At 42.6% G+C, this 129,417-nt stretch overlaps 5 protein-coding genes across 6 annotated transcripts; all 5 read left to right on the top strand.

The window, feature by feature from the left end:
* The first annotated feature begins 4,265 nt into the window (after nt 1-4,265).
* On the top strand, nt 4,266-11,632 carry LOC124115313. Its single transcript, XM_048382152.1, has 2 exons — nt 4,266-5,181; nt 9,952-11,632. The coding sequence occupies exons 1-2, from the start codon at nt 5,010-5,012 to the stop codon at nt 10,881-10,883; spliced, it is 1,104 nt and encodes a 367-aa protein (XP_048238109.1). The 5' UTR covers nt 4,266-5,009; the 3' UTR covers nt 10,884-11,632.
* A 14,886-nt stretch (nt 11,633-26,518) lies between these two features.
* On the top strand, nt 26,519-73,824 carry LOC124113420. 2 transcript variants are annotated; one of them, XM_048382011.1, is made up of 16 exons: nt 26,519-27,407; nt 27,719-27,906; nt 28,165-28,270; nt 29,732-29,828; nt 31,050-31,402; nt 32,342-32,506; nt 33,526-33,619; nt 35,419-35,517; nt 36,106-36,268; nt 36,781-36,863; nt 37,886-38,017; nt 38,249-38,372; nt 39,619-39,811; nt 40,561-40,703; nt 41,079-41,488; nt 72,999-73,824. In XM_048382011.1, the coding sequence occupies exons 1-15, from the start codon at nt 26,738-26,740 to the stop codon at nt 41,184-41,186; spliced, it is 2,718 nt and encodes a 905-aa protein (XP_048237968.1). In that variant the 5' UTR covers nt 26,519-26,737; the 3' UTR covers nt 41,187-41,488; nt 72,999-73,824. The 2 variants fall into 2 exon arrangements, with proteins under 2 accessions (XP_048237968.1, XP_048237967.1); XM_048382010.1 differs by lacking the exon at nt 72,999-73,824 and adding an exon at nt 72,626-72,703 and having other exon boundaries at nt 41,079-41,815.
* LOC124115332 lies at nt 53,064-72,703 on the top strand. The gene is made up of 15 exons (XM_048382009.1): nt 53,064-53,930; nt 54,404-54,591; nt 54,851-54,956; nt 56,494-56,590; nt 57,886-58,253; nt 59,398-59,562; nt 63,496-63,589; nt 65,275-65,373; nt 66,436-66,598; nt 67,305-67,387; nt 67,930-68,061; nt 69,507-69,630; nt 69,752-69,944; nt 70,963-71,105; nt 72,232-72,703. The coding sequence occupies exons 1-15, from the start codon at nt 53,273-53,275 to the stop codon at nt 72,337-72,339; spliced, it is 2,721 nt and encodes a 906-aa protein (XP_048237966.1). The 5' UTR covers nt 53,064-53,272; the 3' UTR covers nt 72,340-72,703.
* Nucleotides 73,825-81,067: 7,243 nt separating the features above from the next.
* On the top strand, nt 81,068-96,323 carry LOC124115336. The gene is made up of 15 exons (XM_048382013.1): nt 81,068-81,976; nt 82,336-82,526; nt 84,186-84,288; nt 85,064-85,160; nt 86,079-86,440; nt 87,461-87,625; nt 88,511-88,604; nt 88,878-88,976; nt 90,034-90,196; nt 91,161-91,243; nt 91,537-91,656; nt 92,536-92,659; nt 93,041-93,227; nt 94,285-94,427; nt 95,313-96,323. The coding sequence occupies exons 1-15, from the start codon at nt 81,322-81,324 to the stop codon at nt 95,418-95,420; spliced, it is 2,694 nt and encodes an 897-aa protein (XP_048237970.1). The 5' UTR covers nt 81,068-81,321; the 3' UTR covers nt 95,421-96,323.
* Nucleotides 96,324-105,755: 9,432 nt separating this feature from the next.
* LOC124115342 (O-acyltransferase like protein-like) lies at nt 105,756-122,727 on the top strand. The gene is made up of 15 exons (XM_048382012.1): nt 105,756-106,658; nt 107,267-107,457; nt 109,982-110,081; nt 110,964-111,060; nt 111,726-112,081; nt 112,886-113,059; nt 113,755-113,848; nt 114,873-114,971; nt 116,101-116,263; nt 116,802-116,884; nt 117,366-117,497; nt 117,912-118,038; nt 119,578-119,770; nt 120,341-120,483; nt 122,122-122,727. The coding sequence occupies exons 1-15, from the start codon at nt 106,013-106,015 to the stop codon at nt 122,227-122,229; spliced, it is 2,706 nt and encodes a 901-aa protein (XP_048237969.1). The 5' UTR covers nt 105,756-106,012; the 3' UTR covers nt 122,230-122,727.
* Nucleotides 122,728-129,417: the final 6,690 nt, after the last annotated feature.

Below are 129,417 nucleotides of genomic sequence, written 5' to 3'. Positions count from 1 at the left end.
TCGCTTTACCCACAAGGCTATCACCAGTGTAAAAAAACATTAAACATTTTAACCTATGTGTGTGCGTGCGTGCCAATCATATTCTTGTTTATGATATTGTGTTTTAAGCACATACAACAAAACGCATCTAATTTTCGTTAAAGAGTTAACCTGTTCTGTTCCAATTATTGTCCTTTATTGTTTAAGAAAAAAAATCAAATTCAAAATTGTTAATCAAAATCGTGCCGAGAATTTTTGGTGTGTTTTATACTCAAGCAGTGGCGACAAGTATGGTTATAGCCATTCGCATGAGCTGTATGGCAGCTCAATGAAAGAAAAATATTAGGTATGGTTTTCATGACAAGCGTTCTTCCACAGGAAGAAGATTGGTCAAACTGTTAAGAATAAATTTATGGAATCACAGGCAGCAGTACTCGGTGCACCGTAGTAGGGCAAATGAACTTCCATAATTCAACACCTGGTTTCATCACAATGTGATAGTGATTCATAAACACATGCTCATGATATAGTCCGAATCGTACAATTTACTCTTTTCTTATTTTTTCGGTTTCCTATGAATATGGAAATGGGCCTCTCGCTTTTATTACACATGTAGTTTTACTCAATACATAATATATGTGGGTACTTTTATTACATAAAGGTGAAAATCACTTGTAATTATAGACTCGAGCAGTTTCAGTTGTATAATGATAACACGTACCTAATGTCTCCATAACCCTGATTAAGTATTATAAAACACACAAAATGGAACAAATTTGCTCCAGTGGAGTGATAAAAACGAGACCAGAGGTGTGAGTAGGTTTGGAAAACATCAGGCTAGAGCAAAAAAGAACATACCTGGGATTTGTTTTCTTTTTTTAATTCATGTTGGAAATTGCAAGTACAGAGGTATCCACGTGTGTGCGTTGTGTGGTGAGGGTAAATCAAGAACTGCCAGACTGATATATAAATAATAAACTCCGTGTCAGGAAAGATTGGGGCATCTGAGATGCTTTTGTGTTTTTTTCAGTCAACGCCTCCATTCGTCACCACTCGCCCTTTTCCGTAACCTGCAAGAAGACTTGTCCCCCTATCGATGAATGTTATGTGCAAATATACCACAAACCAACCAGAATGCCCATAGGAAAGGTCAAAGTATCCATCAGGAATATTTTTTTTATTTTACATATGTCTTGCATCTAAAAAAATACCCAAGATACTGTTGAGTGTCTTCAATCATACTGTATAATACTGTAAGTCCCGATGTGTCCCTAATGGCATTTGGAACGTACATGATATATGAGGCAAAATACGTGAATCATGACGCAACGAGTTGACAATTCTTTTAGCAATGCCCGTTTGCGCTTAGACGGAACCCAGTCGCAAAAATGGCCACGAGAGGGGCACGAGTCGCTATTCGGCTTGTTCCGGAATAACACGAGTTAGTCACGAATGGCAAATAGTAAACACGATTTAAAGTTACCTCCCTTTGACCATCAACGGCTCAGCTCCTCAAATCCAATGCCTTATCGATGTAGCTAGTCTGTCTTATAAACAGGCCCTGATACAAATATATCAAATACAGCCCATGCAAGTCTAAAATGTTTGGCAAGTCTAGATTACTGCAGTATCAGTATCTGAAAAGAAAGAGTCTACGGGCTCCCTTTTATTATATTTTATTAATGTAACAGGATATTGTATATATAGTTTTTAGGAATATAGTTTTAGCTCTTTTCATTTCAAGTAGTTGTATACATCTTCATTAGTTGTAGTACAAAATGTATATTCAATTTTATTGAAGGGTGGACAGGTTAGTCTATTCCTGTCCCTTTGTCACCAACTCTCTAGCTTGTCAATACAATAGCTTTCAGCTTCCTAGCTGATTAACATTATCTAACAACAGCTTTAATTTCCTCCCTAACATTTGCACACTTTTTATTGACTCTGCTTATAACTCTGCCCAGACAGGACATGGACTACATATAGTTCAGGAATGCCATAATCCTATATGATGTGGGTTTATAGACACACCCCGGTGTCACCCACAGGGGGGATTAATCAATTGATCAATTGAAGTGATTGATAATGGAATAAATGTCACCTCAACAAACACAACCGCAGCTTGTCATTTTTCATAATGAACCACCCCTGCTACATTAAGATAATTGAAGAACTGGTTATTTTCTGTACGATATGTTCATTTCAGAGACTAGATGTTAGTCTACGATGTAGTATACAGGTAACAGAATAAGCCCGGAGACCCGAATGAAACATGAAACTGAAAACGTCAGTGCGCGATCCCATTCGTGTCCAACTCGTGTTATTCCGGGACAAGCCGAATAGCGACTCGTGCCCCTCTCATAGCCATTTTTGTGACCGGGTTCCGTCTTAGCGCAAACGGGCATACCTAAAACAATTGTCAACTCGTTGCGTAATGGTTCACATATTATTTCCCCATGTATTATATATATTTCAGATGCAATTTAAAGCACATTGGGACGTGCGGAATTATACAGTATGACTGAACATATTTAACTGTGTCTTGTGTATATTTTTAGATGCAAGACATGTAAAATCAAAAATTATTTCTGAGGGATTCTTTGATGAAGAACTTGAAATCATACGCGCATTCTGACTGGTTTGTCGTATTTTCGCACATAACATTCATCGATAGGGGGACGAGTCTTCTTGCAGGTTACGGAAAGGGGCGAGTGGTGACGAATGTGCGCGATCCATGAAACCATATCTGTGTCCACTCAGCAAACAAAACTACTACTACTACTACTACTACTACTACTACTACTACTACTACTACTAAACACTAAGACAAGTTCATTGACTTGTACTACTACTACTAAATATATGACAGATGCAGTTAATAAAGTATGTAATTCATGTCTTCAGTGTACAATAATGATGGAATTTATTCAGTCATGTTCACAAATATGCAAATATAGAAAGTCAGCTAGGTTGGTATTACATTTCAGTGCTTACAAACGCCCATGTCTATCAGCGATGAGTCAGAACTGACGATCGGGAGCCTGTACAAATTACTAGGATAACTGTGATCGTTATCAAAATAATAGTCTAAGGTCACCCTTCAGTAAAAATATTAAAACATTTTTGGACAATTAGTCGCGCTTAGGATAAGTTACATTTTGCTTGTTTTTGTAAGAGCGACAAGGAGACAATTTGCTGTTATATCAATCCGAAATAACGGTGTGTAAAATGTCGATACCACAGCGCGACCGATATTCTACATTCGGAACTGCCCGTTTAGGTTCATTTTGGAGATACAGAATTTAGAAATGCTGACAGTTCATCTGACGTGACGTATGGGGAATTTGTCAGATCATGACAGTGAGGGGTATCAGACATGAGAAGGATCTGACCTTGGTGAGATTGCTACAATCGACTATGTTAACAAGAAGTACAAAACAAATCAGGGTCAGTTTCCATTTTGCATTACACAGACACAGGACATTTACAATTACAGTAAAACAGAACACTAATTGATACGACCTTACGGTGAGAGGGAAGTGTACACCCTGAAACACTCTCTAACATTACTTTAACATTATACTCAAGTTTCGTAAGTTTGATATAAGCACGTGTTAAAATAAATATAAGTTGTATTGATATTTGAATAAAGAGAAAGTATTATCCTGTAGGCGAGTGGTCTCTGTATGAGATATATAGCTTGAATGATAGACAATTATTTACAGGTTCATGCAGTGAAACAGTGAGAGACACCCAAACGCATTATGAGGACCCGTACTAAGTTAAGCTCACAAAATGACCCTTTGCCCACCGTGTCGGAAACCATTAACTTCAATGTTTATTTTACGCGATCGATTTCTTGTGTTCTGTTTTCACTTACGTACTTACTTACTGTCTACCGTTTAAAAAATAGGAATATGTGATATTGCTATACTAGGAGCTTCAATCCAGGTTCTTTGTATAAAATTGTTATCCAATCTACAGTACATTAATGTCACCGAGGGCTGAGTAGAGTGAAGCGACCGAAGACTTGTTTACTCCGTGACAAGGCAAGTGCACACATAACAATTAACGATACATCAAACCTAAATGTAGAGATCGCACCCTGCTCTGCCCCAAAACAGGCACTGTACACTCCTAAATTATGATATACCTTTTGGAATATGTTACACCTGAGGTGCTGAAAGGTTTAGCTTGTGTGAAAGCCAGCGTTGTGGTGTGTTATACGCTCTGAATTAAAGCGACAATTGACTTCCAATAGGCTCGCTGATAATGTGGCCAAATCAACAAGCCATGAACGCGTGGTATTGTACATGTCAACAGTCACCATTTAGAAACAGATTCAAAGACGGGCTTGTCCAGAATGAATGCTGCTATACAAAGTCTCACTGACACGGAGGGTAAGCGGCAGTTTTCAGATTCTCTCTATGGTGGTATTGAGGAGCATTACAACGTCAGATAGCTGTGAGCCGGGGCTGTCAACGATAGAGATGACCTTATGAACAGACAAACTTTCACCTCGGAGGATGTGGGGTGAACTTGAAGATCACCACCTTGATGACTCGTGGGGCGTCAATTAACCTCGCAGACTCATCGCGACACTGCTATGTATACTTCTAGTGCTCCGTAGAAGGACTTTACCGTGATAGGAGCTGGAAATCCTTCATACAAGAGTGGAGTATTCGAAGTGTGAGGTCCATTTGCCGTTTTCATGAAACTGTAGAAGTGTTACTATTGGAGAGGACGAGGTAGACTTGGATTGAAGGCACCTTGACGTGTAGTGACAGACCATGGGTCGGCCCTCTGTTCTTCTCTAGCATAACACACGTCACGCCTGTACGTCACGTAGCTTGCCCCGACCTTGATATAAGATCAACTGTCGCATTATACGCCCGTTTTATCTATAGAGAGAAACTACTGTCTGACACTTAAAACAAGCTGGCCCATTCTTTTTGTTTTGTTTTCACATTTAAAGCCGATACACCGCATGCATTGCAAATTTAGAGTTCAGTTTGGCACTTATCACAGACATGTCGTGGGATTTTAATCGACATCATGCGGCCAAGAAGGTTCTGGCCAAGCACATGGATGACCTGGACCGGAAGCAGGCCAGCATCTGTAACCGACGAGACGAGAGTCTTCGAGACTTGCAACGTGAGCTGATCAGTCTCCAGTCTGTGTCCACGCCAGATCTCGGGAAAGGTGAGGTTTGAGAGAGAGAGAGAGAGAGAGAGAGAGAGAGAGAGAGAGAGAGAGAGAGAGAGAGAGAGAGAGAGAGCTTATTCTGAATTTCTCGTTAATGGTCGTTTCGTTCCCAAGTTTCGTTTTTTATACACTTACTTGAAAAGGCCCCGATTTCCCTCTTTACATCAGTTATATGTATGGCCACTTGACACAGAGATCAGAGTTATTTTCATCCTAAAAACACGTTTAACGTAATTGTTTCTACTGAAAAATACTTTAGAGCAAGGTGAGGTGAAAAAGTGTCCAAAATGATTGTACTTATATAGCGACGTGAATGCAGGGTACGGACATCGAGCCGACCAAACCTTGTTTCATCCCCTTTAAATGCCGAGCGCCGGACAGTGTAACAAGTACCATTTTTTCACGTCTTTTGGTATGACGCGGCCGGGGATCGAACCACCTTCCGCTGTCCGGACAGACACTCTATCCACTAGACCAAACAGGCGGCCAGAGCATGGTCCAATCTGATGGGATAATGATCCTTCATAACCAGGGATACGTTATTCAGTGGTCCGATCAACCTGTGTCGGTGTCATATGACAGGTCAGTGACTTGTTGTTCAGGAATGTCACACTGAGTGTCTACGCACCAACAATACAAGCATGACGCATGTCCGTCGCAGACACCCATAGTCAACCATAAAGGCGCACTCTAATATAGCCTGACGATCAATGTCTACAAGGAGTGAATAGTGTAACGGGCTTATAACTCTTGGTTCACAACACGGTAAAAGATATATGAACCGTCCAGTAGATCGTCACTACTTGGGATATCCGATTAGAAACGGGGTAGAATAGGTCTTCATCAACCCATGCTTGCTGTAAGAGGCGACTAACGGGATCGGGTGGTCAGAAGTCTTGGAAGTACTTAATCTAATACTGGGCAATCTACACTACACCCTGAACAATGTTTCTTGGGAGAGCCCTGTTGTCTGTAGCTGGGTGCTGGGACAGTCTATCAAATACTACAATTATATCATAGTGAGGGCGTGAATATGGTTTTACGCCTCTTTTAGCAATATTCCAGCAATATCACGGCTGGTGACACCAGAAATGTGCTTCACGCATTGTACCCATGTCGGGAATCGAATCCGGGTTTTCGGCGTGACGAGCGAACGCGTTAACCACTAGGCTACCCGACCTTCCCCAATTATATCATAATGCTGGGACAGTCTGTTATATACTCCATTTATATCATTATGATATAATTGTAGTATTTGATAGACTGCCCCAGTATTAAATGGTCCACTGTTTTTCTTACAACACAGATTACCCTGATATACTCTGTACAGGGTCTTTAAATCAACAGCTTTCGTGTCCTTGTTCCCTACGACTACCGACAGCCTCCGTGGTCTAGTGGTAGAGCGTCCGCCCGGAGAGCGGAAGGTCCGGGGTTCGATCCCCGACCGCGTCATACCAAAAGACGTTAAAAGATGGTACTTGTTGTTACCCTGTCTGGCGCTCGGCATTAAGGGGCTAAAACAAGGACTTATCGGCTCGGAGTCAGTATACTGCGTCTGAGTGGGGTATTCATGTTAAACTGCGGCATAGTATCTCAGTGAGCTAGCACCATAAATCGGCATCAGTCCGGACTAGTACAAGCAGCCACACAAACACACACACGTACATGCAAGTCGCTGTATAAGTGCAATAATCTTGGACGCGACGTTAAACCCCATTTTACCTCACCTCACCTCACCTTTAAATCAACAGCTTTCGTGTCCTTGTTCCCTACGACTACCCGTTCCCCACCTTTTAACATATCATAAACACTAATTTGGAATGCAAGTCGCTATATAAGTGCAAAAATCTTGAGCACGACGTTAAAACCAAATTCACCCCACCCAGACACAATCTGTGAAGTCTTTGCACACTGAGAGAGGCCAACAGACCATGTCCCTCTTTCACAAACATGCACTGGTGTCTTTCATTTCGCAGACAGTTCCTACCATGATCCACGATTGTTATCTCTGGTACACTGTAAAATATGTTTAGAATGTAAGCATATACAAAACATGATTAGATCTAAACATGTTTAAGAATGTGTTTAAATCCTGAACAGAATACACACGTTTAGGGTCTAAACACATGAAATAAGCTATTAAGAATTAAGTTAAAATGAGTTAAATTTTGTGTCATGATACTTGAAAGAAATACATTTATGTATTTGCGAAACAAAAACATGAGTTTTAAGTAAAGGAACATATTCTCGCCCATGGGCCCACACATGGGCATACCCATGGGCAGGCCCATGGGCGACATAATGTAAATATTGAGTTTTTGAACAATTTTTTTCATTTTTTCTACCTTGGTATGTTCTCATGAAAACAGCATGTTTAATTTTGTAAATACCTTTGACCGAGACTGGATAAAGACCGTAGAGTTTCTGGACTATTGGGTTTCCAGAATTAAGATGGGACGTGTTCTCACAGCTTAAACACCGCCTTAACACAACATCCCCATGATCTAAACATTTTAAACATGTTCACAACAAAGTGCACACCATTGTGTATTATCCCCTGAACATGTTTAGATGTTAACATAACAAAGTGAAATGAACACAGATCTAACGTTGCCTCGACATGTTCCTTATGAATGAGAGGCAGTCTGGTCTGCCATGTCTCTCTGCAGCTGTGCAAACCTCACGTCGAGGCCAAATATTCAGGTTTTCACTGATCTTGGGCTTAAATCTCAGAATCGCCCGATTATGACCCTTGGTTTGTCAGCACCATACCCATGCTCGCTCGTGGGTGTCGCCAAAGTGGTAAACGTCTAACACCTGCATCACTTCGGGCTTCCCTCCTACATGAAAGTTGACACGCCGTGATATAACTGTTAAAAGACTGTTAAAATCAGCGTTAAACCCAACTCACTCACTCAGTAATCTGACACTATGGCTACAATATTCACCTTGGACAATGTAAATATCACGAAGCGTTTCTGACATGAGTCAGTATATGAACACTAAACTTTGTCGACCTCTAGGTTTACTGTAACATTAATGAGTGGAGCCATGCAGGTGCGCGTGATTAAAGAGGTGATCCGGAATAAATACAAGATTACTGTCCGACCCACTGGTATTCCGTTATATACAAATAAATACATCTACATTCAACCCTCATCACTTTGTTACACGCATGATCTCGTCCAGTAAATAAATCATCCTTGACGCTTGACTATCTGTTCGCTGTTGTAGTTCATGTGAACTAGGAAAAACACGTACATGTATTAACGTCATTTCAAAATAATAGAATTGATCAATTGGTGTGAAGGATGAGGATTAATAGATTAACCGCAACTGACCTGATTAAGACTATGAGAGTGAGATTATATGGTTGTGTGGATTAGAGAGGATATAGCATTGGGGGCACGTGCGCATTCTAAACGCTACTGAAGTAGTATCAACACATACCCCAGCTGAGTGGCACTCTTGTCAAACGTAGGTATACACTTTACTATGCAAACAGGAATAATTTTGCGTATTTATTTTACGTTGTCGCTGAATTAAAGGCATGAAGTCGGTTTGTGCTTAATCGAATTTATGCGGCCTGTAAGAAACTGATATATTTTTTAATCTCCACCTCAGAAGTTTAAACGTAATTAAACAGGTTTTTTGAGTTGTTTAAAACCAAGGTTGCGGTTCCGATTCTGAGCTGACCCTCCTAGATGCGGTATATGGCTTTTCTACATTTTAGAGGAGCAACGATTGTGTTGACAGACCAGTAAAAGAAATCATCGCTGTCTCAGGCGTCATCAATGTAACATTCGATGTAAAGCGTAAAACGTAAAACGTAAATACACTGCCGGGCAAAAGAAAGTATAACAAACGTTACCAAAAAGTCACTAGGCTGGCAACAGTCGCCGAGACACTCCAAACGTAAGGTCCAAAACCACGACTGGGATAGCCTTATTAAATACATCACCATCGAATAAACAATTTTTGTTTGTTCCTTTTGTATCCACCATGAAACATGCGTGTATACTTTCTTTTGCCCTGCAGTTTACACGACGTTTTACTTTCCTGGTTTGTTTGTGTGTCGCTTTCCTGTCAGGAGGGTCCTGATGGGTTTTAATGCTTAACGTAAAACACACTTCAAACACTATCGTAAGCGTAAAATTCATTTTTTTATATCGTAAATGCTTATCGTAAAATGCCAAAAAATAACTGCTTAACGTAAATAAATAATTTACTGCTTATCGTAAAATGATTAAAATGGTCAAAAACAGTCTGTCTTCAAGACCCAAAATGCTTTGCCACAGAAAGCAGGCTGCGCAACTGATGCAGGGGACCAGTCTAGAATGTTGAGCGATTTGAGATTTTACCAGGTATTACAAATATGAATTGTCAGGATGAAACGAAAGCAGAATTAAAAGTCCCATGTCCCTCCAGGGCCGATTTAGGAATTTTTCGCGACGATTTTATTGAAAAAGAAGAAAAATTACTGCTTAATGAAAAAGTACCCTAAATTTTACTGCTTACTGCTTATGGGACCCACCCATCAGGACCCTCTGCTAGGGGTTCTCACATTGAAGCCAAATGCAGTATTGATAGTGTAACGGGAATGGACAGGCTCTGTCTTACTGTAGGTATGTCTTCATACAAATATAATGTGCGTTGGATGCTTTTATTATATCCTTATTTTTTGAATGAAACAGATGTTTCTTCTTTATGTAATACTATTAGTTTAGTTGAAATGTCATCCCAAACCTTCATCCTAATTATTTGCAGGTTTGGGGAGTCCTCGAACCTACAAAAAGAGTCAGCATAACTTTAATAAAGATTCTTCAAAATACTTGATCCTCCCTCCGGCGGGTAGGGCCAACGTTAGCAGAACCCCTCCCTACACCCAGGAGCCCGACGCCAGCTTCCTGCCCCTCGCCTCGCGCCTTCTGAACAGACGGCAGTCAGAGCCAGTGGCGGTCAGCACACAGGAGGCGAGCGACCTTCAGCAGCTCATGAGAAAAGCCCTGAATCTATCTGAGGAGAGACCAGACGAGAGCTGGAACAGAGTCTTGGAGTCTACGTTACCTGGTGCAGAAAATACCGGGGCAAATAGTCGGCTGACCAAACGGCGAGGAACCATAGCTCTAACTGAAGGTATCCACATGATGACCTCGAAGAACAAGAGTCATTTGCATACAGACAGTTCCATGGCGGAAGGCTCAAAACTGAACAAGGTTCGACCTAGGCGGGGGTCTCTGCCTGTAAACTCTCTTAGCCTGAATGTGATTCACGAACCATCTAGAGGTGCGTCTGCTCGATCAAGGAAAGGTACAGACACTAATACACAGGCCAAACGTACATTCGGTAAAAAGACAAAACGCGGAAGTCATTCTAAATCTGCCAAGTCGTTCAAGGAGCAGCGTGGCGTGAGTGTGATGTTTTACAATGAGGAAACGGGCGAGGAGTCCATTCCAGCACCCCTGCCGGTCATCCCCGGTTTGAAAGAAGACGGAGACGGCAGACCGGAAGCAGATGAGACCGGAAGTGTGGATGACAACGATGAGAAGGAGGGTATGTGGGATGAGGTGGCCAAGTGCAGGTACATCAGAGGATACGACCCACCCGAGATGAGGATTCCTGATGAAGACTCGGCCACGTATGTGTTTGGGAGAAGCTACAACGACGTGTTTCATGCCCAGGATCTCCAGCCACAGTAAGACACGAACCAATGTTTACTGACGCCTAAATGTGTTGACCTCACACGTCCACGCGTCGACCACACTCACCTATATATGTCGACCTCACATGTATAGGCGTACAGAATAAGAAAATTAGTTCCATACGTATATAGCAATGTACTGTCAGGTGGCGCCCACACGACTGTGAGCCAAAGAAGGCTTTTTATCAAACACTATGTATGAAGTTAAGTTTTGTGTTTAAAATATAGTGTTTGTCTGTTGAAACACGTCAGACTGCCCTTAATGATTTGACTTCTGACCTCTGCCTTCTGCATTGAAAATAAACAAAATGTGCATTTTGGAGATTATCTACAGCGCCTTCATGTGACTTCCGGCTTAAGCGCATCAAACAGGGAGATGAACCCCAAACAACATGCTCCTTTCGCTTGATAACAGTGCAAATCGACGTCATCGCGGTGTGTAGACGGAACAGTTAACCCAATATAGGATGTACTGACACACACATATACAGGTTGACAAATACTGCGAGGTGCATCCGTGGGTGTGTGACAATATATCTGCTTGCTGTAATAGTCCAGTGTTTTCTCCACAGTGGGACTTGCCTATATGCTTCACCCGTGTGTACCCAGCTGGGTTGTGGAAGAAGTCGGTATTGCGTGCGCGCCCTCTCCCGAGAGTCTTCTACATATTCACAGCACGCAATAGCAAGATTCCGCACCTATTTTAATAGCGAGAATTACATTGTTTACTTTGAATAAATTAATAATTTAAAACGTGCAGTTGGTTTGCTACTTCGACTGAGGCGCTTTGTGCCAGTAACAACAATCGCAAACTTGTCGAGTCAGTAGTTGTATTTGACGTAGAGAATTGATCCCATGAAATAGCATGGCATATCCAAGTCCACCAATCAGAAGTTTGTTAGCTGTTCGATGCTTTTGATAGAGACGGGTTATAAGGAGAGTGTATTAGGTAAAAGGTCAGATAGAGGAAAAGGGGGGTTGTGTACATCTTCCCAAGGCAAGAGAGTTAACTGACTATGAAAGTTCAGTTTCCACCCTTGCCGAACTAGGCTGGGATTATGGAGTTAGATTTTGGCTGGACTAACGAGTCTATGTATCGCCTAATCAACATCGCGCACCGAAATCGAAATCCGGTTCGTAAACTATCATGCAGAGTTCGGTCAATTGCAGGATTTGCACAGCATCTGCACCACCAACTCGTTGTCAACAGATATTTTCCAAATCTTTTCATGTTTTATAATCAAGGTGCTCACGTGATTTGATGTACTTCGCGAAGTAAGAACCTTTCTATCACAATATAGATCTTGATGGTCGATCAGATCGTCTTGACGGCGCCACCATTTTGTTTGAAGCAAATGCATGTGAATCTGTGAGGTGGAATCTGATTGGTCCATAGAATGGACATAACTCGTGTGGCACTACGATCGAGCCCAGGAAATCCAGCCTAGTTCGGCAAGGGTGGAAACTGGACTTTTAAAGTCAGTAAACGCTCTTGCCTCGGAAAGATGGGTTGTGTAATGAGGGCTTTGACATATTCTACTTTCATAATCAGCGCCAGGTTTCACAAAATGATCTGAGAGCTACGACTGTCGTACGTTTTTTGCATATACAATATTTATAAAATAATGAACTAGAAATTAAGGAGACCAGTGAAATCGCTTCATCTGTTTCATATTTAGATCAATGCATAAAGATTCAAAGTAACAAAACATTCTCCACAAGACTGTATGAGAAGAGGGATGACTTGAACTTATCAATAGTCAACTTTCCGTTTGTGTCGAGCAGTATTCCAGGAGCTCCAGCCTTTGGTGTCTACATTTCACAGCTTTTTTGAGGTAAAATGGAGCATGCTCTCTCTACCAAGATTTCAAAGAAGGTCAAACGATTGTTGCGCAGAGGTTATTTGATAAAGGTCACAACATTCAAGGCCTCGGTAAAGCTTTCAAAACGTTTTAAGGTAGACATGTGGACAACATTTCCAAATTTGTCACATCAGTGATAGAAATGAAGTCCGATGTAATTGCTTATTTTTGCTTGTACCACATGTTCCCGCTTTTCTTTCAGGTGGACAAATAACTTGCCTTTGCATGTGTTTGTGACGGGTGTCACCGGTAGAGCATGATATGCTTACCTTTTCGCGAACACCTGGTATCACCACTATTTGATAGTGAGTCATCAACACATGCTCACGATATGGTCGAAATCGTACAATCGACTCTGCTTTAGCCGAGATTTCTTATGAATACGGAAAGGGTTTTTGTCGTTTTTAATATTCAGTTAGTCCACGATCCATGTCCCTCTTTTAACGCCGCACTGGGCATATTCAAGCTATACAGTCGGGTCTGGGCAAGACAACACAGTGATTGATAACGTGAGCAACAGCCAAGTCCATCGGGGTATGATTAAACGCATCTTCCCGAGGCAAGGGAGTTAACTGACTTTCAAAGTTCAGTTTCAAGCCTTGCTGAACTAGGCTGGAATTTCGGAGTTACATTTTGGCTGGACTAACCAGTCTATGCAATGTCCAATCAAAATCGCGTAACGACATCCGGTGCCTGGGCGCTGGTGGCGCTACGATCTAGCCGATAAATTCCAGCCTTGTTCGGCAAGGGTGGAAACTGGATTTGTAGACTCGGGAAGATGGATTAAACGCAATCAACCAAGTCACCGAGTCTGAACACCCGATCCAATAGGTCACCTCTTCAGAACAGCATTGTTTGCTGGGCACTTCACTGACGTTGTAACCTTGTTTAATTGAGGGTTGTAATACTACCAACCACCAGTTTGTCTGGTCCAAAATACACTCGGATATACTATTGATATGGTATGCACATTCGACGAGGGGATCGGGTGTACTTAAAGCCAGCATGTAACAGCAGTATGATTAATTCAGTTAGTGATATATTTTCACATTTGGGATTTGTGAGTTGTACAAGGTGTCTGCTACATGTGTTTATTTAGTGCTTTCCAGAACCAACATGGTAGGAACTGTATGGTGTTGGTGAGTCAGTGAGAATGGTTTAACGCCTCTTTCAGCAATATTCCAGCAATATCACGGCGAGAGACACCATAGGCTTCTCATCTAATGTTAGGAGTCACGACACGTTGAAAACCAATGAACGACCATCACATGCACTCAGCTTTCTCTGGCTCAAATAACCGGTTCCGATAATGGCTTATTAGCAAACGATATACTAAATACAATTCATATATGTTGCCGCAAACAAACATCTGATCAACATCCCATTATCAGCACATCGTTTGGATACTTATTCGTAGTTACAACCCATGTTTGTCTTAAGAGTGAGTGAGTGAGTGAGTGAGTTTATGCTTTATATCACATCGGCAATATTTCAGCCATATCGTGACGAGTTTGTCTTAAGACTATGATTCTAGTAAGAGGCGACTTACGGGATCGGGTGGTCTTGCTCGCTGACTTGGCCGATGCATGTCACGGTGTCCCAATTAAATCGATGCTCAGCATGCCTGGTGTCGATTCCATTATGTAATTTTGTTTCACCATCTTATGGTTTTGCTATCCAGTACAGTTAAAACGATGCCTGGTGTCGATTCCATTATGTAATAATTATGTTTCACCATCTTGTGGTTTTGCCACCCTGTTGGTTCATCCATTAACTTTGCAGGGACATAAAAGGACTGTAATGTCGATTGCAAAGATGTAATGACGAATAAACTTGACGCCGACATCAACCACTTATATACAATGTCAGTTGTAGCATTAAATTTAATAATCTTTATCCCAGCTCAATTTTTCTCCATCTGGACTGCTTCCAAAGCCGCACAGACCTTGCAAGTCTCTATCTGGCCCGCTGACAGACGATGTAGGTTTCCATCTAGACCGCTGACAGACCATGTAGGTTCCATCTAGACCGCTGACAGACCATGTAGGTTCCATCTAGACCGCTGACAGACCATGTAGGTTCCATCTAGACCGCTGACAGACCATGGAGGTTCCATCTAGACCACTGACAGACCATGGAGGTTCCATCTAGACCACTGACAGACCATGTAGGTTCCATCTAGACCGCTGACAGACCATGTAGGTTCCATCTAGACCGCTGATAGACCATGAAGGTTCCATCTAGACCGCTGACAGACGATGTAGGTTCCATCTAGACCGCTGACAGACCATGTAGGTTCCATCTTGACCACTGATAGACCATGTTGGTTTCCATCTAGACCGCTGACAGACCATGGAGGTTCCATCTTGACCACTGACAGACCATGTTGGTTTCCATCTAGACCGCTGACAGACCTTGTAGGTTCCATCTAGACCGCTGACAGACCTTGTAGGTCTCCATCTAGACCACTGACAGACCATGTAGGTTCCATCTAGACCACTGACAGACCATGTTGGTTTCCATCTAGACCGCTGACAGACCTTGTAGGTTCCGTCTAGACCGCTGACAGACCATGTAGGTCTCCATCTAGACAACTGACAGACCATGTAGGTTCCATCTAGACCGCTGACAGACCATGAAGGTTCCATCTAGACCGCTGACAGACCATGTAGGTTCCATCTTGACCGCTGATTGACCTTGTAGGTCTCCATCTAGACAACTGACAGACCATGTTGGTTTCCATCTAGACCACTGACAGACCTTGTAGGTTCCATCTAGACCGCTGACAGACCTTGTAGGTTCCATCTAGACCGCTGACAGACCTTGTAGGGCTCCATCTAGACCGCCGACAGACCATGTAGGTTCCATCTAGACCGCTGACGGGCCTTGTAGGTTCCATCTAGACAGCTGACAGACCTTGTAGGTTTCCATGTAGACCGCTGACGGACCATATAGGTCTCCATCTAGACCGCTGACAGACCATGTTGGTTTCCATCTAGACTGCTGACAGACCTTGTAGGTTCCATCTAGACCGCTGTCAGACCTTGTAGGTCTCCATCTTGACCACTGACAGACCATGTAGGTTCCATCTAGACCACTGACAGACCATGAAGGTTCCATCTAGACCGCTGACAGACCATGTAGGTTTCCATCTTGACCACTGACAGACCATGGAGGTTCCATCTAGACCGCTTACGGACCATATAGGTCTCCATCTAGACCGCTGACAGACCATGTTGGTTTCCATCAAGACCGCTGACAGACCATGTAGGTTCCATCTAGACAAATGACAGACCATGTAGGTTCTGTCTAGAACGCTGACAGACCATGGAGGTTCCATCTAGACCGCTGACAGACGATGTAGGTTCCGTCTAGACAAATGACAGACCATGTAGGTTCCGTCTAGAACGCTGACAGACCATGGAGGTTCCATCTAGACCGCTGACAGACCATGTAGGTTCCATCTAGACCGCAGACAGACCATGTAGGTTCCGTCTAGACCGCTGACAGACCATGGAGGTTCCATCTAGGCCGCTGACAGACCATGTAGGTTTCCATCTAGACCGGTATTAATATTTAGTGACTGATGAAATAAACGCTGCAAAATAATACACTTAAAACAGTGTTTTGAGATTTTTTTATGGTACAAAATTTTCTGCTGGATCACTCCACACGTAATATGTAAGTAAATATACCTTACTTATTAACAATATGATAACAAAAATGTGTCAATAAATGATACTCGTAAAATGAGTAAACAGAAGCGCGAAACCATTTCCATAGTCTTTAGAATCAGCATCGGTCTTCATCCAAAACCGGACATAGGCGCACCAGCACTGCACGCAGTGCGGGGGTTGGTTTAGTAAGAACAAGTTACAACCAACACAATTGAGGCCCGTTACAACAGATCATTTCAACGTTATAGAACATACGGAATGGATTTTGCCTATGATGGTGCAAGGTTCGGTGGGTATGAGGGCTTGCGTTACCCCTGGGAGAGCGCCTACACGGGGAGCGAGCAGACCCCAGGCATCTGTGTCCCCTGTCGGGAGAACCAGCAGCACATCACGGGGGACATCGCCCTGGCGGCCCGGCAGTACCTGTCTGCTACCATGACGTGGACTGGCTGCGGCAACAGGAGGGGTACATCTTCATCAGAGACATGGCCAAGTTTTGGAGGTCCAGGCCCACGTGGAACGAGCAGAAACAGCCATATGCGATAAACGGTAACTGGGAGAAGTAGCAGTAGAATCTGTAGCACATACAGACTCCGTGCAGGATAGACTTCAGAAAGACCTAGAACTGCCCGTTTAAGGGTGACTAGTCTGGTGCAAATTGGAAGCCTTAGCAAGTTTGCGGTCTAGTGGATGTCATATTTAAAGACGTTGAAATATTGTACTTGTTGTTACCCTGCCTCTCGCTCATTATTAACCAGGATAAAACAAGCGTTTAGTTCATAAGGAAATATTCGGAGGAACTAGCTAGCATTTAGTCATTTAGAATTGAAGTAGCGTCACACCCGGTAAAAATGGGAACGGAAGTGACTTAAATTAACCAGGTAATGATGTCTTAGAAGGTTCTAGTGACACCCATTAACAAGAATATCAGCAATCTTTACAATATGATTCTACTGGATCTAGCTACTGTCAAATATAGAAGGGAATGTTCTGAAGGCAGAACTCGCCGTTACCTCTGGTATATTCTGTCAATGATGTAATAGAGGAAGAGAATTCGTAAGAATTATCAAAACAATAGTTATCATTGTTACCAATTCTAAGAATACTACCTCTATTACATCAGACCTACTCCCTATCACCTCCTCAATCATCTGTCTTTAGTGATTAATGTTTGGAAACAAGTGAGCATTTTCCCGCCTTTGCATATGGTGGAGGTAGTCCAAAGTGCTGTTAGGGATACAACTAATACGAATAGTTGACAGTGAGGAGGACTTCTGTTGAAAACCCGAAACTTCTGTTTTAGTGTAATTGCAACCAAAATACAGGATTGTGGTAATGATGTAATAGAGGTAGTATTCATAGAATTATTAACAAATTGAATGATAACTATTGTTTTGATGTTTTGACAGACCTGTAGCAAAGTACTGTTGTCTGGTCTCCAGGTGTTATGACACCATACTTGTGTTTTTGGGATACAGTGAACGTTTTTGGAATTGTTTGAAGCAACCGTAAAATAAAAAAAAAGAGAAATGTGAAAATTGACAGATATCGAGTGGAAGACGTTATTTGTCACAGGTAGACTAACATGCAGTGTTGACTTGTCACAGAAACAGAATTGTCATGAACTACACGTTGTTATGGGAGAAGCAGGTGGCGCCCTCTACATGTACCTCCTGTGCCGGAGATCTGATGCAGTGTGAAATAATGAGAGTCAAACCACAGGGTCAAAAGGGCCCCTCATAATGCTGGTACAGAAAGCACTAGGTCAGTGGCCCCTCATAACGTTGGTACAGAAACCACTGGGTCAGTGATCCCTGATAATGCTGGTACAGAAACCACAGGGTCAGTGGCCCCTCATAATGCTGGTACAGAAACCACTAGGTCAGTGGCCCCTCATAATGCTGGTACAGAAACCACTGGGTCAGTGGCCCCTCATAATGCTGGTACAGAAACTACAGGGTCAGTGGCCCCTCATAATGCTGGTACAGAAACCACTAGGTCAGTGGCCCCTCATAATGCTGGTACAGAAACCACTGGGTCAGTGGCCCCTCATAATGCTGGTACAGAAACTACAGGGTCAGTGGCCCCTCATAATGCTGGTACAGAAACCACTAGGTCAGTGGCCCCTCATAATGCTGGTACAGAAACTACAGGGTCAGTGGCCCCTCATAATGCTGGTACAGAAACCACTAGGTCAGTGGCCCCTCATAATGCTGGTACAGAAACTACAGGGTCAGTGGCCCCTCATAATGCTGGTACAGAAACTACAGGGTCAGTGGCCCCTCATAATGCTGGTACAGAAACTACAGGGTCAGTGGCCCCTCATAATGCTGGTACAGAAACCACTGGGTCAGTGGCCCCTCATAATGCTGGTACAGAAACTACAGGGTCAGTGGCCCTCCATAATGCTGGTACAGAAACTACAGGGTCAGTGGCCCCTCATAATGCTGGTACAGAAACCACTAGGTCAGTGGCCCCTCATAATGCTGGTACAGAAACTACAGGGTCAGTGGCCCCTCATAATGCTGGTACAGAAACCACTAGGTCAGTGGCCCCTCATAATGCTGGTACAGAAACTACAGGGTCAGTGGCCCTCCATAATGCTGGTACAGAAACCACAGGGTCAGTGGCCCCTCATAATGCTGGTACAGAAACTACAGGGTCAGTGGCCCCTCATAATGCTGGTACAGAAACTACAGGGTCAGTGGCCCTCCATAATGCTGGTACAGAAACCACAGGGTCGGTGGCCCCTCATAATGCTGGTACAGAAACTACAGGGTCAGTGGCCCCTCATAATGCTGGTACAGAAACTACAGGGTCAGTGGCCCCTCATAATGCTGGTACAGAAACTACAGGGTCAGTGGCCCCTCATAATGCTGGTACAGAAACTACAGGGTCAGTGGCCCCTCATAATGCTGGTACAGAAACCACTGGGTCAGTGGGCCAGTGTGTATAAAAGGGTTTGCATTTATAGTAGCCCCTAGATATCTTCAGCAACCATGCTTGCCGTAAAAGGCGACTATGCTTGTCGTAAGAGCCGACTAACGGGATCGGGAGGTCATGCTCGCTGACTTGATTGATGCATGTCATCGTATCCCAGTTGCGTGCATCGATGCTCATGATGTCAATCACTGGGTTGTCTGGTCCAGTCTTGATTATTTAGAGACCGCCGTCATATATCTAGAATATCGCTGAGTGCGGCGTTACACAATAAACAAAGAAAGAAAGAAAGAAAGAAAGAAAGAAAGAAATATATACCAGTAGCCCTCTATTAACACTGTGACCGCACACACTGGGCCCACTATCAACAACTCAAATCCTATAAAAACCAAGTTAAATGGTTCATGGGAAGGACTGTTTAACTGTTATCTAATAATGATCAAATATTGGATGAAAATGTATATAAGTGTTTTAAGATGACGTAAACAGGAACTTACAGGACAAGACCAATTTGTCCCTCAAACCCTATAGCTAGAACCCCATGTCGGGCCGGGGGGAACGTTGGCATATTCAACGTCGCATGTGTGAGTTTCAGCTGGATTATTGTTTCAACAGAAAAGAAGGCAATGTGCACAAATAATACCTGGAGTTACTAACATGTACAACCATCATCTCTATTATGACTTCGGGGTGGTCGGGTAGCCCAGTGGTTAAAGCGTTCGCTCGTCACGCCGAAGACCCAGGTTCGATTCCCGACATGGGTACAATGTGTGAAGCCAATTTCTGGTGTCCCCCGCCGTGATATTGCTGGAATATTGCTAAAAGCGGTGTACACACACTCTATTATGACTTCAATGGAAATACAAATAGTCACCATTTTCAAAGAGGACAAAAATATGCATATACGATGTATTAGTGTTGTATATATGGCAGACAATCTGGGACTAGTAATATTTTCTCAACCGCACCCGGTATTCGTCTCTGAAGGTGTAAGCATGTTCAGGATGATTGATGACTGTATCCACATATATGTGTTTGCCTAATCACACAGCAAACAACATCAGAAGAAAAATGACTTACAGTCTTGTCTGTTTCGTATCTTATGGATTGCTAGATAAAAGTGTTCATCTGGATTTATGTGTGTGACGCGCCTGTGCAAATAGAACTTTCATTGCACAACATGTTCCTAGTCACGTCCTTAACCCTTGAGTCATATCCCGATCATCTCATAACTCACAAAGTCAGTAGGTACGTGAGACCTAGGCAAGTGAGTGAGTGGTTGAGTTTTTCTGCTTCAGTAACCAGGTTTACCGTTACATCACAGGACATATAAACCAGTGGTTGATAGCATGAGCAACGGTTTTTGCTTAGGATACCACTTTATAGGGGAATACGTCAAATTGTGTGCATATCTTGAAAAAGCTTAAGACAATATCGCGTGATGACACGTTTAATTAACAACAGTCCGTTGTCATGTGTCACACAATGTCAAAAAAAACAGCATGCGACCAATAATCAGGCAGTTCATACGTCAATATGAGAACATCAGTAAGAGCATTGCCGAAGTCCCGTGATTGCTGGAAGGGTCGGGCGTCGCGAGAGGGCGATCGGCAGCTCTTTCCAAAAGTGTTCGATAGAGTTGAGGCCTGGTGATCGGGCTGGCCACTCCATGCGGACAATGGTCTCCTGGTCTAAGTAGGCCTCAACGACCGTGGTCGTGGGTTATAGTACATGAGGATGAACTGGTCCCATTGCACCAGCATACGGTGTCACGTACACATCCAGAGCGTCATCCCTGTCGCGCACACCTGTAATCGTGCCCGCTGAAGGACATGGAGATCAGTTCATCCAGCTCTACTGATCCCGATCCGAATGATTGACCCCCCCTCCACCCGGTCATATTCAATCCTTAAATCTTTCTCCTTATCTACGCCACATTCTGGCACGACGATGTGTGAAGTCCAGAAAATATCACGATTCATCAATGAAAAGTACTGAAGAGATCTTCAGCCCAATCCAAACGTGTCTACCTGTGATGTCAGGTTAGTGGGAGGCAAATGCATGCCCTCTGTGACAGGAGACGAGCCTTACGGAGACGATTACGCACTGTCTGAGAAGAAACTTTAACGCCACTGGCGTTCCGCTGGTCATTCCTGAGTGTGGTGGCAGTCACGAAGTGATGACGTCTTGCTGCAATCAGGGGAACCTGTCTCCCCGCTGTTTGGTGGAACGCTGTTGACCACCTGCATTTCGCTGGGTAGCTGATCCAAATGTGTTGCTGATCGAACTTTGACTGGCACCAAAGACGTTTGCAACATGACGTTGTGCTGACCAGTTTCAAGCATGCCTATGTATCTAACTAATTCTTCGACGCTGAGCGGGCATACGCGGATTCAGTTGTTGCAATCCCCAGTAGTCATTCTTGATTGTGACTTTTTAAAATATTTTTTCATCAGCCACCGTGACAGTAACATGAAAGCCCTCTACTCTCGCTTAAGTGAAGTATTTGTGATCAGATTGCTAATGCGTCGTCTATAACGTGATGCACTCCTGAGAACTACTGACATGCTTCATACTTGAAGAGCTTTGGTTCATTGCGTATCATCGTATCCCAACGGAGTGAAAATTAACTTTTTACACCAATCACTACTTGTCTTGCGAGACTCGATTATTTAAAGGACACCGTCATATAGATCACGTATTTATTATCAAACACCACTCACTCACTTGAAAGTTAAATGATAAAGGGGCCGATACTGTAGCATGTGTCGTTAGCAAGGATGTGTGTTTCAATCAGCTCATCGCCTTTCCCTGAAATGTCACTTTTTATGTTCTTGATTATGAGTCATTAAAACACGATATTCCTCTGTCACTCCCAACAGCACATTGGACTAGACAGAGGGCAGCAGGACAGCAATATCCCAGCATGCACTGTGAGTGAAGACACTGACCTCCACTGATAATGACTGTATTTACTTATACCAGCTTGGGAATCTACTGAACTTTGGCTGATATGACACATATGTGTACACTCCCTCGACTATGAAATAGGGTAAGGCTTGGGTCTATTGACACTTCTCGTTCAAGTTTAAATCATGTAAACCCATTTGGTTTAATAAAAATGTGCTTATTTTGTACTGCGTTATCAATGTAGCAGTTACTCAAAATCCTTACATCACGGTGTCTCAGTTGGACGTAAGTCACTAATTGCCAGTCGCCCCTTAGAAAAGTCTTAGAAAAGTAGCAGTTCACGCGGCAATAGGTGAACAAGTCAATCTAGGACACCAGAAGTCGGTGGGGTTGCACTACACAGTGTAAAACTTGAACAAGTCAATCTAGGACACCAGAAGTCGGTGGGGTTGCACTACACAGTGTAAAACTTGAACAAGTCAATCTAGGACGCCAGAAGTCGGTGGGGTTGCACTACACAGTGTAAAACTTGAACAAGTCAATCTAGGACGTCAGAAGTCGGTGGGGTTGCACTACACAGTGTAAAACTTGAACAAGTCAATCTAGGACACCAGAAGTCGGTGGGGTTGCACTATACAGTGTATTGTAGGAAGCCCATTACTGGTGTCCCCAGCCTTGATATTGCTGGAATATTGCAAAAAGCCCTTAAATCTTACTAACTAACCTTTTCACCAGAGCACGTCATACTCGGATCTGTGTTGTGACTAAGATTCAGGCAATATCAACATCGGCTTTACATATTGTTCCTATTTCATAAGACCAACTCTGAAAATATATGATTTTCATAGACTAACATTTCACTGAACTCGGGACGTGCAAGGCTACCCTACATCTCTTTCTGTAAAACGGGATAACAGTACTATCATAATCTATTCATTCAATGAAGCAAACGCTGTGTCAGCGACATCCGTGTGAGGATCAGTAAATATGGCCTGTTCAAAATCTACTGCGTCCGTCCGTCCGTCACCTGGGATGGTCAATACGTGTTCGCTGGACAGAAAGAAAATGTTTTGAAATTTGAGAAAATAGTTTGGCCTCAAACACAGAATTATGTGCAGTTTTCTAGCAGTGACCGAAACTATATTCTGTCTGCTGGTATACATGTGGAAATATTTCGAAAGAACACTTATAGAAAAAATACGTACACCAACACAAAACAACTAACAGAAATCTCACACCTTGTGAAACATGGGTCATATATCAAATCAATGGTGACAACGAATCGCGAAATATGTTTTTTTGAGTAGTCATCAACGGGTCAATGAACAATGATGAAAGCCTTCAAACATGTCAAATGTTATGCATGATGTAACTCTATCTGTCTTCAGCCGCATCCAAATGTCAAATATTTGATAAACTCTCAGTGATCACATCTGCAAGCTGTGGAGTTTCAACATAAACAAGTGTGAGTGGACCCCTCCTTACATATTGCAGTATCGTATACTGTCACTTCTCTCCAACATTTCATTTGATGTTCCACTTCATACAAGCTGAGAAACAACAACTGATAAGGCATTGTCCAAATTTCATTTCAATGGGACATATAGTCTGTTTCTATAATGTACCCCAGCAAATAAAATGCAACTTCTACACTTGTATTCCTGGTAAACTGTACCCGTATGTTTTCTGTTTCTCCTGAGAGGCGGTCGGGTAGCCTAGTGGTTAAAGCGTTCGCACGTCACGCCGAAGACTCGGGTTCGATTCCCGACATGGGTACAATGTATAAAGCCCATTTCTGGTGTCCCCCGCCGTGATATTGCTTGAATATTGCTAAAAGCGGCGTTAAACCAAACTCACTCACTGTTTCTCCTGAACAGGTTTGCTTTTCCGTTTGCAGAAAAGAATGCTGTGCTTCTAGTTTAACACTCGAAAGACAAACTGAATAAAATGCACTGAATTCTAATTCCCATATCAAAACAGCTTCATAAAAACTGATAATATGGTGGCAGTTTAAAACATACCTAACTCCAATCTGATGATATTGTTTATCAATACACTGAAGAAACCCGCCTTTAACATGGAGATGTTCGTTTTTTTATGTATATATATTTTGGTGTAAAAACTAATATGTTTGAACAATGTGGCCAAATCCAAATACACAAATAAGCAGTAGCTTTATTAGATTTGATAATGTTCAATATCACATGACACAGCTTAGGATTATACACAATGAGAATTGCACTATTTTACCGAACAGTTAAAACAGAACAGTAATCCAAGAAAAATAAGCGGTTAACGTAAGTTGTCTCCTCTCCACATTACCTGTTGCTGGAATAACTTTAACTCGAAAGAGAACTTAGCCCTAAATGTGAAGAGTGTTTAAATGATTTTGTGTCATGGAGCAATGGGTATACACTCAACAACAAAAGTTCCTGTGACACCAATATTTTAGTGTATTTTTTAAACAAGTACAGTTTGGTTTTCAATATTATAGTACATGTATGGCATCAAGTCACAAAAATGCAACTGCCACAGAAAAGCATGCATTCCATGCAAAAGTAGACTTTTATGCAAGCCCCATGCATTTCACTACCCAAGAATGGGTATAAAAACATGTACGTTAACGGGATTCCATATGCATTGTTTAGCATCGTGCTGACAACAACCACTCAGAAAAGCAACAAAATTACGCAATTATTCAACATTACGAAATGCCACGCCTGTCCGAAAATGAGCGTTTGCGAGCCATTGGTATGCTTGAAGCAGGATCGTGTCAACGTGATGTTGCAAGACAATTTAACGTCCACAGAAACACCATTTGGTGTTTATGGCAACGTTGGCAACAGACGAATGCAGTCAGAGACCATCCTCGGAGTGGCAGGCCACGCGTTACCAATAATCGACAAGACAACTGGATTCGAACAACACACCTACGAAATCGATTCCAGCCAGCAACAGTGACTGCAAGAAGGATCTCTGGCCTTCGACGAATATCTTCACAAACCGTACGTCGTCGCCTCAGATGTGCAGGGATTGTCGCCAGAAGACCCGCCAGACGTCCAAGTTTGACAGGAAACCACCGTCAAGCACGTCTAAAGTGGTGCAGACAGCGTCTACGCTGGACGGCCATGCAGTGGGGACAAGTTCTATTCACTGACGAGTCTCGTTTTCACCTCAGCCTCAGCGATGGACGAATTCCAGTGTACCGACGTCGAGGTGAACGTTGCGTCAGTCATTGTGTCATGGAAGGAGATCGGTAGGGCGGCAGCGTTATGGTATAGGGTGGGATTACAGCAAGACTGAGGACCCGTTTGATAGGGGTAGAGGGAAATCTCAATTGACAGCGCTACCGCGACGAGATCATCGGCCCTGTTGTTCTACCGCGTTTGCGTCGTCATGGCCCAGGCATTACCTTTCAACATGACAACGTCCGGCCTCATATTGCTCGATTTGTTCAGGATGCTCTTCAACAAAATAACGTGAATGTCATCCCCTGGCCGGCTCGCTCCCCTGATCTCTCAACAATCATGAACATGTGGGATGAGATGGATCGGCGCTTTCGACGTCAACCACGTGTTCCACAGACACTCCAGGAACTTCGAAACATGCTCCAGCAGATATGGACAGATATCCCACAGAACTTTGTGCGACGCCTGGTCCATTCCATGAGACGAAGACGTGTTGCTTGCATCGCAACCAGAGGTGGACACACGCGCTATTGATTTGTAAATTGACATTTTGGCATGTTCATGTTTCGTATGAAATCACGCATTTTCTGAAGCCAGTATGGCAAATTAAACCATTTGAACACTTACAGGAGTCGTTTATCTGTTGCAAACCGAAATTGTTTCAGATTTGGTAAAAAGCACAACTTTGCATTAAATCTTCGTCAATGTCACAGGAACTTTTGTTGTTCAGTATATAATAACACATTGCATTTATAATGATGCCCATGCGAATAACCTTTTCAATTGGTGCTAAAGAAAGAAAAGGTGAGTGAATTGGAGTTTTTTTGTTTTATTCTGACCCCTTCAGTTGATTTTTTTTAATTATATAACCGACTGAAGAAGTTTGGTCTCATCTTAGTCTTCGTCTTTACTCTACCTTGATGACAAAGTTCTGAAGTAAACAGACACGCTCGCTATATCCACTTCAACGCTTGGAGCAAGAGGAACGCTTCACGGGATTCGGTCACCGCGAGAACCTGACTAATTGCTATATTTAGCAGCAGTTGATACGTTTAAGATGCAAACAGAGACACGGCTTGTCCACTCCACACGGTCGTGTCCTCCAGGCGACAGGATACACCTTCAGGGGCGGTGTATACAGTAAGCAATGGTGCCCGCACTTTAAAACCACATGTGCTCATAGCTAAAACGAGGGGAAATTACTATAATTGTATTGCCGTCTTCCATTGTCATACATATATAATTTGGAACCTTACAATTGGACTCAACTGCACAATGAAATACAGCACGGTGTTTGTGTTCCTTTGTGTCTTGCTACATAGGACGTGTTGTTCAGACTCTATTTCCCCAAAGAACACAGCCGGAGACCATACTAGAGCTGGAACGACAGCTTCTCCGAAACTAGGAACCTCTGGATCAAGCAGACTTATGTCTTCAGAAAATGCACCGAATACCACCCAAACAATCAAAGCAGCAACTGATGCTACGGTCGTCATTGCATCCAGAACCTCTCTTGCTGGTGACGGGTTGTCTACGAGCATCGTCGAGTCGACATCAGATACACTCACGTCATCTTCGGGTAAAGTCAACAGAACTCTTCCAAGACAAGACCCTTCCCTCTCCATGTTGGTCAACATGTTCCTCGCCGCCGCCAACACAACATCCCCGACGTCTTCCTCACTTCCGCTCTCACTCATGGCCATGCAGAATAAACTTCCAGGAGGGATGGGGAACTCCCTCTTGCCGCTTCTCATGGGGGGTGGGGATGTCAATCTGGGGTCTATCACAGGTCTCTTTGAGAGCCTTGGTCCTCAACTGCCGTCCATCTTGAAGGGGCTTATACAGTCAAACACAAGCGGACTGGGAGCGGACGAACGGACATGCTCTGAAGATGTGGATATGTTCCTGGTCGATCTCTTACAGGGGAAACCATGGGCTCTTAGCAGTGAGTACAAGTTTCATAGTAATACTTGAACACATGTGAATATTATTACTTATCCATACATTTTCCCTTCTCTATCACTTATTTTGTGTATCGCTTTACATTCGGAATATATCCCGTGAAGATCCGGGTTAGAATTGGTTTTCAGCAAGCTATGCTTGTAAGAGGCGACTTAAGGGGTTTGGTTTGGCTCGCTGACGTGGTTAATGCAGACCTTCTTCGTATAGCTGTAATATTGCTGAGTGAGGCGTTTAATAAAAAATACTCAAACAAACATTCGGACTCTTCATGCTAAGATAGGTTGTACTTTGTAGTGTTTGATGCATCCGGAAAACCAGGCACCTCCATCATGGAAGGGGCAACGACCTTTTTCGGCAACTTTGACGAATGTCTTGACGGACCCAGGAAGGTGGACCCAACCTCGGGTAGAGAAGTAAAGGGGGACACCTGCGTTGTCTCCATTAGTCCACCTCCACAGCTGATAGGCATGATGGCAGGAACGGTATGTATAACCCTTTAGAGGTTCTTGAACATACAAGGAACGCCAGAGAACAATCAGTCTCAACAGATTCCATTGGGCGTAAAAGGCAACATAGCAGGGAAAATTATATGAATGGATCACTGAAAATCTGTGATGACACCAGGTGTTCGCTAAAAGGGTAAGTATGTCACCTTATAATGTGTAAATATGACTATTAAGTTTTTTCTATCCCGATTATTAATACTGTACTAACTCACAGTCATGTTACTATCTGTACAGGGTGGCAACGTGTTCTCCGCGATGGCAAATAGCATAATGATCAACTGGCATCTGTGTGTCCCTGATACGTGCGGCAGTAACAGTGTCAAGAGTGGTATACAGAGATGTGAGTAGAGGGTCATCGTGTAATCAGTGGAATGTTTGCTGCTGAGTGTGGTCACTGTTTAAAGTGTTTGTTGTGAGAATGGGGTCAGGGGCTTATACATAGTACTAGGAACTCCTAGTACAGATTAGCTACTTGAGCAATAGACTTGAACCACTGTCACCCTTAAAATATGGTCACAGATATTTTATTTCTTGCCCTTGCCCTGCATTTATCTTGCCAACATTGTAATGATAATCTTTAATAATTTTAATTATTTATACAGTGCACATAAACCACAGTTACTGAAATCGATCTGTTTACTGTAATGTTATCATTGTGTATCCAATTTACGGATATGACCTGAAGTTGGTAAGTTTCCAGATTGGTGAACTTTCATTGGTGATTCCAACTGATTAACAGAGACATAGTCCTAGCCCAACCATCATGGCGACTCAAGTTGATTAACAGAGGCATAGCCGTAGTGTTATCGCCAGGTGACAGGGAGATTTTATGGGTATCCTGAGGCTTAATTTGATCATCAGTGATACTTTGATCATAAGAAACCAAATCAATAACGGGTCATATTTTAGTACCAGTTTGCGATGTTTGCTTCCTGGCATGCCGTCAAACAATGGAGTTCTGCCGAGTATGGGTACTTGGTATATCCGCCCTTCAGCTGAAACCTTTTGTCTAATCACAGCAGGTCCTATTTCACAGGTGACAATCTATTCAAACCAAATCATAGAAGGAAGAGAATATATGGATGTCAACTTCTTTATTATGAGGAACACAACGTTTCGGCCCCTGCTATGTCCATTCTTACACCTATCAGTGCTAATTACCCTCCATCCCCCATCCCCCAAACCCATTTGCCCAGTGTCCATTACCAATTACTTATCTATGATTACTTAAGTGTTGGCTTCCATTGTCTATTTCTAATCACCTATCAGCGCCAATCATCTGTTGGCTTCCTTTGTTAGCTTGTACCCTTTGTTAGTTTCCACCTTTTGTTATCTTATCAATTTTGTTGTTCTTACATGTACATATATATGCTCTCTGCCTCATGGCATTCATACACCTGATGAAGGAGTAAGCATGTACTCCGAAACGTTGTGTTCCTCATAATAACGAAGTTGACATCCATATATTCTCTTCCTTATGTGAATCACTTCTAAATGCCTTTCAAAGACCTCATATTCATAGACATTATTCTCTTGTAATATTACCAGACGTTGCATTGTCAACATGTGTGCTAAATGTGACATCGACAACCTTCATGTATGTTGTCATATGCGTAGTCGGAAATGCAGCATTTGGATGATTTACTGTGAAAGGTTTATGTAGGTCCCTTGGGCTATTATTGTGGAAATTATGAAATTCTAAAGTTTCATGGCTCGGATTTTCTGTTATGTTTTAACTGTATACGTATGTCTGTCCTGTATACTGCTAATCCTATTATGCCGTGGACTTGTTGTTGTCTAGGGTTGTCACAGGTCAACATGACTGTGAAGGGTGTCGTGTGCCATGCGGAGATCAAGTCTGGCCCCGTCGGTGATGACACTGCCGCAGTAGGAGCCATGTGAGTGCAGTACGGTGAACCTGTCTAAACCGGACTCTTAGTAATCAGGAAGAATTTAGGGATCATAAAGATTTTTGAGGATATTTTTATGAAATTGTGTGCTCAGTCTTCACAACATATCCCCCCAAATATTCCCCTTTTTGTTCAGAGGAGATCTATTCGATATACGGAATGGTAATTATTTTCACTACAGAGGCCATTGTCAGAAACATCGATATCTATGGTTTTTCCGTGCAGTAAAATTACATTTCAAAAATCTATTTCTGCACCATGGAAAACCTAGTATGCAGATGGAGACATTATCTGTGAAGTAAAAGAGTCAGAACATTTCCATAATAAAAATAGATAAGAAAATTGTTTGTGAAATTGTTTTGGACAACTTTCCGAATAAGTGCACAGTTGAAATATGTGAGTGAGTGAGTTGGGTTTAACGCCGCTTTTAACAGTATTCCAGTTATATCGCGGCGTGCCAGCTTAATGTGGGAGGAAAGCCCGAAGTGATGCAGGTCTCAGACGTTTACCACTTCGGTGAAACACACGAGCACGGGTATGGTGCTGACAAACCTAGAAACATAATCGGGGCGAACCGGGATTCGAACCCCCAATCATGGGTTTCTGGCGTGCCCAAGGGACGCAACTCTGCACAGCGAATCGCGGCGCCTTAGACGACTGGGCCACCCGTGCCCCCTGAAATATATACAATAAATACAACATTATAAGCAAAGCAACTTCGGCAAGCGCTATTTCAGTATCTGTAATTGCTTTAGCAGCGCCCAATGACGAGCATCCACCCCACAATAAGTTAAATGATATCATGATAAAATTAAATATCACAAAGTAATGCAAGCTATTTGCAATACTGATATTTCTTGACAACTGCAATGTAGGGGTCCTTGCGGCGTTCTGGAAATGTTTTGACCCGAGTGGCTTCTGTTGACAGATGTCATTTCGTATCTGGTTGAATAAGTGAAGGAGTTGGGTTTTACGGCGCTTGAACAGTATTTAAAGTGAGGACAAATGGGGTTCAAAATTAGCGTTCAAGATAATTGCACTTGCATAACGACATGTACTTGTCCGGACAATATAACAAGGAGTGGTCGGCTTTCAGTCAGTATAATGTGTCTGAGTGGGGCATCCGTGTGAAACTGCGCAGCGTATCTCAGGTAAATGATTACCACTATGAACATTACATACAAGTAATACGATTTCACTAATTTACAGCGTTCTGACGGCCATCTTGGGCTGTTTGGTCCTCGTGGGGTCAGCTCTAGACATGAACATCCGGGCTTCCAAAGGTCGTCGTGATCAGGTTCCTGTGTCCCCCCGACTGGATGCAGTTCAACTCTCTAAGATCAGCACACAGCTTCAGTCTCACGACGTGGGGGTGCCAGAAACGCCAAAGGGTAATATGGCACTGATGGACGAGTCACGACCCAACGTGGAGACTGTTGGAATAGACAACCCTGCTGGTCCGAAAGTACAGGAGACGAATGGTGGACACTTTGTATATCCTAACGGCGGACAGCAGCTCCGATCAGCGGACAAACAACATGACAACAAATATAAGCCCAAGTGTAGGTTATGCATCAATATTGTTAATCTCCTTACAAATAATTTCAATTATGAAGACCGGTATATAATAAAATTGTATTAATATTGTTTCGAGGCGATTTCGAAAAGTAAGCCCTCTGAACTCAATTCGCGCAGAATTAATCAGAAAATGACTACACAAGACAACTGAATAATCAATACATTATACTGAAATACAGTTTAAGATGTACAATGAATATGGAACTTCAATGAGTCATTTAAGTGGCAGCCGCATCAAGTAAGAGGCCCTATATTTAATGTTGGTACACTGTCGAATACCATAAAACAGGTCTTTCTTTGTTCTCGAATCCAGAATAGTGATGGAAGATCTCGTGAATTTGATCTATCCAAATGGTTACTACCTAAACCGCACTTGGGAATTAAATTAGAAACAAATCAGGTCCAGAAACGTTTCGAGCGATGAAATCTACATTGTTCATGTAAACAAAAGGGGCGGATAACTCTAAATTCTAGTACATGACCATTCTGACAGTCTCTACTGACTGCTGTTGAGTGCTGCTCAAATGCGGTTACGACAGATCTTGACATATATTTTACCAGTTCAATAATTTGCTGTCACTGACAATTACAAAACATATAGTTACACCATTTTCTACGGCCACTAAAAAGATGTATACATCACAATATCTACAGTATATTTATGACGACATTTTGATTAAAACTCCTGTATATTGCTGTTTAGAGTCATGGCAAATAGGACAATAAAACTATTGGAGTATCTATACTCATCTACAGGTTTCACACCCAGTGCTCGTAGATTTCACCAAATTTGTAAATACCTTGGAAATGCTACACGTTGGGCTTTCTTCCGAGGCTAAGCCAACATGGCGTGATATGACGGAATCGGAGTTTGTCATGAACATGTCAGACCTGGATGCTCCTCAGGTATTCCTTCTTTTCAGTATGGCAGCGTGTCCTGTTGTGTTTCTCTGCCGTCAGCAATGGGGAGAAGATCCTCAGCGTCAAACGCTCACCTGGATCTCTCACCTGTCTTAACGGCATCCGGGTCCTCAGCATGGGCTGGGTCATTCTGGGTCACACGTTCCTCACTCTCCTGTCTAACGCAGGTAGGTCGCCACTGTGTATCCAAAAATCAAGTATACCGATTTACAATAGTTTGTCTCAGGCAAAAATCCAATATACTTTTTAAACCCATGTGAGCTTGCCGCGCAGATTTGCCTCCCTTAGCTGTCAGGAAAATCCGCATTCGTGACCAATTCGTGTTATTCCGGGACAAGCCGAATAGCGACTCGTGCCCTTGTCTTGGCCATTTTTGCGACTGGGTTCCGTCTTAGCGCAAACGGGCATACCTAAAACAATTGTCAACTCGTTGCGTAATGGTTCATATATATTTCCACATATATTATATATGTTTCAGATACAATTTAAAGCACATCTGGACATGTAGAATTATACAGTATGATTGAACACATTTAACTGTGTCTTGGGTATATTTTTAGATACAAGACATAAAATCAAAAATTATTTCTGAGGGATTCTTTGACGAAGAACTTGAAATCATACACTCAATCTGATTGGTTTGTCGTATTTTCGCACATAATATTTATCGATAGGGGACGAGTCTTCTTGCAGATTACGGAAAGGGGCGAGTGGTGACGAATGGAAAATTCGGTGACATGTTGAATTTCTGGTCAAAGTGATGGAAAATCCCTATAGGCTTACCATACACCGCTATCTGGATGAGGAACTACTTTCCTAATGTTCTATTTTTTTAAGTATTCTTCAACGAACTTTTAATTTTGATATAAAAAAACATAATTTGTAAACAGCTGATATGAATTGTATGTTAAGTACACATTTTAACGAAGTATATTTGATACAAATAATATTCAATACGGTATGGCACGAGGTAGACGATTCTACGCATGTCCGACTGATCACATGACACTTCCTACCATGCAACGGTAAAAGCCCAGATAGTACTTCAAAGTACAACGACTTGTGTCAGCTATTTACGTTAGACACAGTTGCTAGGATACATTGCAAGTTAGACGTCTTATTACAAAAAAAATCTCCGAAGTAAGACTTTATGGCAGACAAGGTGTTGTTGCATTATGTTTTGCAGAGAACCCACAAACATTCGGCAGACTAACACAGAGCTTCAGTTTCCAAATTATCACGAACGCAACTCTGTCAGTCGACTCGTTCTTCCTGCTCAGGTAAGGTCACAGTAAACAGCATATACATTGTATTCATATTCATATTTTCCTACAATTAGCTGAACCATGTCTTAAAAATGTGTTTCATATGGAACCCAGGAGGGACATTATTTTCACGATGTTTCCTCTACAAAGACAAGCAAACAGCGTTAAAATAAATCCAAGCGAAACATCGCCACAACGCGACATTTTGAAGAATTGTCGCACTTTGAATAATATATTTTGTTAACCAAAGGACGACAATGCGACAATCAAAATATCAAAAGATCAAGATAAACATATGTCACGTCGCTTTTCGCCACATCTAAATGTGTAATGTGTTAAATGTGCGACATAGCCACATATTGATAACGACGCATTGTCGCCCATTTTCCATTTGTGGGTCGCATGTGTAGTAAGTGAATTAAATCAGCACATTGTTCAGACATGGTTACTCCTTTTTTGAGCTCCAATGATTCTAAAACCAAAATACCAATGGAAATGCGTTAAACCCAACTCTCTCACTCAAACTGATGAACTCGCTGTGCAGAGTAGCGTCCCCTACTAGGATCGCTGGTTCGAATCTCTGACTCGTCCTGATCATATTCCCAGGTTTGTCAGCACCATACCGATTCTTGTGCCAAAGTGGTTAGGTCTAAGACAAGCATAACCTCGGGCTTTCCTACCACGCTGCGATATAACCCAAATACTGCTTATAACAATACTCACTCACTCATGATATCCCCATTACCGATAAGACAATTTGAGATCTTGTTAAATTAAGAACATATTTCACAGTAATGTTTTTTGGTCTCTGTATACTTAATGCATGAACCTTAAGATAACCGACTTTTGAATGCACATTTGTAAATGTTATAACTGAGTGAGTGAGTGAGTGAGTGAGTGAGTGAGTGAGTGAGTGAGTGAGTGAGTTGGGTTTAACGCCTTTAGACAGTGTTCCAGTTTTATCACGGCGTTTTAGGAATAAAAGCCCGTAGTGACGCAGGTCTCAGACGTTAAACACTTTGGTGAAACCCACGAGCCCGGTTATGGTGCTGACAAACCTAGAAACATAATCGGGATGAATAGGGATCCGAATGCCCCATCACAGGTTTCTGACGTGAACTCCAAGCGTTGTCAAAGCGTAATCAAATTGTACTCATTGTGTACTCGAAGCGTACTCCAAATGTATTCACTGAGTACTGGAAGCGTACTCCAAATGTATTCACTGAGTACTGGAAGCGTACTCCAAATGTATTCACTGAGTACTGGAAGCGTACTTAAAGTGTCCTCATCGTATTCTCGAAGTTTACTCACAATGTGCTCACAGTGAACTCGACGTGTACTGAGTACATTCACAGGGTTCTCACAGTGCCAGCGGCGCTACATTCGAGCCCAGGAATTCCTGCCTAGTTCGGCAAGGGTGGAAACTGGACTTTTATAGTCAGTTAACTCGATGGCCTCGGGGAGATGATTTTATAGTGCCCATGAGATACAAAGCCGCAGTTTAATACGAGTACCCCACTCAGACACAGTATACTGACTCCGAGCCGACCAGTCCTTGTTTTAGCCCCTTAATGCCGAGCGCCAGACAGGGTAACAACAAATACCATCTTTTAACGTCTTTTGGTAAGGCGCGGCCGGGGATCGAATCCCGGATCACTAGACCACAGAGGCGGTGCAATTTCAATGAAGGGGTTTATGATTAGATAAAGCTTCTTACATTAAAGACAAAGTGTAAAACAGGTGAAAATCACGGAGACTCAACCGAAATGCCACAACAAAACACGATCTCCAAAATTAATGTTTTATGTTGCCAGTGGCCTGTTAGTGACGTACTTGTTCCTGAAGGAGACGGAGAAGGCTGGAGGTCTGAAGGTGAAGCACATGATCCTGTACTACGTCCACCGCTACTTGAGGTCAGTCAGCTCTCAGCTGCTGGTGTTGTGTTTGTAAAACAGTCTTTTGTATTATAAACACTACAATATCCCGTACATGGTACCATATCTGTCAATTGTACCTCTAACAGGTTACTAAATTATTACCTTTCAAAGTTATTTGTACAACTCAAATTATGATGTTGTAGACATGGGGCAATCCGTGCATGAACTGTTGTGCTGACACGGCCCTCTCATTGTAGGTGATGTGAAAGGGGTTTAAAGTCGCGTCCAAGATTATTGCACTTACATAGCGAAGTGCATGCACGTGTGTGTGTGTGTGTGTGCGTGCGTGCGTGCGTGCGTGCGTGCGTGTGTGTGTGCTTGTATTAGTCCGGACTGATGCCGATTTATAGTGGTGGCTCAATGAGATACTATGCCGCAGTTTTAACATGATTACCCAACCCAGACACAGTACACTGACTCCGAGCCGACCAGTCCTTGTTTTAGCCCCTCAATGCCGAGCGCCAGACAAGGAAACAACAACCTCTCATTGTAACACAGACATATGTGCACGGAACATTTGGATAGGTTTTACCCATGTCTATAAGATATTTTTATTCTTGTCAGACTGACTCCCGTTTACGCCTACGTGATATTCATCAACACGTTCCTGGTGGTGTATTTGACTGACGGTCCGACTTGGGTGGGGCCTTCCGACACCCAGTTTTGTGTTGACAACTGGTGGACAAATCTACTCTACATCAATAATGTATACAGAGATGAAAAACCGGTAAAAAACAAAATAGAAAGGAACATAAATTGTTAAACAGTATTTTAAAAAGTGAATAGTAGATAATTCGGTAGGAAAAAAATAAACACTAACCAAACAAGTAAGCAACAGTTACAATTTAACACATATTTCCCATTTACACTATAACTGTGACGGGCCTCGAAAAATGGGTCTTTGCCCATGTGACATTGTACCCCGTCGTTGTGGGTAGTGTTGGAATGCGATTAACCACTTGTTTTTCCTCTGTTATATAAAGTGAGTGAGTGAGCGAGTATGGTTTTACGCCGCATTTAGCAATACTCCAGCAATATCATAGCGGGAACACCAGAAATAGGCTTCACACATTGTACCCATGTCGGGAATCGAACCCGACTGTTCGGCGTGACGAGCGAACGCTTTAACCACTAGGCTACCCGACCGCCCCTGTTATACACACACCCTATGACATACATTGCCTATTTTGCCGCTGCTTCAGATAAAAATGGATTAACTCACATACTCCTTTCTTTCAGTGTTTAGGCTGGGGGTGGTACCTGGCGAACGACATGCAGTTCTACGTGGTAGCACCAATGGCACTGATCCCGTTAGCTTTAAGGTAGGGAGTCTTATATCATCACTGTTCGGTATGTTTTGTGTTATATTATATGTCTGTACAGTTCTCGACACATGCCACGTTTATCCAATGATGACTGGTATGTGTTATTTGGACAGCCATCTCACACTTCTAAACTGCCTGGCAAAGAAACTATACACTTTTAACTCTCATCAAGAAAAGACAAACAAAACCGCTTTGGGGAATGGGTCAATATTTAATTGACAATCAATTGTTTATGTGTTAAAACAATGTAAAACGACTGGGGAAGACTGAGGATCATGAGTGAGTGAGTGAGTGAGTGAGTTGGGTATAACGCCGCTTTTTTAACAGTATTCCAGTCATATCACGGCGTGTCAGCTTAATGTGGGAGGAAAGCCCGAAGTGATGCAGGTGTCAGACGTTTACCACTTCGGTGAAACCCATGAGCACGGGTATGGTGCTGACAAACCTAGAAACATAATCGGGGCGAACCGGGATTCGAACGCACAATCATAGATTTCTGGCGTGCCTAAGGGACGCAACTCTGCACAGCGAATCGCGGCGCCTTAGACGACTGGGCCACCCGTGCCCCCTGAGCATATGGGTGAGGCGCTGTGTCCTCGCGGTAGTAGAAGCACGTGCGGATCGTGACCTGAGCAGCGGATCGGCTGCGTTGTGCTTACCGAGTTAAATCTAAATAAAGCTTTACTCATTATTTACCACGAAAATATTACATTATCAGAACGTTACTAGGCTGAGTGGGTGGGTGAGTTTGGTTCAACGCCGCTTGGAACAGTGTTCCAGTTACATCACCACCCGTGCCCCTTTTAAATGCTTAGGACAGACCGCCTGTGACATGTAGCCCGTGAGGAAACACAGTGTTTAAAGCGCTGGCTCGTGACGCCGAACACCCGCGATCTAAAAAGGGTACAATGTGTCAAACCAAGTCTTTGTGACCCCCGCTGTACTATGACTTGAATATTGCATGGATCGAGTCGGCGTAAATCAATAGTCATTTAATCCTAGTTGTGGCGTCGTTTCAGCTTCAGCATGAAGAATCGCACTGCTCGCAAGATCCTCAAGGTGGATGGGTTATGTGTGATTCTTGGCTTCCTCCTCACCAGCATCGTCTCCACCGCCTACATCACCCACTCCATCGACGGCGATCTATTCCAGTGCGTAGCCTTCTCGAGCATCTCACCCATTGATGTCATAATAGTTCATAGACAAGCCAATATACCATAAGGAGTTCTTTACAATGATATCTGATAAGCAGTAAGTGAGTGTACGTAATCCGCACACTCGAGTACAGAGTAAATGTTTAACTTGGAACCGAGTGACAGCTTGCTGATGCTTACTGGACAAGGATAGTCTGTCTCCAATCCTCTGTTATTATTTGGTTTCAGTAATGGATTTGAGTTCTTCGACAAGGTGTATGTAAAACCTTGGTGCAGGATTGGACCATTCGCCATAGGGATGGCGCTAGGCTACATCCTTCAGAGGAAGAAATCGGAGCTCAAGATGTCTCCAGTAAAGGCGACCAACTCATATTTTGGGTGCTGGGGTGGGGTCGGGGTGTGGTGAGATGTGGTGTGGGGTTGGTAGATGTGTGTTTGTGTGTGTGTGTGTGTGTGTGTTTGTTTGTGTGCGTGCGTGCGTGTGTGTGAGTGTGTGTGTGTGTGTGTGTGTGTGTGTGTTGGTGGTGTTCTTGTTCATCTGTTTCCGTAAGTGCTAGAATATTATTTGACCCAAGGAATCTGCCTCAAACAAAAATCCAATGCAATGCAATAGTATCTCTGTGGGCTAACGCTATAAAATCGGCATACACCCGGACCAGCACCAGAAACCACACACGCACGTCGCTGTGGAAGTGCAATATTAATAATTTTGAAGGCGATGTTAAACCCCATTTCACCCCAAAAATATCATTAGACTTTTCTCTTTTGAAGGAGCATATCCTGATTAAAGGAATATTTGGAATATTAGGTTCGTAACGGAAGTAGCCTGGTAAATCACTTGAAATAGGTTAAATTACCAGTTTCTGGTAACCAGTCATAGAGATACCCTAAGGATCTCAAAAATGTATTTGGAACCTGGGGAAACTTTTCGCGCACACTTTGGCAAGCTTAAGTGTACACGCGTGGACTGTTTGGTGACTCTTTGTCCCATTCCCCTCCCTGCAACCCCCCCCCCCCCTTTATTTGGGTGTATTGAGAATGTTGCCCGTGGTTTGCTCCTACCGCAAATTGTATACTGTTTGGGGCTTTCGATATTACTCTTGAAGTTAAAGGGGTTACTGAATTAAAAATCACCGAATTTTGTTCACAACCTCCAATAGCTATGTCATTATTTTGGTGATTTTGATATATCTTAGTCATACTGTCGAATGAACATTCGCAAGAGATTTCCATATATCTACAACACATGGTATGGTTTCCAAAAGGGGTAGGGACGGTCGGGTAGCCTAGTGGTTAAAGCGTTCGCTCGTCACGCCGAGGACCCGGGTTCGATTCTCGCCATGGGTACAATGTGTGAAGCCCATTTCTGGTGTCCCCCGCCGTGATATTGCTGGAATATTGCTAAAAGCGGCATAAAACCATACTCACTCACTCAGTCCAAAAGGGGTCACGTGACCAGCCCATAATGCCTTATTGTCGGAAATTACGTTTGAAACCGGTTTGGACGTGCCGAGAATATGAAGAATAAGACTTTCTGTAGAGATATTTGTTACACGCAAGCATCTGTCACCCAACTATTGGTATTGTTTCAATTCCAGTTCCTGCAAGTCGTGGGGTGGCTCCTGGCGCTGGTGGCGGCCGGGGCCTGTACACTGGACACCTATGACAACTATGGTGAGGGGAGACCCGGCTGGGGAGTAGAAGCCAGGACGGCTCACGAGACGCTGTATAGACCCGTGTGGGGGCTGGTTTTGGCGTGGGTCATCTTCATGTGCTGCAAGGGCAAAGCAGGTGCGTGTGTATTGTTGATACAGTCCTAGATTGTAGTCCGTGGTTGTACATAGAAGCGACACAAGCCGTTCATAAATCGTATAAGAAATCTCTGCTAAAAGCATCAGAGGCCATTATACGATTCCGATTGTATCATAAGCATGATGTTGCCAGATGTTCGCGAAAAGGTGAGCGTTTCATGCCCCACCGGCCGCACATGTTGCAAACACATGCAAAGGTAAGGCAAGCGTTCTGAAAATCCAAAATAGGGAATTGCATGGGACATCATTTTTGTCACTGATGCGTCAAATTTGGAAAGGTCTTCCACGTATTTAACTTTTTGAAAGCTTTACTGAGAGGCCTTAATGGTTTGGAGCAAGCGTCGTATGAAGTTCTTTGAAATCTTCGTAGCATAAGCATGCAAGATTGTATTAAAAAAAGTGTGAAATGTAGACTACAAAGGCTGCAGTTAGTGGAATAGTGTCCGACATGAAGGGAAAATTGGCTGAGGACAACCACTTGAAGGACTTTGATTAGTTTGGTACTGAGGTAAGCGATGTTTAAGTCAAAGTGGATTACATAGGATTCGTAGGAAAACTGTGTTGTATTCAAAATGTGATAAGTGATTTCAAATGACAAATGGGTCCGTAATCAACATTTTGTCAAGCATTTGTGTTATTGTAGTTGTTGATTTCTCATAGGTATTACATAGTGTAGACACCCAACTATTTCTTTTACATGTTATCACTGTAAACTTCCTCCTTCCCCAGGCATAGTGGACTGGATGTTGTCCTGGGACTGGTGGCAGCCTCTCTCTCGACTCACATACGGGGCCTACCTCATACACCTCTTGTTAATCACGACGGAGTCTGCTACCATGCGGTCACTCTTCTTTTATTCATCAGGATATATTGTAAGTTATATGTTATTATTATGTTTTATATTATAGTGAGTGAGTTTGATTTTACGCCGCTTTTAGCAATATTCCAGCAATATCACGGCGGGGGACACCAGAAATGGGCTTCACACATTGTACCCATGTCGGGAATCGAACCCGGGTCTTCGGCGTGACTAGCGAACGCTTTAACCACAAGGCTACCCGACCGCCCCCCTACATAGAACAGATGATGTAAAAGTGACTTAGGTAGAGGTGGATCAAGGGACGCAAAATACACAAATTGATGACACTGTAATTGTATCCTACCATGTCAACAAGAACGTCGAGCTCACACACATCATGATCTTTGAAACTACGACTAAGAGGCGACAGAAATGTTATGTATTCCAGGTGTACCGCTTCTTCGGCTACGTGTGCATGTCGTTCATCTTCTCCTTCCTGCTGGCCATCCTGGTGGAGGCGCCCATGCTGCAGCTGGAGAAGTTGGTGCTGTCCTGAGTCACAGCAGCTTGCATCATGACCAGGGCCAACTTGCACAAAGCGATCTTAGCCTTAAGATGATCGTAACTCCCATGCTTTAACATAGGCTTACAATAGTCGTAGCGCTAAGATCGCTTTGTGCAAGTGGGCCCAGTCTCATTAAAATCCACAAAGTGATCGTAGCGCAACGACAGTCCTAAGTTTATGTTAAAATATAGGAGGTACGATCACTTTAGCGCTACGGTAGCATTGTGGAACGGACCCCAGATCTTTTACTCCGATATGATACATGCCTAGATCTGAGGACACCTCCATATAAGGTTGAATCAGGTGAACCCTAAGCAAAGCCCAATTAAAATAGATTGTTGAGCCAATCTGATGTCAGCTTTTTAATGCAATTCGGCTTAATTTCTTAACCGACACGATTCGGAAATTTCTGCCAAAGGAAATCGCCAATCCTTCCATAGTAACCCTCTTGGGTAGAGATACAATGTACCATGGCACCACAAACGACAGCATATGTTATTCAAACAATGTAATAGTACTGTAATTAGTTTTCGCATTCAGATTTCCTACAATGTATCCGTTTTCGAGATCAAGAAATCAGATATGCTTGTCTCAATCTTTCGCTCGCTCATACCGAAAATGTAGAAGCCTCTACGCCTATTGGTTGATAAGAAAGTTCAACCTTACAATTGACTATCCAGTCAAGCATTTCGTTATTTTGTAGATGAATAGCCAGCTACTACTACTACTACTACTACTACTACTACTACTACTACTACTACTGCTAATGTTATTATTATCAATATTCATGTTATTCACCTAACCTGATTATTTTGAAAACAACAATTGAATAAATAATTATATATTTCTCAGTCTGAGAAGGGTTTCGTTAAAGTGCACATAATTGGGTAGAGGACACGTTTGCAACTACACTTTTACAGCCTTGGGGCTTGCATCTAAAGAAGTTCCACTGAGAAAGATTAATAACGTAAACACCGTGTAGAGTTTTTACTTTCAGCACCATTTTAACTACATCCCCATCTATTTTCCTATACGTTGAAAAGTACACAAATGGACATATTATCAAATATTGTTTTTAACGTACTGAAATTAAAAGAAATATTTCAAATGTAAAACAGAAAAGTTAGAATTCATCTTTCTTAAAATCCATGTTCTATTATTCTATTATCTATAATCCAAGTCACTAAAGAACCCAAGAAGTCGGAGGGGTAACACTACACAGGGAAATACGTGAAGAAGTCGGTGCAATGTGGTTGTATAGCGCTTAAAGCGTTCGCCCCTCACGAATGCCCGGGTTCGATTCCCCAAATGGGTTCACTGTGTGAATCCCATTGTTGGTTTCCCCCCGCCTTGATATTTCTGGAATATTGCGAAAAGCGCTTAGAAGCTTACTCACTAATTAACTTATTCACCAGGGCCTAAAATCGGATCAGTGATTTTAGGCCTTTTTTAACATTATCCCATCAATATCACGGCAACAGTTAAAACGGGCTCCACACATTGTACACATTTCACTGAGCCCGGGACAAGCGTGACGACTTCCCTGCAAGGCTACCCTACAACCCTCGGCTCTTTGTAAAACGTGATAACTGTGTCAGTTGACGATTCCCAAATTGAAACAATATGTTAACCCAGAAATCCGTACGTAAAAGAATTTAGTGTGAAACAAACAAACAACCAACAAATGGTACACTATTAACAATTGTGTTACAAATTTATCTAGGTTTACAAACTAATGAAATTACTGCACAGTAAATACAATAGCAGTACACAATAGAATGGTAGTACAACATTATATGATAACAGTGGTCAGTATCAAATACACAAATGCAGGGGCGATAGCAAAAGTCAGTGATAATAATATATTCACCCAGCGGCGACAGTGACCAAGCTTCCGAGAAAGACCTAGGTTGGGAATCCGGGTTGAAATGTGATCCTCACGCGAAAGCTGGTCTTGATGTAACAAATATGAGAGATGTTGCATGAGAGATCCAAGAGGCACTCTCCTTATATACAGTCTAACTAGCTTCCGGAAATGTCCACACAGTGCCAGACCAGTTTAGCAACACTATAACATTACAGAATATTCCCTCACGCTCCACAGGGTACGGGTAACACTTGACAATTCATCTATCAAACTTTAGTCTTACAACGCTTCGCACTAGTTCTCGCTTCCGAAATCTATTTGGAAGGTGCTCGATAGCTCCACATCGCGTCTCACTTCCCGATTCCGTAAACATGTTTTAGAGACAGAAACCTTAAAAGCTCGAATGTTCTGCCAGTTTTCAACTTTATATTTCATAGTTTGGAAATCTATGATTACGGAGGCGTTTGTTTCGCTCTTTTACTCTCGTCTTCTTAAGATGTGAAAGACGAGAGTTTACGACATACATTCTGTTTACGCAACTGCTTTTAACTAGTTGTGCTGTTGGCATGTGTTGCTTGGCATTGCGGGTAGTATCTCTATTCACTTTGACGACATAAAAAAACCTCCCCCAAATCGCACTATAGTGAAATTCACAGTGCAAAAAGCGGCGACAAACACAATACAGTATGATTCTTTAATAATTGATGCCTTCTATAGCATTAGTGAGAGATTTCTAGATAAAATACATTGAGAACAAAAAAGAACTTCTTACAATCGTGTACAGTTTCATATATTTGCAATGAAAGACAAACGGGAAGTTGTAGATCGCGCATTATGTTTGCTTTCTAGTAATTATATTTATATTTGAACATCGTAACTATTGTCCAGTCATACCGGCGAGACATTCGCCATCGCCTGTCTACTCGTTTCCATTAGACAGGTCCCCAGTCTTTTATTGCTCGTCATGTGTGAATAACGCGTACATTTTGTAACTGACTTACAATTATACCACCCCATGCAGAAGCAATATAAATTGTTTATGTGAGTTTGAACATAGATTACGTTTGTTCGGAAATTATCATTTCTGTTGTATATTGGGTAATACATTTATTACCAATTCTGCAAGTGCAAAAATACAACAAAGCATAGAAGCTTTAAAAGATACTATCGAGTGTCGTAAAATCTCATCTTTCTCATTTATGACAGAAGGTAGTTCAACAAAATGACCATCGTAACATGAGCTTCTAAAACTATGAAATAGAATTTAAAGCAAGCAACGTATTTTTGCTGCCAAAATTACACAATGACACAATGCTCTCATTTTCTTTATTAAAGGCTGTGAATACCCAGCGTTATTATTGAAGGGTGTCAAACGTGAACATATGCCAACATGCGTCAATATGTGAGGGAAAATTGGGTTTAACGTCGCATTCAAAATTATTGCACTTGATTATCTAATTGTATTGATTCTATAGTGACGTGCATGCACTGTGTGTCTGTCTGTGTGTGTGGATGCTTGTACTAGTCAGGACTAATGCCGATTTAAAAGTGCTTGCCCACCGAGATACCATGCCAAAGTTTAACATGACTACCCGACTCAGACACAGAACATCGACTCCGAGCCGACCTGTCCTTGTTTAAGCCCCTTAATGCCAAGCGGCTGCGCTGGGTAACATCAAGAACCATCTTTTAACGTCGAACCAACACCAACACCAACTGAAACACCAACACTGTCACCAACACCAACATTATCACCAACACTAACACCAACTGTAACACCAACACTATCACCAACAGAAACACTAACACAGTCACCAACAACAACAACAACACACACACAACAACACAAACCGACACTAACAACACTCACACCAACAGAGCCAACAGAGACCTAACACCAACACTAACACAAATACTAACACCAACACTTACACTAAAACACAGCAACACATATTGATATAAGCCATCAGAGTTCTGTGTGTGATATTTCGCTTACCACAGACTGAATAATGACACCAGCCTTCTGTGTGTGGTGTTGTGCTTACCCCAGACTGAATAATACACCAGCCTTGTGTGTGTGGTGTTGTGCTTACCACAGACTGAATAATACACCAGCCTTGTGTATGTGGTGTGGTGCTCATCACAGACTGAATAATGACACCAGCCTTGTGTGTGTGGTATTGTGCTCATCACAGGCTGAATAATGACACCAGCCTTGTGTGTGTGGTGTTGTGCTCATCACAGGCTGAATAATGACACCAGCCTTGTGTATGTGGTGTGGTGCTTACCACAGACTGAATAATGACACCAGCCTTCTGTGTGTGGTGTTGTGCTCATCACAGGCTGAATAATGACACCAGCCTTGTGTATGTGGTGTGGTGCTCATCACAGACTGAATAATGACACCAGCCTTGTGTGTGTGGTATTGTGCTCATCACAGGCTGAATAATGACACCAGCCTTGTGTGTGTGGTGTTGTGCTCATCACAGGCTGAATAATGACACCAGCCTTCTGTGTGTGGTGTTGTGCTTACCACAGACTGAATAATGACACCAGCCTTCTGTGTGTGGTGTTGTGCTCATCACAGGCTGAATAATGACAACATCCTTCTGTGTGTGGTATTGTGCTCATCACAGACTGAATAATGACACCAGCCTTCTGTGTGTAGTATTGTGCTCATCACAGGCTGAATAATGACATCATCCTTCTCTGTGTGGTGTTGTGCTCATCACAGGCCGAATAATGACATCAGCCTTCTGTGTGTATTATTGTGCTCATTACAGGCTGAATAATGACATCATCCTTCTGTCTGTGGTGTTGTGCTCATCACAGGCTGAATAATGACATCATCCTTCTGTGTGTGGTATTGTGCTCATCACAGACTGAATAATGACACCAGCCTTCTGTGTGTAGTATTGTGCTCATCACAGGCTGAATAATGACATCATCCTTCTGTGTGTGGTGTTGTGCTCATCACAGGCCGAATAATGACATCAGCCTTCTGTGTGTATTATTGTGCTCATTACAGGCTGAATAATGACATCATCCTTCTGTCTGTGGTGTTGTGCTCATCACAGGCTGAATAATGACATCATCCTTCTGTGTGTAGTATTGTGCTCATTACATGCTGAATAATGACATCATCCTTCTGTCTGTGGTTTTGTTCTCATCACAGGCTGAATAATACACCAGCCTTGTGTGTGTGGTGTTGTGCTCATCACAGGCTGAATAATGACATCATCCTTCTGTCTGTGGTGTTGTGCTCATCACAGGCTGAATAATGACATCAGCCTTCTGTGTGTGGTATTGTGCTCATCACAGGCTGAATAATGACATCATCCTTCTGTGTGTGGTATTGTGCCCATCACAGGCTGAATAATGACATCAGCGTAATGTTTGTAATGTTTTGGTCAAATCTGATTATCATGTGTATGCATTTTTGCTCGGCAGTTTATGATTTGTTATAACATAGTATTCGTGACGTTATTCTTAAAACAAAAACTGAAACTACCAAACCATTTAATGTGTAAAGGCATGTGACTGGATGAGAGTGAACTGTATTTAGTGTCACAGTGTTTCCGTTACATCAGTGTATGTGTATCTTGCCGATTCTGGGATTCGAACATGTATGATACCAATAATGCGAACCCTATTCTAACTTCATATCTGCTTTCTTCAAATAAACGTAATGATCAGTTACAGCCGCCTGACGCCATGATCCGACTGCGACAAACCCTACATCAGTTGTAACGTACCCTAGTTTATTCCCCCAGAGCTGGCATTCTGCGTATCTACACAGATGAAAAATACTAGTTGAACACAAGGAATTTGGTTTGATTACATTTTGTTATGTCTGGATTTGTGGAAACACTCACGGCTCTGCAGCGCCCCTTTCACACTCCTGCTGCCGCAGCTACTCGGAAGACACAGGTGCCAGCTGAAGGTCATGGGTTGTCCGCCAAGCATTCCAGCACCCTATAGATACAATACCAGTTTACATAACCCGTGAAATATGTTCTGTCCAATCCTGCAAACAAACCCCACTCAAATCCTTCACACAAACCCCGCTAACAACCTACACACAAACCCCGCTCACATCCTGTAAACAAACCCCAATCAAAACCTACACACAAACCCCACTCACATCCTGCAAACAACCCCCCTTACATCCTACTCACAAACCCCGCTCACATCCTACAAACAAACTCCACTCACAACCTACAAACAAACCCCACTCACAACCTACAAACAAACCCCACTCACAACCTACAAACAAACCCCACTCACATCCTGCAAACAAACCCCACTCACCTTCGACACACAGGCCCCACTCACATCCTGCAAACAAATCCCACTCACATCCTACACACAAACCCCACTCACATCCTACACACAAACCCCACTCACATCCTACACACAAACCCCACTCACAACCTACACACAAACCCCACTCACATCCTACACACAAACCCCACTCACATCCTACTCACAAACCCCACTCACAACCTACACACAAACCCCACTCACAACCTACACACAAACCCCACTCACATCCTACACACAAACCCCACTCACATCCTACTCACAAACCCCACTCACAACCTACAAACAAACCCCACTCACAACCTACAAACAAACCCCACTCACATTCTACGAACAAACCCCACTCACAACCTACAAACAAACCCCACTCACATCCTGCAAACAAACCCCACTCACATTCGACACACAGGCCCCACTCACATCCTGCAAACAAATCCCACTCACATCCTACACACAATCCCCACTCACAACCTACACACAAACCCTACTCACATCCTGCAAACAAACCCCACTCACATCCTACTCACAAACCCCACTCACATCCTACTCACAAACCCCACTCACATTCTACAAACAAACCCCACTCACATCCTACAAACAAACCCCACTCACAACCTACACACAAACCCCACTCACATCCTACTCACAAACCCCACTCACATTCTACAAACAAATCCCCCTCACATCCTACAAACAAACCCCACTCACATCCTACACACAAACCCCACTCACATCCTGCAAACAAACGCCACGCACATTCGACACACAGGCCCCACTCACATCCTGCAAACAAATCCCACTCACAGCCTACACACAAACCCCATTCACATCCTACACACAAACCCCACTCACATCCTACACACAAACCCCACTCACATTCTACAAACAAACCCCACTCACATCCTACACACAAACCCCGCTCACATTCTACACACAGGCCCCACTCGCATCCGACACACAAACTCCACTCACATCCTTCACACAAACCCCACTCACATCCTACACACAAATCCCACTCACATCCTGCAAACAAACCCTGTTCACATCCTTTTTCACAAACCCCACTCACATCCTTCACACAAACCCCGCTCACAACCTACACACAGACCCCACTCACATCCTACAAACAAACCCCACTCACATTCGACACACAGGCCCCACTCAAATCCTTTAAACAAATCCCACTCACATCCTACACACAAACCCCGTTCACATCCTACACACAAACCCAACTCACAACCTACTCACAAACCCCACTCACATCCTACTCACAAACCCCACTCACATCCTACAAACAAACCCCACTCACAACCTACACACAAACCCCACTCACAACCTACACACAAACCCAACTCACATACTGCAAACAAACCCCATTCACATTCGACACACAGGCCCCACTCACATCCTTTAAACAAATCCCACTCACATCCTTCACACAAACCCCGTTCATATCCTACACACAAACCCCGCTCACATCCTACACACAAACCCCACTCACTGCTACACGCACACCCCACTCACAGCCTACACACAAACCCCATTCACATCCTACAAACATACCCAACTCACATTCTACACGCAAACCCCACTCACATCCTACACGCAAACCCCACTCACATCCTACAAACAAACCCCACTCACATTCGACACACAGGCCCCACTCAAATCCTTTAAACAAATCCCACTCACATCCTACACACAAACCCCGTTCACAACCTACTCACAAACCCCACCCACATCCTGCAAACAAACCCTACTCACATCCTACTCACAAACCCCACTCACATCCTACAAACAAACCCCACTCACAACCTACACACAAACCCCACTCACAACCTACACACAAACCCAACTCACATACTGCAAACAAACCCCATTCACATTCGACACACAGGCCCCACTCACATCCTTTAAACAAATCCCACTCACATCCTACACACAAACCCCGTTCATATCCTACACACCAACCCCGCTCACATCCTACACACAAACCCCACTCACTGCTACACGCACACCCCACTCACAGCCTACACACAAACCCCATTCACATCCTGCAAACATACCCCGTTCATATCCTACACACAAACCCCGCTCACATCCTACACACAAACCCCACTCACTGCTACACGCACACCCCACTCACATCCTACACGCAAACCCCACTCACATCCTACACACAAACCCCGTTCATATCCTACACACAAACCCCGCTCACATCCTACACACAAACCCCACTCACTGCTACACGCACACCCCACTCACATCCTACACGCAAACCCCACTCACAGCCTACACACAAACCCCATTCACATCCTACACACAAACCCCATTCACATCCTACACACAAACCCCATTCACATCCTACATACAAACCCAACTCACATCCTACACACAAACCCCACTCACATCCTACACACAAACCCCATTCACATCCTACACACAATCCCCATTCACATCCTACATACAAACCCAACTCACATCCTTCACACAAACCCCACTCACATCCTACACACAAACCCCGCTCACAACCTACACACAAACCCCGCTCACATCCTGCAAACAAACCCCACTCACATCCTTTAAACAAACCCAACTCACATCCTTCACACAAACCCCGTTCATATCCTACACACAAACCCCGCTCACATCCTACACACAAACCCCACTCACTGCTACACGCACACCCCACTCACAGCCTACACACAAACCCCATTCACATCCTACAAACATACCCCACTCACATTCTACACGCAAACCCCACTCACATCCTACACGCAAACCCCACTCACATCCTACAAACAAACCCCACTCACATTCGACACACAGGCCCCACTCAAATCCTTTAAACAAATCCCACTCACATCCTACACACAAACCCCGTTCACAACCTACTCACAAACCCCACCCACATCCTGCAAACAAACCCTACTCACATCCTACTCACAAACCCCACTCACATCCTACAAACAAACCCCACTCACAACCTACACACAAACCCCACTCACAACCTACACACAAACCCAACTCACATACTGCAAACAAACCCCATTCACATTCGACACACAGGCCCCACTCACATCCTTTAAACAAATCCCACTCACATCCTACACACAAACCCCGTTCATATCCTACACACAAACCCCGCTCACATCCTACACACAAACCCCACTCACTGCTACACGCACACCCCACTCACAGCCTACACACAAACCCCATTCACATCCTGCAAACATACCCCGTTCATATCCTACACACAAACCCCGCTCACATCCTACACACAAACCCCACTCACTGCTACACGCACACCCCACTCACATCCTACACGCAAACCCCACTCACATCCTACACACAAACCCCGTTCATATCCTACACACAAACCCCGCTCACATCCTACACACAAACCCCACTCACTGCTACACGCACACCCCACTCACATCCTACACGCAAACCCCACTCACAGCCTACACACAAACCCCATTCACATCCTACACACAAACCCCATTCACATCCTACACACAAACCCCATTCACATCCTACATACAAACCCAACTCACATCCTACACACAAACCCCACTCACATCCTACACACAAACCCCATTCACATCCTACACACAAACCCCATTCACATCCTACATACAAACCCAACTCACATCCTTCACAAAAACCCCACTCACATCCTACACACAAACCCCGCTCACAACCTACACACAAACCCCGCTCACATCCTGCAAACAAACCCCACTCACATCCTTTAAACAAATCCCACTCACATCCTACACACAAACCCCGTTCACATCCTACACCCAAACCCCGTTCACATCCTACACACAAACCCCGCTCACATCCTACACACAAACCCTGTTCACATCCTACACACAAACCCCACTCACATCCTTCACACAAACCACACTCACATCCTACACGTAAACCCCACTCACAGCCTACACACAAACCCCATTCACATCCTACACGCAAACCCCACTCACATCCTACACACAAGCCCCACACACATCCTGCACGCAAACCCCACTCACATCCTACAAACAAACCCCACTCACATCCTTCAAACAAACCCAACTCACATCCTACACGCAAAACACACTCGCAACCTACACATCACCAGCCTAAACCCTCTCACAGTCACCCCTATGTCTCCTGCAATCCCACCAAATCCATTCACAATTCTGCCCACATCCTTCATCATCACCACACCAAACCGCTCACAATCACGCCGACATACCTAACAATGCCGCCAAACCCCTTCAGAATCTCATCAAACCCTTTAAGTCACGGACCGTCTCCGTGATCTAGTAGTAGAGCGTCCGCCCGGAGAGCGGAAGGTCCCCGACCGCGTCATACCAAAAGACGTTAAAAGATGGTACTTGTTGTTACCCTGTCTGGCGCTCGGCATTAAGGGGCTAAAACAAGGACTTGTCGGCTCGGGGTCAGTATACTGTGTCTGGTTGGGGTATTCATGTTCAACTGCGGCATGGTATCTCAGTGAGCTAGCACTATAAATCGGCCTCAATCCGGACTAGTACAAGCAGCCACACAAACACACATACGTACATGCACGTCGCTGTATAAGTGCAATAATCTTGGACGCGACGTAAAACCCCATTTCACCTCACCTCACCTTTAAGTCACGCCCACATTCCCTCCAAAAGTCATCACAGTCACGCCCACATTCCTCACAATACCGCCCACTTCCTTCAAAATCATGCCCAAACCCTTCACAATCCCATCCACATCCTTCACTGTAACGCCCTCATCCCTCACATTTCCGCCAATAATCTTCAAAATCACACTAAAACTCTTCACAATCCCATCCACACCCTTAACAATCTCACTAAAAACCTTCACAGTGATGCTGACATCGCTCACAATCCCGTCCAACCCCTTCCCAGTCACGCCCACATCCGTCAAAATCCTGCCCACATCCTTTAAAATCACTTTAAAACCCTTCACAATCCCATATGCATTATTCACAATCACACCAAACCCCAACACAATGTCGATAATATTTTGCAACCTCGGTCCTGCATCTGACAATCATCATCCACGCATCTTTTTTTCTCCGGATGCTGAGGTATCTTTTCACCCAGCATTGAATGGGTATCAAGTAAGATGAGCTGTTAATGTGATTGTTAACCATCTAGCGCCTAACAGGCAGCTTAGGTTGTATCCTTCCCAGGCAGCTGAGAATGAAAATCGTGTGGTCGTTTGACCGGTGTAGCGCTTTGACCATGATTCAAGATGTATATTTGTCGTTGTACAAATATGCAAATAATTATTATCATTATCATTATCATCATTATTAAATATTAAAATATATATACGCATCAAAGAGGGTTTCAGTGATCCTGGCAGACAGGTTGGTCAGGTTTATCATCAGTTATAACCGACTTAAGATGTTTGAACTCATCTTATTCTCATCTCCAATCTGAGCTAATTCTCTCGGCGATATACACGTTGACACTACCTTGATAACAAACTGCTTAAGTAATCATACACACTCACTCTGTCCTATTCGACATAATCATAAGATGAGGCATCCGGGTAACAGCCAGAAAAACTTGGAGCAAGAGGAACGCTGTACGTGACTCGGTCTCTGCGAGTACTTGACCAACTTCTATATTACGAGCAGCTAAACGTTCAAGATACAAACAGAGATAGGGCTTGTCCACTCCACGCAGTCGTGTCCTCCAGGCGACAGGGTACACCTTCAGAGGCGGTGTATACAGTAAGCAATGGTACCCGCTTTTTGCAACCATGTGCACTCATAGCGAAACGAGGAGAAATCACTGCTTAAATTAATGTTATTGTCGTCTTCCCTTGTTATACAGATATAATTTGGAACCTTACAATTTGACTCAACTGCACAATGAAATACAGCACGGTGTTTGTGTTCCTTTGTGTCTTGCTACATAGGACGTGTTGTTCACACTCTGTTTCCCCAAAGAACACAGACGAGGACCATACTAGAGCTGGAACGACAGCTTCTCCGAAACTAGGAACCTCTGGATCAAGCAGACTTATGTCTTCAGAAAATGCACCGCAACCAACATCAAGTTCAACGAATATTTCTCTTGCGCGTGACGTGTTGCCTACGAGCAACGTCGAGGCGACGACATTAGATGCACTCACGTCATCTTCGGGTAATGCCAACTCCAGCAACACTGTTCCAAGACAAGACCCTTCACTCTCCATGTTGGTCAACATGTTCCTCTCCGCCGCAAACACCACTCCCCCTACCAACACATCCCCGACGTTCTCACTTCCGCTCTCACTCATGGCCATGCAGAATAAACTTCCAGGAGGGATGGGGAACTCCCTCTTGCCGCTTCTCATGGGGGGTGGGGATGTCAATCTGGAGTCTATTACAGGTCTCTTTGAGAGCCTTGGTCCTCAACTGCCGTCCATCTTGAAGGGGCTTATACAGTCAAACACAAGCGGACTGGGAGCAGACGAGCGGACATGCTCTGAAGATGTGGATACTTTCCTGGTCGATCTCTTACAGGGGAAGCCGTGGGCTCTTAGCAGTGAGTACCAGTGTCGTTGTAATACCTGAACGCAAATGAATAATAATACTTATCCAAACATTTATCCTTTCCAACTCGCAATTTGATTGTGTATCGCTTTACATTCGGATTATATCCCGTTAAGATTCGGGTTAGTATTGCTCTTACCTATGCATGTAGTTACGAGGCGAGTAACGAGGCCGGGTGGTCAGCCTCGGTTACTTGGTTGATGCATGTCATCGTATCCCATCTGCTAAGATAGATACTCATAAAGCCAATCACTGGATTGTCTAGTGCACACCCGACTGTTTGTCTTCATTTAGCTGGAATATTTAAACAACTAACTAGATGTAATATTGCGACGTTAAACAAACAAACAACCAACCAACCAACCAACAAGCAAGCAAGCAAGCAAGCACGCACGCACGCACGCACGCACGCACACACGCACATACATACATACATTCGGAACTAAGTGAGGTGATACTTTGCAGTGTTGGATGCGTCCGGAAAACCAGGCACCTCCATCATGGAAGGGGCAACGACCTTTTTCGGCAACTTTGACGAATGTCTTGACGGACCCAGTCAGGTGGACCCAACCTCGGGTAGAGAAGTAAAGGGGGACACCTGCGTTGTCTCCATTAGTCCACCTCCACAGCTGATAGGCATGGTGGCAGGAACGGTATGTATAACCCTTTAGAGGTTCTTGAACATACAAGGAACGCCAGAGAACAATCAGTCTCAACAGATTCCATTGGGCGTAAAAGGCAACATAGCAGGGGAAATAATATGAATGGATCACTGAAAATCTGTGATGACACCAGGTGTTCGCTAAAAGGGTAAGTATGTCACCTTATAATGTGTAAATATGACTATTCAGTTTTTCTATCCCGATTATTAATACTGTACTAACTCACAGTCATGTTACTATGTCTGTACAGGGTGGCAACGTGTTCTCCGCGATGGCAAATAGCATAATGATCAACTGGCATCTGTGTGTCCCTGATACGTGCGGCAGTAACAGTGTCAAGAGTGGTATACAGAGATGTGAGTAGAGGGTCATAGTGTAATCAGTGGAATGTTTGTAGCTGAGTGTCCCTGATACGTGCGGCAGTAACAGTGTCAAGAGTGGTATACAGAGATGTGAGTAGAGGGTCATAGTGTAATCAGTGGAATGTTTGCAGCTGAGTGTCCCTGATACGTGCGGCAGTAACAGTGTCAAGAGTGGTATACAGAGATGTGAGTAGAGGGTCATAGTGTAATCAGTGGAATGTTTGCAGCTGAGTGTCCCTGATACGTGCGGCAGTAACAGTGTCAAGAGTGGTATACAGAGATGTGAGTAGAGGGTCATCGTGTAATCAGTGGAACGTTTGCAGCTGGGTGGGGTGACTGGTGAAGATCATGTGTTTTCTTTATTCATAGTTCTAGGAATTTCTGGTACAGATTAGCAACTTGAGCTATAGATTTGATTCGTTGTCACCCTTAAAATATGATCACAGAATCAAATATTTTATGCATTTATGTTGCTAAACTTACAATGATTATCTTTGATAATAATTATTTATAAAATGCACCTGAAACACAGTACCTTAGTATCTAATTGAAATCGACCAAACTGTCTGCTGTAATGACATCATTGTATATCGAATTTGCCGATGTGACTGGAAAGTTGGTAAGTTTCCAGACTGATGAACTTTCGAAAATGTATTACTAGGGGAACAACCATGGTGACTCCCACTGATTACAAGAGACACGGTCCTTGTCTGACAACCATGGCGACCCCTTTTGACTAATGGAGATCTAGGCCAACAGCCATGATGACTCGTATTGATTAACAGAGACATTGTTCTTGTCCAACAAGCATGGTGTCTGCCAATGATTAACAGAGACACAGTTCTTGCCAAACAATCACGGTGTCTGCCAAGGATTAACAGAGACACAGTTCTTGCCCAACAGCCATGGTGACTCCCACTGATTAACAGAGACGTAGTCCTAGCCCAACCATGGTGAATCACATTGAATAATAGAGATATTGCTCTAGCCCAACAACCATGGTGATTCCTATTGAGTAATAGAAATATTGTTCCAGCTTAACAGACATGGTGACTCCCATTGAGTTTGTTGTTTAACGCCGCAATCAGCAATATTCCAGCAATATAACAGCGGTCTGTAAAATCAAGTGACTGAAATCATGAGCATCGATCCATGTAATTGGGATACGATGACATGCATCAACCAAGTCAGCGAACCTGACCACCCATTCCCGTTACTCTTACGAGAAACATAGTCGCCTTGTATGGCAAGCATGGCTTGGGGAAGGCCTCTTCTACCCCGGATCTTCACGGGTCTCCCATACTTAATATTCCCACACGATACATATGGTATCATGTATGACGTTATCTTCGTAGTCGGAAATACAACATTAGGAAGACTGCGATGAACAGTTTATATACATCCTTTGGGATAATTACTGTGGAAATTTGAAAGTTTCATGGCTCGGATTTTCTGTTATGTTTTAACTGTATACGTATGTCTGTCCTGTATACTGCCAATCCTATTATGCCGTGGACTTGTTGTTGTCTAGGGTTGTCACAGGTCAACATGACTGTGAAGGGTGTCGTGTGCCATGCGGAGATCAAGTCTGGCCCCGTCGGTGATGACACTGCCGCAGTAGGAGCCATGTAAGTGCAGTACGGTGAACCTGTCTCAATCGGACTCTTAGTAATCAGGAAGAATTTAGGGGTCATGGCTGTCATGGCGTAGGAATCGGGTGTTCTTTGACTGTTTTTGTGTTGTACACAAATGATAAGCCAACTAACACCAGCAAGCGCCGTGTCCGTATCTATCAGGACTTTAGCAGGCCAGCGACGAATATTTACCACACCATAACTTGAATAATATCTTGATGAAATTATATATCACATAGTAATGGCAGCATGGAAATATATTTGCAATACTGATATGTCGTGACAGCTAGGAGTTCTTGCGGCCTTCTGTGAATGTTTGACGCATAGTGGCTGCCGTTCTTGATGCATCGTTTCGTATCTGGTGGGGTTCAAAGTTCGAGTTCAAGAGTACTGCACTCATATAACGACGTGCATGCACGTGTATGTGTGGCTGTTTGTACTATCCCGGACGAATGCTGGTTTTTAGTGCCAACTGAGATACCATGCCGCAGCTTAACATGGACATCCCACTAAGACACAGTAACGCTCGACATATTACACTGAATCTCCATTTCTTACGAACTGTAACAGCTAATGCAAACATATGATAAACCTGTCCTTCATAATATTGGTATGTTCTTAACAAATGCCTACACATTGAGAAACACCAAAATATTTATTGTTTCCTAAATGAAATTGTTATATACTACAGTATGTTACAATTTCATTTATGAAACAATAGATACTCGTGTTTTATCGTGCTACATACCTGTATTATCGGCCGGTGACCTGTTTGTGAGTAAATTGTCTATCTCTCTGTCTGTTGTGTCACCTTGCTGATGGCGTGCCATCGTGCCAGGACGGCGTGGACCTTTGTTCATGCTATCAAGCCCTGGTTTGCCTGGCCAAAACTCGATTATTTTTAAGACACCGTGATATAACTTGGATATTGTTGACATTCGCTCACTATGAAACGTTGCAGATGTCCGCTATTCAACAATGGAGATTACGGTTATTTCCCAGACAAGGGGCGGTCGGGTAGCCTAGTGGTTAAAGCGTTCGCTCGTCACGCCGAAGACCCGGGTTCGATTCCCGACATGGTTACAATGTGTGAAGCCCATTTCTGGTGTCCCCCCGCCGTGATATTGCTGGAATATTGCTTAAAGCGCCGTAAAACTATACTCACTCACACACTCACTATTTCTCAGACCAAGGTAAAGAGCATGGTGAAAATAAATTCAGAGACATTAATGCATACACATCAGTAAAACGCATTCAATGTGAATGTCATTTTGTTGAATCATTTACAGCGCTCTGACGGCCATCTTTGTTTGTCTGGTCCTCGTGGGGTCAGCTCTAGACATGAACATCCGGGCTGCCAAAGGTCGTCGTGATCAGGTTCCTGTGTCCCCCCGACTGGATGCAGTTCAACTCTCTAAGATCAGCACACAGCTTCAGTCTCACGACGTGGGGGTGCCAGAAACGTCAAAGGGGAATGGGGCAGTAGATGAACATAAGCTGATGGACGAGTCACGACCCGACGCGGAGATTGTTGGAATAGACAACCCTGCTGGTCCGATAGTACAAGAGACAAATGGTGGAAACTTTGTATATCCTAACGACGGACAGCAGCTCCGATCAGCGGACAAACAACATGACAACAAATATAAGCCCAAGTGTAGGTTATGCATCAATGTTTTTAACCTCCTAACAAGTAATTAACTTCAATGGTGGTGACCGGTCTACAATCACTTTTGCTTCGAGATGATTTCCAAATTGAAGCGCAGGGTTTAACACAGAACCAGTTTCGAACAGAGTTAAATCAGTAAATGATCACACAATAATCAATAAAAAATATTGAAACACACGGTTTCATTGAAAAAGGCAATTCAATAAGTGAAATAACATGGCAGCAGTAATAGCTGCCCTGTGGATTGTCTTGAAACAGGCCTGTCTGTGTTCCATAATAGTGTCGGAAGTTGTCAGGAATTTGTTTCTTCCAAATGGGTACTATCCAAACCAGGCTTGGAAATAGATTAAAAATAAATCAGGTCGAAAAGGTCACGAATCATCTCACTCTTGTCGCTCTCGTATAGGTGCAGCAAGCCGGCTAGAACTGCCCCATCCAGAAACGTTTCGAGCGGTCACGCCTGCCATGTTCATATGGGGAAAATATACGTGAATCATTACGCAATGAGTTGACAATTCTTTTAGCTATGCCCGTTTGCGCTTAGACGGAACCCAGTCGTAAAATGGCTCCGAGAGGGGCACGAGTCGCTTTTCGGCTTGTCCCGGAGTAACACGAGTTGGTCGTGAATGTACTGAGTGCTGTTGACTGTTGTTCAAATCGCGATAGACCTGGATATACTGGATACATTTTACCAGTATTTCAATAATTTGCTATCACTGACAAAATACTAAACATATAGTTTACAACAGTTTCTACCGCCACTAAAATGACTTGCTCACAACAATATATACATGAACACCTTTCAAGAGTCAGAATTATTAATTATAACTTTTGTATCAAATTATAACAATTGCCTTTCACATTGAAAATAGAATAATTAAAATATTGGAGTATCTATACTCAACTGCGTGATCCATACCGAGTGCTTGTAGATTTCACCAAAGTTGTAAAAGTCTTGGAAATACTCCTTGTTGGGCTTTCCTCCCAGACTAAGCTAACATGCCGTGATTATGAATGAATAGGAGGTTATCCCACCCACTCTACGTGTAATATTTAGGAGTGAACATGTCACAAAATAAAATGTCATGAACATGTCAGACCTGGATCCACCTCAAGGATTCCTTCTTTTCAGTATGGCAGCGTGTCCTGTTGTGTTTCTCTGCCGTCAGCAATGGGGAGAAGATCCTCAGCGTCAAACGCTCACCTGGATCTCTCACCTGTCTTAACGGCATCCGGGTCCTCAGCATGGGCTGGGTCATTCTGGGTCACACGTTCCTCACTCTCATGCCTAACGCAGGTAGGTCACCATTGTGTATCCAAAAATCAAAGTACACCTGTGTAGCATTGTTTGTTTCAAGCAAAGGTAACAGTTCATGTGCCCTTGCTGTGCGGTGTTGCCTCCCATCGCTGGCAGGAAATGCCCATGATGGGTTCGAATCCCAGATTGGCCCAGAATTGGATCCTTGGTTTGTCATCACCGTACCATGCTCGTGGGTTTCGCTGTTATAACTGAAATACTAGTAAAAGTGATGGTAAATCCTTATTCGCCACTCACCCAAATGGGTTTACCCATCTTCCCGAGGCAAGAGAGTTAACTGACTTTAAAAGTCCAGTTTCCACCCTTGCCGTACTACGCTGGAATTCCTGGGCTCGATCGTAGCGCCACCAGTGGCTATTACGAGTTATGTCCCTTCTATGCCTCTCTATGACCAACCAGATTCCACCTCTCGTATCACTTGCCTTTGCTTCAAACAAAACGGCGGCGCCCAGTGAAGACGATCTGAAAGATAATCAAGATCTATATATTGTGATAAAACGAGTCATACATCGCGAAGTGCATCAATCACGTGAGAACCTTGATTAAAAACATGAAAAGAATTAGAAAATATCTGTTGACAACGAGTTAGCGGTGCACATGTTTTGCAAATCCTCCAATCGACCGAAATCTGCATGACAGTTTACGAACCGGATTTCGATTTCGGAGCGCGATTTTGATTGGACTATGCATAGACTCGTTAGTCCAGCCAAAATGTAACTCCATAATACCAGCCTATTTCGGCAAGGGTGGAAACTGGACTTTTATAGTCAGTTATAATTAACTCCCTTGCCTCGGGAAGATGGGGTTTACCAGACACCATCTGTGACATATATTTCCGTTTTAGTAATGGCTCTATTTTCGGATTGTTATTGTACAGAGCTTATTCCTCATATAAAAAATCTCAGCAGCTAGTTCAATCAGTCGAGCCTAATTTGGACGTATGACGGGACCACAGCGCAACGTGCATGTGTTACTTCACGAAAAAGTCAAAGAACAAATATAGTGACATTACACCTTTCTTCCCTTCTTATTTGTTGTACAATTCTTCAGTTTGTGTAGAGCATAATAGCATGCAGACAAATGAAATGAGTATCTTGTCGCGTTTAAACATTTAAAATCCAACATTAGTTGTGCTGTACACGGTCATTTATTGGACTGTTTTATTAAATGTAAATTGAGTGTTATGTTTAGCAGATGTTGTGTTCCTTGTTCATTTGATTACAATCGATTACAATCGTGCAATAACTTGTGGACATGTTTCAAACAAGATAAAAAATAACTGCATTAATGTGTCGCGTTGAGATGCTGTTCTATTTTGCCTAACAAACTTTCGCAAAAAGAAACGACTATTTTGTAATTTTTTGAAGTTAGACATTTTCTGCCAAATGTCTGGCATTTAAGAAACAAAATGTACTTGTAATGAAATTTTTATTTCGACAAGTGCTTTTACATAAACAGTTTCTTAATGCAAATTCATGAATTCAACTTTACCTTCACAACTGAATGTAATGTAAAACTTAGATTTCTTTGATGTCCAAGGTATTAATTTGTAAAGGAAGTTAGATCTGAAGAATACTTGAAGCAATATATTTCTAAATTATTTGACAACCGTTCCATATGTTTAATTTCGTTCTTTATGAATGTTTGACATGTTTGTTACATTTGAAATTTCGCTTCTACAGCTACATGTAGTTGGCAATTGTCTAGCTATATGTCAAAACAGTATGGCAAACCATTATTTTATGTTTGCATTTGCGTGTTGATAAATGTTCCTGACCTAATTTTGTAATCTAAAGAGTTTCACATTTTCATTTTATACATCTGTCATTTGTTTCTCTTCAAAACTTTAAACGGGACATGAAGTATCATGAAGGAAGTAAAATTATGTTAACGTGTTAATCCATATGTGATACAAGCAAAGCACCTGCCCAGATATTCTTGTTTCTATCAGCAATGTTTTATGCCTCTTCAAAATAGTTTAAATGAAGTGTTTGAAAAGATACATGGAGTCTTCTGCTGTTGTATAATCCTGCTTTATATCCACCCTTATCTTTGTTTCCTTGATATGTAACGTACATTTCTGCGAAAGCCTAATGGAGCCACTATGTAACCGTTCAGTGTTCATATACGGAAAACACGTTGAGTGTCGGCCAATACGTGCAATATCATGCATATCGGTGCAAATATTAACAATTTTAGAAGACGTATTTGTCAGATAACGTCACACATATCAGTGCTTATCCCGAACCGGCTAAATTGAAGCAAGTCTCCAAGCAACGTTTTAAGTTCTTAATTGAATGTGTCTTCTGCTTATTGGTTTCAGATTTGAGGTTTCTTCAAGAAAAATGTACATCACCCAATGTCTCCCTTTTCGTCTAGTGCTCTCATTTGCATAAGAATGAGACAATAATTTGCATACAAATGAGACGGCTGTATTGAAGAACTAGTGGAAGAATTTTCAAGGACAATTAAATTATCACCACGAACAAATTTCATAGAAAATCACAATGTTGACAGATAATTTCCTATATTAACAAAAGTTGAGACACTTGGTTACGTTAAACACACCCTTTGGATAGGTAGTACAGTACGTGTTTGAAATGCAACTTTTTAGAACGTTGATATTCTATTGTCTGAATCACATTATTGAATATAAGCACATATATCGACAAAGTCAAAGATAAAACCTTACTAGACGACATTTGGAAGCTATAAATTTGAGATGAATAAAAGATTTACCCTTTCACGCTGCATAATACGAAACGCCTGGTGTTCTTCCGTCCGTCGAAAACATGCACCTTGTCTGATGTCTCACGGTCAGGTACAAAAACAAAATTGTGGAAAGCACGTAATAATAATGAAACTCACCAGATAAACTTGAAATAATGGGAAAGCAAATAAAATCACGAAAACTTAATCGAAATAACGAGAAAATAATCGAAATTTCGATTTTTCAAAGTAAAATTATAATAACGATTAAACAATCGAAATTAAGAAAAAATACTTAAAGTAACGAGAAAAAACTCGAAATTAGAGAAAAATCGAAATTATGAGGAAATAATCGAAGAAATATAATGATTCTCTACATTTCCATGTTTTAAAATACAATTGAAATAACGGGAAAATAGTCGAAATTACGAAAAATAATCTGAATAATGGGGAAAATAATCGAAATATTGAAAAAGTAATCGAAGTAAGGAGAAAAAATTCGAAATTTCGATGTTTTGAAATAAAATTGAAATAACGGGAAAACGATTGAAATTACGAGAACACAATGAAATAACGGGAAAACAATCGAAATTACGAGAATATTTTTCGACATTTCGATGTTTTAAAATAAAATTGAAATAACAAGAAAACAGTCGAAATTACGAAAAATAATATGAATAAAAAGAAAATATTCGAAATTACGATGTTTTGAAATAAAATTGAAATAACGGGAAAGCTATCGAAATTACGAGAAAAAATTCAAAATTTCGAGAAAATAATCTAAGATTATATTACCAAAGAGGCACAATTTCGCTTCATGTCCCATCTGAAGTGGATCCGTAAACTTTGATTGCTTATCCTGCGATAGTAAAAGAACTTAACTTGAAATCCGGTGATGTACATGTACACGCACAATATGAGTGATGCGTTTAAACCAAACAAGTTAAATGACCGTCGTATTATGTTTATTTCTGTTAATTGCGGGAGGTCAAATGGCTCTTCTTGTTGAACTTGAGTAAAAACAACTCCCATCATGCAACGGTAACATCCCAGATAGTACTACAGAGTAGAACGATTTGTTTCTACAGTTTACGTTAGACACGGTAGCCAAGATACATTGCAAGATGGGCGTTTAATTACAAACCATGACCGTATTAAGAATGATTTTATGGCAGATAAATTCTTGAGGCATGTGTTTTGCAGAGAACCCAAAAATATTCGGCAGACTAACACAGAGCTTCAGTTTCCAAATTATCACGAACGCAACTCTGTCAGTCGACTCGTTCTTCCTGCTCAGGTAAGGTCACAGTAAATTGCATATACATTGTGTTCAGATTCATATTTTCCAACAATTAGTTGAACCATGTTTTGTGTTTAACACTGTCGCTTGGTCGCCCTAACAAAAACAAGTTAAACAAGCAAAACGCGTTAAAATTAACCCAAGCGAGACATCGCGACCATGCCACAGTTTGAAGAATCATCACATTGCTGCTCATAGAATGAACATGTATTTTTTTACCAAAGTGAGGCAATGTGACAACGCGACATCAACAAATGTTGCTTTTCGACCTGTCTAGATTGTGTTCAAGAGACGTTAAAACTGTGCGACATGAGGCATAAAAATGAGGCTTTGTCGCCCTCTTTCCATTGATGGTGCGCATGCGCAGTAAATTAATTAAATCAACGCATGCTCAGAAATGGTAACACCTTTTCAAACTCCGATGTTTTTTGTTTTTTTATGTCCAATACCTTTATAGCTAAGGTACCAATGGCAATATAGATTGCATTTCTAAAACTAAAACCAAAGGCGTCCCAGAACCTATGATCGTGGGTTCGAATCCCAGCACCATTCCAATGCTTGTTGGTTTCACCAAAGTGGTTACGACTTAGAGTTGCATCACTTCTGGCTTTTCCTCCCACATCAAGCTGGCACGCCGTGAAATAACTGAAATACTGTTCAACTTACTTACTCACTTTTATTGATGTATTCGCTGCGTAGAGTTGCATGTCCTAGGTGTGCCATTACCTATAGAAATGTGGGTTCGAATCTCCGATTCGTCCTGATTACATTCCCAGGTTTATCAGCACCATACCGATTCTTGTGCCAAAGTGGTTAAGGCTAAGACAAGCATTATCTCGGGCTTTCCTCCCACATCAAGCTGGCACGCCGTGATATGACAAAAATACTGCTTAACGGCGTTAAACAATACTCACACACTCATGACATCCCTATTCCCGAAAAGACAATGGTAAATTGAGAACATAGTTCACAATAATGTATTTACGATGCCTCTATACGTAATGAATGAACCTTAAGATACCCGAAGTTCGAACGCGCATGTGCAAGTTGCCCTGACGTAAGTTCGAGCCCTGGGCGTTTGTATTATTAAAATATATAATTATATATTATTTTTTGTTAACAGTTGAACAAATATACAGTTACAAATAAAATCGTAAAAACTGACCTTTTTTTTAGCTTTTATTTCTGACTTTACAATTTCAAAATGTTAACAAAACATGATCTATAATTATACATTAAAGCTCCCAGGGCTCGAAATCAGACACAACAATTACAAATGTTGTTTTTAGTTCTTTTTATAAACTGGGTTAACAAGCATTTATTTGAAGGGAACGGGCCATAACTTCACATCCATTCCCACATTGTACTGTGTACTCAAAATGTGCTTGAAGTGTTCTAATTGTGTTCTGTAAATGTACAATCAGTCTCCTCAAAGTGTTCTCGATTTGCACTCATGTATAGTTTGTACTCGACGTATTGACTACACTCACATTGTTCTCACAGCGCACACTGACAGTCACCGAACAATAATGGTTAATGCAGGAGAGAATGTCAACGAAGGAGTTTCCAAATTGCAACTGTATAAAGCTTCTTTATAATGTAACAAAGATGACAATTACGGAGACTCATTCAAAATGCAAAAACAAAACATGAATTCAAAAATTAATGTTTTATGTTGCCAGTGGCCTGTTGGTGACGTACTTGTTCCTGAAGGAGACGGAGAAGGCTGGAGGTCTGAAGGTGAAGCACATGATCCTGTACTACGTCCACCGCTACTTGAGGTCAGTCAGCTCTCAGCTGCTGGTGTTGTGTTTGTAAATAAAAGCGACAAAACCATTTCCAAAACCAAAGGATATCTCCATGGTACGATGCTGTGTGTTTATGAATCACTTATAAACCTCTAGTGTTGCATTACAATTGTTACAACAGGTTGTTCTTTTCTCCGAAAATCCCTCTGCCCACGGGATTCTCGAGCTGTGCGCTTTTGACTGAGAACTTTCGAGTGCTACAACTGAAATTTCAGAATTAAAGTTATGTCATGTAAACAAAAAAGCATCTTCATATCTGTCGGTTTATAAGTCCGATATAAACTTTCTCCTATGGCTGTCCGTGAAAATAATGCACTCCAGCGCAGGAAAAGCCCTTGGGCCTACGGATGCGGGCTTTTCCTTTGCCGGCCTGCATTATTTTCACGGATAGCCCGCGGAGGCGGTTTATATCCTATACTTAGCCTATCAAACAGTTATGAGGTGTCCGCGAATAGGTGAGTGTATCCTGCCACACCGATGGCCTCCGTCAGAAACCCTGGAACATATTGTACATAGGGAATTGCATCGGATATCATATTTGTCACTGATGAGTCAAATGTGGAAATGTCCTTCACATGCTTGCTTTTTGAAAGCTTTCCTGGAACCTTATATGTTGTAACCCTGATCAAACAACTTTGAGTAAGGGTCGTACGACGCCCTTTTGAAATCTTGGTACAAAGAGCATGCACGGTTGTTACTCAAAGCTTGTGAAATGTTGACACGAAAGGCTGGAGCTGTTGGACTATTGATTGACAGTTTACTTTTGTAAAGTAGAAGTCATCCCTCTTGTCATACAGTCTTGTGTAAAACAGTCTTTGGATTATTAGCGCCACAATGGTCCGCACGTAGTACCACATCTGCTAAATTATTTCGCTTTTAAAGTTATTTGTAAAATGTAATTGTGTTCACATAGTACAATTGACGTATAGAGTGTTGTGGTAGTACGGTCCTCGCTATGTTACACAAGCATAATTTATATGGAACTCATTTGGATAGGTTTTACCTATGTCTATAAGATATATTGATTCTTGTCAGACTGACTCCCGTTTACGCCTACGTGATATTCATCAACACGTTCCTGGTGGTGTATTTGACTGACGGCCCGACTTGGGTGGGATCTGCCGACTCCCAGTTTTGTGTTGACAACTGGTGGACAAATCTACTCTACATCAATAATGTATACAGAGAGAAAACAAAGGTAACTTTTGTCTACTTGGTATATAAACAGGTGCTTACAGTTGTCTTCAAAGCAGGCACATAGATCATTGCATTTGTAGCTGACAGACGGGTAAATGCATTTGTCTTCGTAGCGGACAGACGGGTAATTGCATTTGTAGCTAACAGACAGGTAATCGCATTTGTCTTCGTAGCGGACAGTCGGGTAGTTGCATTTGTATTCGTAGCGGACAGACGGGTAATTTCATTTGTCTTCGTAGCGGACAGACGGGTAATTGCATTTGTATTCGTAGCGGACAGACGGGTAATTGCATTTGTATTCGTAGCGGACAGACGGGTAATTGCATTTGTCTTCGTGGCGGACAGGTGCTTTGGCTTTTTATTGTATCATTTGGATTACGTTTATCCAAATTCATGGGTCCAGTGGTGAAAATAAAAATGAACATACAATTGTTCAACAATATTTAAAAAAAAAAAGTAGATCATTCGGCAGGGTGAAAATATACATATAATTTTCAAAGGCAACAGTTACAATTATAACACATATGTCTCTGTTGTAAAATTTACCCAATATTGCATCGTGACCTACGTTGTGGGTCATGCTATTGTCCACATGTTTTCCTGAGTCAGACTCTGTTATATACAGATCCCCGTGATATACATTGCGATTGCCAGTTTGACTGTTGCTTCAAGGAACATTCATTAACTCACATACTCCTTTCTTTCAGTGTTTAGCCTGGGGGTGGTACCTGGCGGGCGACATGCAGTTCTACGTGGTAGCTCCACTGGCACTGATCCCGTTAGCGTTGAGGTAGGGAGTCTTGTAAACTAACATGAAGTCTCTGAAATGAACTATTTTACAGAAGAAAACAGTTGTTAAATTATGGTGAAAAAATATAATAAACAGGAGCCTAGAAACTTTCTCTTCATTTTCCTGATACTGCAGTTATCTAGACTTGCCAAATATTATAGACTTTCATGAGCTGTATTGGATATATTGTTTCAGGTTCTGTATGGCAGACTAGGTGTCTTGTAGCATCCGTGTTCGTTATGTGTTATTATATGTGTTATTTTTAACGGCACTTCAAAGGATGTCCGATACGGCCTTTGTTTGAAGCCCTGACATGGCATGAGTGAGTGAGTGAGTTTCGTATTACGCCGCTTTTAGCAATATTCCAGCAATATCACGGCGGGGGACACCAGAAATGGGCTTCACACATTGTACCCATGTTGGGATTCGAACCCGGGTCTTCGGCGTGACGAGCGAACGCTTAAACCACTAGGCTACCCGGCCGCCAAGACATTGCATGAATCGAGTTTACGTAAAAGTATACTCTTTCACTCCTAATTCAGTTTCAGCATGAAGAATCGCACTGCTCGCAAGATTCTTAAGGTCGATGGGTTATGTGTGATTCTTGGCTTCCTCATCACCAGCATCGTCTCCACCGCCTACATCACCCACTCGATCGACGGTGATCTATTCCAGTGTGTAGCCTTCTCGAGTATCTCGGCCATTGATGTCATTAGATTTTACTAACAAGCCAACATACCATTAGCAGGGTCCCAGATAAAGGCCATATCGGCGCATGTACGGATGAACATATGCAGCATACGGTGGGGAATAATTTCGAAAACGTATTAGATACGCATCACAGCCTACATGTAAGGTCTATCATTCATTTATGGACATATTCGCCCAAAATGATATTCTGATTTCAAGCAGCGTATTTTCTTGAGTATAGGGCGCACAAATATATATTGTTAAGCTGCAGCTAGAATAACACGATATTGGAAAATATTATTCCTGATAAAATAATAGTTTCAATTCTGCCGATATTTGCATCAAAATTCTTTAAAGTTATTTTATAATATTATTGGGTAATTTTTAACCGAATCACCGGTAGATTGTGAAAATACGTGTATACAGCTGATTGCTGTTTCCGGCTTAGTTTACGAGAAAAAACACACGGCAATCTTAATCTCTGCATATAAAACAATGCCTAGTAGAACTGGAATTACAATTTAAATGTTAAATCGTCATGTCTAGTGATGTATCTCAAATTTCAAGTTTGTATTGACCACGTTTGTTATCACCTGTTCGTTTCCCTGACTTTCCTATAGGGATGCATGTAAAACATTTCTGCTCCTAAAACTCGGATGTTTTCCCTGGAGGGGCTGCGCCTTATACTACAGATATACAGGTACAACGAAAAGAGTATTATTTATTGTGTATTGACCTGTTTAAACGAGAGTAGCAATGCTGTGGCGCATATCTAAAACTAAATACGAGATTAACCCATCAAATTCCATTCAGTACTCTTAGTGTACTCTTAAGGTTTGCCAGTACTCTATATTGAAATAGACCGCCTCCGTGGTCTTGTGGTAGAGCGTCCGCCCGGAGAGCGGAAGGTCCAGGGTTCGATCCCGGGCCGCGTCATACAAAAAGACGTTAAAAGATTGTACTTGTTGTTACCCTGTCTGGCGCTCGGCATTAAGGGGCTAAAACAAGGACTGGTCGGCTCGGAGTCAGTATACTGTGTCTGAGTGGGGTATTCATGTTAAACTGCGGCATGGTATCTCAGTGAGCTAGCACTATAAATCGGCATCAGTCCGGACTAGTACAAGCAGCCACACACACACATACACGTGCATGCACGTCGCTATATAAGTGCAATAATCTTGGACGCGACGTTAAACCCAATTTCACCTCACCTCACCTATATTGAAATAGTGTCTACGTACTCCTAATTATCTGGAGCTGCAGGCTTCAGTCACGATGCTTTCTGATAATCAGTATGTACCTTGAAGTGTAGATAATCCACACACTCGAGTATAGAGTAAATGTCCAACTTGACACCAAGTGACAGCTTCCCGATGTTTACTAGACGATGATGTTCTGCCTGCAATCCTCTGTTACTATTTGGTTTCAGTAATGGAACCGAGTTCTCTATGAGGGTGTATGTAAAACCTTGGTGCAGGATTGGACCATTCGCCATAGGGATGGCGCTAGGCTACATCCTTCAGAGGAAGAAATCGGAGCTCAAGATGTCTCAAGTTAGTTAGTTGATATTCCGGCTGCTGGGGTGTTGGGGTCCTGGAATTTTGAAAAGCTGCAAATGAAAATTCAAATTCATAAGCATCTGTCATCAAACGATTTGTATTGTTTCAATTCCAGTTCCTGCAAGTCGTGGGGTGGCTCCTGGCGCTGGTGGCGGCCGGGGCCTGTACACTGGACACCTATGATAACTATGGTGTGGAGAGACCAGGCTGGGGGAATGGTGCCAGGACGGCTCACGAGACGCTGTGTAGACCCGTGTGGGGGCTGGTCTTGGCGTGGGTCATCTTCATGTGCTGCAAGGGCAAAGCAGGTGCGTGTGTATTGTTGATACAGTCCTAGTTTGTAGTCTGTGGTTGTACACAGACGCGACATAAGCCGTTCCATAACCATAAGAAAACTCTGCTAAAATTAGGGCCATTGTACGTTTTCGATTACATCAAGTGTTTTTGAATTACCATCAAATAATGATGATAGCAGGTGTTCGGAAAGAGGTTGGCGTATCCTGCGCCACCTGCTGTCACAAACACATGCAAAGGCAAGTCAATTGTTCACCTGAACAGAACACACGGGAACATATGGTACAAGTCAAAATAGGAAATTGCATCGAACATGATTCTGTCACTGATGGAAATGTCCTCATCTGTCGACACTAAAACCCTTTGAAAGCTTTAAAATATTGCTCGACATAAATGGAATGCTAACTATTGAAAAAAACCATTTGATTTAACTAGCTTTGGAGTGAGGAAAATTCAAATGGGTCCGTAATGAACAAGTATGTGTCTGATTGTAGTTGTAAGAGTAGCATACACCCAACCATCATCCCGAGGCAAGGGCGTTTACTGACTACAAAAGTCCAGTTTCCACACATGCCGAACTTGGCTGGAATTTGCAGGCTCGATCGTAGCGCCACCAGTTGTTATTATGAGTTATGTCCCTTCTATGTCCCTCCTATTGACCAATCAGATTCCATCACTCATATCACTTGCATTTGCTTCAAGCAAAATGGCCGCGCCCAGTCAAAACGATCTGATCGATAATCAAGATATATATTGTAATAAACGGGTCTTACATGATTAAAAACATGAAAAGATTTGCAAAATATCTATATTGGCGGCACATATGTCCTGCAACCATGTAGTTCGTTGCGCGATTTTGATTGGACTAAGCACGGACTCGTTAGTCCAGCCAAAATGTCACTCCGGAATGCCAGCCTAGTTCGGCAAGGGTGGAAACTGGACTTTTACAGTCCGTTAACGCCCTTGTCTCGGGAAGATGATACCCTACTAAATGTTTTCCATTTTGTCACTACAATCTTTCTCTTTCCCCAGGCATAGTGGACTGGATGTTGTCCTGGGCCTGGTGGCAACCTCTCTCTCGACTCACATACGGGGTCTACCTCATACATCTTATCCTAATCAGGACAGACTCTGCTACTATGCGGTCACTCTTCTTTTATTCATCTGGATATATTGTAAGTTATGTTATTATTATGTTTTATATTATAGTGAGTGAGTGAGTTTGATTTTACGCCGCTTTTAGCAATATTCTTAGCAATATCACGGCTTATCATATCAGAAATGGGCTTAACACATTGTACCCATGTCGGGAATCGAACCCGGATCTTCGGCGTGACGAGCGAACGCTTTAACCACTAGGCTACCCAACCGCCCCTTTTTATATTATAAGAAGGTTAATATATGCAAGATTCATTGAAATCTCTGCTGTAAAAGATCCAAATATCATTGACGTTAATGAGTAACTAAAACAGGTAAGCCCTATTCAGACAAGAGTGAGTGAGTGAGTTTGGTTTAACGCCGCTTTTAATAGTATTCCAGTCATATCACGGCGTGTCAGCTTAATGTGGGAGGAAAGCCCGAAGTGATGCAGGTCTCAAACGTTTACCACTTCGGTGAAACCCACGAGCACGGGTATGGTGCTGACAAACCTAGAAACATAATCGGGGCGAACCGGGATTCGAACCCACAATCATAGGTTTCTGGCGTGCCTAAGGGACGAAACTCTGCACAGCGAATCGGTGCGCCTTAGACGACTGGGCCACCCGTGCCCCCTATTCAGACAATAGGTATAGTTGTATTTCTTTATCGTCACATGATTCCTTCAGTTTGAACTGTGTGTCATTATTTGTAGGGACGCGTCACTTAAAATTGGGGAAAACGTCAGAGAGAGAGAGAGAGAGAGAGAGAGAGAGAGAGAGAGAGAGAGAGAGAGAGAGAGAGCAGATGATAGGATTTAGGTGGCGTCGGATCAGATGTCTATATTTTGGTACCATAATGAAAGGGGCGCATGTACAAATTCATGACTTTGAAATTGTACCCCACCATGTCACCAAGTGAGTGTGTAAGTATAGTTTCACGTCGCTTTCAGCAATATTCCAGCAATATCAGGGCGGGGGACACCAGAAATGGGCTTCACACATGTACCCCAATGGGGAATCGAACCAGGCCACTCGGCGTGACGAGCGAACGCTTTATTCACAAGCCGCCCCACCGCCCCACGTCACGAAGTACGTAGAGCTGCCACACATTATGATTTTTACAACTACGACTAAGAAACGACTGTATTACTATGTATTCCAGGTGTACCGCTTCTTCGGCTACGTGTGCATGTCGTTCATCTTCTCCTTCCTGCTGGCCATCCTGGTGGAGGCGCCCATGCTGCAGCTGGAGAAGCTGGTCCTGTCCTGAATCACAGCAGCTTGCATTACGACCAGGGCCCACTTGCACAAAGCGATCTTAGCCTTAAGATGATCGTAACTCCCATACTTTAACATAGGCTTACAATAGTCGAAGCGCTAAGATTGCTTTGTGCAAGTGGGCCCAGTCTCATTAAAATCCACAAAGCGCTCGTAGCGCAACTACAGTCGTAAATGTATGTTAAAGTATGGGAGATACGATCACTTTAGCGCTACGGTAGCTTTGTGGAACGGACCGCGGATCTGTTACTCCGATATGATACATGTCTAGATCTGAGGACACCTCCATATAAGGTTGAATCAGGTGAACCCTAAGCAAAATTTGACCGCCCAATTAAAATAGATTGTTGAGCCAATCTGATGTCAGCTTTCTAATGCAATTCGGCTTAATTTCTTAACCGACTCGATTCAGAAATTTCTGCCAAAGGAAATCGCAAATCCCTTCCATAGTAACCGTCTTGGGTAGAGATACCATGGCGCCACAAACGACAGCATGTGTTATAATTCAAATAGTCACAACAATGTAATAGTGCCGTAATTAGTTTTCGCATTCAGAGTTCGTCCAATGTATTCGTTTTCGAGATCAAGAAATCAGATATGCTTGTCTCAATCTTTCGCTCGCTCATACCGAAAATGACACCTCCATATAAGGTTGAATCAGGTGAACCCTAAGCAAAGTTTGACCGCCCAATTAAAATAGATTGTTGAGCCAATCTGATGTCAGCTGTTTAATGCAATTCGGCTTAATTTCATGTCAAGATCTGAGGACACGTCCATAGAAGGTTGCGTCAGGTTGTGTTAGGTCACGTCAGGCTGCGTCAGGATTCGTGGGCTCTTGAGTCAAGCAGATGTCAACTTTCAAAAGCAATTCGTCTGTATTTTTGTACCGACTTGATTCGGAAGTGTCTGCTGAAGAAAATCGCCACACGGCAAACAAACCTCCACGGTAGCCCTTTCGGATGTCGACGCCAAGGTGCTCACAAACGACAGGATGTGTTTTCAAATTATCCAAAGATCTGATTTAGATAAGATTGTATCATAACCAATCTAGGGTGCCATCTTACAGGTTCACAAACATAATATATAGCCGAGCATAATCCACGCGTCACATCCACGCAAACCTGATGATTTTGAAATAAAAAAATATAAGCGAATAAATGAATTCATTTCTACTCTGAGAAGGTATTTTTGAAAATATCACAATGCTCTGTAAGTTTTGTTTTGGGCCACCACATTTCTGGTTTACTATTTCAGTACCAGTCACCATATACAGTCTAGGATATTGGATTCCCCTCCAATGAATCACATCGTTTGGTGTTTGAGCTGCCATACCCCGTGTATTCCAAACAGACTCCGGCTGTAGCAACTTCCCTGGCGAACACACCACGTGGTCACGGACCTCTAGACTTGTAACCCAGATAGTCACAATCAAAGTTTCTACCTGCAATGGAACGGTTTAGTTGGTTTCATCCCTGTATAAAAAAAACTAATAAAAACATCACCGTTAGATAGTAATCATGTCGAATATCTGTTAAAACATATTTCATGAGGCGCAAAGGGACGGTCGGGTAGCCTAGTGGTTAAAGCGTTCGCTCGTCACGCCGAAGACCCGGGTTCGAATCCCAACATTGGTAGCCCATTTCTGGTGTCCCCCGCCGGCGGGGAATGCTGGAATATTGCTAAAAGCGGCATAAAGCCATACTCACTCACTCATGAGGCGCAAAGGGCAAAATAATGATGAATATAATATGAATGGACCACTGAAGATCAGCGTTGAAACAAGGTGTTCACAAGAGGATAAACATGTCTTGCTCTAAACAATTTTCACAAAATAACACTTTTTAGAACAAATAAAGTAAACTTCTAAAATTCCAATACCTATTTACAATGCTTACATCAAGTTGTAATTGATACAAAATAAGCATGTACATTTTATCTTCAACAAGACGTGATAAATGGGTTTGTATTGATTACAGATTACATTTGAGTGAGGTCACTATTCAGAGCAAACATTGCAAGGATGCACTGTCATTTGCATTATTTACAGTTAGATAAAACATAGTGTTAACACCCCTATGAATAACTATGCACCAACATGATCAATTAAAGAGATGACAAGCTTTAACCAAAAACACATCACAAAATGTTACATTACCACAATGCACATTAATAAATATATTGTGTCTCAAATCACCTGGACCGCCTCCGTGGTCTAGTGGTAGAGCGTCCGCCCGGAGAGCGGAAGGTCAGGGGTTCGATCCCCGGCCGCGTCTTACCAAAAGACATTAAAGATGGTACTTGTTGTTACCCTGTCTGGCGCTCGGCATTAAGGGGCTAAAACAAGGACTGTTCGGCTCGGAGTCAGTATACTTTGTCTGAGTGGGGTATCCATGTTAAACTGCGGCATGATATCTCAGTGTGCTAGCACTATCAATCGGCATCAGTCCGGACTAGTACAAGCAGACACACACACACACACACACACACACACACACACACACACACACGCGCGTGCATGCACGTCGCTATATAAGCGCAATAATCTCTGAAGCGACGTTAAACCCAATTTCACCTCACCTCACCTCAAATCACCCCGACAGAAACATATGATTTTATGTCCCTAGAGCTCTATATTACAACATATTTGAAGAGGCTGAAGGTCGATTAAATGCATATTTGTCATAAACCCTCCAGAACATTGCCACCCACATTAAAGGATGATTAAACAAGTCATTCATTTTGATACCACTCCACGTGATTTGAACTATAATCCACTCCATTGTATTGAACTATAATCTTAATATTCATTTGTGTTCAGACGCAATTTTTAATACTGCTATAATGACAAAGTAATATGTCAATAAATCATTCATTAACACAATTAATGTAAATGACAAACAAATGCGGTAATAATATAATTTAACTTGATATTACACTTGACCTTGACACTAAGACATATTTCTATGTTTCCATGTATTGATACACCTGGGGATCAAAGCGCTACTTCCAATGATAAGTCTCATTCACTTCTCCGAGTGTGTGGACTTTGAGACATGACATGAGTCAAGCCAACAACCCAGTCTTGCCGTAAAAGGCGACTATACTTGTCGTAAGAGGCGACTGACGGGATCGGGTGGTCAGGCTCGCTGACTTGGTTGATGCATGTCATCGACCCCAATTGTGTGGATCGATTCTCATGTTGTTAATCCCTGGATTATCTGGTCCAGACTCGGTTATTTACAGACCGCCGTCATCTAGCTGGAAAAATACTGAGTGCGGTGTTAAACAACAAAGAAACAAAACAAACAAAACATGAGTCAAGCCTTGTACGTGAATCACGAATTTTGTAAACATAACCCACTTAATGTAGTCATATTTTGGTACAGTAGACTATGCGTAACCCCACATCTTTCTAATCCATATATCTATATCACGTTTTATTGTCACAACTGTAAATGGAAGCATATATTTGTCCATGACATTTTTCTAAAGCACAGTGTTGAGAAAATCATAAACGACGGCAAATGCTAGCAAACACATGAGCCATCTCCCCCCTTCCTCCCCTCCTTCCTCTCTTTCTCTCTGTCTCTGTCTCTCTGTGTGTGTCTGTCTCCCTGTGTGTGTCTCTGTCTCTGTGTGTGTGTCTCTGTCTCTGTGTGTGTCTCTGTCTCTCTGTCTCTGTCTCTCTGTGTGTGTCTCTGTCTCTCTGTGTGTGTCCCTGTGTGTGTCTCTGTCTCTGTGTGTGTGTCTCTGTCTCTGTGTGTGTGTCTCTGTCTCTCTGTGTGTGTCTCTTTCTCTCTGTGTGTGTCTCTGTCTCTGTGTGTGTGTCTCTGTCTCTCTGTGTGTGTCTCTGTCTCTCTGTGTGTGTCTCTGTCTCTCTGTGTGTGTCTCTTTCTCTCTGTGTGTGTCTCTGTCTCTCTGTCTCTGTATCTCTGTGTGTGTCTCTGTCTCTCTGTGTGTGTCCCTGTCTCTCTGTGTGTGACTCTGTCTCTCTGTGGGTCTCTGTCTCTGTGTGTGTGTCTCTGTCTCTGTGTGTGTCTCTGTCTCTCTGTGTGTGTCTCTGTCTCTCTGTGTGTGCCTCTGTCTCTCTGTGTGTGTCTCTGTCTCTGTGTGTGTGTCTCTGTCTCTGTGTGTGTCTCTGTCTCTGTGTGTGTCTCTGTCTCTCTGTGTGTGTCTCTGTCTCTCTCTGTGTGTCTCTGTCTCGCTGTGTGTCTCTGTCTCTCTGTGTGTGTCTCTGTCTCTCTGTGCCAATATGTTCACAATAGAGTCAATCTACAAACGTTAGGCGTGGGTTTATTGATGTTTGTGACTGGAGAAAACAATGTGTCCCATCCAACTTATTTTTGTGACGAGCTAAATACATACTTTAGTGTTCATTCCCAATATAGGATATTTACCATCGCAAACCAAACAAGGCTTGATAAACTCTTTATTGTATAATGTCTTTCTTAAATTCTGTCGTTGAAAAAACTATTCTTATATCTCACAGGCGATACCTAAACATTGCAGGTTTTCAGGGAATATGCGCATTATTACAATTCGTTGATTAGTCAATGGGACAACAGTCCAAATAGTTCCCATAGAAACCTGGGTGCATGTTTTGACAATGGAGTAATTACCCTAACGGGTACAGTTTGTATCCGTTGCTTTTTTCTACCCGTTATTTGATAAAAGCTTTATTGTCCTTTTTTTATATCTAATGATTTTGACTGGCCCACTCGAGTATGAAGTATATTATTATAATACAATACATCCAGCATCCACACTTGATATCCACACTTGATATCCACACTAGTCACACTCTGTTTGATTAACTGATGGTATGTAATAAGATAAGTTGTATTGTTAATAGGTGAGGTGAAACGTCGCGTCCAAGATTATTGCACTTATATAGCGACGTGCATGCACGTGTGTGTGTTTGTGTGGCTGTTTGTACTAGTCCCGACTGATGCCGATTTATAGTGCTAGCACACTAAGATACCATGCCGCAGTTTAACATGAATACCCCACTCAGACACAGTATACTGACTCCGAGCCGACCAGTCCTTGTTTTAGCCCCTTAATGCCGAGCGCCAGACAGGGTAACAACAAGTACCATTTATTAGCGTCTTTTGGTATGACGCGGCCGGGGATCGAACCCCTGACCTTCCGCTCTCCGGGCGGACGCTCTACCACTAGATGGGGGATTAAGAATAGATACCGCCCTGTCATTTGGTACTTGGGACAGAGAAGAAATATTGCAAACCTTGGGTGGTATCAAAGATTTCCAAGTAAGCTATTTATGACGAGCCTTTTACCTTTTACGTTATATACGATTGTTTCATATGCCTAATATGGCATGTCCGCAAATGAGGACACGTTATAGTTGACGGTAGTCTGTCTCTTCTGATATCAACATATGATAGTGCGAGATGCGAGCCACTAACACATAGGGCAGTGGTAAATGGGGCAACTGTTGACTCAATGCTATATATAGTGTTTACTTTATCAGTAAATACTATACATAGCATTGAGTCAACAGTTGTGAAGCACATTGTCAATTAGTCTCGGTGCAGACCTCAGCGACAGGGTACTCAGGGCATTAACTTAACAAGGGCAGACAACAATACTAAAGGTTTATCATGGACAAACGACAGTTTCGCAGGGTGGGTACAGGGACTGACCTCGACGACAGAGGACACAGGACAAATACGGTAACATGAGCAGACGACATTTTAGCAAGTCGGTACAGACCTCAGCGACAGAGGACACAGGGCAAATATGGTAACAGGGGCAGGCGGCGGTATAGCTGGGTCGGTACATGGTCAGACCTCAGCGACAGAGGACACAGGGCAAATACGGTAACAGGGGCAGGCGGCGGTATAGCTGGGTCGGTCCATGGTCAGACCTCAGCGACAGAGGACACAGGGCAAATATGGTAACAGGGGCAGGCGGCGGTATAGCTGGGTCGGTCCATGGTCAGACCTCAGCGACAGAGGACACAGGGCAAATATGGTAACAGGGGCAGGCGGCGGTATAGCTGGGTCGGTCCATGGTCAGACCTCAGCGACAGAGGACACAGGGCAAATATGGTAACAGGGGCAGGCGGCGGTATAGCTGGGTCGGTCCATGGTCAGACCTCAGCGACAGAGGACACAGGGCAAATATGGTAACAGGGGCAGGCGGCGGTATAGCTGGGTCGGTCCATGGTCAGACCTCAGCGACAGAGGACACAGGGCAAATATGGTAACAGGGGCAGGCGGCGGTATAGCTGGGTCGGTACATGGTCAGACCTTAGCGACAGAGGACACAGGGCAAATATGGTAACAGGGGCAGGCGGCGGTATAGCTGGGTCGTTACATGGTCAGACCTCAGCGACAGAGGACACAGGGCAAATATGGTAACAGGGGCAGGCGGCGGTATAGCTTGGTCGGTACATGGTCAGACCTCAGCGACAGAGGACACAGGAAAAATATGGTAACAGGGGCAGGCGGCGGTATAGCTGGGTCGGTACATGGTCAGACCTCAGCGACAGAGGACACAGGGAAAATGCGGTAACAGGGCCAGACCCCAGCGACAGAGGACACAGGGCAAATACGGTAACAGGGGCAGACGGCAGCATAGCTGGGTCGGTACATGGTCAGACCTCAGCGACAGAGGACACAGAGCAAACATGGCAACAGGGCCAGACAACAATGCTGTGAACAAATGACATAGGCAGACGACAATAAAGCTGGGTATGTACAGGGACAGACACGTGGTCACGAGACAGCTCGATCAGACTAAGTTTCTACAAGTTGTTTACGTGGAAAGTTAAAAGAAAGTCCCTTATCTTATAGAATGAAAACAAATCATGTTTGTGATTAAGACAACAGTACAGTGGACAGACAGCATCTGCCAAAATTATCCTCTCTACCACATTTTTAACGCTCACGGCACCCCGGATACTGCCACAGCGACAACGCTCACGGCACCCCGGATACTGCCACAGCGACAACGCTCACGGCACCCCGGATACTGTCACAACGACAACGCTAACGGAACTCCTGATACTGCCACAGCGACAACGCTCACGGCAACCGGATACTGCCACAACGACAACGCTCACGGCACCCCGGAAACTGCCACAGCCACAACGCTCATGGCACCCTGGATACTACCACAGCGACAACGCTCCACGACACCCCGGAAACTGCCACAACGACAACGCTCACGGCACCCCGGATACTGCCACAGCTCCGAAGGAAGCATAAGCTTCCTGCGCTAGGCTCTTTTCTCTTTATGTTGCTCCAAATGTTTGCCTCCACCGTCTCCAACCCTATTGCAAACACAACATCCAAACTATTCAGACGAACGCACTACGTGTTCACGTAGTCATAAAATGGCCAGACAGTTTTTCAACATACCTGTGTATAGCCTCTGATACATGTAATTTGGGTGTCACACATTTCATTGTTTTATCATTCATCAACCATGTTGCTTTCGGCTTATCAAGCAATAAGATTGTATTTACTCTGTGAGAGATCGAGCTGTGGTCTGTTGCTTTAACGTCAGTGATATAGTTGACCGCCTCCGTGGTCTAGTGGTAGAGCGTCCGCCCGGAGAGCGGAAGGTCCGGGGTTCCATCCCCGACCGCGTCATACCAAAAGACGTTAAAAGATGGTACTTGTTGTTACCCTGTCTGGCGCTCGGCATTAAGGGGCTAAAACAAGGACTGGTCGGCTCGGAGTCAGTATACTTTGTCTGAGTGGCGTATTCATGTTAAACTGCGGCATAGTATCTCAGTGAGCTAGCACTATAAATCGGCATCAGTCCGAACAAGTACAAGCAGCCACACAAACACCACACACGTACATGCACGTCGCAATATAAGTGCAATAATCTTGGACGCGAAGTTAAACCCCATTTCACCTCACCCAGTGATAGAGTTATTTTTTAATATTAAAATTAATTTTAATAATCTGATTATCTGCCACCTGCGAAACACTACATATGGGTATGTGGAGGACGAGTATAATTTTTTGTAAGTTTGCTCCGGTTATAACAAGCTCCGCGTGGATCACTTACCACAAAAAAATTGTGAATATCCGACCATACAAAAAATTAATATCATTATTGTAAATTAATTAAACGTCTAGCTATCTATATCTATTAAGCAATGTCACTTCGTAGTACATTATTGTCACAACAATAACATCTGTATCCATCACGTCCATTGTAATACAAATGTAACTATGGGCCGATGGAATTGAATTGAACATAAAAAACGAAATACAAAACACAAGATCGTTCACAAATCAGAACTCAACACCACAAAACAAAATATAGTTCCAGAAACATATTAGCGTTCCCCAGATCTAAAAGAGAGATTCCCTCGAAAGAAAGTCGGTGTCCTTTTTCCTAAACAATTTCTTTGTTCTTGAACATGACTCATCAATATTACTGGCTCGGTACCTGATCAATACCATATATGGATAGTTTGTACTGTAAAGGTCAGCGTCCTAATATATGCCTTATATGGTACGTTTGATAACACGGTGTTGACAACATATGTCTTCATATTTCCTACCTATGTTGAAATGGGTATGTTTTCAGATAAGTTTGACAAATACAGTTAGAGGGACATCTCCCCTTGTGTGTGTTGGTTCAGTTTGGCTATCTGTTATCCATATAAGGTTATACTGTGTTCGTGTCTAGGTACCTTAGATATAGGGGAATGCCATCGGAGACTCCTTGAGGGGGACGTGTGGCGATATATAGAGTCTACTGGCACACTTCGGGTACGCACATTGGGTGCAGATCAGCCGGAGCCACATCTTCAAACTGCAGCAAGCGGACCTATTCAGTAATACTATTTATCTGATGATATCAGTGGTCAGTGATTAGATAAGACGCTGCAGGTACATACCGCATGTAATAAGTGCTACATCGTTTATCATAACGCACAGTTTGCGAGTACATGTTACCGCGTATTTGTGTCAGCTGAGTTTGGACAATGAAGCACTTCAGTGTGTGTGTGTTCCTGTGGATCTTTCTGTATGTGGCTTCCTGTTCAGGTTCTACTTCCCCATCAACAAGGGATGCGGGATCGGTTAACGTTAATACCACAACGACGCCAATGTCTTCAAAACATGCATCAAGTCCCCCGGGTACAGTCAAAAAGGCTGCTTTGTCGTCAGTCAGTGTTCCAGAAAGTTCATCATTCGTCACTATTACCCATTCAACACCGGATCTAGTCTTCTCGGGCTCTGCTGACAATGCTACTTCGACAACCAGCCCCACCACAGCCCCTGTGCAAGACCCTTTCCTCTCCATGCTGGTCAACGCATTCCTCTCCGCCGCCAACTCCAGCTCCACCAACACAACATCCCCGACGTCCTCCTCACTTCCGGTTTCACTCTTGGCCATGCAGAAAAAGATTCCAGGAGGGATGGGGAACTCCCTCTTGCCCTTTCTCATGGGAGGAGGGTCCCTCGACCTTAACACAATCACAAGTCTTTTTAAGAGCCTTGGTCCTCAACTCCCGTCCATCTTGAAGGGGCTTATACAGTCAAACACAAGCGGACTGACAGCAGAAGAACGAATGTGTTCTGAAGATTTGGATACTTTCCTGGTGGGTCTTGTACAGTTGAAGCCTTGGGCTCTTACAAGTGAGTACTTTATCTTATTTATGTTAACATTAATTGTCATGGTGTAAGTATGCTTTTTATCAGTATGTTTGTCAGTTGTTTAACGCGGTACTCAGCAATATTCCAGCTATGTGACAGCGATCTGTAAATAATCGAGTCTGGACCAGACATTCCAGTGATTGACATCAGGAGCATCGATCTACGTAATTGGGAAACGATGCCATGCATACACAAAGTCCTGACCACCCGATCCCGTTAGTCGCCTCTTACGACAATCATTGTAACCTTTTACTAAGCATGGGTTGCTGAAGACCTATTCTGACCCGGATCTTCACGGGTGCCATCAGCATGTCAACTGATTGTGTTGTTATCCTTTTCAGTGGTCGATGCATCAGGGAAGCCTGGCACCTCCATTCTACAGGGGGCAACGACCTTTTTCGGCAACTTTGATGAATGTCTTGATGTGGTCAGCGAGGCGGACCAAGCAACGGGGAGACAAGTAAAGGGGGACACCTGCGTTGTCTACATTCGTCCACCTCCACAGCTGCTTAGCGCGTTGGGAGCTGGAAGTGTATGTTTATTTTCTTCAAATTCAGTGTGTGAGGGATAAAGCTGAGGGTTAAGACTTCTTAACATACTTCCGGCGGCCGCTGCCGTTGTGTAGTGGGTAGAACGTCTGTCGGGTGAATGGAAGGCGGGTGCTTCGATCCCCTGACGTTAAAATACGGTTCTTGTTGTAACCTGCCTGACGCTCGGAATTAAGGGGATAACTCAAGGACGAGTCAGCCCTGAATCGGTATTATTTTTACCGAGTGGGGTGTCCATGTTAAACTGCATCATATTTTCTCAGTTGGCTAGCATTGTGTCCGGTCAAGGACAACCAGCCACAAACAAGTGAATGCACGTCGCTATATAACTCTTGAACGCCATGTTAAACTCCCATTTCATCTGGCAAATCTTGGATGCCCGCCACAGGCGACGGGATCTTGGCAGCTAAGGAACAGTTTAGTCAGCAAATTGCAGTGTACTGGTTTATGATGAATGTGTTTGTGTATCACTGCATAAATGCCTGGTTATAGTTTCCGTGGGATGCTGAGTGTTAGGGCTATTGAGACAATCCTCCAATATGATGTTATACGAAAAGCAGTTTAGTCAGCAAAGTGCAGTTCCTTTTACCATATGGTTCACAGGTCCGGTTTCACAAAGCATAGTTTAGCAAAGGCTAAAGCTAAATACTTCGTGGTGTGTCTACATGTATACAACAATTGAATTTGGGCTACATGTTGGTTTGTTGTTTAACGCCGCACTATTCCAGCTATATGACGGCGGTCTGTAAATAATCGAGTCTGGACCACGCAATTGGGACCGATGACATGCATCAACCAAGTCAGCGAGCCTGACCACCCGATCCCGTTAGTCGCGTTTTATGACAAGCATAGTCACCTTTTACGGCAAGCATGGGTTGCTGAAGACCTATTCTACCCCGGATATTCACGGGTAGGGCTACATGTGTGAAATGTACTGGTTTATAATGAATATGTTTGTGTAAATGCCAGTATTCTAGAGTTCATTTCTGGTTATAGTTTCCGTGGGATGCTGAGTGTTAGGGCTATTGAGACAATCGTCCAATATTATGTTTTACGAAAAGCATGACGCTCAAACGAAGGTTGATATGTTTACGATTCGTTAACATGTGTGGCATAAATAATACATTCCACTATATAAGTAAACTGCTGGGCAAATGAAAGTATACATCCATGTCAGATGTTGGCTAAAATGAAACATACAAGAAATGGTTATTCGATGGTGATGTATTTGACACTATTGTGTTTTGGACATTGCGTTTGCAGTGTTTCGGTGACGTTTGTAAGTGTTTGGTCAAATTCAAGTTTCAAGTGCATACCTTCTGTCCCTGGCAGTTTATTTACAGAAATGGATTTCATTTATGTTCTACTGATAATTTGGTTTGCTCTTATATCTCATCAGTGACATAAATATAGATTTTAGTGAGAAGAGTGAATTGGGTTTAACCACGCTTTGAATTTCAGCGTGTAGCTTAATGTGGGAAGAAAGGTCCAACACATCCTGTTGTGCTCTGACCCCGTGGCCTTTTAGTATGAAAATTTATCATTCATTTATTCATTCATTCATTCAAATTATACAGACTTTATCAGTAATGTTACATTCAGAGGGAATGGTGATTGATTCTACTCTATGACCCTGTTCCCAGGCCGGTGCTGGGGCGATTACCGGGGCGCCACTGACCTTTAATTGGCATTTGTGCGTCCCTCAGACGTGTGGCAGCAACAGGCTCAAGTCAGGCTTCCAAGGCCGTACGTATAGAGTTGCAGTCGCTTGTCAAACATATGCCATCCAACAATAATATAAAATTGTTCGTCCCTTAACAGAATGCTAACGGTCAACAGTTGTATGAATTAGAATTAATTCTTTGTTATTTAATGTCGCAGTCAGCAATATTCTAGCTTTATCACAACAGCCTGTAAATAAGCGAGTTTAGACAAGGCAAATCAGTGACTGACATTATAAGCAATGCCTCACGATCTCGGCGTATACTTATATATAGTCCCTGAGACTTGACTCCCAATCCATTTCGTTGTCATTCAAACATATACTATTTGCGACCAATTCTTCCCACGGATATAAGGCACAATTTACATCATTTGTTATCAATTGATAATTGTAAGCGGAATTTATTGCTTCATTTACTTCATAGTCGCAAACACCTAGTGTCGTCGCAGATTTTCAGTTTTCCATTCATATATTTTTTACCGCTATTTTGCCTTTAACGCCCCATAGTATCTGAGTCGAGACTGCATATTCTCTTTCTATTTATGTGTAGTCAGAACAATAACCCCACAAGAGGGGAGTTTAAAAATATGTAAAGGTAGTCAAGGGGCGTAAAAGGTTTCCTGGATCAAATACATAAAAGTGTTTCGGTTTGGTTATTAGTAAATTAGTTTAAACTATGAACATAAAAATATGCTGGTGATATGGTCGGAATCGTACAATGGACTCGGATATTAGCAGATGTTTTTTTTATGATTATGTAAAGAGTTTGTCACTAACAGTTATATGTTCATGTTGTAGTATTGTCTCGAGTCAACATGACAATAGCCCAAACCGTGTGTCACGCGGAGATCAAGAACGGCCCCGTCGGTGAGGACAGTGCAGCTGTAGGAGGCATGTGAGTGATCCACCGTCAGTTGAGACCGTATCTTATCGCGTAGTGTTGAGAGTGTTGATGGTCAATCGTTTCAAATGTCAATATTTGTCCACCACATCACTCACATAATCAACTCGTGGTTGGCTTCACCTCCTCTGTTAAACTGGAGACGGTAACAACTTGTCAAATAATGCATTAACACGTTTGAAAGGTCACAGTTTGAGCATTATTGTAGGTCTGGGACAGCACTCGAACTTTGCAGTTTCTTAAAGCACCGGTTTTGGGGAGTTATTATCAGATATTCCATAATTAGTACATGGGCATTACAAAGACCTTGGATAGAGCATGGAGACTGACGCAACGAAGTCAAATATTAGAGTGAGTGAGTGAGTGAGTATGGTTTTACGCCGCTTTTAGCAATATTCCAGCAATATCACGACGGGGGACACCAGAAATGGGCTTCACACATTGTACCCATGTCGGGAATCGAACCCGGGTCTTCGGCGTGACGAGCTAACGCTTTAACCACTAGGCTACCCGACCGCCCTCAAATATTAGAGACTGAGCAATACAGTAATTGGCCGATGGTAAGAAGCCGGTGTGCCATGGAGTAGGCAGTAGGTTGCTCGTCGTTAAAGCAGAGGCATTAAAGAAGAGAAGAATTATAACTTGCCGTTACAAAATGTTAACGCGTATATTCAAGCGGATTTAGTGTGGGGTATTCAATTCAACGCCCCCATCCGCCTAAAATAAAAAACAAAACCCGAAAAGAACCCCAAAACCAAAAAACCTAAGCCAAACAAAAACAAAACACGCACAAACACACTACAAAAAGACCATGTACATGAACTCATGCGAAACAATAAATAGCTTTTGCAAATATATTAATGCCTTTCCCACAAACATTTTGACGATTCGCTCTTTTTGGACCAATAACAGCGTCCTGACGGCAATCTTGGGCTGCCTTGTCCTTCTGGGGTCTGCTATGGACATGAGCATCCGGGCTACCAAAGGTCGTCGTGAGAAGGTTCCCCTGACTCCTGGTCTGGATGCAGTTCAGCTATCAAAGATCAGTACACATTTCCAGTCGAAGGAAGACGAGGTCATTGAGACATCCCTGAGTAATGGGAATACAGAAGGTTTGATTGGCAATTTGCAAGGAAATGGTCACGTGGAGAATGGAGGAATAGACAACCCTGCAGGTCCAACATTACCTGCGACAAATGGTGGACACTTTGTACATTCCAATGGTGGACAGCCGCTCAGATCCGGGGAGAAGAAATTGAACCAGAAACCCAAATGTACGTTAAACACCATTCTTTTCCCCCACATACACTCTCACCATGGATGAGTCACTGTAAATGTTCCAGGGGAGTGAGTGAGTGAGTGAGTTGGGTTTAACGCCGCTTTTAACAGTATTCCAGTTATATCGCGGCGTGTCAGCTTAATGTGGGAGGAAAGCCCGGAGTGATGCAGGTCTCAGACGTTTACCACTTCGGTGAAACCCACGAGCACGGGTATGGTGCTGACAAACCTAGAAACATAATCGGGGCGAACCGGGATTCAAACCCACAATCATAGTTTTCTGGCGTGCAAGGGACGCAACTCTGCACAGCTAATCGCGGCGCCTTAGACGACTTGGCCACCCGTTCCCCCGTTCCAGGGGACACCATGTGATTCAGAAAAATGTGTTTTACATATTTTCCCAGTCGAATAATATTTTATTTTCCACCTAATCATAATGAAAATGTCGCAGGGGGTATTTTTATTCAGGGAAATCTGTTCTTAACATAAATAATTATTGGATGTATGTTTAGAGAATAATCAACAAGCTTTGAGGAATATATAGATTATGTCCTCGTGTATACGAATTGAGTAAGCTCTTGGCCTATTGTTTAGATGACCAAATGTTACGAATGTGTGACGCAGTCAACAATGGATAACGTCATATCGTATTGTTCTCAACAACGTTTGCTTGTTGTATAACGTCGCCTTCAGCAGTGTTCCAGCAACTTACGGCGGTCTGTAAAAGCTTTATTCTGGACAAGGCAATCCAGTGGTTGACATCATGAGCATCGATCTACGCAATTGGAATACGATGACATGCATCATCCATGTCAGCAAGCCTGACAAGCCGAACGAGTTGGTCGCCTTTTACGCCAACTATGGGTTGCTAAAGACCGATTCGTACCTGGATCTTCACTTGTGCTCTCAACAAAAAAACAATGTGGCGCCAAGTAGCTTAAACTTGCACTGTATTCTCTATACAAAACCCAACAGTATTGTAGAATATTCTTGAGATTTAAATTGATTATTTCCAGTATGGCAGCGTGTCCTGTTGTGTTTCTCTGCCGTCAGCAATGGGGAGAAGATCCTCAGCGTCAAACGCTCACCTGGATCTCTCACCTGTCTTAACGGCATCCGGGTCCTCAGCATGAGCTGGGTCATTTTGGGTCACACGTTCCTCGAACTCATGGCTAACGCAGGTAGGCCGGGCATGGTGATTAAGAATGTTAATGTATATGTAGTAATTATTAATTACTGACTATGGTGATGAATATGATTGAAACAAATGAGCTTATATTGAAAACATTAAATAATTAAAGATTCAAAATAAATTGGCAAAGAAAAATACGAAAGTGTATAAGGGCAAGATACCGGCTCTGATGGATATTAGTGAATGCGTTATAAGCCACGTGATTATATGTCACGAAATGAGTCGATAGAATTGAATATTAATCAATGCAAGGATTTGTTTTCGCGAATGCTGTCCTTTCAAGCACAAACCATTCTGGGAGTAATTGTGGAAAACGATTCAATATAGTACAACACCGACCTAATCAAGTATTTCGTCTTTTGAAAAAAAGGTGAGGTGAGGTGAAATGGGGTTTAACGTCGCGTCCAAGATTATTGCACTTATATAGCGACGTGCATGTACGTGTGTGTGTTTGTGTGGCTGCTTGTTCTAGTCCGGACTGATGCCGATTTATAGTGCTAGCTCACTGAGATACCATGCCGCAGTTTAACAGGAATACCCCACTCATACACAGTATACTGACTACGAGCCGACCAGTCCTTGTTTTAGCCCCTTAATGCCGAGCGCCAGACAGGGTAACAACAAGTACCATCTTTTAACGTCTTTTGGTATGACGCGGCCGGGGATGGAACCCCGGACGCTCTACCACTAGTCCACGAACAATTGCACTTTACATAATATATGCGACGTATATCACCTTGTATAGTGTCGAAGAAGACACGATATATAATAACATGTTGGGTATTACCACAGCAGAAGTTAGGACGCATTTGTATTAGAAACATATGTAATAGCATTCTTCCCTATGCTATTAATTCATTAACTTGCTTTGCAGAAAACGGAGCCATTTTCATCCCGATAACAAAGAGCTTAAGTTTCCAGGTCATTTTAAATGGTACATTAGCTGTCGACACCTTCTTTGTTCTCAGGTAACAAGTTCTAAATATCCCCCTTGCAAGGTTACTCTGCCCATCTGCCAATCTAAACACATAAACAGCATATCTATGTTACACTTTCATTTTTATCCATGCATCTTGTGTAGTTATTTATATATCGATATAACGTTTTGAATAATAATTTCAGTATGAATCATCATATTATTTTTAGTAAATGTGAATGGTGTAGAATCAACATTATCCAGTTCATATTGGAATAGCCCTTCTGGAATGTTGATTAACATTTTCATAAAATATGTTTGGCAGTGGCCTGTTGGTGACGTACTTGTTCCTGAAGGAGACGGAGAAGGCTGGAGGTCTGAAGGTGAAGCACATGATCCTGTACTACGTCCACCGCTTCTGGAGGTCAGTCAGCTCTTCTTGCTGAACTTGTCTGTTTCGTGCCAGTTTCCTCAGACACTACTTCCGTTTCAATCTGTACACAGCCTGAAAATATCACTAAATGTTGCAAAACCAGAATTTCTTTGAACGTTGTCATTGAAAGCTATTTTCCTGCCAGTTGACGAAGTGAGACTACGGATAACACATTGGGGAATGTTACCTCACTTGGCCTTTAGTGTGCTAACTGTTACATTGTCTGTGGGTCAGGATGGAGCTGTGGTATGCGATCCAACTCGTCCAATAGAGGCTCCATCGGCTTCAACTCTGGCAATTTGGAGGGTTACGGGAAGACCTGTATATGAAGTTCCTTCGGAAGGCTCTTGGTTCACGTGTTCTGTTAGCTATTTTGTCATTTTGAAAGATGCGTGGTTCACAATGGGAATAATATGCAGCTGTATGATTGTATCTCAATAGCGTTGGCCGTTGAGAAGCCTTGCACCGCTCTAATAGTGTGGGAGGCAAAATGTTCATGGTGACGTCGGTACACCCTGGCTCGATGATGCATCCACTTTGACTCGTCACTGAATTAAACAGTACTGCTTTTGTATACTCGGCGTGCTTGACACCACTGACGTCGCAGCTGACAAAACGGTTGCCTCTGAGAAGGCGGTTCCGCGCTATCTGGTCAGGTATCCGTTCATTCCTGGAATTACTGCCTTTGGACAGGATGCTATTGTACACCTTTGTCTCCGTAGCCATATGACATCCGTTTAACACAGGGACGTCATGAACTTGGATAACAAAGTCTAGACACATTCACCTATTCTGATCGTCCAATGAGCAGTGGCATGATCTGAACATCTAAATATTTGCTAACAGACTGTTTGGCAACCGAAACAGCTCACTTTTATATAACTAGTGTTGATCCTTCACGTGCAAAAACATGTGCATCTGTCCTGTGGTTTTCAGTATTGTAAAATTTCGGTTAACACTTGCCTTGCCTTTGCATGCGTTTGTGACATGATTTGTTTAACACAGTCATGAACGTTTGTCAGCAATAGTTTGTGTTGGTCCTTTTCAGATTGACACCTGCGTACGCCTATGTGATATTCATCTACACGTTCGTTATGCCGTATTTGGTTGATGGTCCTACATGGAACAGTTCTACTGACAAGACGTTTTGTGAGAACAACTGGTGGGCCAACATACTATACATCAATAACCTTTACAAAGCGGACAAATTGGTAATTACACTTCCACATTAAAAATATCTTTAATAAAAATAATTAAATGCACTCAATACGTCCCCAAACAACTTGAAAATAGTTATCCTTGTACTTAAATTTATTCAATGGTCATCCTTTGTTTGTTTCAAATATTTAATTTGCAGAGTGAATATATTAATACGATATACACAACGGTTGTTGCATTGTTTTTTGCCTTTGCGTGTGTTTCTGACCGAGGTCACCGGTGGGGCAGAATACGTTCGCGTTTTCGCGATCACCTGGTGTCATCCCTGTTTGACACTGATTCGTAAACAGATGCTCATTATATAGTCGGGAACGTACAGTGGACTCTACTTTTAGTAGATATTTCTTCTGATTATGGAAAGATTTTTGTTGGGCTCTGTACCAGGGGCGGTCAGCAGAAAACGTGACACATACTACTACAGGTGGTTGTCATCATGCCCCGTGTTGCACATCAGTATCAGGCGACTATGCTTGTAAGAGGAGACTAACGGGATCGGGTTGTCAGGCTCGATGACTTGGTTGATGCATGTCATCGTATTCCAGTTGCGTAGATCGATGCTCATGATGTCAAACACTGGATTGTCTGGTCCAGACTCGATTATTTACAGACCGCCATAATTTAGCTGGAATATTGCTGAGTGCGGCGTTAAAGAAACAGACAAACAAACAAACAAACAAACAAACAAACAGACACCAGTATCCTTATCCGATGACGAGGGCATTTGGAATTATTTTTTAGATAATAGAAGTCACAAGAACAAAACTTAATTTTGACACTTTCTCATTGCCAACATGAAACACATTAACTGAGCATTTCTTGATGCTTGTAAAGGTAACGTAGGGTTTTTCTTGTTGTGTTTACCATCGATCGACTAATTTTATATCACCCAATGACATTTTGAAGCCATGTTTGCATAAAACAAGAATATCACAAATGTTCTCATTATCACTGTTTCAGTGTATAGCTTGGAGCTGGTACCTAGCGAACGACATGCAGTTCTATGTCGTGGCTCCTCTGGCGTTGGTCCCATTGGCACTAAGGTAGGAGGATTAATCGTTCCTTATATTAACTCGTCGAAAGTCATCTTATGTGTTTTTCTTATCCTTTTCGCGAACAACTGATGTCATCGCTAGATTTCAGTGATCCATTCATGTACTGTTCGTCATTGTTTTGCCTTATACGCCGAATGCAATCTGTTTAGGCTGACAACCGGGGTAGAGTATTCTCTGGCGTTGACGTTTTGAATTCATAATTAAGCTGTGTGGACTGTAGCGATGTGGTCTATATGAAACCCCCTTCTTACATGTCTAATAACCTTCTTGTGTTGTGTCAGTTCCCAGATGAAGGACACCACCTCAAGGAAGGTCCTGAAGCTGGTTGGTTTGTGTGTGACTCTCGGATACATCATCACCAGCATCATCTGCAGTGCCTACTTTTCCTATCACAACTACAAGTGTGTATATTTCCTGTCTATAATTTTGTTCTTTGTGTTTGGGGTACATGTAGTGGCTTAAAGTACCATACGATTCTTACTCGAAATCGGTTTGATTAAGGTTGCAACATTCAAGGCCTCAGCAAAGCTTTCAAAAGGTTTTATGTTTTTTTTTGTCAGTGAACAATTGACTTGCCTTTGCATGTGTTGTGACGGTACCACCGATGGGACAGGATACGTTCACCGTTTCGCAAAAAATAGTAATATCACTATTTAATAGAGAATCATAAACACGTACAGAGAGCAGGGGATATGGAGCAGGAGGCAGGGGACAGGGAACAGGGAGCAGAAAGCAGGGGCCAGGGAGCTGAGAGAGGTGTCAGGGAGCAGGGGTCAGGGGTCAGGGGCCAGGGAGCAAGGGTCAGGGGGCAAAGGTCAGGGGTCAGGGGTCAGGGCCCAGGGGGTAGGGAGCAGGGGCAGGGGCCAGGGAGCAGGGGCCAGGTCAGGGGTAAGGGGGCATGGAGCAGGGGCCAGGGGGCAGGGAACAGGGGGTAGGGAACAGGGAACAGGGGCAGGTGCCAGGGACCAGGGGCAGTGGGCAGGGGGCATGGAGCAGGGACCAGGGGTCAGGGAACAGGGGCAGGTGCCAGGGAGCAGGGGCCAGGGAGCAGAGGGCAGGTACAAGGGACAAGGAACAAGGGACCAGGGAATGTTCCTGATGATCACATAAAAATTACTCATTTCATGCTTGTCCATATCGCCAACATCCCTGTATCGCCATCGTAGTTTAAAAAGATTCGTAACGGAGGCGTCTCCAGTGCTTTGGCAATGAAAGGAGTTATTTGTGAGCCACATATCCGTAGAACCCGAAGTCATTATAAACATTAATTATTTTTTCAGAGATGTGACAGGGAATTTCCTGAACGTGTACATTAAACCCTGGGTCCGGATCGGACCATTTGCCATTGGGATGATTCTAGGCTACATGCTTCAAACGAAGAAGTCAAAGATCAGGATCTCTCCCGTGAGCAGAACAAATCAGAAAATGTAGAACAAGTTATACCTACTCTATAACTACTCTTAACACATGACAAGAAAGCGACAGTGAACTTCGTTAAAAATGCGTATACTGACTCAATGTCAATGATCCCTAGATTATATACTAGTATATTAACGGGTCGATGTTTGGGTTACCAGATTAAGAATTGACTTGCCTTTGCATGTGTTTGTGACGGGTGAAATGTGACGTTCGGGTAGGATACGCTCACTTTTTTCACGAAAACCTGGTGTCATCACAATTTGACAATGATTCATAAACATGCGTATCGTACAGTCGCAATTATACAAAGGACGCTAAGTTGAGATTTCTAGAGATGGTATTGGTTTTTATCGCTTTTTATTTCAGTTCCTGCAAAGTTTGGGATGGTTCCTAGCTCTGGCGGCAGCCGGCACGTGCACACTGTTAACCTATGACGACGCAAATGGAGCACCCTGGGGAATTGATCCAAAGACGGCTTTCGATACACTCTTCAGACACGTATGGTCGCTGGTTTTGGTGTGGGTCATCTTCATGTGCTGCAAGGGAAAAGGAGGTGCTTGTGACTGAATACATCTCACACACACACATACATACACACGTACGCGCACGCATACACACGTACGCGCACGCACACACACACACACACACACACGCACGCACGCACGCACGCACGCACGCACGCATGCATGCACGTCGCTGGATATGTGGTTATGATACAGTCGTAGATTTGTATGTTAGGAAACTATATTTCTTGAAGTGCAATAAATAGAAGCCAACAACAGCCCCTACAGAACGGATACCTAGCCTCTTTAACGCCAAACGAAACAACATAATGGTTATCTATATGTTATGCTTTACAGTTTACCTTTGCTCTGAGACCGCCTCCGTGGTCTAGTGGAAAGAGTGTCTGCCCGGAGAGCGGAAGGTCGGGAATTCGATCCCCGGCTGCGTCATACCCAATACAGTAAACTACGTTTATAACGAACACTTTATAACGAACTGACTTATTTGTTTGTCTGATCATTTGCTGTACATATTCTGTAAATGCTTATAACGAACTGCGGTTATAACGAACTAAAATCAGTGATCCATTTGAGTTCGTTATAAAAGTTGTTTATTGTACGTTAAAAGATGGTAGTTATTGTTACACTGCCCAGTGCTGGCACAAAGACACACACACACACACACACACACACACACACACACACACACACACACACACACACACACACACACACACACACACACACACACACACACACACACACACACACACACACACACACACACACAGAAAAAAAAAACACACACACACACACACACACACACACACACACACAGGTATGCACGTCGCTATACATGTGGTTAATAGCTTGAACGCGACGTTAAATCCCCCTTCACCTCACCTCACCTTAGCTTTGACTCAAAATGCGATGAGCCCATCAAAGCTTTGGATGTTTTCACCTTATCTTGTTTGACGGTACATAGACGGCAAAGTACCTCGCTGATACTTTTGCATTGTTTGAAATGGTGATGTTCAAAACAACATAACGCCCAGCCAACACACGCTTGTCCGTTGATCCAAATGTATACGACCATTTTATTGTCAGGTATCGTGGATTGGATGTTGTCCTGGGACTGGTGGCAGCCTCTCTCTCGGCTCACATACGGGGCATACCTCGTACATCTTATCTTCATGCTCGCTGAAACGTCAACGATGAGGTCACTCATCTTCTATACGCAAGGATATATTGTGAGTACTAGTATTTGGAACATCCGTGAGATTAATATGCACAAAAGTAAGTTTTGTTTTGTCTGAGAAGGGTTATGTTTCGGTTACTCCTTCAAAATATACAACCCTTTCATCTAAGACGAGGGGTAGACGAGTGTTTTATTTATTAACAGGAGTATTGCTTTGCAGCGAAAGGAAACAAACTTTGGAAAATTGTGTGAGTGGCGGGTGCTGCCGGTAGAGCAGGACATGCCTACCCTTTAAGTGAACACCTGGTGTCATCACTGATTTCCAGTCATATAGTGTCCACCGTGATTATGTCTTTTACGCCCACTGGAATCTGTTTCGAGACTGATTGATGTCTTTGACATGTTACATTTACAACATTTTCTTTTGTTAAGAGGTTTTCCCCAGTATTATCTCGAGAGAAAAATTCCAGTCTAATAACCCCTAACTGTTTACCCCTTAACAAGGATGCGAGAATATCCTTGAAAATGAATTCACTTTAGCGTTTATTAATACAAATATACAACAACAGTCGTTACTGTGGTATGAAGTAAGCATGTCATTTGTGGTATACTGAGTGAGTGAGTGAGTATGTTTTTATGTCGCTTTTACCAATATTCCAGCAATATCACGACTGGGGTCACCAGAAATGGGCTTCACACATTGTACCCATGAATGTACTATACAATTTCTGAAATAACATTTGATGGTGAATTTCTGATTGAAACGCTTAATTTTAAGCAATTGTAATTGTATTTGCCTGAATGTTTTAATTAAACGTTATGTTTTAAAGTACCATGTTCCCTTTGTCGTACATATTGGTACGGATTCTGCCATCCTTTTGAATGTCCATTCCCATATCTAAATGAGACACTAAATAATGTATCCTATGTATTCCAGGTGTACCGCTTCTTCGGCTACGTGTGCATGTCGTTCATCTTCTCCTTCCTGCTTGCCATCCTGGTGGAGGCGCCCATGCTGCAGCTGGAGAAGTTGGTGCTGTCCTGAGCCACAGCAGGTGCTGACCACGTGGCCATACAACTACTTCGACCAAAATATACCCGTACCACTTGTAGAATACTGGTACCTTTATCGAGCACCTGTACCGAGACGTCTCACAGAAAGAACAAAGTCCACTCTGTCTTCATTGATACTACAGCTTCTAACATGCCACCTTAACAGACTGTAACATGATCATAAACTACTACATGTAGCAACAAATGAATTAACGGACATAGTTCTCTGGATAAACAACTTCACCATTGTAATAAAGAAGTTTTATATCCTGACATATGTGTTTATTCATAATACTGAAAGGCCATAGGCCTATAGTACATGTTATATAGTAATGGGTGTATATACATGTAAAAGGTAACACATTTGGATCTTCTTAGCTTCATGGCATGCAATATGTACATTGACAGCTTTTTTGTTATTGCTACATTCTTACTTGACATTAATGTAACAAGTTTCTGTAGACTTGGATAACGGGTATAATATTTATCAGTGAACTGTTTTCTGAGTTCAGCACACAAAGGACAAAGTAGTAAGAAATGGTATTCACTTTCTACAGTGTTAAAATCACAAAACTGACAAATTCTGTGTTCTCTCACGATCCCCATATATCTTCTCGTCTCGATAAAGAGTTCGTGTGAACCACATCTGAATCTTGCAAGTGCAATTCGAAATGTTTTGTGTCACATCTAATAAGTATTGCTCTCCAAAGAAGCTGTTTTTAAAGAAGGATTAACTTGATAGTTTCTTTGATACTGATAAGGAAAAATGCCAATTTTGAATGTACATATCTTTCAGGTCTGAGTGAAAGCATCTAGGAAATGATCTGGTAAATACGTATCCTGTTCTGTCCATATATTACCATAACCTCATGAATAAAGCTGATGCTTAACAGAAGATGCCCAGTTTTGTGTGTTCTTGTTGATCTTAGAGTAATAACATGTTATAACATTTCTTTGGATATCTTGTTGCAGGCAACTAATTTAATCCAGTATTTTATCGTCTTTAACTTTTCAAACATAGTTAATGAGTATCTTCCACATTCGCCATAGACCGTTAGATTAGGCGTACTAGGTTTCACATCGAGGGAAGTTTTGCATGCATATAAATGTACTTTTTCTATAACATCAATAATTTCTAATCCTCAAAACCTCTACTCCATATAACAAAACTAGGCTTATTTTCGTCTAGAAAATATTAAAGAATGTACTATAGAATATATTTTCAAGAACTTTCATATGTTAAAAATAATTCAATTAGGATCTTCTTAGCTTGTACAGCAGCTTGGTTAGCATGCATCTTCCATGACAATCTATTTGTAAAATATACACCTAAGTACTTATAGAACGATACAACATCTAATGAATGTCCTAGATAAAACCATTTCTCCCTCCTGGCTAGTGTACCACCATTTTTAAAAACAATAACTTTTGTCTTAATCTTGTTGACAGATAAATTCCATTCTTTGCAATAACATTCCAGCTAATTAATGTGTTTTTGTTGTCCAGGTATTGTGCTTGAAAACATTATTATATCATCGGCAAACAAAAGAAGAAATAACTTTATAGTTTTCGGGTGAAGTTGGATGCCACCAGAACAGTTCTGCTGAATTTGTTGAGCTAATTCATTGATAAGGAAGGAGAACAAAAACGGACTTAAAATGCACCCTTGCTTAACGCCAATTTTGCTTTCAAATGTGTCGGACACAGTACCATTATTTCACACACAAACCTTTACATTCTGATACATACAGCACATTAACTTTCCAGTTTTACTGCTAAGACCATGTGCTTTGAAACGTGACCATAATTTATTTCTGCTTATAGAATCAAAAGCTTTAGAGAAATCTACAAAAATGCGTATAATTTACCACCCTTCTTTGCTAGGTACTTTTGTATTATTGTTTGCAACATAAATCTATTATCAATTGTGGAGTATCCTTGCCTGAAACCAGATTGAGACTCACTAATCTTTTCAAAGGATCAGCCTTGAATACTAACCTTTTGTTAATGATATATATGAACACTTTGCTAAAAATGCTTGATAACACAATGCCTCGATAGTTATTTGTATTATTCACTGAACCCTGCTTATGGAGAGGGACGATTATACCAAGTGCCAAGTTTTCAGGAAAATGTGATGTTTCCAGCATATTATTTAAAATCTACTCTAGATATGGTACAAGGATATCTGTAGAATGTTTAAAAAACTCTGATATAAGTTTGTCATATTCAACTGATTTACCATTTTTAAGATGAGAAATGCTTTCTCTTATTCATCACTCGGAGTCTCGAGGATGTCTCGTGATAATTCGATATCATATGTTATATTGTCATCTTCAAATCCAGAAAAAGTCATCATTACTGTCATCATGAGCTGTAAATAACTTTTTAAAGTGATATTACCAATTTTTGATAGTAATATTATTATACATGTGTGGAGTTGTCCCTGGCTTTTTAAGAGTTGACCAAAAGACTTTTGAATTAATAATGTTTTTCTCAAGAAGTTCCTGTTGCATTCCATAATATTCAACTTTCTTTTTCCAACATGTTTCGTTATACTGATTCCGGATGCGTTGATAATTTTCCAATGAAACCAAATCCTTTTTCCTTCGAAATATATTTAAACATCTACATCTTTCTATTTTTAATAACTCACAACAACTATCATACCACTGACGATGCGGTTTGTTAATGCAAACTTTTCTCTTCATATCTGATGCAACCATACATTAGGCTTCAGGCTTACTGCCCTTTCAAGTAAATAAGATACTTCATCTGATGTCAAATAATATCTTAAGTTATTAGCTCTATCGTGGACCCATGTAAATCTGAAATATTCATTAATAATTTGATCACTTTCAAATTGTTTTGTTGTGTGAAACGTACGTAAATCCATTGTGGGTGGAGTATGTGATGAATCAGCGCGTGAGCGTATGTTAAATCTACTGCATACATTCAACAATTCAGATGAACATATTATATAATCAACCACGCTAGCACTTTGATTTCCTATAAAAGTGAAATCCCCTACATCCGCGTCTGAGCCACATCTTCCATTTATAATATGGATGTTAGGAATACTGCACATATCTAACAAGCATTTACCAAACCTGTTTATAGTTGAATCTACCGAAAATCGTTTCATGTTAAGACTATCCAACAAAAACTCCCACCTGTTATTATCATTACCTTCCAAGTATTCAAGGATATCGTCTTCAACAAAATCAGGTAGTGTGTCAGTCCTAGTGTTGAAATCACCTCCGATGATAACATACACGTTATCACATATAGAAAGCATATGCAACAGATCGTCTTGTAATAGTGAGATGCCGTTTTTACATTGACGTAACGGGTTATTATACCAGGTTGAAGACTCCAGGTGATACACACATGCATACAATAGGTCTTTCTTTAAACCACACATTTCTGTATCTAGTAAAATAAATATACCGCTATCACACACTTTGGTCCACTTTTCAAGATGTGCTAAAGTGTTTCTGATTAATACTGTTTATCCACCACCTGAGAGTCGTCCCCGGGTAGATATCCGCTCACCATCCTTTGTGTGTATAGCAAAATCACTGAATAAACCAACCAAATCTGTCTCCTTCAACCATGTTTCAGTAAGCCCGACAATATCAAATAAGTTAACAAAGGTAATATATTCACAATCGTCCACTTTGGATTTTAGTCCAGACACGTTCCTGAAATTAAATTTTTATGGACCCAGTCAACAAAAGGGAAATTGAAGGTGAACCTGTATGAAACACCCTACAATTATCTTGGCCCGGGCCACCCCCTTCCTATTGTTTGTCTTCTCTCTCGTGCTGGGGCGGAGCGATCGAGGCCGAGAGTCAATTCTGTTTTCTTCACCCTGCCTCCGATTACCGTTGTTCCTGGTTCCACCATATTTTGGTCTAACATGACTATTCTGAGCCTGTGCAAGGCAATCTCTTCTCTCTGTGTCATGTTTTATGTCCTCGGCAACTTTTCCTCCTTTGAAAAAAACCCTTTTATTAGGATTTTCAGCGCGTAATCTGTCAAGTTCACGTCGTTGGTTATACGTTAGGTCACTAGCAGCACCGAATCCCATCTCTCTCAGTATACCTCTCATGCTCACCATCTGCATCTTGCCCATCCAATGAGTCATTTTCACTATGAGTGGGCGTGGTTTGTTATCATTCCTTATAGATGGTCTATGTGCACGTTCAGTATCTCTTGACACTAGCTGGGGAGTTGGTTTTCCTTATTTCTAGCTCGGTTAATAACATCTAACACCTTTCCCCTGCGTGCATCATAGGACTCACTATCTTCTTCAGGAACATCATAAATAATTAAATTGTTTCTTCTACTATGTCGTTATTGACTTTCAACTCTTTCCTCCAAGCTGTAAACAGCAGCGCCATAACCATCAATAGCATCTATTCTATCGGAAACAGCATCAACATCAAGCCTTAAGATTGCCTGTTCTTCTTTGTTGTTGTTCACCTCGTCTCGAGGTTCACTAACATCGTTCTTGATTGTCTGGATTTCAGCTTAAACAGATTCAATATTCTGAGTTAATCTAGCTTCCGATTCTTTTATCTGTTCAATTATTGTAAACTTCAGCTCATTAAAGTTATCTCCTGTAGGTCCAGGATAAAGTTCAATATCTCCGGAGACAAAAGGCTGTCGCCTACATTCGAGGGTATTGTTCAGATTTCGGTATGTAAGCAATGTCCATTGTTTGTATACATATTCACCAATCTCACCTTCTGAGCACAACGATGAGAACTGTCTCTACTTGTCGGTGTCCTCGAGGAGTTACAAATGTACCGATTCGTGACTTCCATGTTTCTATGGATATCCCCATTTTGTAACGTGAACGTTTTGACGGATATTTGCATCAGATTTTGTTGATTGTTTCACAGCTCATTTGAATCAACACACGATTACTCTAACGCATGCGCAGATTCTCCTTGTTGTATATCTAGAGACCATCTTCCTTGTTCATCATACGAACATCTCTATACCACTTAAAGAAGTTAACAAATAAATTAGATTGATCAAAATTGTAATGTGATGACGTAAATTAATGACAGCTCCTAAGCAGTAATCTACATTTGTTTCATGTAAATATCAATTCAAACAATCTCAAGACCTGTTTTCTAATATATGCTGTATTTAGCCGAGGGTCTATGTGTCCGTTTTGTGTGGCCCCAGAACAGCCCCTTTCTTTCTATGAAAGTAGTAGCCTTGCCTAACTGTTGTGTGATGGGAGTTCATTCTTTGTTTCCCCAGCCTTGAACATGGGATGGAAAATCCCCCCCCCCCCCCCCCCCCACATCTCACACAATCATTACGACGAAAACTAGAACTCATTGTAATTTAATGTTAAATTTAATTCATGCCACTTGAAAACGGTTAACCTGTGGGGACTTGAGAGGTTTCATCTAGTTGTAAGATATAACGTGGCGGAACATACTCTAAGCAAAATATGTCTCACTCGAATTGTTTGTTTTCTACTTTCGTGAGTGAGTGAGTTGGGTTTAACGCCGCTTTTAACAGTATTCCAGTTATATCACGGCGTGTCAGCTTAATGTGGGAGGAAAGCCCGAAGTGATGCAGGTCTCAGACGTTTACCACTTCGGTGAAACCCACGAGCACGGGTATGGTGCTGACAAACCTAGAAACATAATCGGGGCGAACCAGGATTCGAACCCACAATCCTAGGTTTCTGGCGTGCCCAAGGGACGCAACTCTGCACAGCGAATCACGGCGCCTTAGACGACTGGGCCACCCGTGCCCCCTTCTACTTTCGACTTTCAGTTGTATCTTAATGTGAAATTTTATTATTATGATTTACTATGTACAGATCCCACATCACTCACTCACTCCTATCATCTAAGTACCATTGGCCATGGACACGGCTTCCAGATTGGCTTATTGATGATGAATCATGTCTGTTATACCACGAGTCCTTTGACCAAATAATATCAGATAAACAGTACAAACCCTCTGTTATATATTGTATTTACCAAGATGTGAAGTTGTGTTTAATTTGAATATCTGTTGTAATATATGCTCTACCTTATGTAACCCTTTGTATATGTTAACGTACATTATGAATCCGCTGTTTTGATGTGTCAGGACATGAAATTAAGGCAAAGTGTTAATTTTGAATGTTCGTAATATACTACTCAAAAGATGGCTGGTATGTTGGAAGGGTGTGTTTTGCAATATCCACCAGTCATGACAGATTAACTATAGTCATATGAATTAAGCGGGTGATCTTGAACTTATTTTGAGTAGTATATATGATTTACCGCATGAAATGCTTTGCATAAAGCCCGGAGGTGTTAGATATAATAAAACTCTTATTATTCTTTGAAGGTATTACAGTTCCGTTTTATTTTACCAGGTGAAAATCCTGTGCGTTAACTTCCGCTTTGGTGTCATCCTAACGAGGCAACTGCTACCTCCAGTGACAGCGATATATTTCCGGTTTAGTGTTACGCTAGTGAGGTGACTGCCACATCCAGTGAAAGTATTGTATTTCCGGTTTAATGTCAGGCGCCTGAGGTCGCTGCAAACTCTCGTTAAAACATTATACTCCCTGTCTTGTGTCACGCTACTGAGGTCGCTGCAAACTCTAGGGAAGCTTTAAGGCTCCCACTTTGGTGACACCCGAATTCGATGCCAGTTAAAGCATTTTACTTCCGGCTTAGTTCTTCATATGGTGAGGCCGCTGCCTCTTCTGGTGAAAGCATTATACTTCCGGTTTGTGCTTCATATAGTGAGGCCGATGCCACTTCTGGTGAAAGCATTATACTTCCGATTTAGTGCTTCATATAGTGAGGCCGCTGCCACTTCTGGTGAAAGCATTATACTTCCGGTTTAGTGCTTCATGTAGTGAGGCCGCTACCACTTCTGGTGGAAGCAATCCGGCTTAGTGCTTCATATAGTGAAGGCCGCTGCCACTTCTGGTGAAAGCATTATACTTCCGATTTAGTGCTTCATATAGTGAGGCAGCTGCCACTTCTGGTGAAAGCATTATACTTCCGATTTAGTGCTTCATATAGTGAGGCCGCTGCCACTTCTGCTGGTGAAAGCATTATACTTCCGGTTTAGTGCTTCATATAGTGAGGCCGCTGCCACTTCTGGTGAAAGCATTATACTTCCGGTTAGTGCTTCATATAGTGAGGCCGCTGCCACTTCTGGTGAAAGCATTATACTTCCGGTTTAGTGCTTCATGTAGTGAGGCCGCTGCCACTTCTGGTGAAAGCATTATACTTGCGGTTAAGGGCTTCATATAGTGAGGCCGCTGCCACTTCTGGTGGAAGCAATCCGGCTTAGTGCTTCATATAGTGAGGCCGCTGCCACTTCTGTTGAAAGCATTATACTTCCGGTTTAGTGCTTCATATAGTGAGGCCGCTGCCACTTCTGGTGAAAGCATTATACTTCCGATTTAGTGCTTCATATAGTGAGGTCGCTGCCACTTCTGGTGAAAGCATTATACTTCCGGTTTAGTGCTTCATGTAGTGAGGCCGCTGCCACTTCTGGTGAAAGCATTATACTTCCGATTTAGTGCTTCATATAGTGAGGCCGCTGCCACTTCTGGTGAAAGCATTATACTTCAGATTTAGTGCTTCATATAGTGAGGCCGCTGCCACTTATGGTGAAAGCATTATACTTCCGGTTTAGTCTGAAGCTAATGAGGCCCCTGCCGCCTCGAATGAAGGCGTTAAACTATGTTGACTCTCCTTGAGGTCGCTGCCAGCTCTAGTGTAAGAGTTATACTTCTGGTTAAATGTCACACATGGTGAGGTCGCTGCTACCTCCGAGAAGGCATTAAACATCCACTTTGATGACGCCCATAGCGAAGCCGATGCCACCTCTAGATAAATCTATACGGAGATCCCTTCCACCCCTTTTGGTTTCATTCATCTTCGGCTGTAGTACCACCACGAAGGCTACCAGCGTTCCCGAGAGATGGCGCAGTTCTGACTATATGTCATTATCCTTAACTCTTTATATACTTCTGTAGGTATTGAAGGGGATTCGTTCAAGCAGAGCGACTCGCCAACTGTCTTCGGCATCCTTTTCTCGGCGAAATTATTTAAGATGTTGAAGATCAGTTCTTGGCTTATCAGAATTCCTGTAACAAGTTGCATACCATTTTAAAGGATACATAGCAATAGAGACAAATCGAATTAATAAAACGTTCAGTCTGGTCGTTCAGTTGGCTTAGGCTGAGCAGTACGAGGTGAGGTGAGGTGAAATGGGGTTTAATGTCGCGTTAATGTCGTGTGTGTGTGTGTGTGTGTGTGTGTGTGTGTGTGTGTGTGTGTGTGTGTGTGTGTGTGTGTGTGTGTGTGTGTGTGTGTGTGTGTGTGAGTGAGTTACAGTGCCGCAGTATAAAGTGGGTACCACACGAGCACTACTGGCACAAAGAGCTATTTCACGTTATTGCAACATATGTATTTACTTACACCAGTGTGTGTGTGTGTACAACGGACTTTGAGACACGACCTGAGACAGGCGAGATACCAGTGCGGGACAGACAAACAATGATATGAAGTTCTCTCTCTCTTATCAGGTTTGTCATAAATAAGGCACTATGGGCAGATTCAGTACATACGAGTTCACTTGGAGAACCACACATGTTGTAAAAATTCACAGTCAAATAAATTAGGGAAGAAGAAAACAGCTTTACAACAGCCTTTTTGTTAATGAGAAAATGAAAAAAAGGTTAAGAGTGAGAGGCGACAGTTCTAAAAGACACCCAACAGTAAACAGTGACATGGGGGAGACTTTAGAGACGTCCGACGGTCAACAGTGACAAACGACAGATTTTGATGAACCCCAACGATTAACAGTGAAAGAGGCAGTGTTGGTAAACATCCCACTGTTTACAGTGATTGGGACAGTGTTGGTAAACATCCTACTGTTTACAGTGATTGGGACAGTGTTGGTAAACATCCTACTGTTTACAGTGATGGGGGCAGTGTTGGTAAACATCCTACTGTTTACAATGATGGGGGCAGTGTTGGTAAACATCCTACTGTTTACAGTGATGGGGGCAGTGTTGGTAAACATCCTACTGTTTACAATGATGGGGGCAGTGTTTGTAAACATCCTAAAGTTAACAGTGATGGGGGCAGTGTTGGGAAACATCCAACGGTTAACAGTGATGGGGGCAGTGTTGGTAAACATCCTACAGTTAACAGTGATGGGGACAGTGTTGGTAAACATCCTACAGTTAACAGTGATGGGGACAGTTTTGGTAAACATTCTACAGTTAACAGTGATGGGGACAGTGTTGGTAAACATCCTACAGTTAACAGTGATGGGGACAGTGTTGGTAAACATCCTAAAGTTAACAGTGATGGGGACAGTGTTGGTAAACATCCTAAAGTTAACAGTGATGGGCGCAGTGTTGGGAAACATCCAACGGTTAACAGTGATGGAGGCAGTGTTGGTAAACATCCTACAGTTAACAGTGATGGGGACAGTGTTGCTAAACATCCTACAGTTAACAGTGATGGGGACAGTTTTGGTAAACATTCTACAGTTAACAGTGATGGGGACAGTTTGGTAAACATCCTACAGTTAACAGTGATGGGGACAGTGTTGGTAAACATCCTACAGTTAACAGTGATGGGGACAGTGTTGGTAAACATCCAACGGTTAACAGTGACGGGGGCAGTGTTGGTAAACATCCTACTGTTGCCGGTGATGGGGGCAGTGTTTAATTTATCATAAACAAAACCCGGCTCACCTTACTTGGGTAACTTTGCCGACGCTCGATAACACTAGAACCATTACTGAGTGTGCATATCCTGACATCCTTTCCTTACATTACAAGCAAATGCATCATGAGACATATCCTGTCATCATAAAATTGAAATGATCTTTGTTTGCTGAAAATAGGGCCATTTGACACGTATCTGTCAATCGTGTATGCAGCATTTATGTTAGTTTAAAAAAGCATAGAGTTACATCTGATAAGATGGTAGCATTATGTTTATACCACTGAAAATTAAACTATCCACTCTGTGAAAGGTATAACACATTGTTCAAATAGTATGTTAAAATATATAATTTAGATTTTATCTGAAACAAACTCTTATCCAACTGAGAAAAAACAACAACCAAAACGGCATATATTTGAAATGCTATTTTGACAATATCTTGTCAAATACTGTAGGGTACGATCTGTCGGATATTGTGGGAAACATTTGGACTTTAGTACTTGGATACAGAGGAATGCGAAATGAGCCAAAACGTTCACGAGCACATGACTAAATTCTATATTTAGCATTTACTGATAAAAGCACATCGCACGTTGATGTTGATACCACTCGGGGGCCATTGCCAGACAACGTTCAGGACAGTATACGGTCAGACGGCAATATTGTAGGGGCTGTACAGTGGTTGATATCTGTGGTGACTCGAACCTTCCTTCCAACTGGTTATAAGGAAACAAAAACACCACATTCTAATCTGAAAAATGAACGAACTTCCTTTTTTTCTGAGTCAAACCAGAAACAGCCTTTAAATACACTTGTGAGCAAATCACCAATTCTTGACAATTATCTCACCATGGAGTTCATCAGACTGTGCATTCTCTTCTGTGTCCTCCAAAGAACACACTGTTCTAACACTACTGTGACCTTCACAACCATAGACAGTCATGGGTCTTCACTTCCCAATAGTTCGTCATTGGGTGCCAGCGAGATCACAGATGCAGTCAAAGAGGCCTCATCACAAACTGCGGCAAGTCTGTCCAACTTCTCTGATCCTGCAAATACATCACCTACCCAACCTACTACGACAACGTCTCCGACTACTACCATGACGACATCCAGCAACACCACCACTCTAACACTAGGGTCTTTTCTCTCCATGCTAATTAACACGTTCGTCTCCACGGCCACAAACTCTACCACCACTGCCAATACAACGTCCCCGACAACTTCAAAATTACCAGATTCTCTCTTGACCATGGCAAATAAGATTCCAGGAGGAATGGGGAACTCCCTCTTGCCCCTTCTTATGGGGGGAGGGTCCATCGATCTAGAAACAATTACACGTGTCTTGAAAAGCCTTGTCCCTCAACTTCCGTCCATCTTGAGGGGGCTTACTCAGTCAAACACAAGCGGATTGACAGCCGACGAACGTACATGCTCTGAAGATGTGGATACCTATCTGAACGATCTCGTACAGGGGAAGATGTGGGCTCTTAGCAGTGAGTACATTGATCTTTGATGGACACGTGTTGAACACAAAACGTGTACCTAACAAGCAATTATTGCAATGTTACTACTCAAAATCAGTTATAAATCATCCGACTGTTTATATAATAATATTATATTATAGTTAATCTGGCACAACCTTGATTAAATGTAGCGATATGAAAACATTGGGTCTTTAACGTCTTTCTTTCATTCGGTAAAATTTCGTGCAATCTTGAAACACATTATCGTGAGATATGTATTTCTCTTCACAGTTTGTGCATACCGACAGCAAACTATGAAATAAGATATGATGCACGTATAGACAAGAAAACATACAGATCACACTAGTAGGTACCTACTGTCATCGAAGATGTTTTCCACAATTGAAGACGTTTTACACAACTGAAGACGTTTTCCGCTTTTGGATATATGATACCTTGGCGCAAGATATATATTTCATACATGGGAGGTATATGTAAAATATATGTCAGGAAAATATCGTCATGTGTCACAAGAAAACGTTTCCAAACAGAAACAACTAGAGGTTACCGTTCATAAAGGTTTAATGCACGGACGATTGGGCAATCAGAAACAATACTTGTGTGCTTCCTTTTCTCAGTGTTCGATGCATCAGGAAAACCGGCCACCTCCATCCTTGAAGGGGCAACGACCTTTTACGGCAACTTTGACGAATGTCTTGATGTAATCAGTGAGGTGGACCAAGCCACGGGGAGACAAGTAAAGGGGGACACCTGCGTTGTGTCCATTCTTCCTCCTCCACAGCTGCTAGGCATGATGGGAGGTGGAAATGTAGGTCCTTTTACAGTCTTAAACTAAACATGTTCACTTTTTCTGTTCACTACTACTACTACTACTACTACTACTACTACTACTACTACTACTACGACTACTACTACTACTACTGCTACTGCTACCACTACTACTACTACTGCTGCTACTACTACTACTACTACTACTACTGCTGCTGCTACTACTACTGCTACTACTACTACTTTAACTTCTTCTATTGCTACTGCTGCTACTACTACTACTACTACTGCTACTGCTACTGCCTCTACTACTACTACTACTACTACCACTACTGCTACTACTACTACTACTACTACTGCTACTGCTTCTACTACTACTACTACTACTACTACTAACAATAATAACTACAACAACAACAATAAAACAATAATAATAATTGCCTGATGATGTTTGCCTCTCCGTGGTGGGCCTGGACAGGGAGGATGTATTCCCCTGAACCAAACGCCCAGTTAGGGCTAACCTCCCGAAGCTGGTTAACACTGGGATACAGGAGGCAATGAAGTAAATCATTTTTCAACTCCGGAGCCCATTCAGCCTCCCTCCGGTATACAAACCAACCAAAGTGAGGATGGGACTTGCCCCAGGGGGAGGCACAGAACCCATCCAAGAATATCTTGGACGCAACAACTAAAGTCCACACTTCTTGAGTATGCGAAAGCAACAGGATGGCCAGAAATACCACGAATAAATGGCAAATTTCGGAAGCTGCAATGGGACAAAGCCAAGCCAATGTATGCACACCTGACAGCAGGATATTCTCCGGCGACTAAAGCGTCGTGAACCTTGTGAGCTAAATGCCAACACTCGTCAGGCACCCTTGCATGAACCCTAGTTCCAACAGTAGCAGACCCGAAATTGCAAATGAACGTTTGAATTATTCTCTTTAACTTACTTCATGCAGTTGTCACTGATGACCCACACATGGCCCACAAAATGAAATCCCTGATGTCGGCCTCGACGTTTTGAGTTCCTTCCCGATTCCGACCACTCTTCTGTCGATGATCTTTCTGATGATCCCTTGTATTTTTTGTTTATGTCATTCTATAATAAAATCTGCGATTAACCGATCGAGAAACGGAGGCCAGTTAAACTATTTAACCAATCATTTCCACAGAATCAACTTCAAAAAACAAAATAAACTGTTTTACAGGCAACTAAATGCATCCAATGGCAGTGATGAGGAAAGACCCAGCAGGAATTGGGGTTGTAAGAATCAATTGTAATTTCAGAAAATGATCCTTGAATCCTACTTCTACTACTACTAATTTTGATGATGATACTAAAAATTTGCATATTTGTAAAGCGACAAATCAACACCCAAGAACATGCTCAAAACGATAGATTACTACCCCAGTCAAACGACTACTAGATCTTCATTCTCAGCTCCCTGGGAAGTATACAACCTAAACTGCCTTTGAGTATTTTGTGAGTGGGGTTTGTGTGTAGAATGTGAGTGGGGTTTGTGTGTAGGATGTGAGTGAGGTTTGTGTGTAAGATGTGAGTGGGGTTTGTGTGTAGGATGTGAGTGGGGTTTGTGTGTAGTTTGTGAGTGGGGTTTGTGTGTAGATTGTGAGTGGGGTTTGTGTGTAGGATGTGAGTGAGGTTTGTGTGTAAGATGTAAGTGGGGTTTGTGTGTAGGATGTGGGTAGGGTTTGTGTGTAGGATGTGAGCGGGGTTTATGTGTACTTTATGAGTGGGGTTTGTGTGTAGGATGTGAGTGGGGTTTGTGTGTACTTTGTGAGTGTTTTTTTTTGTGTGGGATGTGAATTGGGTTTGTGTCTAGGATGTGAGTGGAATTTCTGTGTAGGATGTGAGTGGGGTTTGTTTGTAGGATGTGAGTGGGGTTTGTGTGTAGGATGTGAGTGGGGTTTGCGTGTAGGATGTGAGTGGGGTTTGTGTGTAGGTCGTGAGTGGGGTTTGTGTGTATGATGTGAATGGGGTTTGTGTGTAGGATGTGAGTGGGGTTTGTGTGTAGGATGTGAGTGGGGTCTGTGTGTAAGATGTGAGTGGGGTTTGTGTGTAGGTTGTGAGTGGGGTTTGTGTGTACTTTGTGAGTTGGGTTTGTGTGTAGGATGTGAGCGGGGTTGTGTGTAGGATGTGAGTGGGGTTTGTGTTAAGGATGTAAGTGGGGTTTGTGTGTAGGATGTGAGTGGGGTTTGTGTGTACTTTGTGAGTGGGGTTTGTGTGTAGGATGTGAGCGGGGTTTGTGTTAAGGATGTGAGCGGGGTTTGTGTGTAGGATGTGAGCGGGGTTTGTGTGTAGGATGTGAGTGGGGTTTGTGTGAAGGTTGTGAGTGGGGCTTGTGTGGAGGATGTGAGCGAGTCTTGCGTGTGTCACCTGAGGTATGTTTGTGTTCAAGGTGTATGTATGGTTTCTTAGATTGGGAGTACATGCCCCTTACCCATTCGTACATGTATTCCATTCTAAATCAGATAAAGTATGTATACTCTTGATATGACAGGACATATTTCACGGGCTATGAAGACTGGTATTGTATCTACAGGGTGGTGGAATGCTTGGCGCACAACCCATGACCTTCAACTGGCACCTGTGTCTTCCGAGTAGCTGCGGCAGCAGGAGTGTGCAAGGAGCGCTGCAGAGCCGTGAGTGTTTTGTTAATGGCGGGGAGGGGGAATTCATCTGGACAAGGCATCTTTAAAAATATCGATTTCTGATACATGTCTCCAAATATATAAAAATGTTCACGTTTATTTGAAGAAAGCAAACATGAAGTTAGAATAGGGTTCGCATTATTGGTATCATTCATGTTCGAATCCCAGAGCCGGCAAGATTATGATTCTCGGTCTGACAGTACCAGATACGGGCACTTGGCTTTCAACAAACCGACAAACGCCCACCCCCCTCGTTACTGTGTTTTCCTCCCACATACACTGATGTAACTGAAATGCTGCGACACTAAATACAGTTCACGCTCATCCTGTCACATGTTTATATGCAAATTAAATGGTTTGGTAGTTTCTGTTTTTGTTTGAAGAATAGCGTGACGTGTAATACGTTATAACATATCATAATACGCCAGGCAAAAATAAAGTATACATATGAAAATTGGTAGGCTGACAACTGTCACCGAAACACTGCAAAATTAAGGTCTTAAACACAACTTAACCCGTATGAAATGCATCATTATAAATATTTCTTGTTTGTTTCATTTTAAGCTACTTTCCAACATGTGGGGGCGGTCGGGTAGCCTTGTGGTTAAAGCGTTCGCTCGTCACGCCGAAGACCCGGGTTCGATTCCCGACATGGGTACAATCTGTGAAGCCCATTATTGGTGTCCCCCGCCGTGATATTGCTGGAATATTGCTAAAAGCGGCGTAAAACCATACTCACTCCCACATAGGTGTAACTTTCTTTTGCCGTTTATGTGAAAAAAGCACTTACTGGATACGTTATGCCAAATTATTAACCGTAAGAGCTGTTCAAGTACTACCCAGGCATGTACTGTCTTCATACTAATACTGTAGGTCTGTCGCAAGTCAACCTGAAAGTCGCAAGAGTGGTGTGTCATGCGGAGATCAAGAGCGGCCCCGTCAGTAGCGACAGTGCCGCGGTTGGAGCCATGTAAGTACTGACATATCTGATGTTTATGTCACCACGTAGGGGATGTTATTAGTTGTGTAGATACACGGGCATTGTGGACAGATAGGCGTGAATAAGAGGTAACAGTAATCTGTGGCAAGCAAGCGCTCACCGTATCAGTGTCACACGGTGCAAGTGTACTGTTATATACTCCTCGTGGCATATATTGTCCTACAGAGTTAATAACCATGAATCGACGACAGAGATAGCAGGTTATCGGTCACTGATGGGTCATTCACGTGTGGTTATAGCAAACATTATGGACATGCCGGGTGATAAGAATGAGTGAGCGAGTAAGTTGCTTTTAACGCCGCTTTCAACAGTATTCCAGGTATATGAGGACCTGTCAGCTTAATGTGGGAGGAAAGCCCGAAGTGATGCAGGTCTCAGACGTTTACCAGTTTGATGAAACCCAGAAGCACTTGTATGGTGCTGACAAATCTAATCGTGGCGAACCGGGATTCGAACCTACGATCATAGGTTTCTGGCGTACCAAGGGTCACAACTTTGCACAGCGAATTGCGGCACCTTTGACGACTGGGACACCCGTTCCCCCAACATGCACATGAACTCATGCGTAGCAATTAATAGATTTTGCAAATATATTCATGTGTTTCCTTTTAACATTTGGACAAATCTCCTTACAGCGTCCTGACGGCCATCTTGGGCTGCCTGGTCATTGTGGGGTCAGCTCTGGATATGAGCATCCGGGCTACCAAGGGTCGTCGCGATAAGGTTCCCGTGAGTCCCCGTATCGACGCAGTCAGATTGACTGAAATCTGCACGACCTTCAACGATTCGGCTGAAACGTCAGTTACAAATGGGAACATAGATACAAATGGCTTGATTTGGAAGCCACATCTCAACTTCCAGAACGATGGAATAGACAACCCTGCTGGTCCGAAAATACAGGAGACGAATGGTGCACACTTTGTATATCCTAACGGTGGGCAGCAGCTTCGATCAGCGGACAAACAACATGACAACAAAAATAAGCCTAAGTGTACGCTGCAGAATTGTCAGTTAACGCTGATATTTCCAAACATTTTTTAAGCACGAATCTTATCGAAAACCAGAAATGATTGATCTATGTTTGTGTTTTTATAAGTTATAAAGGGTGGAACAAAAAATATAGCCTCAGGTTTCACAAGATATGAAACGTCAACACCAAAAAATAACATGTCTCAACTGTTCACCGAAACAGATTCCTTTGATCGTAAAGGCAAAATAGCGGTGAAAATAATTTGAAGGAAAATAGGTGATGACACCATATGTTCGGTAAAACAATGTTTACTGGACTTGCTGAATGTCCGGTAAAATGGGACGTCGTCTACGGCGCCGCGATTCGCTGTGCAGAGTTGCGTCCCTTTGGGCACGCCAGAAACCTATGATTGTGGGTTAGAATCCCGGTTCGCCCCGATTATGTTTCTAGGTTTGTCAGCACCATACCAGTGCTCGTGGGTTTCACCGAAGTGGTAAACGTCTGAGACCTGCAACACTTCGGGCTTTCCTCCCACATTAAGCTGACACGCCGTGATATAACTGGAATACTGTTAAAAGCGGCGTTAAACCCAACTCACTCACTCACTCACTCCTGTAAAATATGATGTTGTTCCTCCCAAAAATCGCTTAGATCCTGTCAGAGAAAAGAAATTGTATGACTTGAAACAGGTAACAATATTGTGTTTGTGAATGGTCCTTGGCTTAGTGTCCGATGAACGAAAAGTTCAGCCTAAAAGAAATAAACACGCTCTGTAATCTTAAACATTTTCATTGGCATTGACATACATGTTTGTTACTTTAATAGTGGCAGTATGGCAGCGTGTCCTGTTGTGTTTCTCTGCCGTCAGCAATGGCGAGAAGATCCTCAGCGTCAAGCGCTCACCCGCATCTATTACCTGTCTCCATGGCATCCGGGTCCTCAGCATCGGATGGGTCATTTTGGGCCACACGTATCTCTATTTCATCATGAGTAACGCAGGTCGGTCATGCGAGTGTATGCTTGACAATTTAATTTAATTTAATAATAGGGGCGGTCGGGTAGCCTAGTGGTTAAAGCGTTCGCTCGTCACGCCGAAGACCCGGGTTCGATTCCTGACATGGGTACAATGTGTTAAGCCCATTTCTGGTGTCCCCCGCCGTGATATTGCTGGAATATTTCTAAAAGCGGCGTAAAACCATACTCACTCACTCACTCACTAATTTAAAAATAAAGATATGAATGTGAAAGTGAATGAGAAGAAATAGTCACATTGCTGTTCCATGACGCCATCAAGCAAATCGTCCAGCAATTCAAGACGGTACGACGAGAGCTCCACCTATCGTGAAATATTTTGTATATGTGCTGAATGAAAAATGTAAGTTAGTTCAGGTAGATACAGAATGATTACGATTGCATTTATTTTCAACAAAATGATGCGCCGAGTGAAATGTTTGCTTCTTCTAAGTCAATAAATAGAGAAATAATATTATCTTCGGGTATATCCAAGACGCCATGTCAGATACCTGAAGACATTTATATTTGTTTGCTTATTTTTGCCATCAATATCAATAAGCAGGATCAAACTTTAATACAGAAATTCTGGAATTGAAATGGGGAAGACATAGTCTACATGTGTAGCATCCCTCTGCGTTCCGCCCAGTGGACGTCTCAACTTGTTCATCTATGTCTTGCAGAAAACCCCAAAGCAGCCATGAAGTTGATGCAGGGCTTCAGTTTCCAGATCATGATTAACGCAACACTTTCTGTTGATTCCTTCTTTGTTCTCAGGTAAGATTCGAGGGAGTCACATATAAATGAGTGAGTGGGTTGGCTTTTAACGCCACTTTTAACAGTATTCCAGTTATATCACGGCGTCTCAGCTGAATGTGGGAGGAAAGCCCGAAGTGATGCAGGTCTCAGACGTTTACTACTTCGGTGAAACCCATGAGCACGGGTATGGTGCTGACAAACCTAGAAACATAATCGGGGCGAACCGGGATTCGAACCCACCATCATTGGTTTTTGGCGTGCCCAAGGGACGCAACTCTGCACAGCGAGTTGCGGCGCCGTAGACGACTGGGCAACATGTGCCCCCTCATATAAATGACGATTCGAGACTTAGTTGGCCAGTGTCTCTCTAATGCCCCGATCAATTTCCTTTTTTCCAATTTTTTTTAACTCTGTTGACACACACTCAACAAATGTTGTGCATTTACTTATTTTCTTTTTGACCGCATCCACGGTCTAGTGGGTAGAGCGACTGCCCTCGCGGGGTGGGGGTGGAGGTTAGGGTGGGAGGTGTTGGGTAGGAGGGGCGGTGGTTATGGTACCTCTTGTTTCCCTGTCTGGCGCTCGGCATTAAGGGGATGAAACAAAAACTGGTCGCCTCGGAGTCGGTACACTGTGTTTCAGTGGAGTATCCATGTTCGACTGTGGCATGGTTTATTAGTGGGCTAGCACTATAAAACCGGTATCAGTCTGGACTAGTACAAGCAGCCACACACGCGCGCACACCCGCACACACACACGCACGCACGCACGCACGCACGCACGCACACACACAGGGATAGGGCGTTGTATAGGGCACATGAACATAGTCCTTAAAGTGAGTGAGTGAGTATGGTTTTACGCCGCTTTTAGCAATATTCCAGCTATATCACGGCGGGGGACACCAGAAATGGGCTTCACACACTGTACCCATGTCGGCATAGTACTTAAACCTCTCGGTGTTTTATGTTGTTACCTTCAATCGAAGGTAAATTGTTTTAGTGATTGATTCATAAATGTACAGTCTATTCACCATGTTTCACAGTGGCCTGTTGGTGACGTACTTGTTCCTGAAGGAGACGGAGAAGGCTGGAGGTCTGAAGGTGAAGCACATGATCCTGTACTACGTCCACCGCTTCTGGAGGTCAGTCAGGTCCCAGTGCTGCTGATGCTGGAAGCTTCAATGCAGGCTCTTGCCAATGCTCATAGAATACTCATCACATGGGAAAGCTTCAAGACTTATTTTGTTATTATCTTTTGTTCATTTGTTTGTTGTTAAACGACGCACTCATCAATATTCCTGCTATATGACAGCGGTCTGTGAAAAATCGAGTCTGGACCACAAAATCCAGTGACTGACATCATGAGCATCGATCCACGCAATTGGGATACGATGACATGCATCAACCAAGTCAGCGAGCCCGACCACCCGATCCCGTTAGTCGCCTTTGTTATTGTCATTGCAGACAGAACGGTTAAGAAGCGTTTTAGTCAAGGTACAATTAAGAAGTTTTTTAGCCAAGGTACAATTAAAAGGTATTTCAGTAAAGGTACAATTAAGGAGCTCTTTATTCAAAGTACAATATGAAGTGTTGTAGTCAACGTACAATTAAGGAGAGTTTTACTTAACGTACAAGTATGGAGTATGACGTTTTCGTCAGCGTAAAATTAAGAAGTGTTTTAGTCAAGGTAGAATAAAGATGAGCTTTAGTCAATGTAGACATAAGGAAAGTTTTAGTCAAGTTACAATTAAGAATGTTCAGTCAACGTAAACCTAAGGAGAATTTTGGTCAACGTGCAATTAGGGAGTGTTTTAGCCGTCGTACAATTAAGCATGGTTGCAGCTAACATACAGTTAAGGAGCGTTTAGTCAACGTACAATTTAGGAGAGCGTTTTATTCGTCAACGTACAATTAAGGAGTGTTTAGTGCAAAGTATAATTTAATTAAGGAGTGTTTTAGTCAACGTACAATTGAGGAGTGTTTAGTCAACGTACAATTATGAAGTGTTTTAGTCAACGTATAATTACGGAGTGGTTTAGGGCACTCGCGACAAACTGTTATGGGGATATAAAGGCACTGGTGCATTAGTCCACCAGTTGTAATTCACCGATTCTTGAAGATCGTCTCCAAACTACCGTGTCATATCCACGTAATCCACATTAAATCATCTATGTTTTGATGTCACACTAAGTACAATGCTTAGCACCATAATTTCATTCACTTGTGCTTACAATATCACAGGTTGATATGAATTATGTTGATGATCTGCAGACTGACGCCCACCTATGCCTACCTGATGTTCATCTACACGTTCCTACTGACGTATTTGGCGGATGGGCCCACGTGGGCCGGGCCTTATGACAAGAAAAATTGTGAAGATTATTGTTGGACGAGCCTGGTGTACATTAACAATGTCTATAAACCAGATAAACAGGTAATGCCACATAAGTACGGTTGTGATCTGTTGTGTTTATTTGTTTATGTGTTGTTTAACGCCGCAGTCCGCAATATTCAGCTATGAGACGGCCTTCTGTATATATTCGAGTCTGGACCAGACAAATAAGTGATTGACATCATGAGCAGCGATCTAAACAATTGGACATGCAACAACCAAGTCAACGAGCCTGACCACCCGAACCCGTTAGTGGCCTCTTACTACTGGCATCATTGGTTGCTGAAGACCAATTCTAACCCGGATGTTTACGGGATATGTCGGGGTGAGTGGGCTTGGTAAGACACAGACGTTACCACTTTGGTGAAACCAACGAGCACGGGCATTATTAGCGCACGTGGTTATGTTATGATACGAACATGATAACATCATTACATCATCAGATAGTGGTCGTATTAGGATAATATGGTCAAATCATGGCCGCAGTATAGCCACCTCGTCACATCATGGTCGCATGATGGTCACACAATGACAAGCCCGATGGTCACATCACGTCTCTGTTCATTTGCTTTTGTTTCAGTGTATGGCCTGGGGTTGGTACTTGGCTAACGATATGCAGTTCTACGTAATAGCTCCATTGGCCCTCATTCCATGGGCATTAAGGTAAATAATCCGATGAAGCCCTCATCTTGTAGACACTGAGGTAGGGTATTTCCCTTGGAGAACTCATCCCTTGAGCACTGAGGTACGGCATTTTGTTTACGGGCATTAAGGTGAGGGTATATCTAGAATAACACCGAGTATAGCCTATTGGCAAACTTTAATAATGCATTAATTGTTTTTACCTCTTAAAGAACAGACACCACTGCTCGTACTTCCATAATGTAGGAGGGGGTCGGGTAGCCTAGTGGGTAAAGCGTTCGCTGGTCACACCAAAGAACCGGGTTCGATTCCCGACATGGGTACAATGTGTGAAGCCCATTACTGGTGTCCCCCGCCGTGATATTTCTGGAATATTGCTAAAAGCGGCGTAAAACCATACTCACTCACTCACTAATAATGTGGGACAGGTTGCTTGGTGTTTTCTTCACGTTTATAACGGTAATGACGTGTTCTCCATCCATTATCCATTTCATCACTTCAGTTCGAGGAGAATGGGGACTACAGCTGGAAAAGTTTTAAAGGCAGTTGGTGTTTTCGTGGTGCTCGGCTATCTCATCTGCAGCGTCGTCACCACCGCCTCACTCACACACAAGTACAACACTGACCTCTTCAGGTATGTAGAAAACCATAGATGTGTTTGCATTCGCTTACAGGTTTTACATGGGCGGTGTTAGAATTTGTCTGGGGTCGAGTGACGACGATCTTCATTCACAAAAAAATGTTTCCGGTAAGGTGATCATGCTTACAATCGCCACCAGATGGAATTATCGTAGGGTCATCACAAGTGGATAGACCTTATTACCCAACATTCCACGATCAAAGCAGTTGGAGAGCGAGACAACATCTCAATGAACGTTGTATCCAAGACGGACTCGAACCAGGGCCTTCAGAGTGACGAGTGAACGCTTTAACCACTAGACTACCCTTCGACCCTATTTCCTTTCAGTGATAATCCAAATTGTAGACGGGTGTAACACACAACGCACTCATGACAATGAATCTAATATTATATACTGCTATATTTCAGTAACGGGGCGCTCTACTTCGAAAAAGTGTACCAGAAGCCTTGGTGTCGGATCGGTACATTCGCCATAGGGATGATGCTAGGCTACATCCTCCACGCAATGAAGCAGCATGAGGTCAAGATGTCTCCAGTAAGTGGTAAACTATGTACATGGCCAACGAATGTATTGCTTTGGTGGAATCTAGGAAGATGTATATGCCGTGGGTAATTTCCGGAACTGTCCAATCCGGAGATTCCGCTTGGCCCAGTTCGGCAAAGTAGTGTCAGTCGCCTCTCAAGACAAGCACAGTCTTCTCGTATGACAAGCATGGGCTGCTGAAGAGCTATTCTCTTCCAAAACCTCGTCAAGTCAGATATAAACCACAAACGCACAAAATGGCTTCCTCTGTGACACTCGCCGAGGAATTTACTATGCATTGAAATTTTACTTTACAAACTAAATAGCGTCAGTAGCCTTGATCCATATCATGTCAGAACCACGCCAATCACCGACACTGTAACATCCTACTGTAAGATGCATGCATGTACCAGGTACCATCCATGCTTTGTGGTTCAGAACCATGCAGTCACTGTGACGATATTTGTCTTGAAGCAAGACTGCCAACACCTGACAACAGAAAATGATCATAACCATATTGCACAGGACATGCTGACCGCACTGTAACGGCGACACCACAGGAGAGATTGAACTACCCGGGCTTTGCAATTCCTATGTATACCCCTTCCGGTAGCACCCTCTACCTTGAATAACCTCTCTCTATGACTGGCTTTACCTTCATGAGAAATCAATTTCATTCTAATTCATTCTGTTCAACCGAATGAAATTTCATTTCTCACCCGGAACTCCACGGGTTGTTAACGGTGGTACGACACGTGTTCGCCGAGAATACAGATTAGCTGCATGCAGACGATTTCTAATCGCGTGGTCTGTAACATGAACTCCCTTGGCTTGGCGCGAGTGAACATCGATTTGATTGGCTGTTTGGACTCGATTTTCTAAATCCTGGTTTCTTATTAACGATCCTTGTGATTTTGACCCGAGGAGCCCCTTGAGGGGCCGATCATAAACATTATATTCTGCAGAAATCTGTTAGAAAGTCTGCAAATCACAGACTGAAACACAGTGAACATATTGGCAACTTCTCGCTGAGTACGAAGCATGCAAATAACCCTCATGCATTCATCACGTTGTAGACGGCGGATTTCCCAAACTCATCACAAGTACTTCATTTAAGCAAGATTAGAAGACTTAAATGTTACTGCTGATAATTAAAATCAACAATACTATTGACTCGGTGCTATTTGACGACCTTTCCCTGAAGTATCAAAATCAAGAACGACACCCTACCAACGTGCACGGAGGAAATGCATGGTACACGTGCAATGTGGGCTGTGTTGGGGCGTGAGGTTTTGCTTAGCAAACCGTTCTATCACTGGGAGTCATTTCCCAAAGCTAATCTTTCTTCTGACAACCGATCATAACAATTATATATCATGATCCCCTACTTATTTTGGAGAGTATATTTGGGACACGACACACTGAATTACTGTTCGCAATTCCAGAACAAAGGGTAAATCCATATCTTGAAGTTAGCTAATCAGGATGTTTCAGAGTGTCAAACAAGGGTAATAAACAACCTAAACACGATCCACTATCAATGTCTTCCAGTTCCTGCAGGGTGTGGGTTGGCTCCTGGCACTGGTGGCGGCCGGGGCATGCACTCTGGCGACCTATGACGCCAATGCTGAAGGGAGACCAGGCTGGGGAGTGGAAGCCAGGACGGCTCACGAGACGCTGTATAGACCCGTGTGGGGGCTGGTCTTGGCATGGGTCATCTTCATGTGCTGCAAGGGGAAAGCAGGTGCGTTCAACCATGTGTGCTACAAAAGTAGGTACGATTGTGTCCTGTAATGCTCAGTTGAAACAAGCTTCGTGTTGGCCACAGACAATGTTGTACTAACAATGACATGGAGTTTGCCATATAAGCAGTCTCACTGTTTGCTTGTGACAAGCACAAAATTGATGAGGACGAGATGCGTGCATGATATGGGAGTTTTCGGTACAGTGCAATTGACCAATGTTCAAATACATATTCAAGAAAAACAACAACATAAAATGAATTTAATACAATTGACTACTTGACTTATTATGTATTTCAGAGCACCGTTAATGTTTTGTATTTGCAGTACCGTGATCTTTTTGTATATCAGTCACAAGAGAAGGGGAACATAAAAATGAATTTAAAATTTCAGTGATCCATTCATATAATGTTCACCGCTATTTTGACATTTACGCCTTATGGAATCTGTTTCGACGGATAATCGAGACTGGTTATTCTCTGGCGTTGACGTTATATAGTGAAAACAATCGACTACTTGACTGACTAATTAATGGAGCTTGTACACCTATTTATACAATGCCCCTCCCACAGGTATCGTGAACTGGATGTTGTCCTGGGACTGGTGGCAGCCTCTCTCTCGACTCACATACGGGGCCTACCTCATTCATCTCATGTTCATATTGACTGAAACTTCGACAGCGAGATCCCTCATCTACTTTACATCCGGGTACATCGTAAGTACCTCTGCAAGATCATTTTGTCAAGTGTGAAAAAATGTTTAAGAGGTTGTGACACTTTGAAACAGCATACAATACTCTTTACTATCTCTTGCGGAAAAACAATCGTTCCAGTTAATGAAGACATTCAACTTACTGTCAAAATAGATTAAATGAACTGTTCACAAAAAGGAAAAACACGAAGGTGCGGACCATTTGATATTCGGGTGTTGGGTAGAGTCATGTTTTCTTTTCTTCATATTTTGGGGCTGATATGCTTTGGCTTTGTAAAAAAAGAGCTGAGCTTCAATAATGTTCTCACTGTTCACTAAAACATAATAACTATACAGATGTAGGTCATTTCAAAACAGAACAATGACAACAGCAGTATAGCAAAGTAATTTATAAAATGTAAGACGATTTTAACAACATGTGTAGCAAAATCCTACATCACTTGGGGTTTCTTCCAGATGCAGCTCAATGATTCAAAGTAATCTGAACAGAAATTTAACTTTATTAAATGAATAGGCTGATTCCATACAACCCTGATAAACTGGAAGCTGTTATATTTTCACTTGAGGAAAATATAGATATAATGAACTTACAGTTTGATGGGAAGGAAATTAATACAGTTAAAATGCACAAACATTTTGGTGTTACGTTCGAATCAACCGCCAAGTGGTTTTATCATGTGAGCAATATTGTTAAAAGAACGTAAAAAATGATAAACTCATAAAGAAAATATATGTCAAACCGAGACACTTTTATTAATATTTATAAGATTTTCATTAGGCCCCATTTTGAACACGCACGTGAGCTTTGGGATGAATGTAGAATAGATCAGAGAAATAGCATAGAGAGACTACAAATGGGAGCAGAGCAGTCAGAATCATTAATAGGCTACCAAAACCACTCCGCGATCATCATTATATTTCTAAACTAGTATTTTATATAAAATATATCTTAGCCCGCACCTTACTTAAAATATATGTTACCAATTTCGGTATCTTCCAAAAATACTTATACCATTAGAAATTCGGAAAACATCCCACTTCCCCTCACGAGACTAAAAGCTTCACATGATTTCCTTTCCCTTTCTGTTTCAAGCTCTGGAAAACTATTACTATAAGATCGTCATGATGGACATGAATAACATAACTGGCGGGTAAAAAGACGTTACCGAACTCAAATTTGGCCACGTTGGTTCCAAACTCCGAATAGTGTCAATTATAACTGAGAATTAACCGCCCAAACACAACCAAAACAATATGCCGAGTAAACCACGTGCCACAGTACCCGGATCAGCGGAACTTCAGTTTGAAGTGAATCTTTTGCTGTACTTGCAGCATGCCAACCGACAAAGATATGGGTAAGGGGCGATTAACTGTTCATTCACACCCAACCCGCCGTCAAATAACATGCTACAGAGATACACCATGATACACCAAGGAGCAACGCACGACCACGTCGCGAGGAGTTTTGGCTACAGCCCAGTGACAGTCACCACACGCAATCATCCAACTGCTGGAAGTTCCGATAAGTTAATGAGTTGTGGGATCTCCTGTCAGAGAAATATATTGTATGTGTTTGGGCGCTGACTGAAAACTATTCAAAGTCATTTACAAAATCTCTGACACACGTTGCTATGTATTCCAGGTGTACCGCTTCTTCGGCTACGTGTGCATGTCGTATATCTTCTCCTTCCTGCTGGCCATCCTGGTGGAGGCGCCCCTGCTGCAGCTGGAGAAGCTGGTCCTGTCCTGAATCACAACAGCTTCCTACAGGACAGGCTCGTCAGATAATCTCTTATCGTTTGTACCCATGATAGTTTTTGAAGTTGTAGTCAATGTCGAGATTCTTTTCTTCACTTTTTCGAATCAAAAAATGAAATTGTTTCTTTGAAGCGCGGAATGTACGATTGCATTAAAACAGTTCCAGTCTGAAACCCCACTCTTCATTGTCTCATAGAAAGTAACACCACATTCTGAAAGCATACGTATATATTTTATAAGTGTATGTTGGAAATAGACCATACATTTATATTTTTTAATCGTGTACAGTAAGCGTGTTTATAACGAACACGCTTATAACGAACTTGCGGATATAACGAGCTGTTTTTTTGTCCCGGACATTTGCTGTGTATATATGCTTATAACGAACAACGGTTATAACGAACTAAAATTAGTGGTCCCTTTGAGTTCGTTATAACCATAGTTTACTGTATATGGACAAATGTTTGCAAAATAAATGTTAATCAACCAATTGTCTTTTCGATTTGTTGGGGAACGTCTTTTACTAAACTACATGGGAAGTATTACCTCAGGATGACAAACTTACAAACGATCATATAAAATGTTCTACCATAAGCAGTTTACGATATAGACTCTGTCCGTTTGCCATTCTTGTCTTAAGTCTGCCTATATTAAAGACGTGAATCATTATTGACAATATTTTGCTCATTAATTACCGAAGCCTGTCAATCGCACTCCATTTCTGTGTGTACATGTGAACATTTATGCGTGTTGTGTGTCATCATAACAACGAGGGGGCACGGGGCAGTTGTCTAAGGCGCCGCGATTCGCTGTGCAGAGTTGCGTCCCATGGGCACGCCAGAAACCTATGATTGTGGGTTAGAATCCCGGTTCGCCCCGATTATGTTTCTAGGTTTGTCAGCACCATACCCGTGCTCGTGGGTTTCACCGAAGTGGAAAACGTCTGACACCTGCATAACTTCGGGCTTTCCTCCCACATTAAGCTGACACGCCGCGATATAACTGGAATACTGTTAAAAGCGGCGTTAAACCCATCTCACTCACACTCACTCATATCAACGAAAGCTTTAAAATGTATGAAAGGTTCAGTGGGTCAGTTTATTGAATGATACTTTACTTCTCAAATGTGTTATTAACGTTCGTTTATAAAGCTTGCCATATGTTAAATTTTGTGTACAATTGTTTTTGAAGATATATCATGTCTAAATGTATGTTTATGTCGTCTAACCGTCTTGCAAATTATTCTTGACATCCAACATAACAGTACCGACCCAGATGAAAACGAAGAAATCTCATATTAACATGAATTAATGTTTGTAGATGACAATGATGTGAACACAGATATTGGCTCCACACAAACTTGCCATGTATTTGTATAGCGTTCATTCTCACTTGAATAAACCCCTGAAGATCCCGGTTAGAATCCCGGCAACCCAGGCTTGTTGTAAGAGACTTCTAACGGGATTGGGATCGGCTCGCTGACTTGGTTGATGCATGTCATCGTATCCCAAATGCGTAGATCGATGCTTATGATGTCAATCACTGGATTGTCTGGTCCAGACTCGATTGTTTACAGACCGCCGTCATATAGCTGGTATATTGCTGAATGCGGCGTTAAACAACAAACAATCAATTGAATAAAATGTTCTATTTTTCATCTCCGTTAATTAATAAAAGTCGCGTGAAACCAGCACAACGGATGTTAGCTCAAATAACCGAGAGTCACATTTGCTTTTAACATCTCTCACAACGCATATATGACCTATCATTGTGAGCACTGAAGTGGGCAGAACACCACATACACAAGGTTGATAGCTTGTGTCAGTCACGAGTCTGTGATGGGCACACTATCACTAACTGAATACTGATGGCATGTGTCATTGTGAAGCCTTGGATGGTCAATATACACACACATAAGGCTGATGGCTTGTGTCATTGTGAAGCCTTGGGTGGTCAATATACAACACACATAAGGCTGATGGCTTGTGTCATTGTGGAGCCTTGGATGGTCAATATACCACACATAAGGCTGATGGCTTGTGTCATTGTGGAGCCTTGGATGGTCAATATACCACACACATAAGGCTGATGGCTTGTGTCATTGTGGAGCCTTTGGTGGTCAATATACCACACACATAAGGCTGATGGCTTGTGTCATTGTGAAGCCTTGGGTAGTCAATGTACCACACACATAAGCTGATGGCTTGTGTCATTGTGGAGCCTTTGGTGGTCAATATACCACACACATAAGGCTGATGGCTTGTGTCTTTGTGAAACCTTGGCTGGTCAATATACCACACACATAAGGCTGATGGCTTGTGTCATTGTGGAGCCTTTGGTGGTCAATATACCACACACATAAGGCTGATGGCTTGTGTCATTGTGGAGCCTTTGGTGGTCAATATACCACACACATAAGGCTGATGGCTTGTGTCATTGTGGAGCCTTGGATGGTCAATATACACACACATAAGGCTGATGGCTTGTGTCATTGTGGAGCCTTGGATTGTCAATATACCACGCACATAAGGCTGATGGCTTGTGTCATTGTGGAGCCTTCAATGGTGAATATACCACACACATAAGGCTGATGGCACGTGTCATTGTGGAGCCTTGGATGGTCAATATACCACACACATAAGGCTGATGGCACGTGTCATTGTGGAGCCTTGGATGGTCAATATACCACACACATAAGGCTGATTGCTTGTGTCATTGTGGAGCCTTTGGTGGTCAATATACAACACACATAAGGCTGATGGCTTGTGTCATTGTGGAGCCTTGGATGGTCAATATACACACACATAAGGCTGATGGCTTGTGTCATTGTGAAGCCTTGGGTGGTCAATATACAACACACATAAGGCTGATGGCTTGTGTCATTGTGGAGCCTTGGATGGTCAATATACCACACATAAGGCTGATGGCTTGTGTCATTGTGGAGCCTTGGATGGTCAATATACCACACACATAAGGCTGATGGCTTGTGTCATTGTGGAGCCTTTGGTGGTCAATATACCACACACATAAGGCTGATGGCTTGTGTCATTGTGAAGCCTTGGGTAGTCAATGTACCACACACATAAGCTGATGGCTTGTGTCATTGTGGAGCCTTTGGTGGTCAATATACCACACATAAGGCTGATGGCTTGTGTCATTGTGGAGCCTTGGATGGTCAATATACCACACACATAAGGCTGATGGCTTGTGTCATTGTGGAGCCTTTGATGGTCAATATACCACACACATAAGGCTGATGGCTTGTGTCTTTGTGAAACCTTGGCTGGTCAATATACCACACACATAAGGCTGATGGCTTGTGTCATTGTGGAGCCTTTGGTGGTCAATATACCACACACATAAGGCTGATGGCTTGTGTCATTGTGGAGCCTTTGGTGGTCAATATACCACACACTTAAGGCTGATGGCTTGGGTCATTGTGGAGCCTTTGTAGGTCAATATACCACACACATAAGGCTGATGGCTTGGGTCATTGTGGAGCCTTGGCTGGTCAATGTACCACACACATAAGACTGATGGCTTGTGTCATTGTGGAGCCTTTGGTGGTCAATATACCACACACATAAGGCTGATGGCACGTGTCATTGTGGAGCCTTGGATGGTCAATATACCACACACATAAGGCTGATGGCTTGTGTCATTGTGGAGCCTTTGGTGGTCAATATACAACACACATAAGGCTGATGGCACGTGTCATTGTGGAGCCTTGGATGGTCAATATACCACACACATAAGGCTGATGGCACGTGTCATTGTGGAGCCTTTGGTGGTCAATATACCACACACATAAGGCTGATGGCTTGTGTCATTGTGGAGCCTTGGATGGTCAATATACCACACACATAAGGCTGATGGCTTGGGTCATTGTGGAGCCTTGGCTGGTCAATGTACCACAGACATAAGACTGATGGCTTGTGTCATTGTTGAGCCTTTGGTGGTCAATATACCACACACATAAGGCTGATGGCTTGTGTCATTGTGGAGCCTTGGATGGTCAATATACACACACATAAGGCTGATGGCTTGTGTCATTGTGGAGCCTTGGATTGTCAATATACCACACACATAAGGCTGATGGCTTGTTTCATTGTGGAGCCTTGGATTGTCAATATACCACGCACATAAGGCTGATGGCTTGTGTCATTGTGGAGGCTTGGATGGTCAATATACCACACATAAGGCTGATGGCTTGTGTCATTGTGGAGCCTTGGATTGTCAATATACCACGCACATAAGGCTGATGGCTTGTGTCATTGTGGAGCCTTGGATGGTCAATATACCACACACATAAGGCTGATGACTTGTGTCATTGTGGAGCCTTGGATTGTCAATATACCACGCACATAAGGCTGATGGCTTGTGTCATTGTGGAGCCTTGGATGGTGAATATACCACACACATAAGGCTGATGGCACGTGTCTTTGTGAAGCCTTGGTCAGTATACCACACACATAAGGCTGATGGCTTGTGTCATTGTGGAGCCTTGGATGGTCAATATACCACACACATAAGGCTGATGGCACGTGTCTTTGTGAAGCCTTGGCTGGTCAATATACCACACACATAAGGCTGATGGCACGTGTCACTGTGGAACCTTCGAGGTCTTGTGTCATTGTGTAGCCTTCGATGGTCAAAACGAGTAGATCACACACAAAATGCTGCTGGCTTGTGCCATTTCCTTTATTCAATACATACAAAATAATGGATACAAGATCTATGTAAACAGAGATAAAAGTATATGTGGAGTATTGATATATATATCATGCATGAAGCACCCACTGCTTCAGAACAATAAATGAATAAAAACACAAACGTAACAAGCATTCACCATTGCATAATCCCCCATCAAGCACCAGTCATCATCTTCACAAGTTATAACATACTGTAAATCTTGAAATAAATGCGTCTCCAAATTAATATGACTGTTGACCCCTTGCCAAAAATGCGACTCAATATCAATGCGACTCCTCCACCCCTATTCCCAGTGGAATGATACATATCCTTACCTTAACCCAATCAAACAGCAAATAGCACTGCTTATTATAACTGAGTAGAGCACTTCCGTAAAAACAAGAAACAGTGTTTTCCTAAATACAACACACAGTTTATATGTTTACTCTGTTGACTGGCATTAATGAAGTTCAAAGGCAATAAAATAATTGAACCAAGAACAGTTCACTGATTGGTATGCCAGAAGGTGTCAACAAGCTTGACACGAGTGGGTAAAGTATTCACGGAAATGAAAAAACACTGTTTTTTCGATCTCAGATTTTAAATAAATTCAGTTAATATACAAAATATATAAATATTCAAACAACTCATTAGTACTAATTGGGCCTTGGCACAAATACAGCTTATCAAAGGTTTTTGTTGTCTTTTTTACACGTAAAAGTGTGCAAAAATATGAACAAAACAGACTATTGTGAAACTGAGCATAACCAGGAGTTAGTAGAACAAGGTGAATGTCCATGACCTATGACACCTTGACGACAGGTGAAAACAGGTGCTTGAAACCCACGTGCATGTGATTTGTCAGTGGTTAGTGATTTGTGAGTGGCATTGTCGGGTAGTGAATCATCGTCAAAATATCAGAACGTAAAAGTAACATATTCCCTTCTCAAACAACAACTTACATGTCATTATTATTATGTACATAAACATAGCTGTTATTTTTATTGTTGTTTTGATAACTTTTTTCCAGGCTAATTTGCAAAATGCCTATAGCCTGTTTCTGCCATGTCAATTTGGACTTAGTTTTATTTTTGAATGTTGAAAGTGCCTACAAATTACCTCCTGTAAAGTACATTTTGTATTGAGCACTGAGATAAAACTAGCAAATCCAGACTAGTACTTTTTCAGTTGTTTTGTTATTTCGTATTTACATCTACGTAATGCTTTGTGTCGATTATTAAATCCAGCAAAACAGTTTTTTTTAATTTCCATGAGAACATTAGAACTCTTGACACCAGTGGTGATAACTCACTGGATGCCCATAGTGTAATTCCTATTCTTTGGATGACATTGTTTTATACTTGTTACAACTGCTGCTCATTAAACCATGCTTTGTTTACATTCAAATTGGTATTTCCACTATCCAAAGTGTGCAGTGAGGCCGTCTTATTGTTGATCGTCATTATGGAGACATAAATGCGTACCCCCGTAGTTAATTAATGCGAACAAAGACCACTTGCATTTTTCGCATTTAATTCACGCTCGTATTAATTTCAAGATTTACAGTATTATTTCAATCTTATAACAGTATAAAAAAGTGACAAAACCTTTTCCATATTCATAGAAAAATTCTGCTAAAAGCAGAGTTGATTGTACGATTCCGACTCTGAGTGAGACTCTGTATGAGTATATGTTTATGAATCACTATCAAATGGTGACGGTACCAGCTGTTAGTGAAAGGGTGGGTGTACCCTGCCCCACCAGTGGCACCCCTCACAAACACATGCAAAAGCATGGCTAATCTATGGTCAGTTGGATAAACATAGGATTTAGGATTTAAATATCCCAAAAAAATCCCAAATACATTATAATGGCTAAATGAAGATAAACAGGCAGATATGTCGGACTTCAAGGGAAGATATGACTAGTAGGAGCAGTCTGTGAGACAAAACAATTTTTTACAACAAATACTGAATGAAAACAGTTAGGGATCATGAATATTTTTTGGGATATTTAAATCCTAAAATATATTCATGATCCTAAACTTCTTGTTCAGTATGGTTGTACTGTTTTTATCATCATCGACAAAGAAAGCTTGGGTCAAAACATTCTCATTTAAAACTACCGTATTCAACGTAATAAGCGCACAGGGCGCTCTCAAAATTAGAAATAGGGGGCCCTTATTAGAATATTATTTTGAGTTGAAAGATCGTAAATTTCGTGGTTTATGCTAACAGCCTGAAATGTTTACATACGACAGATATATTTTTCAAGAATTTTATTGCCCATAATTAAGGGTATTAAAACACACGAGTGCGTATTATACACAAATAAATAAGTCATTGATCAATCGGAAGGGGTGCTGATTGGGATTGTTCACTAGCCAATATATTAGCAAATATCGCTGTGGGCGCTTATTAGAGAGGGGCGCTTATTATGTCGAATACGGTATTAGAAAAGAACATTATAAACCCCCTCTGATATCGGA

Source organism: Haliotis rufescens, unplaced genomic scaffold, assembly GCF_023055435.1.
Source record: "Haliotis rufescens isolate VD_foot unplaced genomic scaffold, xgHalRufe1.0.p SCAF_4, whole genome shotgun sequence".
Taxonomy (NCBI): Eukaryota; Metazoa; Mollusca; class Gastropoda; order Lepetellida; family Haliotidae; genus Haliotis; species Haliotis rufescens.
The sequence above is the reverse complement of the archived record's forward strand: the minus strand, read 5'-3'. Positions and strand labels throughout refer to the sequence as shown.

What these genes read in the sequence shown, in the direction of transcription:
- LOC124115313 (XM_048382152.1), top strand. Translation starts at nt 5,010, where the DNA reads ATGTCGTGGGATTTTAATCGACATCATGCGGCCAAGAAGGTTCTGGCC. An exon ending in CACGCCAGATCTCGGGAAAG is followed by an intron (nt 5,182 to 9,951) that starts GTGAGGTTTGAG and finishes AATTATTTGCAG; the next exon opens with GTTTGGGGAGTCCTCGAACC.
- LOC124113420 (XM_048382011.1), top strand. Translation starts at nt 26,738, where the DNA reads ATGAAATACAGCACGGTGTTTGTGTTCCTTTGTGTCTTGCTACATAGG. An exon ending in CAAGAGTGGTATACAGAGAT is followed by an intron (nt 28,271 to 29,731) that starts GTGAGTAGAGGG and finishes GTTGTTGTCTAG; the next exon opens with GGTTGTCACAGGTCAACATG. An exon ending in TTTATTCATCAGGATATATT is followed by an intron (nt 40,704 to 41,078) that starts GTAAGTTATATG and finishes TATGTATTCCAG; the next exon opens with GTGTACCGCTTCTTCGGCTA.
- LOC124115332 (XM_048382009.1), top strand. Translation starts at nt 53,273, where the DNA reads ATGAAATACAGCACGGTGTTTGTGTTCCTTTGTGTCTTGCTACATAGG. An exon ending in CTGATCCCGTTAGCGTTGAG is followed by an intron (nt 67,388 to 67,929) that starts GTAGGGAGTCTT and finishes CTCCTAATTCAG; the next exon opens with TTTCAGCATGAAGAATCGCA. An exon ending in ATCGACGGTGATCTATTCCA is followed by an intron (nt 68,062 to 69,506) that starts GTGTGTAGCCTT and finishes ATTTGGTTTCAG; the next exon opens with TAATGGAACCGAGTTCTCTA.
- LOC124115336 (XM_048382013.1), top strand. Translation starts at nt 81,322, where the DNA reads ATGAAGCACTTCAGTGTGTGTGTGTTCCTGTGGATCTTTCTGTATGTG. An exon ending in GACACCTTCTTTGTTCTCAG is followed by an intron (nt 88,605 to 88,877) that starts GTAACAAGTTCT and finishes TATGTTTGGCAG; the next exon opens with TGGCCTGTTGGTGACGTACT. An exon ending in TACGTCCACCGCTTCTGGAG is followed by an intron (nt 88,977 to 90,033) that starts GTCAGTCAGCTC and finishes GGTCCTTTTCAG; the next exon opens with ATTGACACCTGCGTACGCCT.
- LOC124115342 (XM_048382012.1), top strand. Translation starts at nt 106,013, where the DNA reads ATGGAGTTCATCAGACTGTGCATTCTCTTCTGTGTCCTCCAAAGAACA. An exon ending in GAAGATGTGGGCTCTTAGCA is followed by an intron (nt 106,659 to 107,266) that starts GTGAGTACATTG and finishes TCCTTTTCTCAG; the next exon opens with TGTTCGATGCATCAGGAAAA. An exon ending in GCATGATGGGAGGTGGAAAT is followed by an intron (nt 107,458 to 109,981) that starts GTAGGTCCTTTT and finishes TTGTATCTACAG; the next exon opens with GGTGGTGGAATGCTTGGCGC.